Consider the following 113,534-nt stretch of genomic DNA (forward strand, 5'->3'; position numbering starts at 1 on the left):
AGATGTAATGGGGCATACACCTTCCAAAAAGATCAACTTTTTTCTCTTCAGTCAACAGTATTCTCCCAAAAGTCTTGGGCATCACCAAGATGTTTTCTAGCCAAACTGAGACGAGCCTTTTGTTCTTATTGCTCAGCAGTGGTTTTTCATCTTGGAACTCTGCCATGCAGGATATTTTTTGCCCAGCCTCTTTCTTATGGTGGAGTCATGAACACTGACCTTAACTGAGGCAAGTGAGGCCTGCAGTTCTTTTGATGTTGTGGGGTCTTTTGTGACCCCTTAGCTAAGTTGTCGCTGAGCTCTTGGCCACTCCTGGGAAGGTCCACCATTGTTCCATGTTTACCCCATGTGTGGTTAATGGCTCTCACTGTGGTTCGCTGGGGTCCCAAAGCTTTAGAAATGGCTTTATAACCTTTTCCAGACCAATGCATCTCAATTACTTTGTTACTCATTTGTTCAAGAATTTCTTGGGATTGCGGCATGATGTCTACTTCACTTTGTAAGGCAGGTCCTGTGTAAGTGATTTCTTAATTGAGAACAGGTGTGGCAGTAATCAGGCCTGGGTATGGCTCAGCTTACCAAAGATGTGATAAACCACAGTTTGTTTTTAAAGAGACGGGGCAATCCCTTTTTACACAGGGCCCTGTAGGTTTGGATTTCTTTTCCCCGTAATAATAAAGACCTTCATTTAAAAACTGCATTTTTTAGGCATATTTGTTCTTTTCGTCTAATATTTAAATTTGTTCAGTAATCTGAAACATTTATTCCCTGTAATTAGAGGTGGATACTATTTACCCTTTAAACTAGGCCCAAGAGAGATACGTATGCTGGTATGGGATCAAATGTCAAATTTTTATTAGAACAGTTACAGTCACCATTACATTTTTACATGCAAAATTCTATGCTGAATAATAGAGAAATCTCACTACATACAGATGTAAACAATCACCACTAGAAGGAGCTCACTACATACAGATTTATACAGCCACCACTGGGGGGGAGCGCACTACATACAGATTTATACAGCCACCACTAGGGGGAGCTCACTACATACAGATTTATACAGCCACCACTAGTGGGGAGCTCACTACATACAGATTTATACAGTCACCACCACGAGGAGCTCACTACATACAGATTTATACAGTCACCACTAGGAGGAGCTCACTACATACAGATTTATACAGCCACCACTAGGAGGAGCTCACTACATACAGATTTATACAGTCACCACTAGGAGGAGCTCACTACATACAGATTTATACAGTCACCACTAGGAGGAGCTCACTACATAGATTTATACAGTCACCACTAGAGGGAGTTCACTACATACAGATTTATACAACCACCACTAAATGGAGCGCACTACATACAGATTTATACAACCACCACTAGGGGGCGCTCACTACATACAGATTTATACAGCCACCACTAGATGGAGCTCACTACATATAGATTTATACAGCCACCACTAGAAGGAGCTCACTACATACAGATTTATACAGCCACCACTAGATGGAGCTCACTACATACAGATTTATACAGCCACCAGTAGAGGGAGTTCACTACAAACAGATTTATACATCTACCACTAGGAAGCGCTCACTACATACAGGTTTATACAACCATCACTAGGGGGAGATCACTACATAGGGATTTACACAGCCACCACTAGGGGGAGATCATTACATCCAGATTTATACAGCCACCACTAGGGGGAGCTCACTACATACAGATTTATACAGCCACCACTAGATGGAGTGCACTACATACAATTTTATACAACCACCACTAGGGGGAGCTCACTACATACAGATTTATACAGCCACCACTAGGAGGAGCTCACTACATACAGATTTATACAGTCACCACTAGGGGGAGCTTACTACATACAAATTTATACAGTCACCACTAGGGGGAGCTCACTGCATACAGATTTATACAGCCACCACTAGATGGAGCTCATTACATACAGATTTATACAGGCACCACAAGAGGGAGTTCACTACATACAGATTTATACAGTCACCAGCAGGGGGAAGTCACTATATACAGATTTATACAGTCACCACTAAATGGAGCTGCTTATAGACAGATTTATACAGCCACCACTAGGAGGAGCTCACTAAAAAATTGATTTATACAGATTCCACTTGGCGGAGCACACTTCATACAGTTTTATACAGCCACCAATAGGTGATGTTCACTACATACAGATCTAAACAGAGACCACTAGGGGGAGCTCATTACATACAGAAATATACAGCCATCACTAAAGGGAGCTCGCTATATACATATTTATACAGCCACCACTAGAGGGGAGCTCACTACATACAGATTTACACAGCCACCACTAGGGGGAGCTCACTACATACAGATTTATACAGTCACCTCTAGGGGGAGCTCACTACAAACAGATATATACAGCCACCACTAGAGGGAGCTCACTACATACAGATTTATACAGCCACCACTAGGAGGAGATCACTACAAACAGATATATACAGCCACCACTAGGGGGAGCTCACTACATACACAGTTATACAGCCATGTAGGACAAAAGGTGATCCAGGCTGACCCATTGTCCTATAATTTTCCAGGTCCCTGTAACCTTTGATGATGTGGCCGCTTATTTTTCTGAGGATGAATGGAAAGACCTGGAGGAATGTCAGAAGGAGCTATACAAGGACATGATGAAGGAGAATTATGAAGCTCTCATCTCCCTGGGTAATTTGACTGCTTACACCTGGAGATACAGTACATACAGCCTGCAGAGTATTACTCCGCTGACCCCTACAGAGATCTGCAGAGCGTTATGGTCTCCTCTACCTACTGACAGATATATAGTGATGTATTTTGCAGATTCCTATTATTATTATTATATTTATTTATATAGCACCATTAATTCCATGGTGCTGTACATGAGAAAGGGTTACATACAGTTATAGATATCGTTTACAGTAAACAAATTTACAATGACAGACTGGTACAGAGGGGCGAGGACCCTGTCCTTGCGGACTTACATTATATGGGATAGTGGGGAAGAGGCAGAAGGTAGGGGCGAGGCAGCGGCTCTGGCGATGGCGAGGCGGCGGCTCTGGCGATGGTGAGGCGGCAGAATGGTTATTGCAGGCTGTAGGCTTTCTTGAAGAGATGTGTTTTCAGGTTGCGTCTGAAGGAGCCGAGGGTGGTGGATAGTCGGACGTGTTGAGGCAAAGAATTCCAGAAGATGGGGGATATTCGGGAGAAGTCTTGGAGGCGGTTGTGTGAGGAACGAATAAGTGTGGAGGAGAGTAGGAGGTCTTGGGAGGACCGGAGATTACGTGAGGGAAGATATTGGGAGATTAGTTCAGAGATATATGGAGGAGACAGGTTGTGGATGACTTTGTAGATCAGTGTTAGTAGTTTGAACTGGATTCGTTGGGGAATTGGGAGCCAGTGGAGGGATTTGCAGAGGGGAGAAGCAGGGGAGTAGCGAGGAGAGAGGTGGATTAGCCGGGCAGCAGAGTTGAAGACAGACTGGAGTGGTGCAAGAGAGTTAGCGGGGAGGCCACAGAGGAGGGTGTTGCAGTAGTCAAGGCGGGAGATGATCAGGGCATGCACAAGAGTTTTAGTAGATTGTGGGCTGAGGAAGGAACGGATTCTGGCAATATTTTTGAGTTGGAGGCGACAGGAGGTGGCAAGAGTTTGGACGTGCGGTTTGAAGGACAGGGCAGAGTCGAGAGTTACCCCGAGGCAGCGGATTTCAGGTGCGGGAGAGAGCGTGATGCCGTTTACCATAATAGATAGGTCAGGTAGGGGGGATACGTGACATAGGGGAAAGATGATGAGTTTGGTTTTGTCTACATTGAGTTTTAGGAAGCGAGAGGTGAAGAAGGAGGATATGGCTGATAGACACTCCGGGATTCTGGACATAAAAGAGGCGACATCTGGGCCAGAGAGGTAGATCTGAGTGTCGTCCGCATACAGGTGGTGCTGGAAGCCGTGGGACTTTATGAGTTGTTCTAGGCCAAGAGTATAGATGGGAAAAAAGTAGGAGCCCTAGGACAGAGCCTTGAGGGACTCCAACAGAGAGAGGGTGGGATGGGGAGGTAGTGTGGGAGTGGGAAACGCTAAATGTGCGGTTGGACAGGTATGAGGCATCCAGGACAGGGCAAGTCTTTGATGCCAAGGGAAGAAAGAATCTGTAGCAGTAGGCAGTGATCAACTGTGTCGAAAGCAGAGGACAGGTCAAGAAGGAGGAGGATGGAGTACTGTCTGTTAGCTTTGGCTGTGAGTAAGGGTACCGTCACACTATACGATTTACCTACGATCACGACCAGCGATACGACCTGGCCGTGATCGTTGGTAAGTCGTAGTGTGGTCGCTGGAGAGCTGTCACACAGACAGCTCTCCAGCGACCAACGATGCCGAGGTCCCCGGGTAACCAGGGTAAACATCGGGTTACTAAGCGCAGGACCGCGCTTAGTAACCCGATGTTTACCCTGGTTACCAGCGTAAATGTAAAAAAACCAAACAGTACATACTTACATTCCGGTGTCCGTCAGGTCCCTTGCCGTCTGCTTCCCGCACTCACTGACTGCCGGCCGTAAAGTGAAAGCACAGCACAGCGGTGACGTCACCGCTGTGCTCTGCTTTCACTTTACGGCCGGCAGTCAGTGAGTGCGGGAAGCAGACGGCAAGGGACCTGACGGACACCGGAATGTAAGTATGTACTGTTTGTTTTTTTTTACATTTACGCTGGTAACCAGGGTAAACATCGGGTTACTAAGCGCGGTCCTGCGCTTAGTAACCCGATGTTTACCCTGGTTACAAGCGAACGCATCGCTAGATCGGTGTCAACACACCGATCTAGCGATGACAGCGGGAGATCCAGCGACGAAAGAAAGTTCCAAACGATCTGCTACGACGTACGATTCTCAGCAGGATCCCTGATCGCTGCTGCGTGTCAGACACAGCGATATCGTATGGATATCGCTGGAACGTCACGAATCGTACCGTCGTAGCAACAAAAGTGCCACTGTGTGACGGTACCCTAAGTCATTAGTAATTTTTGTCAGGGCAGTTTCAGTGGAATGGTGCGGGCAGAAGCCAGATTGGAGGTTGTCAAGGAGAAAGTTAGATGAGAGGTGGGAGGAAATTTGAGCATGGACATGCTGCTCAAGGAGTTTTGAAGCAAACGGGAGCAGTGATATGGGGCGGTAGCTGGGCATAGCAGTTGGGTCAAGGTTAGTTTTTTTGAGGATGGGTGTGATGGTGGCATGTTTGAGGGCCCAGGGGAAGGTACGAGAAGATAGCGATAGGTTGAAGAGATAGGTTAGGGCTGGAATGAGCATGTTAGTGAGGTTGGGGAGCAGGTGGGAGGGGATGGGGTCAAGTGCACAGGTGGTGAGGTGCGATTTGGAAAAGAGGCGAGTAAGCTCTCCTTCAGTGATGTTGGAGAGGGAGGTGTTGTGAATTCTGTGGTCAAGCTCCCTCCTGTGGTCATGAGTGGTACTTCGGCTGGTTCTGTCTATGAGCTTCCTCTGGTGGATGTGAGTGGGGCTGCGGCTTCTGAGTTTCCTTCCTCAGGTGACGAGGTTAAGTCGTTAGGTGCTGCTCTATTTAACTCCACCTAGTTCTTTGTTCCTGGCCTCCAGTCAATGTTCCAGTATTGGTCTTGCTTTCTCCTGGATCGTTCTTATGGCCTGTCTGCCCTGCATAAGCTAAGTTTGCTTGTGTTACTTTTGTTTGCTATATTTTCTGTCCAGCTTGCTATATTGGTTTTTCTTGCTTGCTGGAAGCTCTGAGACGCAGAGGGAGCACCTCCGTACCGTTAGTCGGTGCGGAGGGTCTTTTTGCCATTCTGCGTGGTTGTTTGTAGGTTTTTGTGTTGACCGCAAAGCTATCTTTCCTATCCTCGGTCTATTCAGTAAGTCTGGCCTCGCTTTGCTAAAGTCTATTTCATCTCTGTGTTTGTATTTTCATCTTAACTCACTGTCATTATATGTGGGGGGCTGCCTTTTCCTTTGGGGAATTTCTCTGAGGCAAGGTAGGCTTACTTTTCTTTTTTTTTTTTTTCCAAACTGTATTTATTAAACCTTTTCAATTAAACATTTTCAACATTAGCATATCAACATGCAAACATAGGTACACGGAATTACCTCTCCCTTTCCGGTAATACAGAAGCCCACTATTAAAGACGATAACTATTTTAGCGATCCAGTTTGCAAGTTAAAGGCAAAGTGCCTCTCAATCAAGGTAAACATAAGGCTAAAGACATAGAATTCAACATGGAAATACAGTACGAGTGGACTACCACTCTGTAACTAGATAACCCCGGCTTACTTTTCTATCTTCAGGGCTAGCTAGTTTCTCAGGCTGTGCCGAGTTGCATAGGGAGCGTTAGGCGCAATCCACGGCTACCTCTAGTGTGGTATGATAGGATTAGGGATTGCGGTCAGCAGAGTTCCCACGTCTCAGAGCTCGTCCTATGTTAGTAAATATCAGGTCACTTTGTGTGCTCTTAACCACTAGGTCCATTGTGGTTCTGAATCACCTGTTCATAACAGGGAGGTAATTAGGGAAGGGCAGAGGTCTGGTATATGGAGTGGTTGGGGTGATGGAACAGTAAAGGTTTGCCTTGTTTGGTCAATCTTGTTTTTGAAGTAAGTGGCAAAGTCCTCGGAGGAGATGAGGGGAGTTGGAGGTGGCAGTGGTGGGCGGAGGAGGGAGGTAAATGTGCTGAACAGTTGTTTTGGGTTGTAGGATAGTGAAGATACAAGGTTGGTGAAATAGGTTTGTTTAGCAGAGGTGAGGGCTAATTTGAAGTCAAATGTAGCTTGTTTGAAAGCAGTGAAGTCGTCTGGCAGGCGTGTTTTCTTCCAACGCCGCTCCGCGACTCTGCATTCTTGTCGAAGCTTTTTTGTGAGATTGTTATGCCAAGGTTGCCTATTGGTTCGTCGCACTGTGCCATGCATGAGAGGGGCGACTGAGTCTATGGCTGATTTGAGGGTGGAGTTATAGAAAGCGGTGGCACTGTCCATGTCGTGGAGTGAAGATATGGAGGACAGGGGTAGGAGAGCGTCTGAGAGTCTGTGAATGTCTAGATGTGCGAGGTTTCTGCGAGGATGTGGTAATGGCTGGACATGGGGGGCAGGTGAGGAGGTCAAGGATGGGAAGGTGAGTAGATGATGGTCAGATAGGGGGAAGGGAGAGTTTGTGAGATTAGAGAAGGAACAGAGGCGGGTGAAGATGAGGTCTAGTGTATGTCCGTCTGTGTGGGTGGCTGTGGAGGACCACTGAGTGAGTCCAAAGGATGAGGTAAGGGCCAGTAGCTTGGAGGCTGCTGGCTGGCTGGTGTCAGTAGGGATATTAAAGTCACCCATGATGATGGTTGGGATGTCAGCAGAGAGAATGTGAAGGAGCCAGGTGGAGAATTGGTCGATGAAGGCAGTGGCTGAGCCCGGTGGTCGGTATGACAGCCATTTGGAGATTGGAGGGAGAGTAGATACGGACAGAGTGAACCTCGAAAGAAGGGAGGATAAGGGAGGGTGGGGGTTGGATAGGGTTGGAGGAACAGTTTTTAGAAAGAAGGATACCCACTCCTCCATCATGTCTTTTGCCAGAGCGAGGAGTGTGGGTAAATTGGAGGCCACCGTAGCTCAGTGCTACAGGCGAGGCCATGTCAGGGGGTGTCAGCCAGGTCTCAGTGAGGGCCAGGTAGGAAAGGTTTCGGGAAGTAAAGAGATCGTGGATCACATGGAGCTTGTTGCATATAGAGCGGACATTCCAAAGTGCCCCAGAGAGAGGAAGCAGGGGGGTGGGGGTCAGTGGCCCAGATTTACAGACATCTCTAGAGATCTGCAAAACATTGCTCTGTCCTCTTTAGCTGGTGACATAGTGATTTATTCTGCAGATTATTACTTTACTATACGTCTCATCTTCTCTCTATACCGTATTTTCTGGCGTATAAGACGACTGGGCGTATAAGACGACCCCCAACTTTTCCATATAAAATATGGAATTTGGGATATGCCCGCCGTATAAGATGGGGGTCATCTTATACGCCCAGTCATCTTATACGGTGTGTGGTTCCCAGGGTCTGGAGGAGAGGAGACTCTCCTTCAGGCCCTGGGATCCATATTCATGTAAAAAATAAAGAATAAAAATAAAAAACATGGATATACTCACCCTTGGACGGGCCCTGGCTGTCACCGCTGCTAGCGTCTCCCTCCGTTCCTTAGAATGCGGTGAGTGAAGGACCTTCGATGACGTCGCAGTCACATGAGCGGTCATGTGACCGGTCACCTGACCGCTCATGTGACCACGACGTCATTGAAGGTCCTTCACTCACCGCATTCTAAGGAACGGAGGGAGACGCTAGCAGCGGTGACAGCCAGGGCCCGTCCAAGGGTGAGTATATCCATGTTTTTTATTTTTATTCTTTATTTTTTACATGAATATGGATCCCAGGGCCTGAAGGAGAGTCTCCTCTCCTCCAGACCCTGGGAACCACACGCCGAAATGCAGGATTGCTCCCTGCACACGCCGTACCCGGCGTATAAGACGACCCCCGACTTTTGGGACAATTTTTTTGGGTCAAAAAGTGAGTCTTATACGCCGGAAAATACGGTATATTGTCTTCTGTATAAAGAGATCTAACATTGAGTACATTTTTTCTCTGCAGAAGATACACAAGTCAACGAGAAAGACAAGACCAAGTACAATGACAAGCTGGAGAACGGTGACACGTCGTCTATTCCTATATTGGATCAAACATCATGTCCAGAAATTGAGAATGACCTCAGATGTCAACCAACTCCCAGCAGATCCCTGGAGAGTCAGGGCGTAAACCATGCGGAAAATGTCTCCCCTTATCCGGAAAGTTTTAGCCCTGGAACCACACAGCCAGACTGTATGAGAGATGAAGGGGAGAAGCTTTACCAGTGCATGGAGTGTGGCAAGAACTTCCGAAAGCGAGACAGTCTGAAGCGTCACCAGCAGACGCACACGGGAGAACGCCCCTATAACTGCATTGAATGTGGGAAAAGTTTCATCCAGAAGCAGCACCTGGTCACGCACCTGAGGACTCACACGGGAGAGAGGCCCTACAAATGTGAAGAGTGCGGGAAAAGCCTGAGCACCAATGAGCGCCTGAAGATCCACCAGAGGATTCACACAGGGGAGCGGCCATACAAGTGCGGGGACTGTGGGAAGAGCTTCAGAGCCCACCGGGTCCTTAAGGTACATCAACAAACGCACACCGGGGAGAGGATCCACAAGTGCGAGGACTGTGGCAAGAGATTTAGGCATAAGCAGACTCTTTTGGCTCATCAGAGGAGTCACACGGGTGAGACCTCGTATAGCTGCAATGAGTGTGGCGAGAGCTTCCGAACATTCAAGCACCTTAAGTTCCACCAAAAACAACATCGTGGTGAAAAACCACATGAGTGTGAGGACTGTGGGAAGGGCTTCCGGAAACGAGAACATCTCAGGCGCCATCAGCAGATCCATACTGGTGAACGTCCGTTCTCTTGTGAAGAATGTGGCAAGGGCTTTATACAAAAACATCACCTTATCAGACACCAGAGAACTCACACAGGCGAGAGACCGTTCACTGTGGTCATAGTGGAGGAATTCCCTTATAATAACTCCTCCACCGGCACGTGCCGAGGAAGTCCTCATATCTGCAGTGAATGCGGCAAGAGCTTCACCACGTATGAGCACCTGAAGAGGCACAACAGGATACACACCGGAGAGCGGCCCAACAAGTGCAATGACTGCGGCAGGACCTTTAAGTCTCAGAAACTCCTCAAGGCACATAAGAAAGCACAGGACGAGGAGACGGGGCTCTGCAGAGAAGAAGACAGCGAGAACAGCGAGAGCCAGAGGGCAGGACCCGGCGAAAAACCATTTGAATGTGGCGAATGCGGAAAAACTTTCCGTTTCCTGAAGCACTTGAAGTTCCACTTGCACACTCACACCGGAGAGAGACCCTTCAAGTGTGAGTCGTGCCAGAAGACGTTCCGTAAGCGCGACTGTCTGAAGAGACATCAGCAGATACACACGGGGGAGAGACCCTTCACCTGCACAGACTGCGGAAAGGGCTTTATCCAAAAGCAACATTTAGTGAGGCACCAGCGAACACACACCGGGGAACGTCCTTATATATGTAGTGAATGTGGGAAGACCTTCAGCACCTGTGAGCACCTTAAAATACACGGTCGGACCCACACGGGGGAAAAACCCTACAAGTGCAATGACTGTGGGCAAAGCTTCCGCAAGAGAGAATACCTCAAATGCCACCAGCAGACCCACACTGGAGAGAGACCCTTCACCTGCTCAGAGTGTGGGAAAAGTTTCATCCAGAAGCATCATCTCATTGCCCATCTACGTACCCACACCGGGGAACGACCGTACCAGTGCAACGACTGCGGCAAGACGTTTAGGCACAAGCAGAATCTCACCACACATCAAAAGACTCATGGGATTGGCCTGTAGGGGGGAGAACTCTCATCTAACTCCACTGTGGACCCGGAGATCTGCATCTCCTGCCCTTCTTGGTCTTAAATTGTCCAGTCCTTATAATCATGGCCATACTACATAGCGCTACTGAATAATAAGATAATGACCAGTCCCAGCACTATCAGTCACCTTCATGGTCTTTACATTTTTTGGTTTTGTTTTTGCCTTCTCTTTTCTGATACAATGGCGGCTGATAGAAAAAGAAGAGATTTGCCAAGTGTGACGTCGGAAGCAGATTCTTCCACCTGTATTATGAAGACTTTGCTTTTGTTACAATAATGTGCAGATCCCTACCCCTTCCCGATTCTCCGGACCCTAAGCCCGGGGCCATTTCCTTCAGTATAAATCAGTTTACTACATGGTGTATTGTGGTCATGATGGGAACGGCATGTGCCAACATACCCTAGATACGCACTTCAGGTTATTGCCCACATGGTATTATTATTATGCGGCATCAGAACGTAAGCACAGGCGCCATTGTTTGCCCCAAATTTCCCGATCGCAGGACGTCAGGACTGGCATAGTTTCTCCAAGATCCTCAGCCTTAGGGAGTAATGGCCGACCTTGTGCATTCTGCAATATCATATGTTACATTATCCACCGGGTATGTGGACTCTGCAGCCCCCAGACCGTTACCATTATTTTTATATTATAAAAGGCAGTATTTACTTTACGTCTCCTCGTTTATTTCTCTGCATGATTTCCAGAAATCCAAATGACATGTCTGTCGTGTCAAATCTTATCTTGGTAACACAAGTAAAGTATCAAAAATGTGTCCAGCACCAAACGTGTGTGAAGAGAGGGTGCCCTGATCCACTAGCCGAAACCGCATGGATCAGGGATCATCCCACCGAACGCCCACTCCCCTTTCACTATGGGCATAATGATACTCAGGCAAGATAGGGTGAGGGTAAAACAGTGTCGCAAAACTTTATTGAACAACAAAACAGGCAGATAACACAGAACAGTCCCAGCAAATTATGCAGCTGTTACTTCAGAGCTTCCAGGGCTGACTACCCCACCTGTGGCATGCACACAGAGGAGTTAACGACAAGCTTAGGAAGATGACAGTCCATTGAGATACAAGGCCAGTTGACCAGAAGGTCCCAACCTGGCTTCCGCTTACAAGGCCGACTACCACACCTGTGGCATGCACACAGAGAGGAGGTAACGACAAGCTTAGGAAGATGACAGTCCATTCAGGTACAAGGCTAGTTGACCGGAGGGTCGCAACCTGGCTTCTCCGAACAGCTCCATGGAGCCAAGCGACTGGTGGGTCCCAATCCTGTTTTTCACAAATGTATCCATGGTTCAGTGATGGTCAATGGAGCAGATCTGTATTCTTTCAGTCGGGACTGAGGTCCCCTAAACTGGCATCCTGTACAATGACAAATCTTTGTCCCTCGTGATGGAGCGATGATGTCTTGGCTGCTGTCCTGTAGAGAGTCTCTGGTTCTTTGGATCTCTTGGTTGTCTGGATGGCTCTCTCTTTATATGTGGAGGTATTTCTCCTTTTTATAGTTAATAAATGTCCTTCAAACCAACATTCTCAGGTAAAAGGGAAGAATGATGATTTATTTGCATAGTTTTTCCTCCTTTTGTTTTGCAATTCAACAAACTAGCTGGCCTGGACAATGTGTAATTAGCATATCAGAAAACATCATTGTACAATGACCTTCCATGAAAGAAGAGTCAACATTTCAGACTCTTGCCCAACTGAAGAAAAAAAATGAATACATTCAAAAGTCAACATATAGATAACAGTCTATTCTTCCTGGCTTACTGACAATAGACGTCTGGTTAATTGAGATAAAATGCTGTATCTCTACAGTGAGCAATCGAGATATTGGAAAATTATTTGGATAAGACTTGTTTCTCAAAAAAGGGCATGGATGGCTGAGTGCTAGATTATTATTATTATTATTATTATTTATTGTTATAGCGCCATTTGTTCCATGGCGCTTTACATGTGAGGAGGGGTATACATAATGAAAACAAGTACAATAATCTTAAACAATACAAGTCATAACTGGTACAGGAGGAATGAGGACCCTGCCCGCGAAGGCTCACAATCTACAAGATCACACGACGTCCCGCATCTATTGCATCCACTATAATGGTGCATGAGCCTTGTATGTCCAGTGAGGTAAGCTGGCAGACTTGTAGCGCTGTGCTCCTGGCACGGTTTATGTTCGGCTACGCTTTTGTTATGTGATTAGCATTTAGCATTTGCAGACTTGTAGCTAAATAATATTGGATGCCAGTAAGAGCCAACAAGCCCCCTTGCCATAGTTGGGCCATTTAGATGCCAGGCTAGGGAGGCTAACTGCATCAATGTCCCAATGAAGGAGGCCTCGCGACACCTTTGTCCATGTTTGGAGGCTCAGGCCGCAGATTTCCAGTGGAAAACTGACAATATAACACATGGATGAGCAGTTTACACCCCAGTGAGAGCTGCTGTTTTTTAACTTTTACAAAGGGGTATAAGCAGGGGACCCCCAAAATGCGAAAACACACAGTGTCCAAAAACTATCACGAATGGGTCCATTTCTAATTAATAGGAGCCATAAAATACATGTACAATATTTACTGGGCACCGGAGAATATTGTGTATTAATCACCAAAATGTTCTAGCCTGCCTATTTTTCAGGCAGTGGTTTTAGTTGCCCGGCTGCTAAATACTAAAATAATTATTTCTTCATCATCAGACCAAGTGCTTCAAATTATTTAAGATGTCTGGTTACTGAGAATGAAAAGATAGTCTTGTTACAATCCAGAAGCCGAGAATCAGTCCCAACATGTGCCAGCAGGAGCCAGGAGTGTTACACTGTAACATGACAACAGGATCGAGAGCAGACATGGTTCTCACTTTCTGCACGTAACCAGGAAAGTCTCCACTCACTGACAGCAAGCAGAGCTCTGGTATATGATGAGGGATGAAATGTCAGAAGGCTGCAGGCGCTGAATCACCAGCAGGTGATAGGTAATAACGAAACCTGCATTATACAATGAATTCCACTGATGAAACACTGGAAATCTCATCGATGATAATAAGTAGTGGAGGCGCAGGTAACACATCTCCAAAAACATAGGGAATTCATGGGGCCTCAGAGCAAAGCTTAAAGAGGGGCCCACACCGAGACCTCTGCCAAAAGGGCAACTATTCACCTCCCCCAAATCTTTATAAGGGATGGAGTTCAGCCATCTATAGTGGAATCTCTGTATACTGATGCATTAATATATCTCCACTGTACAGCATGCAACAGATTCTGTAATCAGGAACCATCCTGTTAACAAATCAGATGTATAAATCCAACTAATTACAGCCACCACTAGGGGGAGCTCACTACATGCAGATTTATACAGCCACCACTAGAGGGAGCTCACTACATACAGATTTATACAACCACCACTAGAGGGAGCTCACTACATACAGATATATACAGTCACCACTAGGGGGAGCTCACTACATACAGATTTATACAGCCACCACTAGGGGGAGCTCACTATATACAGATTTATACACTCACCACTAGGGGGAGCTCACTACATACAGATTTATACAGCCACCACTAGGGGGAGCTCACTACATACAGATTTATACAGCCACCACTAGAGGGAGCTCACAACGTACAGATTTATACAGCCACCACTAGGAGCTTGTAGTCTGTGGAGGAAGGTGGTGGTTTGTGTGCTCCAGGAGAGTCACCAGTTTTTCACCCAGGAATTCCCCCCCTCTCTGACCCAGGAAAGAGAGGGGTGTATTGGATGGACTGTGGGGCTGAGTCCCCATCTCCCATCCCTCGGTCTAAGCCGGCGAGGGGTGGGAGCTCATTGCTACCGGCAAAGAGGGTCACCAGATCCGGCAAGGCCCAGAACATGGTGGAGCCCAGGAAGACCCAGGAGGGCTGCAAAGCCCCTAAGGCTGAGGCGAGGGCCACTGCAGTGTCTCCTCCCGGAGGTGAGCGGAGTACTCGCAGAGGTACAGTGGCGGCGGTGCCGAAGGATTGGGGCACTAGGGCCGCACGGGAGCCGGTTGACAGCTATGGCTCCCGCGTCCATACGTACCTCAGCGAATATGAGGAGACTGGGAAGACCCTCAGGAGACTCCGGGAGGAGCTGAAGGAGGTGAGGCAAGCGGCAAGCAGAGCCTCCCGCACAGAGAAGTCTGCCCTAACAGCCATGATATCCAGCCTGGGGATCTGCATTGAGGGCATGGAAGCCTGGAGAGCGGCTATATTAAATAACAGCGGGCCCTTCCGGGAAAAGCTAGAAAATGAGGACCGATTCCACAACATGGCTGCTGCAAAGGAGCCAGAGGGGTCTCGGCCTCCGACCCAGGTGGAGGAGGTGGACCATGAGGAGATGGAGGAGGCACCGTACCCACCTGGGGGCTTGGTAAGTGATCTCCAGGCCACACACAGCGGGATAGATACAGTAGATCCAGATACTGTAGATCCAGTGCAGGTCCCACTCCCATCAGACCATAGTATTTCAGAGGATGATGGGGGTGATGCGGATGATAGCAGCAGCGATAACAGCAGCAGTGGGGCCGCTACCCACCCCGGCCCGGGACCTGCAGTGGGTCCGGTGCAAGGGAGCGGGGAGAGTACAAGTCGTATGGCGCAGGTCGCCGTCTCTGCTGGCGGTAGCAGAGGGGGCGAGAGTGGGCATGCGGCTGCAGAGCCGGACAGTGTGCATGGTCTGGAGAGTGGCCCTGTGGCGGGCAGTAATAAAACCTGTGGAGGTGTCCAGGCCCGATCCTCTGTGGAAACGGGGGACGGCCTGGTGCCTGCTGCACCCGCTGACGCTCGGGGGGTAGGGGCTGTGGGTACCTTGCCGGTGGTCACCGCTCCCCGCAGTGTTGGCGCTGCGCTGTCAGCCAGGGCCGCACCATCGGCGGCGTGTGCTGTGGTGTCGGGGTCCCCCACATGCAGATCCGATGCTGGGTCAAAATCCGGGACCCCGGCACCGGTTATCATCTCTGGTGCAGCTGTAATGGCTGCGGTAATGCCGGCCCGGATTGCATCCTCACCGGAGGGGGTCGCACCACTGGGGTCCTCTGCATGTGTGTCACCTGTATCTGTGGGGGACCCGGCGGTGAAGTGCACACAGGAGCGTGGAGATGGTCTGCAGGAGAGGCTGGAGCAACAGTCTGCAGCTGCCAGCACATGCTCTGCTGAGAAGCAGGGTGTGGTAATCAAACCCTGCAGTATCCCTCTTAAAGGGGCAGCTGCACTGCAAACAGCAACAACCCCAGCAGAAAGCAGAAAAAAAAATGCAAACAAAAATGTAAATAAGAATGGAAGTGGTGCAAGTGGTGTGAATAGTGTGTGTGATAATGGTGAAGGGTCAGGTGTTGGAAGGGCGGTTTCTGCTGGAGGTATGGTTGGTGTGAATGGTGCCAGCGTGGGGACTTCTAATGAAACTGGTGAGGCTGAGGTAAGTGAGGTGGAGATGGTTGACTGTGAGGTTGAGGGTTCAGGGAATATAGGGGCTGGTCCATCGTCCCCCTCACCTGCAGCCGCCATTAGTTATGCAGCTGCTGCCGCTGGGGTTCCACAGGGGTCTTCCTCATCTCCAGACCCAGGGAATGAAGCTTTTCGCCGCCGTTTCCTGGAGGCCCTCAAAAAAGGGGCGCAGACGATCAATGTAGAGGGAAGAGAGGTGGCGTTGTCCTTCTGGCTAGATAAGTTTGGTCTAGCTGCCTTCCAAGAGAAAAGGGGGGGGGAGACCGTGTGGTCCCTCCCGACAGCCGGGCAGGGGGTCTCCAGGAGAAATGTGGTTCGTCTTCGCTGGTGGGGCGATGAAGCGTGTCCATCCAGGACAAATGTGGTGAAGCTCCTCATGAAGATGGACTTCAGGGCTATTGACATCTTTTCTCTGATACATCCTTTTGGGACCTCCACCTTTGATATCAGCTTTGTTCGGCCGGAGGGCTTGGAGCTCTTTTGGTTGAATTATGAGCTGGTAAAAGAGAAGCCCGGCTGGCGAGGGTTCGCCGTGGAAGCAATTTCTCGCCAAAATGGGCCGAATAAAGTGACCGTTTTAACATGCAATGAGTCTCTTTCTGGCGTTGACATAATGACCTGGTTGAGCCGGTACGGCGAGGTTGTGGAGGTCCCTAAGAAGAACCGGGATGATTTTGGTATCTGGTCAGGAGACTGGACCTTCATGGTAAAGTTGAAGCGTTCAGGTGACACTGTCACCCACATCCCTTTCTCGGCTTTTCTGGGAAGGGATCGGATTCTGGTCTTCTACCAGGGGCAGCCGAAGGTCTGCCACAGGTGCGGTGATCCTGGTCACTTCAGCGTGGGCTGCAAGGTTCAGAAATGTGCCTTGTGTGGCGAGGTGGGTCACCTCGCCGCATCCTGTGGTGTTATACGATGTCACCTGTGTGGTGATCTATTGTTGAGGGAGGATCTAAATTGATCCTTCACGGTTGACTCAGTGATTTCAAAATTAATCTACAGGGTGTTGCCGGCAACTGAAAATGACCAGACGGAGACTCGTGCCTCTGTGTGGGGGATCGAGCAGATCTCTGGGCCCCCATTTATTGTGTTGCAGTTTTATCATATTAGCAAATTCTACTTCAACCAATCAGCATAAGAACACGCTCACAGTTCTTAACCTATAAGAATACAGGAAAAACTTAACCCATGAGGATACAGGAAAAATGGAAACTACAGATATGGTCGTGTCTTTTTGGCATAAAAAACATATTAACAGATGCCTCAGTCTTGTATAGCGATACACCCTTATCTCTTATCTGGCTCGGCTCGAGTTAGAACACTCAAGGTCTTTATACCAATTATGAACCATAGCCTAGTTGAATAACAAAATGTTATCTTCGTGAGAAACAGGACAGAGTTACTTCACGACAGCTGTAACCTTCTACCTAAGTAAATAACAGAATTTATCTTTAACCAACAACAAAATGGAGTCAAAGCACAAAATGGAGAATCTTTCATAATTTGTTCCTTCACACTATGTCACCCGTTCAGCCGCTGCCCTCTTTCCTTCTCTAATGCCATGGCCAGCTGGGCGGAGGGGAGCCGCGAGGAAGTTCCTGGTGGTGCAACTTCTGCAGAGGTTGGAGGTGGCAGTGAGGGAGGAGCTGAGGGGCTGATGAGGAATGGCAGGGCTAGGGGCCCCTCTTACCAGCGGAGGCAGGCAAGTCGTCAGGAGGGCATGGGGCAGGAGGAGCCTCGGGGAAATTGGGGTAATGGCTGCCCCCTCCTCCGAGGCGACGGCCCATGTCACTGAGGCCCCGGGGAGGAAGTGGTGAATGAGGAGATCAGACGGATGGAGAATGAGGAAGTGGCTGATCTCTCAGATGACTCTCAATATGAAAGTTTTGATGAGGATGGAGGGGAAAAGCCAAAAGAAATGGGTGACAAGGGTACCAAGAGTGCCAAAAGTAAAAAAAAAGAAGAAAAAAGGTGTAAAATCTTCTTCCCTGACCAAGGTGCCTAAGGAAGGTCCCACCGACTTCCCTCTGATCACCCTCTCCAACTGGTTCCAAGCCCTTGAGGACCCTGCTGCGACGGGAGTGGAGCGCCCCCAGACGCAGGGCCGCGGGGTACTCGATCCGGGGTTGTCACGGTGGCTAGACCTGGTCCGTGACCCTGCTAAGGGGCATCCATTGAAAGGTGATGGTGCGTGGTGCAAGGAATAACGAGGACGCAGGGTTGCAGTCTCTTTACCTTTTTACTGAAGGCTTCAGGGTCCGCAATCCAGAGCACTGCTAACAGGGCTGGCTGAGACCGGCCCATCCGAAGGCACATCCAGAGTTCCCTTTGCAGGTGGGAATCAGTGTCTACCTTCTAGTGCCTGTGTGTTGTAGTCCTTCCCTGCTGAGCACCACGGGATAGTCCTCACAACGGTCGTATCTGTTCTTTCTCTCTCCGTCCCCCAGATAATATGGCTAGGACGCACCCGTATGACAGGTAGGCCTGGAGTTACTCTGGGACCCTAGAGACGCCCTCTCCCACTATTGCCTCCTATGTCCGTTTAGGTGATTTAAGTCAGACAGCCAACCTGTAATTAACTGTCCTGCCGCTGTTTGAAGTAATGCGTGGAGTCTGTTACTTCCTCCGTGCTCCGGCCACCGGCTACGCGCCTCAGAAGGATGTTGCCACAGTCTTAGGGACACGACTCCTTCTGGTTCTATCTCCTTCGTACTATGATCCCGCTTCTCACTTCTCCACAATATACTTCGCTTCGTGTCCTTCCGTGAGATGCCGCCGCAAGGTAGTGCAGGCGTGGCTCCGTAATAATCTGTCCTTTCTGCTAGGTACCTGCCAGGTTCCCACTTCTGACAGGTCAGCTCCAGTACTCTCCCGTGCTGCTTTCTGTCTAACTTCCTGTCCAACCCCCAGATTACCAGAGTGTGAGGAGTGGCCTAATACATAGAGCCTTTTGCTGCCCCTGGTGGCCGGAGTGTGAAGTGTAATGTGTGACTGTGATACCTGGTCAGGTGAACTCCTTTAGTGCAATCAGACATAACATCACTCCCCTTAGTGGCAGAGCGACATTACTGCAACGACCAGGACTCTGGGGCACTGCAGGAGTTGGGGGTGAGGTTCCGGAGGTAACATCGGGAGGGCCTTTGGGAGGCGGGGGAGTCCCTTCTCCAGGGGGTGTGTCTTCCTCGGGAGGTGGGGATGACCCTGGGTCCGGAGATGAGAAAGAGGTGGGAGGGATGGATACCTCTGTCTCTCTGAAAAGAAGAGGGGGGGCTTCATCGTCCGGAGATGAGCGGGCTAGGAAAATGGGTGGGGGAAAGAAAAAGGCCATCTAACTCGATCACTCATGATGGCGGCACCCACCCTGTTGACTCTAGCGACCATTAATGTCGCTAGTATAAAGTCTGATGCGGCTAGATTTGCGGCCTTTGATTTTCTCACTCTATTTGAAATTTTGTTTTTGCAGGAGACCAGGCTTACGGATATGGGGGCCATATGCAAGGCGGAGAGCGAGTGGAGGTGCGGGTCTTCGTACTGGTCTCTTGCGGCTGAGCCGTGTAGCGGGGTGGCAGTCCTTTTTAAGACTGCATCGGTTGAGTGCCAGAGAGTTATCAAGGTAGAAATGGGGAGGTGCCTGGTCTTAGACGTCTTCATGAGGGGACAGGAGCTTCAGCTCATTAACATCTATGGTCCGCAGTCAAAGTGGGACCGTAAATGTCTCTTCCTGAAGATTAAGCCCTATCTTTTTACGAGTCGGCAGGTGATCTTTGGAGGTGACTTTAACACTGGCTTCGTGATAGGGAAGGCTCCATTGACCGGCTGGCTTATGATAGTAATACTCTTAATAGCATAGCTAGTGACGCTGGCGTGGTGGATGTCCACATCCGGCACACCCCAGGTCACTGTGGTTTCACCTTTCATAGAGGTAATTGTAGGTCTAGAATAGACAGGTTTTTTTTTAAAGGAGGAAGCCATCTCTTCAGCAGTGTCCGTTGTTGAGGTGGAGTTCTCCGATCACTGTCTGATTTCTTTTTCTCTGAATGTTTCAGAAACCCCTCGGATGGGAAGGGGACTATGGAAGCTGAATTCGTCCCTCTTGGAAGAAGCAGAGATAAGACAATCCTTTGAGGACTTTCTTCAGAGCCAGGTACCGCTTTTGGATCTCTGTAGCGATAAGTTAGAGTGGTGGGAGATGTTCAAGAATCGGGTTGCGAGTTTCTTCCGCCAGCTCTCGAGCCTCAGGAGCCTGAGCAGGTACCGCCTGTGTCAGGAACTGAGGAGGAAACTCGAACATCTCGTCTCGGCTGGAGGTGACCGTGAGGAGATCTCCATAGTGAAGTCTTTACTCAAGATGTGTCAGTACGATAGGCACACATCTTTGATTTTTGAGAGGGATTTCGGGAGGTACTGCTCGCCTGACTCCTACAGAAACTGTAAGATGTCAGTGAGTTGTAAGGTGGTGACAGGTTTGGTCGACGATACGGGTTCCCTGAACAGATCCAAATCAGGGATCCTGGAGGTGATCAGACCTTTCTATTCACACCTCTTGGGGAAGAGGGATCTGGATCGGAACGTGGTGTCGGCTTTCCTGGCCGAGGCCATCCCTGAGCCAGAGGATGAACCCTCGCTTCACGTTTTGACAGAACCAATCAGGAAAGAGGAAGTGCGACTGGCCATTGATGGGCTCCGACCTAAGAAATCGCCAGGTCCGGATGGCTTAACATCCGAGTTTTACAAGACCTTTAGGGACTCCTTGGTCCCTCTCTGGACTGATGTGTTTAGTGTCTCTCCTCGGGCGCTCTTTCCCGGTCAATGAGGCAGTCGGCCCTGATTATCTTGTCAAAGGGTAAGGACTCGTCCCGTATTGAGAATTGGCGTCCCATAGCGCTTCTCAATACGGACCGGAAGGTTCTGGCAAAGGTGCTGTTCAAACGGCTGGTGAAGTTTGCACCCCGGCTCCTTTCGGGGGCCCAGCACTACTCTGTTCCAGGCTGCAGTACGTTTAGTGCTGTGCTCGGTGTCCGAGAGGCAGTGGAGCAGGGCAGGGCAGGTCACTGGAAGGGGTACATGCTGTCTTTAGACCAGGCAAAGGCTTTTGATCGGGTTAACCATGATTAACTCTGGTCCGTCCTTCTGAGGTACGGTCTGCCTGGGGGGTTTGCAAATTGGCTAAAGATCTTGTACGCGGGGCAGAGACTTTCCCGGTCGTGAATGGTTGGTCTGGCCGCCCTTTTGAGGTTGGGTCTGGGGTCCGCCAGGGCTGTCCATTGAGCCCGCTGTTATACGTGTTCGCGATAGATCCCTTTTTAAGGAGGATTGAGCGTGGGCCGTTGGCGGGAGTCAGGATGGACCAGGTGTCCCCGGAAGCCACTCTGAGGGTGGTAGCGTATGCCGATGATGTCTCCCTTTTCGTGTCCTCGGGTGAGGAGGCGGAGTGGGTCATGTCTGAGGTTGATCGCTACTCGGAGGCTTCTGGGTCCAGAATTAATCAGGAAAAGTGTGCGAGTCTCTGGCTGGGAGGGGGAGACCCAACCTCTGGTCAGAGAGGGCTCCTCTGTTGGTATTCTCCTGCAGGGGATGGCTTCGGCCCTTCTTCCAGGAATGGGAGACAGGAGGGCAAGTGAAGGACCTGCGCACACCGCATGGGCATCTCCCGGCAAATTCCTTGACAGGAGGGTCCTGTTGACCCATTTCCAGAAGCCTCTGGTGCTCAAAGATTGCCCAAGTCGGGATCTGGAGGGTGGGCTGAGGTTATTGAATTCTACATGGGTCCCCTTGAAGTTTTGGGACTTGGCTTGGCGCTTGGTTTGGTAGTAGCTTGTTTTATAGTTGTATTTGCTGTGAAAATAAATAAATCAATAAAAAAAAAAAAAAGAAAGAAAAAAATAAAATAAAGTAAATAAATTTTTTTTGTGACTTAGATAGACGTGCTTAAGCCAGGTGGCTATAATGTTTCTTTTTGGGCGATGGACCAGAGTTTTCTTTGTCAGGTTTGGTATGAAGTGTGTATGTGCGCGTGTATTAATAAAATGTTTCTTCTCTCCTTGGGTGATGTAACCTGGGGAGGAGGAGATCTGGAGGAATCAGAAAGTGAAACGACGAGAAAAAGGACAGAAAACAGCATAAGAAAGAAAGATGGAGGAAGCTTCTCTGAGAAAGAAGAAGGCAGTTTGTTTTCTTTTGCGGGGTTGCTTTGACTGGGGGCAGTTATGCTGGACTCGGACTTTGCTTTGGACTGGGGGGGTAATGTTGGACTCTGACAGTTGCTTTTGCTGGGGTTTTGATTTTTTGCTATTTATTGATTGTAAGTTTTGTATTTTTATAATAAAAGAGCTCACTACATACAGATATATACACTCACCACTAGAGGGAGCTCATTACATACATATTTATACACTCACCACTAGAGGGAGCTCACTACATACAGATATATACACTCACCATTAGGGGGAGCTCACTACATATAGATTGTAGCACCCGCATCTCTGCCTGCAGTCCCTCTCTCCCTTGGGAGACATCACGTACTCACCGCTAAGGCTTCCGTCCTGCTCCTTCCAGGTCTGCTGCCCAGGGTGCGTGCACTCCTAGCGGGTCTCCAGGCACACTTCCTCTTTCTTAAAGGGGCCACACGCGTTCCTCTAGATTGTCCCCAGCCAATAGCTGGAGGTCTCTTACTATTTAAAGCGCCACCTCCAACATGGAGGTGCCTGTGCAATTTTGTGAGTTTGTTCCTAACATGCTTGCTAGTTCTCAGGTCCCAGTACTGGTATCCTAGCCAGCTGCACCCGCCAGTGCCCATCTCTCCGTCAGACTGTCCTGTCTGCACCTGCGGTTCCTGTCATCTTCTCTGCCTGCCTGCATCTGTTGGACATTCCCCCGGGCCATCCCAGCTATCCGTTCCTAGGGGTCAGTTGCCATCTACCGAAGGTCAGTCCGGGAGTAGCACCTGGATCACCTCCCTTGTCTTTCCACAGACCTCGGTGTTGTTAGTTGCTGCATGTCCGTGGTCAGATTTGGTGAGGCTCCTCGTCACGCCCCTCCATGCCTTCCTTGGGCTTTGGCACAGTGGTTCCACCACACCCAGCCCGTTACATAGCTTTATACATCCACCACTAGAGGGAGCTCATTATATACAGGCTTATGCAGCCGCCACTTGCTGTATAAATCTGTATGCGATGATCTCCCCCTAGTGGTGGCTTCAATAAAAAAAAAGGCCTTCAGAAAAAAGTACAAGCCGTCCAGTGATGGGCCTTCACCTTCCACAGGTCCTATGTTTGTTACCAAACAATCAGTATTCAAGCAGATAATCCCTCCGAGGATAACTACCCGACATTCCAACCGTCAAACTGCAGCAAAGGATACAGAATATGTCCCAGAATAGAGGATGTTATGCAAGACAGAAATCCCAAAGCATTTTTCCCGGTTTAAAGCAAGTTTATTATTGCAATTATTTTGCTCCGTTATCTTTAGTTTATTTATTTCCTCTTTTTTCCTTCCAATTTTTAAAGAACTTCAGTCCGGCACTTTTTGGCCTGTGAAGGAAATGAAGAGTTTAAAAATCTTGCAGAAAAAAATGAAATATTAATTAATCTAAAACAAATGTTAACAGTTTTAAATGTGGGGAGGATTGGGGACACCTCAGTGCCAAGCGGCAGCTGCAAAAGGAAACCGTAGCTATGATAGGGAACATGTGTGAGCATTAATGAAGAATGCATTTGCATCGGATGTGATTTGCACAGAGGTTATTTTATTTTTTGTTTCAGGAAATGCTCCTTTTTTAAGGGGATTTTTTGGAGGAATTTTTAAATCTCCTAAAGCAGTTTTGAAAAGTTTTTATTTTTTTATTTGAAGCAATTTTTTTGTGTTTTTTTTTTTTTTTTTTGCCGACTTCTGATTGGACAGTGGCTAGTTTGGAACGTATTCCATCAGGAGACATTAACTTTTTTCCCCCTCCCAACAGGCATTTATCAAGAGCTGAAAAGAATGAAAATTACTCGAAAGACTGAACGTATGCGCAACAAAGTGGTGTTACAATAGGAATGAAAAGTAAGAGTGTGTCAAGCGTTTTTTGAGTACCGTATATGCTCGAGTATAAGCCGAGATTTTCAGCCCATTTTTTGGAGCTGAAAGTCCCCCTCTCGGCTTATACTCGAGTCATACCCAGGGGTCGGCAGCGGAGGGGGAGCGGGGGCTGTCTAATTATACTCACCTGCTCCCGGCGCGGACCCTGCAGGTCCCTGCTTCCCCGGCGCTGCAGCTTCTTCCTGTACTGAGCGATCACATGGTACCGCTCATTACAGTAATGAATATGCAGCTCCACCTCCCATAGGGGTGGAGCCGCATATTCATTACTGTAATGAGTGGGACCTCCAGAGGGCGCGGTGACGTGGTTAGTGCTCGCCCTCTGCCTGAACGTCCGTGCAGAAGACCCTGAAGACGGAGCGGCGCCGGAACGAAGTCAGGTGAATATTGAAAGTGCCGGGGGCCTGAGCGATGGAGAGGTGAGTATGTGATATTTTTTTTATCGCAGAAACAGCAAATGGGGCAAGTGTCTGTATGGAGCATTTTATGGGGCCATAACGTTTGTGGAGTATTATATGGGGCAAATATCTTTATGGAGCATCTTATGGGGCCATTATTAACCTTTATGCAGGATTATATGGGGCATATTTTAATATGGAGCATCTTATGGGGCCATCATAAACTGTATGGAGCATTATATGGGGCTCCTGATTCAATATGGATATTCAAAAACACTTAACGTACTGATGTCTCAATTAATTTTACTTTTAGTGGTATCTATTTTTACTTTTGACATTTACCGGTAGCTGCTGCATTTCCACCCTAGGCTTATACTCGAGTCATTAAGTTTTCCCAGTTTTTTTGTAGCAAAATTAGGGGGGTCGGCTTATACTCGAGTATATACATAATTGTTTACAGCCGACCTGCTCCAAAGGACTCCTAAAAAAATAAAAGTCTGTGTGCAAATTGCCTAAGGGTACCGTCACACAGTGGCATTTTGATCGCTACGACGGCACGATCCGTGACGTTCCAGCGATCTCGCTGTGTCTGACACGTTCCTGCGATCAGGGACCCCGCTGAGAATCGTACGTCGTAGCAGATCATTTGAAACTTTCTTTCGTCATCTAGTGTCCCGCTGTGGCGGCATGATCGCATGGTGTAACAAAGGTGTGCACGATATTGTATACGATGTGCGCATAGTAACCAACGGCTTCTACATCGCACATACGTCATGAAATTATCGCTCCAGCGTCGTACATTGCAAAGTGTGACAGCAGTCTACGACGCTGGAGCGATATTGTTACGATGCTGGAGCGTCACGGATCGTGCCGTCGTAGCGATCAAAATGTCACTGTGTGACGGTACCCTTAGAGTTGGGTAAATGCAATATAAACCTTAATTAATATTGATGATCGAGCGTGCTGTGATAATGTGCTATCTGAGCACGCTCGGGTGTTATCCGAGTATCTTAGCGTGCTCGAATAATATGTTCCAGTCCCTGCGGCTGCACCGCATGTGAGGACTGCCTAACAGGCAATGCATTGCATTTATTAGCAGTTGTCTAAGAGCCGCAGGGACTGGAACATACTATTGGAGCACGCTGACGATACTCGGATAACACCCTAGTGTGCCTAGGTAGCACCTTACCGGAGCCCGTTCACTCATCACTATTACTTACGCCTCAGCAGTTGCCCATTGTTGTGGATTCACATGGCCGAGAGATAATAACAGACAATTAACATTTACCGTCACTAATCATTTTGTTTTCTAACTTTCCCAATTACACATAATTGCACCTCCAGGATCTCGTCTCCATTTTCTACTGTACGTGGATGCGATTCTGCTGGAACCTGCTCGGCCGCTTTGTGGTGGGGTCTTTTGAACTTTCTTTACCCGAGGCGATGAGATTTTACCCCCCCCAGTTGCCCAGACCTGTGCCTGCTATAGATAACCCGGGCCTCGCGCCAACACGGCCAAGGTCACAGGCTCAGGCTGAGGTTTGTGAACAGGATGATTAACTCACGGTTATTCTACAAGATCTACAAGTATTTGTCCCTCTTTGATCCCGTTTGCTACGTCCCATCCCTTACCGTAGATACATGACATTACAGAACACAGACCTGTCTCCGCCATGCACAATGCAGACCTATTATAACCGAAATGAAGAAGGCAGCGCACGTTCCTCTTACAGCCAGGCGGTGCACAAGATGTGGTCCTTTCTCTTCCTCATCATGGGAATGTTGTGTGGAGTCTAAAAACACACCATAAGGTAAACTGAGTATTGTAGTACACAAGAGATGTCATAGGTATCCAGTCTTGAGGAGAGGTACAAGTACAGGGGTTGTCAGGTCTTCGGCTACAAGTCTGCAGTCACTGTATGTGACTGCAGACTTGTGAATCCTCATATCGCTCGCATTGCGCACTGTCCACTGTCAGGACTACAAGTTTGTGATTTGCATACATGCGGTCACATGTCGACTAGACGTGCAACCTTGCTCAATGCAAGGGTATTAAGTGAGGCCGAACAAGTCTAGTTGGAATGTGGCTGGGAGTGTGCAAGCCGCGCCCAGAGATTCACATCTGCAGTTACAGAGTGACTGTAGACTTGTTGCATAAGGCCGGACAACCTCTAAGGCTACGTTCACATTAGCGTCGCGTCGCCGTTGCGTCGGCGACGCAGCGGCGACGCACGGAAAAACGCGCGCAAACGCGCGCAAAAACGCGCGCGTTTTGCGACGCGTGCGTCGTTTTTGACGAAAATCGGACGCACAGAAAATGCTACATGTAGCGTTTTCTTGCGTCCGACGCTAGCGTCGGAAACGACGCACGTGGCGAAAAACGCCACCAAAACAACGCACGCGTCCCCTATGTTAAACATAGGGGCGCGTCGCCGCTGCGTCGCCGCTGCGTCGCCGACGCAACGGCGACGCGACGCTAATGTGAACGTAGCCTAAGGGCTTTTGTACAGAATAAGAAAATTAAAGGGCTTCTCCAGTTCTCTTGTGCAATCTCCCCAGAAGAGGCTCATACCACCCGCTGACTAGAAAGTGAGTCAGCAACATCATACTCTGCACCAGCTCAAGGCTTCTCCTAGGCTTAGCTAGAACAACGCACCTTCCCTGTGACTGTCCTCAAGACGCTCATATACAGTGCTGCACACATGCACTCACACACACCCACACACATACACGCATACACACATGAACTCACAACTGCATACACACATGCACACACACGGATACACACACACACACACGCATACACTCACACACGCATACACATACACTCACACGGATACACATACACACATACACTCACACACGCATACACACATGCACATACACTCACACACGAATACACACATACACTCACACACGCATACACTCACACACGGATACACACATACACTCACACACGCATACACACATACACTCACACACGAATACACACATACACTCACATACACATACACTCACACACGGATACACACATACACTCACACACGCATACACACATACACTCACACTTGCATACACACATGCACTCACACACCCATACACTCACACACGCATACACACATGCATACACACATGCACACACACATGCATTCACACACCCATACACACATGCACTCACTCGCATACACACATGCACTCATGTACACACACATACACACACCCATATACACATGCACTCACACTCGCCAACACATGCACTCACATACACACCCATACACATGTGCATACACACATACATACATACACACTCACACACACACATGCACTCACACCCATACACACATGCACTCACATACACACCCATACACATGTGCATACACACATACATACACCCATGCACTCACACTCGCATACACACACTCATGCACACACTCATGCACACACTGGAAGAACACTTCCCCTCTCTGCTGTCAAGGAATGGGAGTATTTTTGTACATCTTTGTCATCTTTCCTCCGTCTCTTCCATATTTTTCTATCACATCGCTGTTTTGTTGTGGGAACAGTTGCAGGTTTGAATGTCAACATTCTCTTTGTCATAAAATTAACTGAAAAATGAGGGGGAAAAAAAAAAAACAACAACAACAATCCAAGTAAGGTGAAGTGATAAAGGAAAACGAAATCCTGGCATTATTTTTTGTTTCACTGTCACGGCATTATATGATTGTGCAGGGCCGTACGATTCCGTGAATAAGAATCATCATTTTTTTCTTTTGCCATCGATGTACCTGTGTTGGTTTGTTTTTCGGGTGGCAAGTTGCCATATTGGTAACATTTTTTGTGAATATACAATGTTTTTTTTTTTTATTTTACTGCCTTTTTTGAGGAAGTGCATGGACCAAATAACAATGATTCCATTTCGACATTTTTTTTTCTTTATATCATTGACCTTATGGGTTAAATAAATGTATATTTTCATAGATCACACTTTTGCGTATGGGGCAATAGCAAATATGTTTCTATTTTAATTTCTTAATTTTCTGGGAAGGGAAAGCAGATGGAGGGGTTTTACATTTTTATGTCCATTTTTTGGTTTCCTTATATTTTTTAAATCTTTTTTTTTATTATTATTATTATTACTTTTGTGACTTCATTTTTCAGTCCTGATAGGGAACTTGAGCCTGCAATTGTCTTGAATACTTGCGATGTGGGCCACCGCCTTTTAAAGAGGACATGTTAGTGTGAAGGAACAAATTATGAAAGAATCTCCATTTTGTGCTAGATTCTCCATTTTGTGCTTTGACTCCATTTTCTTGTTGGTTAAAGATAAATTCTGTTATTTACTTAGGTAGAAGGTTACAGCTGCCGTGAAGTAACTCTGTCCTGTTTCTCACGAAGATAACATTTTGTTATTCAACTAGGCTATGGTTTATAATTGGTATAAAGACCTTGAGTGTTCTAACTCGAGCCAGGGAGGGGACTCGGGAGTGTATCGCTAGATAAGACTTTGAGGCACCTGTTAATACATTTTTTATGCCAAAAAGACACGACCATATATGTAGTTTCCGTTTTTTCCTGTATCTTTATGGGTTAAGTTTTTCCTGCATTCTTATAGGTTAAGAATTGTGAGCGCGTTCTTATGCTGATTGGTGGAAGTAGAATTTGCTAATATGATAAAACTGCAATACAATAAACGGGGGCCCAGAGATCTGCTCGATCCCCCATACAGAGACATGAGTCTCCGTCTGGTCATTTTCAGTTGCCGGCAACACCCTGTAGATTAATTTGGAAATCATTGAGTCAACCGTGAAGGATCACTTTAGATCCTCCCTCAACATTAGCAGGTCAAAAGTGGCCAATCTTTGCTTTTATCTTTTTCCTCTGAATATTATGGATCTTGTGGGTTGTTGTTTTTTTTCAGAAACCATAAGACGGTCCCAGATATGGGCCCTTTTATTTAGTAGTTTTTTATGGATTTTACCAAGGAGTTGTGGCTCAAAAGGTAATTAGGCGGAGCTGCCTAAAGACACGCCCCAGAGGATCATGAGAGCCACGCCCCCTTGGAAAAAGGACATAAAAATTAGAGCTAAATAAAAAGACTTATATCTCTGGAACCACTTGGTGGATTATAAGAAGACTTAAAAAAAAAATAGTTGGGAGCAGCATGAATAAATTAAGGGAAAAAAATTGGCCATTTTTGACCTGGAGCAGGTCTTCTTTAAATCCCTCTGGCAGAGATTGACAATAGCATCTAAATGGATAAACTGTATAGAACAGAGTTTGATCAGGTAGCTGCTAAGAGGCAGGTGCCGTCTGTATGACACAGCCTGCGCCTGCAGTATATGGAGCAGGCTCAGCTCTACTCACTAAGCAATAACAGTCTAATTGTAGCATAAAAGCACTGTGTGAGGAGGACTAGGAAAAGAAAAAGGAAAAAGCTGAGGAATGGAAACACTATAGAAGCCCGGCATGTAATACGGGTTCGGTTCCCGTCATCTCTGTATGTTATGTACCGTATACGGGGGCCCTGCATTCAGCACATACGAATCTTCAGAGCTTAATAGCAGGATGAAATGTAATTTTTCTAATCAAGCATCGATTGGTCTTTGTCTGGATGTGATCCCATGACTTCAGCCCCGGTTTCCTACCTGGGTCACGGCACACCAATTGAGGGCCATGTATGACCAGCATCATAGATCTGCTTTGGTTCAGCTCCTGAAAGGTCACCGTGTACAGTCCCGAGTCATTCAGCTGGATGTTCCTGAGCAGGAGGGAGGCATTTTCTGGGTAGAAGACCACCCTACGCTGAAACCTCCCCACCACAATATGATACTCATTCCTAATCGCGAGGGCCGGAGGCTCCCCAGAGCCAGACAGGGTCATCTCTGAAAACAGAACAATAGAATTTTCGTAGCTCCAAATGATCTGCAGCATGGCCGGAGGCTGAGGGACACTGTAGGTGACCGGCAGAAGAACAGAGTCACCGACTACCCCCTCTACAGGCTCCATGGGGACCGTGATATTTAGGGCTCTGGAGAGACCTGTAATAAAATAAACCATTAATAATTATTTTTAAAAAATCCTTTAAGGAGTCACTGGTTTAGGAAAACCCAATTTCAGATACATTAGTTAGAAATCCTAAGGGTAACCTAAGAGAGTATGGTACTCCATTAAGGGCTCTCATCTAGAGACTTTGGACGTCCTTCAAGAACATTCCCATAATTGTCATTGTGACAGCTGTAATATGTCACCTGTTCGAGTGAAAGTTAAACAGTGTCCTACAAGCTCAATGAACTGCCAGGGTCTTAAGGTACCTTCACACTGAACAACTTAACAACGATAACGATAGCGATCCGTGATGTTGCAGCGTCCTGGATAGCGATATCGTTGTGTTTGACACGCAGCAGCGATCAGGATCCTGCTGTGACATCGTTGGTCGGAGTTAGAAGTCCAGAACTTTATTTTGTCGCTGGATCTCCCGCTGACATCGCTGAATCGGCATGTGTGACGCCGATCCAGCGATGTCTTCACTGGTAACCAGGGTAAACATCGGGTTACTAAGTGCAGGACCGCGCTTAGTAACCCGATATTTACCCTGGTTACCATTGTAAATGTAAAAACAACCAAACACTACATACTTACATTCCGGTGTCTGTCACGTCCCTCGCCGTCAGCTTCCCGCACTGACTGTGAGTGCCGGCCGTAAAGCAGAGCGGTGACGTCACCGCTGTGCTCTGCTTTACGGCCGGCGCTGACAGTGCAGAGAAGCAGAACGCTGGGGGACGCGACAGACACCGGAATGTAAGTATGTAGTGTTTGTTTTTTTTACATTTACAATGGTAACCAGGGTAAATATCGGGTTACTAAGTGCGGCCCTGCGCTTAGTAACCCGATGTTTACCCTGGTTACCCGGGGACCTCAACATCGTTGGTTGCTGGAGAGCTGTCTGTGTGACAGCTCTCCAGCGACCACACAATGACTAAACAGCGACGCTGCAGCGATCGGCATCGTTGTCTATATCGCTGCAGCGTCGCTTAATGTGACGGTACATTTAGGTAAATTATTCCAGACCAGTTCACCTCCCTCAGCTGTTACTTTTCTATGGGTATTTTTTCATGCACATATGTCTTGTATCTGTGACCTGTGATTGTAATGGTTATTCCTATTCAGACCTTGGCTCACTTATGGACCCTCCTTCTGCATGACCTCCTAGATCTGAACCGGCTTCCTGACCAGTCCTGCTACCCAGCCCCACTGACAAGCAGCTACTCTGAAGACTCAACCTTGGGGCCCTGTGTAAGTCACATCCCTGTTATTAGGTAACGACCAGGGATCTTTGGGACCTGATAGTCAATGTAGTTCCACAAAGCCTGTCCGTAGAAGCCCTATCAAAAAACGGTCAGATGACCTCTGGCAGAGCCATGTTACAGTACTGAACATGTATAAAGTGCATTCAACCCCTTCATCACCCCAAACATGAATACACTGAATAAAGTAACCGACTACGTGATAGATCTCCTAGACTAGTAGATCCTAGACCAGATCTCGTTTGCATTGCAGAATAGACCACATTTATACAGACCCCAGACAATGCCCCTAACACAGACCTGTCCCCCATGTATACAGACTTCAGACCAACGATTAAAGGGATTATCCAGGATTAGAAAACATATAGCTGCTTTCTCCTAATGACAGCGCCATTGTGTGTGGCACGGGCAGCACGGTGGCGCAGTGGATAGCACAGCAGCCTTGCAGCGCTGGAGTCCTGGGTTCAAGCCCCACTAAGGACAACATCTGCAAAGAGTTTGTATGTTCTCTCCGTGTTTGCGTGGGTTTCCTCCGGGTACTCCGGTTTCCTCCCACATTCCAAAGACATACTGATAGGGAATTTAGATTGTGAGCCTCAACGGGGACAGCGATGATAATGTGTGCAAACTGTAAAGCGCTGCGGAATATGTTAGCGCTATATAAAAATAAAGATTATTATTATTATTATTATTATTGCACTCTTCTTCTCTCCCAAGCATAGTAGGACTTGGGGGTGAAGACGGGGCACTAGGGGCTGAGGAGTGCAGGAATGGGGAGCAGCATGTACAACTTTAAAAAAAGGCCACAGCTTTCTCGAGTTAATGTGATCTACAAAATCTAAAACATTTTTGGTAGAGTTAGCAATTATAGGAAGCTACAGGTAAAGATGCTACAGATAAGTGACAGCAAACTAATATGCACACACCTGTTGAGGGCATTTTTCGTCAGTATGTGGTTTCGGCTAAAGATAACTGAATACAAGCATATATCAGTGAGGGTAAGGTGGAGACATCTAGGATGACTATGTCTGTGTAGCCATCTGGGTATTAGCAAGCACTGGGCTTCCAGAACTGCAACCGTGTAACCAGCTGGACAAACCAAAGAGGACTGTATCTTTGTAACCGGCTGAGCAAACAGAAGAGTCTCGGGGCTTCCAGGACTGTATCTGTATCACCAGCTGAACAAACAGAAGAGTCACGGGCTTCCAGGACTATATCTGCATATCCATCATGACCATGAACAAAAGTTTGGCCACCCCTGGTCAACATGACTATTATTGTGAACATTTGAGCAAGTTGAAGATGAAATAATCTCTAAAAGGCCTAAAGTTACATATGACATGTCCTTTGTATTTTGGGCACATATATATGTATACTGTCATCTTTTATAGTATAAAAATTACAAAAAGGAAAATGGGCTGATGCAAAAGTTTGAGCACCTTGGAGATTCGTGTGCTCAGATACCTTTCATCAAGGTTTCAGACCTTAATTAACTTGTTAGGGTTATGGCTCATTCACTATCATCGTTAGGAAAGGCCAGGTGATGCAAATTTTCCAGCTTAATAAAGACCCAGCCTCCTCTAACCTTGTGCCAAAAAACAGCAGCCGTGGGATCTTCTAAACAGCTGCCAAGCACCCTAAAAATGAAAATGGTAGAGGCCACAAAGCAGGAGAAGGCTATAAAAAATAGCAAAGTGTTTTCAAGTTGCCCTTTCCTCAGTTTGAAATGTAATGAAGAAACAGTGGAGGTCAAGATAAGGTCTAGAAGACCAAGCAATATATCAGTGAGAGCTGCTCATAGGATTGCTAGAAAGGCAAATCAGATCCCCTGCTTGACTGGAAAAGAACTTTAAAAAGATTTAGCAGACTCTGGAGTTGTGGTACATTGTTCTACTGTTCAGAGACTCCTGCACAAATATGGTCTTTATGGAAGAGTCATCAGAAGAAAACCTCTCCTGCGTTCTCACCATAAAAATCAGTGTAAGTATGCAAAAGGACAGCTAAACAAGCCTGATGCATTTTGGAAACAAGTCCTGGGGATCGATGAGGTTAAAATAGAACTCTATGGCCACAATGATCAAAGGTATTTGTGGAGAAAAAAGGACGGAGAATTTCAGGAAAAGAATATCTTGCCAACCATTAAGCATGGGGGTGGCTCAATCATGCTTTGGGGTTGTGCTGCAGTCAGTGGCACGGTATCACGCTGTTCTGTCTGTATCTTGTTTTCAGCGTGACAATGCACATGTTTGCTTTAACCCTTTACTCTTTCCCCCCAAATTGAGCTGGGATACTGTTGGCTGTTACCTGGATGGAGCCTTCTCAGTTCCCTGCTCTGCTGCGCAGCCGTACATGGGTGGTTAGGTCTTTTCTATTGCTTGACCATCCGCATGTGCGGTTCCTGGTTGCCGCTGTGGAAGCTGTCCATGGGCTGTGAGGTCATTTGCAGCTCGCACATGACTTTCCACGTGTGTCAGTGCATGCAGTCATAGCCAGGTGCCCTGAGCCTCAGTTCCTGGACTGATTGTGCTATAATGGTTTCTGTTGGTGCTTAGGGCGTGCGCGGCCACACCTCCCCTGCTTTTATCAGGGTTAGTGTGTGTACTTGAAATGCTGTCCCCAGCCAATTGCTGAGAGGCAGCTCCTATATAACGTTCCCCTGCCCTATGGGCGGGGCCGGAGCTACTCACAAAGCTCCTGAACTTTGCTATGTGTGTTTGTGTTCCTGCACCTCTCCTATGTTTTTGGTTTCAAAGTTCTTGCCTTGATTCCTGTTTTGTCCTGTTCTGGCGCCTGTCCTAAAGGCGGTATATCCAGGCCAGAATCCTTGACCCTGTACCTGTCCTGTACCTGAACCTGTCTGAACTGTGTCTGCTTTGATTTGTGTTCCTGGAATCCCTCTGCATCTGGAGACTTACATCCAGTGACTTTGAGTCTCTTGTAACCGGTGTTTCTGCTGAGCATCTACTACTCTGTGCTCTGATACCATGCGGTGCTAGCTGCTGGCAGGTCCAGCAATCCTGTGGTTCTATGCCAATCCCGCTTGAGTTCCTTCCTAGGTCCGATGCCCGGAGCCTGATGACCACGGTCTGGAGCTTGGAGCCACATGACTGTGGTGGTGCCTGTAGGTCGTGTCGGATGTCCGGAACCGAACGACTCCTGTCTGATGTCTGTTGGTGACCCAGAGTCCAGATGTCCTGATGTCCTGTCTGTACCCTGATGTCCTGCCTGCGTCCTGATGACCTTGTGTACCCTGATGTCCCGATGACCTCATGTACCCTGATGTCCTGCCTGCATCCTGATGACCTTGTGTACCCTGATGTCCCGATGACCTCATGTACCCTGATGTCTTGATGTCCTCATGTGTCCTGATGTCCTGCCTGTGTCCTGATGTCCCTCCTATGTGTGCCTTGCTGATCCGTTGGTGCCTTGGGGTCCACAGGGTGGTACCCTTCTGGGAGGTGTGGAATCGGGAGCCTGGCATAGTCTTGTTTGGTTTATGTACTGTGTGACTTTACTTTAGTAAACTTTACTTTATACCTGAAGTTGTGCGGTGTAATCAAGTCCTACGTGTCTCTTTGTCCACATGCTCAGCTGCCACAGAACCCCGGTCTCTGCCCTCCCCTAGTTCGGGTAGGCCCGGATCCCCCTCTGTGATATAAAGGGTCCGTAATGCGTCCCCAGGGGGGCCTTGCGCCCCATGCCTTCTGAGTTCAGTCGGCTTGGGGGCGTCTATGGGCTGGGCCGCTTCAGCGGCTGCAGCTGATCATGACACACGGGGAACATTTCACGGGAAGAGGGAATAATGGATTCAATGAAATTTCAACAAAATCTTGATGCAAACATAACACATCTGTAAAACCTGAAGGTGAGAAGAGGATGGCTGCTACAAATGGATAATGACCCTCAACGTACGTCAAAATCTACAATAGACGACCTCAAAAGGAGCAAGTTGAAGGTTTTACAATGGCCCTCACAGTCCCTGGATCTGAACATCATTGAAAATCTGTGGCGAGACCTCAAAATAGCAGAGGATGCAAGACGGCCCAGGAATCTCACAGAACTGGAGGAATTCCCCACGTAAGAACAGATGAAAATCCCTCAAACAAGAATTGAAAGACTCTTGTCTGGCTACAAGAAGCGTTTACAAGATGCAATACTTTCAAAAGGGGTGTTACTAGGTACTAACCATGCAGGGTGCCCAAACTCTTGCATTTTCCTTTTTGTAAGTATTAAAACGTGGTTCACTGGTTAGCCCAAGGGTCCTGGGTTCAAATGCCACTGAGAATTACATCTGCCAGGAGTTTGTATGTTCCCCCCGTGTTTGCGTGGGTTTCCTCCGGGTTCTCCGGTTTCCTCCCACACTCCAAAGACATACTGATAGGGAATTTAGATTGTGAGCTCCAATGTGCACAGTGGCGATAATACCTGTAAAGCGCTGTGGAATTCATGGTGCTATGTAAGAAAAATATTAAGATTTGAGAGTCCTCAGTGGTTGATACCTTTTTATGGCGAACTGAAAAGATGGTGACAAATTGCAGCTTTCGATACTACGGTCTCTTCATCAGGCAGAGAATAATACCAAATCTGGAAAATCACATATTTATACACAGGAATAATGCCATAGATAACACAAGTGACGGGAACTTCAACTTACTTAACCGTTCTCAGTAACAGTAATTTTGACCAGGGGTGCCCAAACTTTTACATGCCACTGTATAAGGACCATCGACAAACTCTATAGGTTAGAGAAGCATTGACCATCTTCATAGTGAATCAATAAACGATGTCACTCTTATAAAACATGTCCCATTACAGTGCAACAAGAGGAGGCATCTGGAAGGGAGCACACACTTTTGCACAGAGCTTTATTTTCTTCCAGCCAGGCACTGTATATACCTACACACTGGAATCATTCCCTTAGATCAGGGGTCCCCAACTCCAGGTAATAATTGCATCACCTGTGCAATGCAAAGGAAATCCTGAAAACATGACCTGTTGGTGGGCCTTGAGGACTGGAGTTGGGGACCCCTGCCTTAGATCTCTGGGTTTGGGTCGTTGTGTGGCTTTGTACAGGTCACTTACCGATCAGCAGCACATGGGCGCAGAGGCGTATAGGCGACGGTATCGGAGCGGGCTTCATCTCTGAGGCTGTCTGTCTGCAGCGGACAGGATGAATGGCAGGAAATGAACTGCTCAAGTATATATATACTTACACTTACTGCAGACTTTATGTAGGTAGGCGAGCAGAGATGCAGAGTAAATCTTGGTGGGGGCATCCCAGTACCCTGTGCTGCCAAAATGACTCAAGATGGATTGTAGACTATCTCATACCTTTCTGGCAAACATTAATTGATTATTTTTTTTGCGCTTATTCACCCCCCCAAAAAAAATGCTGAAAATTTTGGGGAAAAAAAGATTAGCAAGTTTTCAAAAAGTTACATTTTCTGCTATTGATATGCCACACGGTGTTGTTCCCTTTCAACTGTTTTTCTTTTTCTTTTTAGCTGCACTGCTCAGGTCTTTGTTGATCAGCTGCAGCGGGCGAGGGCATGTAGATGGTACTGCAGCCAATCACTTCGGCGGCTCAGGCGGTGACCGCAGAGACAGAGCGCGGGACTCAGGATTTTATTTTACACGTCATTAAGTCTACGGACTACAAATAGTTGAAAGAGGACGACCACTGTAAAAAATATCCTGCCTTATTTATGTGGACATTATATATAGTGTATATATGATACGTTACACTTTATTGATCCCGGGGGAAATTACGGTATTACAGCAGCAATACAAACAGCAGTACATAAAATATTAGGACACAAATCTTGCACAGGTATACCAACATTACATAACAAATAAATGTGTGTGGTTCGGGTGTATAAGTCGCTGTTAATTGACCTTCTCCGTATGACACCTCCAATGGAGTTTACTTCCAGGGTGAACCCCCAAATATTTGTAGCTCTCCACAACCTCAACCTCCTGGCCAGCATAGTGACCGGTAAGTAATCCTCCTTTTTCCTTCCATAACTCACCACCATCTCCTTGGTTTTCTTTACATTTAGTTCTAGACAGTCCGGCACCGATCCACAAAGTCAGAAAGCAGCGCTCTATATTCCTGAAGTTGGGTTCACTTCATCCAAGGGGTTAAATGTTGACTATAACTTACAGATATGCGCTTGTTGAAGCTCTGAGATATTGGATGTGGCTCGTGTTCTATATAGGATTGATATAACAATTTTGTTTTATATTTTTTTCTGGTAATTTGTATTTTTTTGTTGGCTGTAGGTTTTAAACATATGGACGACCAAGAGACAAGGGGACTTTGTGTCCTGAATTATATCTGGAATGACCTGGCCCCCCTGCCCCTGCTCCCTGCCCCCTGCCTATGCAGCATCAATCGTAAAAATATGTCATGTTAAACATAATTAAAAAATAACAAAAAACCTGCTATACTCACCCTCCGCCGCCTTTCCCGCTCCTCGCCACGCTCCCGGTATCGCTCCATTGCAAGCGGCAGCTTCCGCTCCCAGGGCTGGTGTGCGACAAGGACCTGCCGTGACGTCACGGTCATGTGACCGCGACGTCATCACAGGTCCTGCTCACACCAGCCCTGGGACCGGAAGCTGCCGCTTGCAATGGAGCGGTCCCGGGAGCGTGGCGAGGAGCGGGAAAGGCGGTGGAGGGTGAGTATAGCAGGACTTCAACGGGCCTTCGGAATGTGAGTATATGTTTTTGTTTTTTTTTAAGTCTCTATACTACGTGGCTCTGTGCTGGGCAATATACTACGTGGCTCTGTGCTGGGCAATATACTACGTGACTGGGCAATATACTATGTGGCTGGACAATATACTCCGTCGCTGTGCAATATATTACGAGGCTGGGCAATATACTACGTGACTGGGCAATATACTACGTGGCTGGGCAATATACTACGTGGCTGGGCAATATACTACGTGACTGGGCAATATGCTACGTGGCTGGGCAATATACTATGTGACTGGGCAATATACTACGTAGCTGGGCAATATACTACGTGACTGGGCAATATACTACGTGGCTGGGCAATATGCTACGTGGCTGGGCAATATACTATGTGACTGGGCAATATACTACGTGGCTGGGCAATATACTACGTGACTGGGCAATATACTACGTGGCTGGGCAATATACTACGTGGCTGGGCAATATACTACGTGACTGGGCAATATACTACGTGGCTGGGCAATATACTATGTGACTGGGCAATATACTCCGTCGCTGTGCAATATACTACGTGACTGGGCAATATACTACGTGGCTGGGCAATATACTACGTGGCTGGGCAATCTACTACGTGACTGGGCAATCTACTACGTGACTGGGCAATATACTACGTGACTGGGCAATATACTACGTGACTGGGCAATATACTATGTGACTGGACAATATACTACGTGGATGGGCAATATACTACGTGGCTGGGCAATATACTACGTGGCTGGGCAATATACTACGTAGCTGGGCAATATACTATGTGGCTGGGCAATATAATACGTGGCTGGGTAATATACTACGTGGCTGGGCAATATACTACGTGGCTGGACAATATACTACGTGGCTGGGCAATATACTCTGTCGCTGTGTAATATACTATGTGGCTGGGCAATATACTACGTGGGCTGTGCAATATACTACGTGGCTGGGCAATATACTACGTGGACATGCATATTTTAGAATACCCGATGCGTTAGAATCGGGCCACCATCTAGTAGTAGTTATAATCTTGTACATAGGAGCAGTATTATAGTAGTTATATTCTTGCACATAGGGGCAGTATTATATTAGTTATATTCTTGTACATAGGGGCAGTATTATAGTAGTTATATTCTTGTACATAGGGGCAGTATTATAGTAGTCATATTCTTGTACATAGGGGCAGTATTATAGTAGTTATATTCTTGTACATGGGGCAGTATTATAGTAGTCATATTCTTGTACATAGGGGCAGTATTATAGTAATTATATTCTTGTATATAGGAGCAGTATTATAGTAGTTATATTCTTGTACAGTCATGGCCAAAAGTATTGACACCCCTGCAATTCTACATAGTAACATAGTTAGTAAGGCCGAAAAAAGACATTTGTCCATCCAGTTCAGCCTATATTCCATCATAATAAATACCCAGATCTACGTCCTTCTACAGAACCTAATAATTGTATGATACAATATTGTTCTGCTCCAGGAAGACATCCAGGCCTCTCTTGAACCCCTCGACTGAGTTCGCCATCACCACCTCCTCAGGCAAGCAATTCCAGATTCTCACTGCCCTAACAGTAAAGAATCCTCTTCTATGTTGGTGGAAAAACCTTCTCTCCTCCAGACGCAAAGAATGCCCCCAAGCAAAGAATGCCCCCCCAAAGAATGCCCCTATTCTGTCAGATAATACTCATTTTCTTCCTGAAAATGATTGCAAACACAAATTATTTTATATTATTATCTTCATTTAATTTGTCTTAACTGAAAAAACACAAAAAGAATTGTCGTAAAGCCAAATTGGATATAATTTCACACCAAACACTGTTCGAAAAATCCTGTGATGCTTCTGTAATTAGTGTAATTAACAGCACCTGTAACTTCCCTGTGGCACCTAACAGGTGTTGGCAATAACTAAATCACACTTGCAGCCAGGTGACATGGATTAAAGTTGACTCAACCTCTGTCCTGTGTCCTTGTGTGAACCACATTGAGCATGGAGAAAAGAAAGAAGACCAAAGAACTGTCTGAGGACTTGAGAAACCAAATTGTGAGGAAGCATGAGCAATCTCAAGGCTACAAGTCCATCTCCAGAGACCTGAATGTTCCTGTGTCTACCGTGCGCAGTGTCATCAAGAAGTGTAAAGCCCATGGCACTGTGGTAACCTCCCTAGATGTGGACAGAAAAGAAAAATTGACAAGAGATTTCAACGCAAGATTGTGCGGATGTTGGATAAACAACCCCGACTAACATCCAAACAAGTTCAAGCTGCCCTGCAGTCCGAGGGTTCAACAGTGTCAACCCGTACTATCCGTCGGCATCTGAATGAAAAGAGACTGTATGGTAGGAGACCCAGGAAGACCCCACTTCTTACCCCGAGACATAAAAAGGCCAGGCTGGAGTTTGCCAAAACTTGCGTGAAAAAGCCTAAAACATTTTGGAAGAATGTTCTCTGGTCAGAAGAGACAAAAGTAGAGCTTTTTGGGCAAAGGCATCAACATAGAGTTTACAGGAGAAAAAAAAGAGGCATTCAAAGAAAAGAACACGGTCCCTACAGTCAAACATGGCGGAGGTTCACTGATGTTTTGGGGTCGCTTTGCTGCCTCTGGCACGGGACTGCTTGACCGTGTGCATGGCATTATGAATTCTGAAGGCTACCAACAAATTTTGCAACATGATGTAGGGCCCAGTGTGAGAAAGCTGGGTCTCCCTCAGAGGTCATGGGTCTTCCAGCAGGACAATGACCCAAGACACACTTCAAAAAGCACTAGAAAATGGTTTGAGAGAAAGCACTGGAGACTTCTAAGGTGGCAGCAATGAGTCCAGACCTGAATCCCATAGACACCTGTGGAGAGATCTAAAAATGGCAGTTTGGAGAAGGCGCCTTCAAATATCAGGGACCTGGAGCAGTTTACCAAAGAAGAATGGTCTAAAATTCCAGCAGAGCATTGTAAGAAACTCATTGATGGTTACCGGAAGCGGTTGGTCGCAGTTATTTTGGCTAAAGGTTGTGCAACCAAGTATTAGGCTGAGGGTGCCAATACTTTTGTCTGGCCCATTTCTGGAGTTTTGTGTGAAATGATCAATGTTTTGCTTGTTGCTTCATTCTCTTTTGTGTTTTTTTCATTTAAGACAAATTAAATGAAGATAATAATACCAAAGAATTTGTGTTTGCAATCATTTTCAGGAAGAAACTGAGTATTATCTGACAGAATTGCAGGGGTGTCAATACTTTTGGCCATGACTGTACATAGGGGCAGTATTATAGTAGTTATATTCTTGTACATAGGAGCAGTATTATAGTAGTTATATTCTTGTAAATAGGGGCAGTATTATAGTAGTTATATTCTTGTACATAGGAGCAGTATTATAGTAGTTATATTCTTGTACATAGGGGCAGTATTATAGTAGTTATATTCTTGTACATAGGGGCAGTATTATAGTAGTTATATTCTTGTACATAGGACCAGTATTATAGTAATATTCTTGTACATAGGAGCAGTATTATAGTAGTTATATTCTTGTACATAGGGACAGTATTATAGTAGTTATATTCTTGTACATAGGGGCAGTATTATAGTAGTTATATTCTTGTACATAGGGGCAGTATTATAGTAGTTATATTCTTGTACATAGGGGCAGTATTATAGTAGTTATATTCTTGTACATAGGAGCAGTATTATAGTAGTTATATTCTTGTACATAGGGGGCAGTATTATAGTAGTTATATTCTTGTACATAGGAGCAGTATTATAGTAGTTATATTCTTGTACATAGGGGCAGTATTATAGTAGTTATATTCTTGTACATAGGGGCAGTATTATAGTAGTTATATTCTTGTACATAGGACCAGTATTATAGTAATATTCTTGTACATAGGAGCAGTATTATAGTAGTTATATTCTTGTACATAGGGGCAGTATTATAGTAGTTATATTCTTGTACATAGGACCAGTATTATAGTAATATTCTTGTACATAGGAGCAGTATTATAGTAGTTATATTCTTGTACATAGGGGCAGTATTATAGTAGTTATATTCTTTACATAGGAGCAGTATTATAGTAGTTATATTCTTGTACATAGGGGCAGTATTATAGTAGTTATTATCTTGTACATATGAGCAGTATTATAGTAGTTATATTCTTGTACATAGGAGCAGTATTATAGTAGTTATATTCTTGTACATAGGAGCAGTATTATAGTAGTTATATTCTTGTACATAGGAGCAGTATTATAGTAGTTATATTCTTGTACATAGGGGCAGTATTATAGTAGTTATATTCTTGTACATAGGGGCAGTATTATAGTAGTTATATTCTTGTACATAGGACCAGTATTATAGTAATATTCTTGTACATAGGAGCAGTATTATAGTAGTTATATTCTTGTACATAGGGACAGTATTATAGTAGTTATATTCTTGTACATAGGGGCAGTATTATAGTAGTTATATTCTTGTACATAGGAGCAGTATTATAGTAGTTATATTCTTGTACATAGGAGCAGTATTATAGTAGTTATATTCTTGTGCATAGGGGCAGTATTATAGTAGTTATATTCTTGTGCATAGGGGCAGTATTATAGTAGTTATATTCTTGTGCATAGGAGCAGTATTATAGTAGTTATATTCTTGTACATAGGGGCAGTATTATAGTAGTTATATTCTTGTACATAGGGGCAGTATTATAGTAGTTATATTCTTGTGCATAGGGGCAGTATTATAGTAGTTATATTCTTGTACATAGGAGCAGTATTATAGTAGTTATATTCTTGTACATAGGGGGCAGTATTATAGTAGTTATATTCTTGTACATAGGGGCAGTATTATAGTAGTTATATTCTTGTACATAGGAGCAGTATTATAGTAGTTATATTCTTGTACATAGGGGCAGTATTATAGTAGTTATATTCTTGTACATAGGGGGCAGTGTTATGGCTGGCAATCAGGCAACACAGCGTGCAGTAATCAGCGCACATACAGAGATCTGGCAATAACCCAAAACAATAGGACGAGCTCTGAGACGTGGAATCTCTGTAGACTGCAGTACCTGATCTATCCTAACACAACTGGAAGCAGCAGTGGATTGCGCCTATCAACTACCTATGCAACTCGGCACTGCCTGAGGAGCTGACTAGCCTGAAGATAGAAATACAAGCCTGACTTACCTCAGAGAAATACCCCAAAGGAATAGGCAGCCCCCACATATAATGACTGTTAGCAAGATGAAAAGACAAACGTAGGAATGAAATAGATTCAGCAAAGTGAGGCCCGATATTCTAGACAGAGCGAGGATAGCAAAGAGAACTATGCAGTCTACAAAAAACCCTAAAACGAAAACCACACAAAGGGGCAAAAAGACCCACCGTGCCGAACTAACAGCACGGCGGTGCACCCCTTTGCTTCTCAGAGCTTCCAGCAAAAGATAATAACAAGCTGGACAGAAAAAAACAGAAAACAAACTAGAAGCACTTATCTAGCAGAGCAGCAGGCCCAAGGAAAGATGCAGTAGCTCAGATCCAACACTGGAACATTGACAAGGAGCAAGGAAGACAGACTCAGGTGGAGCTAAATAGCAAGGCAGCCAACGAGCTCACCAAAACACCTGAGGGAGGAAGCCCAGAGACTGCAATACCACTTGTGACCACAGAAGTGAACTCAGCCACAGAATTCACAACAGTACCCCCCCCTTGAGGAGGGGTCACCGAACCCTCACCAGAACCCCCAGGCCGACCAGGATGAGCCACATGAAAGGCACGAACAAGATCTGGGGCATGGACATCAGAGGCAAAAACCCAGGAATTATCTTCCTGAGCATAACCCTTCCATTTGACCAGATACTGGAGTTTCCGTCTAGAGACACGAGAATCCAAAATCTTCTCCACAATATACTCCAATTCCCCCTCCACCAAAACAGGGGCAGGAGGCTCCACAGATGGAACCATAGGTGCCACGTATCTCCTCAACAACGACCTATGGAATACATTATGTATGGAAAAGGAGTCTGGGAGGGTCAGACGAAAAGACACCGGATTGAGAATCTCAGAAATCCTATACGGACCAATAAAACGAGGTTTAAATTTAGGAGAGGAAACCTTCATAGGTATATGACGAGAAGATAACCAAACCAGATCCCCAACACGAAGTCGGGGTCCCACACGGCGTCTGCGATTAGCGAAAAGCTGAGCCTTCTCCTGGGACAAGGTCAAATTGTCCACTACCTGAGTCCAGATCTGCTGCAACCTGTCCACCACATAATCCACACCAGGACAGTCCGAAGACTCAACCTGTCCTGAAGAGAAACGAGGATGGAACCCAGAATTGCAGAAAAATGGAGAGACCAAGGTAGCCGAGCTGGCCCGATTATTAAGGGCGAACTCAGCCAACGGCAGAAATGACACCCAATCATCCTGGTCAGCGGAAACAAAACATCTCAGATATGTTTCCAAGGTCTGATTGGTTCGTTCGGTCTGGCCATTAGTCTGAGGATGGAAGGCCGAGGAAAAAGATAGGTCAATGCCCATCCTACCACAAAAGGCTCGCCAGAACCTCGAGACAAACTGGGAACCTCTGTCAGAAACAATATTCTCAGGAATGCCATGTAAACGAACCACATGCTGGAAGAACAAAGGCACCAAATCAGAGGAGGAAGGCAATTTAACCAAGGGCACCAGATGGACCATTTTAGAAAAGCGATCACAGACCACCCAAATGACAGACATCTTTTGAGAAACGGGAAGGTCAGAAATGAAATCCATCGAAATATGTGTCCAAGGCCTCTTCGGGACCGGCAAGGGCAAAAGCAACCCACTGGCACGTGAACAGCAGGGCTTAGCCCTAGCACAAATTCCACAGGACTGCACAAAAGCACGCACATCCCGTGACAGAGATGGCCACCAGAAGGATCTAGCAACCAACTCCCTGGTACCAAAGATTCCTGGATGACCGGCCAGCACCGAACAATGAAGTTCAGAGATAACTTTACTAGTCCACCTATCAGGGACGAACAGTTTCTCGGCCGGACAACGATCAGGTTTATTAGCCTGAAATTTCTGCAACACTCTCCGCAAATCAGGGGAGATGGCAGACACAATGACTCCTTCCTTGAGGATACTCGCCGGCTCAGATAACCCCGGAGAGTCGGGCACAAAACTCCTAGACAGAGCATCCGCCTTCACATTTTTAGAGCCCGGAAGGTATGAAATCACAAAATCAAAACGAGCAAAAAATAACGACCAACGGGCCTGTCTAGGATTCAAGCGCTTGGCAGACTCAAGATAAGTAAGGTTCTTATGATCAGTCAAAACCACCACGCGATGCTTAGCACCCTCAAGCCAATGACGCCACTCCTCGAATGCCCACTTCATGGCCAGCAACTCTCGGTTGCCCACATCATAATTACGCTCAGCAGCAGAAAATTTCCTGGAAAAGAAAGCACATGGTTTGAACACTGAGCAACCAGAACCTCTCTGTGACAAAACCGCCCCTGCACCAATCTCAGAAGCATCAACCTCGACCTGGAACGGAAGAGAAACATCAGGTTGACACAACACAGGGGCACAGCAAAAACGACGCTTCAACTCCTGAAAAGCTTCCACGGCAGCAGAAGACCAATTAACCAAATCAGCACCCTTCTTGGTCAAATCGGTCAATGGTCTGGCAATGCTAGAAAAATTACAGATGAAGCGACGATAAAAATTAGCAAAGCCCAGGAATTTCTGCAAACTTTTTAGAGATGTCGGCTGAGTCCAATCCTGGATGGCCTGAACCTTAACCGGATCCATCTCGATAGTAGAAGGGGAAAAGATGAACCCCAAAAATGAAACTTTCTGCACACCGAAGAGACACTTTGATCCCTTCACGAACAAGGAATTAGCACGCAGTACCTGGAAAACCATTCTGACTTGCTTCACATGAGACTCCCAATCATCTGAGAAGATCAAAATGTCATCCAAGTAAACAATCAAGAATTTATCCAGATACTCACGGAAAATGTCATGCATAAAAGACTGAAAAACAGATGGAGCATTGGCAAGTCCGAACGGCATCACCAGATACTCAAAATGACCCTCGGGCGTATTAAATGCCGTTTTCCATTCATCTCCCTGCCTGATTCTCACCAGATTATACGCACCACGAAGATCAATCTTAGTAAACCAACTAGCCCCCTTAATCCGAGCAAACAAGTCAGAAATCAATGGCAAGGGATACTGAAACTTAACAGTGATCTTATTAAGAAGGCGGTAATCAATACACGGTCTTAGCGAACCATCCTTCTTGGCTACAAAAAAGAACCCTGCTCCCAATGGTGACGACGATGGGCGAATATGTCCCTTCTCCAGGGACTCCTTCACATAACTGCGCATAGCGGTGTGTTCAGGTACGGACAAATTAAATAAACGACCCTTAGGGAATTTACTACCAGGAATCAAATCGATAGCACAATCACAATTCCTATGCGGAGGAAGGGCATCAGACTTGGACTCTTCAAATACATCCTGAAAGTCCGACAAGAACTCTGGGATGTCAGAAGGAATGGATGACGAAATAGACAAAAATGGAACATCACCATGTACTCCCTGACAACCCCAGCTGGTTACCGACATAGAGTTCCAATCCAATACTGGATTATGGGTTTGTAGCCATGGCAACCCCAACACGACCACATCATGCAAATTATGCAGTACCAAAAAGCGAATAACTTCCTGATGTGCAGGAGCCATGCACATGGTCAGCTGGGCCCAGTACTGAGGCTTATTCTTGGCCAGAGGTGTAGCATCAATTCCTCTCAACGGAATAGGACACCGCAAAGGCTCCAAGAAAAATCCACAACGTTTAGCATAATCCAAATCCATCAGATTCAGGGCAGCGCCTGAATCCACAAACGCCATGACAGAATATGATGACAAAGAGCACATTAAGGTAATGGACAAAAGGAATTTGGACTGTACAGTACCAATAACGGCAGAGCTATCGAACCGCCTAGTGCGTTTAGGACAATTAGAAATAGCATGAGTAGAATCACCACAATAGAAACACAGTCTGTTCAGACGTCTGTGTTCGTGCCGTTCTACTTTAGTCATAGTCCTGTCGCACTGCATAGGCTCAGGCTTACTCTCAGACAATACCGCCAGATGGTGCACAGATTTACGCTCGCGCAAGCGACGACCGATCTGAATGGCCAAGGACATAGACTCATTCAAACCAGCAGGCATAGGAAATCCCACCATTACATCCTTAAGAGCTTCAGAGAGACCCTTTCTGAACAAAGCCGCTAGTGCAGATTCATTCCACAGAGTGAGTACTGACCATTTTCTAAATTTCTGACAATATACTTCTACATCATCCTGACCCTGGCATAAAGCCAGCAGATTTTTCTCAGCTTGATCCACTGAATTAGGCTCATCGTAAAGCAATCCCAGCGCCTGGAAAAATGCATCAACATTACTCAATGCAGAATCTCCTGGTGCAAGAGAAAACGCCCAGTCCTGTGGGTCGCCGCGCAAAAAAGAAATAATAATCAAAACCTGTTGAATAGGATTACCAGAAGAATGAGGTTTCAAGGCCAAAAATAGCTTACAATTATTTCTGAAGCTCAGGAACTTAGTTCTGTCACCAAAAAACAAATCAGGAATCGGAATTCTTGGTTCTAGCATCGATTTCTGATCAATAGTATCTTGAATCTTTTGTACATTTACAACGAGATTATCCATTGAGGAGCACAGAGCCTGAATATCCATGTCCACAGCTGTGTCCTGAAGCACTCTAATGTCTAGGGGAAAAAAAAGACTGAAGACAGAGCTAAGAAAAAAAAATGATGTCAGGATTTCTTTTTTCCCTCTATTGGGAATCATTGGTGTGGCTCCTTGTACTGTTATGGCTGGCAATCAGGCAACACAGCGTGCAGTAATCAGCGCACATACAGAGATCTGGCAATAACCAAAAACAATAGGACGAGCTCTGAGACGTGGAATCTCTGTAGACTGCAGTACCTGATCTATCCTAACACAACTGGAAGCAGCAGTGGATTGCGCCTATCAACTACCTATGCAACTCGGCACTGCCTGAGGAGCTGACTAGCCTGAAGATAGAAATACAAGCCTGACTTACCTCAGAGAAATACCCCAAAGGAATAGGCAGCCCCCACATATAATGACTGTTAGCAAGATGAAAAGACAAACGTAGGAATGAAATAGATTCAGCAAAGTGAGGCCCGATATTCTAGACAGAGCGAGGATAGCAAAGAGAACTATGCAGTCTACAAAAAACCCTAAAACGAAAACCACACAAAGGGGCAAAAAGACCCACCGTGCCGAACTAACAGCACGGCGGTGCACCCCTTTGCTTCTCAGAGCTTCCAGCAAAAGATAATAACAAGCTGGACAGAAAAAACAGAAAACAAACTAGAAGCACTTATCTAGCAGAGCAGCAGGCCCAAGGAAAGAAGCAGTAGCTCAGATCCAACACTGGAACATTGACAAGGAGCAAGGAAGACAGACTCAGGTGGAGCTAAATAGCAAGGCAGCCAACGAGCTCACCAAAACACCTGAGGGAGGAAGCCCAGAGACTGCAATACCACTTGTGACCACAGAAGTGAACTCAGCCACAGAATTCACAACAGGGCAGTATTATAGTAGTTATATTATTGTACATAGGGGCAGTATTATAGTAGTTATATTCTTGTACATAGAGGCAGTATTATAGTAGTTATATTCTTGTATATAGGGGCAGTATTATAGTAGTTATATTCTTGTATATAGGGGCAGTATTATAGTAGTTATATTCTTGTATATAGGGGCAGTATTATAGTAGTTATATTCTTGTACATAGGGGGCAGTATTATAGTAGTTATATTCTTGTACATAGGAGCAGTATTATAGTAGTTATATTCTTGTACATAGGAGCAGTATTATAGTAGTTATATTCTTGTATATAGGGGCAGTATTATAGTAGTTATATTCTTGTATATAGGGGCAGTATTATAGTAGTTATATTCTTGTACATAGGGGCAGTATTATAGTAGTTATATTCTTGTACATAGGGGCAGTATTATAGTAGTTATATTCTTGTGCATAGGAGCAGTATTATAGTAGTTATATTCTTGTACATAGGGGCAGTATTATAGTAGTTATATTCTTGTACATAGGGGCAGTATTATAGTAGTTATATTCTTGTACATAGGGGGCAGTATTATAGTAGTTATATTCTTGTACATAGGGGGCAGTATTATAGTAGTTACATTCTTGTACATAGGAGCAGTATTATAGTAGTTATATTCTTGTACATAGGAGCAGTATTATAGTAGTTATATTCTTGTACATAGGGGCAGTATTATAGTAGTTATATTCTTGTATATAGGGGCAGTATTATAGTAGTTATATTCTTGTACATAGGGGCAGTATTATAGTAGTTATATTCTTGTACATAGGAGCAGTATTATAGTAGTTATATTCTTGTACATAGGGGCAGTATTATAGTAGTTATATTCTTGTACATAGGAGCAGTATTATAGTAGTTATATTCTTGTACATAGGAGCAGTATTATAGTAGTTATATTCTTGTACATAGGAGCAGTATTATAGTAGTTATATTCTTGTACATAGGGGCAGTATTATAGTAGTTATATTCTTGTACATAGGAGCAGTATTATAGTAGTTATATTCTTGTACATAGGAGCAGTATTATAGTAGTTATATTCTTGTATATAGGGGCAGTATTATAGTGTTATATTCTTGTACATAGGAGCAGTATTATAGTAGTTATATTCTTGTACATAGGAGCAGTATTATAGTAGTTATATTCTTGTACATAGGGGCAGTATTATAGTAGTTATATTCTTGTACATAGGAGCAGTATTATAGTAGTTATATTCTTATACATAGGGGCAGTATTATAGTAGTTATATTCTTGTACATAGGAGCAGTATTATAGTAGTTATATTCTTGTACATAGGAGCAGTATTATAGTAGTTATATTCTTGTACATAGGAGCAGTATTATAGTAGTTATATTCTTGTACATAAGGGCAGTATTATAGTAGTTATATTCTTGTACATAGGAGCAGTATTATAGTAGTTATATTCTTGTACATAGGGAGCAGTATTATAGTAGTTATATTCTTGTATATAGGGGCAGTATTATAGTAGTTATATTCTTGTATATAGGGGCAGTATTATAGTAGTTATATTCTTGTACGTAGGGGCAGTATTATAGTAGTTATATTCTTGTACATAGGGGCAGTATTATAGTAGTTATATTCTTGTACATAAGGGCAGTATTATAGTAGTTATATTCTTGTACATAGGAGCAGTATTATAGTAGTTATATTCTTGTACATAGGGGCAGTATTATAGTAGTTATATTGTACATAGGAGCAGTATTATAGTAGTTATATTCTTGTATATAGGAGCAGTATTATAGTAGTTATATTCTTGTACATAAGGGCAGTATTATAGTAGTTATATTCTTGTACATAGGAGCAGTATTATAGTAGTTATATTCTTGTACATAGGAGCAGTATTATAGTAGTTATATTGTACATAGGGGCAGTATTATAGTAGTTATATTCTTGTACATAGGGGGCAGTATTATAGTAGTTATATTCTTGTACATAGGAGCAGTATTATAGTAGTTATATTCTTGTACATAGGGGGCAGTATTATAGTAGTTATATTCTTGTACATAGGGGCAGTATTATAGTAGTTATATTCTTGTATATAGGGGCAGTATTATAGTAGTTATATTCTTGTACATAGGGGCAGTATTATAGTAGTTATATTCTTGTATATAGGGGCAGTATTATAGTAGTTATAGTCTTGTACATAGGGGCAGTATTATAGTAGTTATATTGTACATAGGAGCAGTATTATAGTAGTTATATTGTACATAGGGGCAGTATTACATGAGCATATTATTTATTTAGTACTATGTATGTATACTGTATGTCTCACGTGATCTCAGTTTGGTCCCAGCATGCAGGGGTTAACAGCACTATACATTATACTTCCCTTTACCGCTCAGAGATAAATCACGTGACTGGAGTCAGGTTTCCAGAGTGACTAATCTCATCCGGGGATTTTGTTTCCTTCTCTCCGCCCTCTGTTTATTGTTCTCCGAGTCTCCGCCTCTGATTTTATCCAATCGAGACCGTGCTGCCCTTCCCCCACAATGTAACACTACCCGCCTTTTCCTGTGGAAACAATGTGACTCCGCCTTTTAGCATCCACCAATCGCTTGAGACTTCACGCGCTTCAGATTAGTCGACTCATCCTGGCTCCGCCTTTCGCCTTCGTCCAATCCCCTATCACTTTCTGTTCTCCCGCCTCATTTTAATCCCGCCTTTCTCATTGCGCCAATCGCCTGTCGCTGGCTGTCTCCGCCCCGCTCTTGTTCCCACCTCCCCCTTTAGCGGCTCCTCCTCCGCCTCTGATCGCTCCTCCCTTCGGTTCTCGCCCATTATTCGGGCTGTAGTCGGTGACCGGGGACGGCGGAACATGGAGCGCCCGTTGGTTTCGGAGAGTCTGGCGCAGGTAGGACCGGGCGCGGCGTCCTGGTGTGGGCGGAGCGGCGCAGCTTTGTTCCGTGCGGCGTTATCTATAGGAACCGCCATAGACGCGGAGCGGAGGGGTTTATCTTGTGTGGGGGGAGCAGCTGTTCCCGGAGCGTCCTGCAGGGGGCACTAGCGTGAGCGCTCCCTATACAATCTATGGGGCCCTGATCTACATAGAAATGGATGAGCCCGTGTGGGTCCAGAACTGCCCGGCAGCCATACCATAGAGTGTATAGGGGCGTCCTGTATACATGGCTGGAGCTGCACAGAACCCCCATATACAGAACTGCCCGGCAGCCGTACCATAGAGTCTATAGGGGCGTCCTGTATACATGGCTGGAGCTGTACAGAACCCCCATATACAGAACTGCCCAGCAGCCGTACCATAGAGTCTATAGGGGCGTCCTGTATACATGGCTGGTGCTGCACAGAACCCCATATACAGAACTGCCCAGCAGCCGTACCATAGAGTGTATAGGGGCGTCCTGTATACATGGCTGGTGCTGCACAGAACCCCATATACAGAACTGCCCGGCAGCCGTACCATAGAGTCTATAGGGGCGTCCTGTATACATGGCTGGTGCTGCACAGAACCCCATATACAGAACTGCCCGGCAGCCGTACCATAGAGTGTATAGGGGCGTCCTGTATACATGGCTGGAGCTGTACAGAACCCCCATATACAGAACTGCCCAGCAGCCGTACCATAGAGTCTATAGGGGCGTCCTATATACATGGCTGGAGCTGCACAGAACCCCCATATACAGAACTGCCCGGCAGCCGTACCATAGAGTCTATAGGGGCGTCCTGTATACATGGCTGGAGCTGTACAGAACCCCCATATACAGAACTGCCCAGCAGCCGTACCATAGAGTCTATAGGGGCGTCCTATATACATGGCTGGAGCTGTACAGAACCCCCATATACAGAACTGCCCAGCAGCCGTACCATAGAGTGTATAGGGGCGTCCTGTATACATGGCTGGTGCTGCACAGAACCCCCATATACAGAACTGCCCAGCAGCCGTACCATAGAGTGTATAGGGGCGTCCTGTATACATGGCTGGTGCTGCACAGAACCCCCATATACAGAACTGCCCGGCAGCCATACCATAGAGTGTATAGGGGCGTCCTGTATACATGGCTGGTGCTGCACAGAACCCCATATACAGAACTGCCCGGCAGCCGTACCATAGAGTCTATAGGGGCGTCCTGTATACATGGCTGGAGCTGTACAGAACCCCCATATACAGAACTGCCCGGCAGCCGTACCATAGAGTGTATAGGGGCGTCCTGTATACATGGCTGGTGCTGCACAGAACCCCCCCCATATACAGAACTGCCCGGCAGCTGTACCATAGAGTGTATAGGGGCGTCCTGTATACATGGCTGGTGCTGCACAGAACCCCCATATACAGAACTGCCCGGCAGCCATACCATAGAGTGTATAGGGGCGTCCTGTATACATGGCTGGTGCTGCACAGAACCCCCCCCATATACAGAACTGCCCGGCAGCTGTACCATAGAGTGTATAGGGGCGTCCTGAATACATGGCTGGAGCTGTACAGAACCCCCATATACAGAACTGCCCGGCAGCCGTACCATAGAGTGTATAGGGGCGTCCTGTATACATGGCTGGTGCTGCACAGAACCCCCATATACAGAACTGCCCGGCAGCCGTACCATAGAGTCTATAGGGGCGTCCTGTATACATGGCTGGTGCTGCACAGAACCCCCCCATATACAGAACTGCCCGGCAGCCGTACCATAGAGTGTATAGGGGCGTCCTGTATACATGGCTGGTGCTGCACAGAACCCCCATATACAGAACTGCCCGGCAGCCGTACCATAGAGTCTATAGGGACGTCCTGTATACATGGCTGGAGCTGCACAGAACCCCCATATACAGAACTGCCCAGCAGACGTACCATAGAGTCTATAGGGACGTCCTGTATACATGGCTGGAGCTGTACAGAACCCCCATATACAGAACTGCCCGGCAGCCGTACCATAGAGTGTATAGGGGCGTCCTGTATACATGGCTGGAGCTGCACAGAACCCCCCCCCCATATACAGAACTGCCCGGCAGCCGTACCATAGAGTGTATAGGGGCGTCCTGAATACATGGCTGGAGCTGCACAGAACCCCCATATACAGAACTGCCCGGCAGCCGTACCATAGAGTCTATAGGGACGTCCTGTATACATGGCTGGAGCTGTACAGAACCCCCATATACAGAACTGCCCAGCAGCCATACCATAGAGTGTATAGGGGCGTCCTGTATACATGGCTGGAGCTGCACAGAACCCCCATATACAGAACTGCCCGGCAGCCGTACCATAGAGTCTATAGGGGCGTCCTGTATACATGGCTGGAGCTGCACAGAACCCCCCCCATATACAGAACTGCCCGGCAGCCGTACCATAGAGTGTATAGGGGCGTCCTGTATACATGGCTGGTGCTGCACAGAACCCCATATACAGAACTGCCCGGCAGCCATACCATAGAGTCTATAGGGGCGTCCTGTATACATGGCTGGTGCTGCACAGAACCCCCCCATATACAGAACTGCCCAGCAGCCATACCATAGAGTCTATAGGGGCGTCCTGTATACATGGCTGGTGCTGCACAGAACCCCCCCATATACAGAACTGCCCAGCAGCCATACCATAGAGTCTATAGGGGCGTCCTGTATACATGGCTGGTGCTGCACAGAACCCCATATACAGAACTGCCCAGCAGCCGTACCATAGAGTCTATAGGGGCGTCCTGTATACATGGCTGGAGCTGCACAGAACCCCCCCATATACAGAACTGCCCAGCAGCCATACCATAGAGTGTATAGGGGCGTCCTGTATACATGGCTGGTGCTGCACAGAACCCCCATATACAGAACTGCCCGGCAGCCGTACCATAGAGTCTATAGGGGCGTCCTGTATACATGGCTGGTGCTGCACAGAACCCCCCCATATACAGAACTGCCCAGCAGCCATACCATAGAGTGTATAGGGGCGTCCTGTATACATGGCTGGTGCTGCACAGAACCCCATATACAGAACTGCCCGGCAGCCATACCATAGAGTCTATAGGGGCGTCCTATATACATGGCTGGTTCTGCACAGAACCCCCCCCCCCATGTACAGAACTGCCCAGCAGCCGTACCATAGAGTGTATAGGGGCGTCCTGTATACATAATAATAATAATCTTTATTTTTATATAGCGCTAACATATTCCGCAGCGCTTTACAGGTTGCACACATTATCATTGCTGTCCCCGATGGGGCTCACAATCTAGAATCCCTATCAGTATGTCTTTGGAATGTGGGAGGAAACCGGAGAACCCGGAGGAAACCCACGCAAACACGGGGAGAACATACAAACTCTTTGCAGATGTTGTCCTGGATGGGATTAGAACCCAGGACTCCAGCGCTGCAAGGCTGCTGTGCTAACCACTGCGCCACCGTGCTTCCCCATGGCTGGTGCTGCACAGAACCCCCCCCATATACAGAACTGCCCAGCAGCCGTACCATAGAGTGTATAGGGGCATCCTGTGTACATGGCTGGTGCTGCACAGAACCCCCCATATTGCATAAAAGAAAGCTCGCTCTTTTTGTCTTTCTCTGTATTTGTGACTTTTTGCAAAATCCTTCAAAATGTGACATTTGTCTACAGCTGCACAGAAATAAAATAAAAAAAATCTAATATATAATTGCCTAGAATACTACTTCCTGCAATTTGTGCCAACTTCCGTGGCTTTGTCCGGAGCTAATGTCCGGAGCTAATGTCCGGAGCTAATGTCCGGAGCTAATGTCCGGAGCTAATGTCCGGAGCTAATGTCCGGAGCTAATGTCCGGAGCTAATGTGCGGAGCTAATGTGCGGAGCTAATGTGCGGAGCTAATGTCCGGAGCTAATGTCCGGAGCTAATGTCCGGAGCTAATGTCCGGAGCTAATGTCCGGAGCTAATGTCCGGAGATAAGTGACGTCAACAGTGTCCAGTGTCTGATTGGTTGCCGCCTGCTGCGAGCGACCAATCAGAAACGTGCCGTACTGTGACACACTCCGCCCACCATTTTGGTGTGATTTTTGAATTTTTACCTCACAGCAAGTTTCTACTGCGTGGAGGCGGCCCAGTGACGTTGCTCTTCAAGCTCCTGCCGAATTTCGTCAAAAAAATGATAATACCATTTACCAAAACTATATATATTTAGTTGTGAAGTGGTTCAGTGACATTTTCACACCAATTTTGAACTTTTGTTTGGTGTTTTCTCCATATACTGCCTATTATTTTTGTTCTTTCTTACTATTATTTATTAATTGTATTATTCTTACATTTGAATAAATAAAGTATATATGGATTCTAGACTCCCGATTCTTTAGAATCGGGCTGCCATCTAGTATATATATAAAGAAATAACATAAAACTCCACCAAATACCTTAATGCAGACTGGGACTGATTGGCCCAAAAATGCCACCAATAGCAAAGTCATGATTCTGCAAACATCTGGAGAAGTAAAGGACTCAACGAAAAGGCTGAAAAGAGAAGGAAAACGTATAAAGTAGCGCAAAATAAATAACAAATAAGGCGCAAACGATAACGCGGAACAAATGACTCCAGAGAAACGGCAGCGATGGATCAGCACCTGTGCCCGGGGCCCGACGTGTCGCCTCCTGTGCCCGGGGCCCGACGTGTCGCCTCCTGTGCCCGGGGCCCGACGTGTCGCCTCCTGTGCCCGGGGCCCGACGTGTCGCCTCCTGTGCCCGGGGCCCGACGTGTCGCCTCCTGTGCCCGGGGCCCGACGTGTCGCCTCCTGTGCCCGGGGCCCGACGTGTCGCCTCCTGTGCCCGGGGCCCGACGTGTCGCCTCCTGTGCCCGGGGCCCGACGTGTCGCCTCCTGTGCCCGGGGCCCGACGTGTCGCCTCCTGTGCCCGGGGCCCGACGTGTCGCCTCCTGTGCCCGGGGCCCGACGTGTCGCCTCCTGTGCCCGGGGCCCGACGTGTCGCCTCCTGTGCCCGGGGCCCGACGTGTCGCCTCCTGTGCCCGGGGCCCGACGTGTCGCCTCCTCTGCCCGGGGCCCGACGTGTCGCCTCCTCTGCCCGGGGCCCGACGTGTCGCCTCCTCTGCCCGGGGCCCGACGTGTCGCCTCCTCTGCCCGGGGCCCGACGTGTCGCCTCCTGTGCCCGGGGCCCGACGTGTCGCCTCCTGTGCCCGGGGCCCGACGTGTCGCCTCCTCTGCCCAGGGCGCCGTGATGTCCGGGCCCCAGTGCCAGAATTCCCGTCCTGTCACCACTCAGACACTTTGGACTGATAATGAACATTCTTTATAGTTGGATCATCTTTGTTAGGCTATGTGCACACGTTCAGGAATTCTTGCAGAAATTTCCTGAGCAAAACTGGACATTTTCTGCAAGAAATCCGCATGCGTTTTTTTACCGTGTTTTTGGTGCGGTTTTTTTTTTTTTTTTTTTTTGCTGATTTTTCCGGAGGTTCCCAATGCAATAATATAATGGGAAATCCACAAAAAAAATCCGCAAAATTAATGAACATGCTGCGTTTTTTTACCGCGATGTTTTTTTTTTTTCGCGGAAAAAAAAACGCATCATGTGCACAAAAATTGCGGAATGCTATCTAAATGATGAGATGCGTAATGTATGCATTTTTTTCACGTTTTTATAGCAAAAAACGCAAAAAATGCCTTACATTTACTGTATAGTTTGCTGACATTGTGAATGTCACCTGTTATTAGAGAGTCCACAACTTGTGATACAGTCATGGCCAAAAGTATTGACACCCCTGCAATTCTGTTAATTCTGTTTTTTCATTTAAGACAAATTAAATGAAGATGATAGTAACAAATAATTTGTGTTTGCAATAATTTTCAGGAAGAAACTGAGTATTATCTGACAGAATTGCAGGGGTGTCAGTAGTTTTGGCCATGACTGTATATAGGAATCCTTTTCTTCAGTGAAGCTCCTCCTTCTTGTCTATATCCTTAGATTGCGGATTGAGCGTCTGTCCTCACTAATATTTTCAGCTGTCCAAGTTCTGACTCTCTGGTTGCTGTCGTCAGTACAATATCATCAATCTATAAACCCCCAAATAACTGCAGTGTAAAGCATGGAGGAGCAGCAGCAGTCAGAGCCTTTGCTAAAGCCGGAGGTAGATTTTCAGCCATGCTGTGTCCCACTGGAACAGAGCTGCAGGGTGAAGGATGGAATAAGCACTGCATGACCAGAGGCCGGTGATGGAGTCTGCTCTCTTCAGCCTGAAGGTTTCCAGATTGCCAAGAAAAATGATGAAAATAAATTTCTTCAATTTTTATTATAATATTCGCCATATCAGCAAAAATCACTGAACTTCCCCTTCCTATTATTATTTTTGCTTTTATAGAGGTCTGATCTCTATTTTTCCAGCACAAACCTCCAAACCCACCCACATTTAGTTGCAAACTTTTGACTTCCTGCAGCCACCACTAGGGGGAGCTCACCTTATACTGTTATTATGGAGTACCGTAATTACCAGTATATAGCCATTGTGCAGGGCGCTCCCCCTAGTGGTGGCTGTGGGAACGTATAATATTTATCAAGGATTTGTCTGTGCAGTAGATTTGGAGCTTCTGGAAAAAAAAGAAGCTAAAAATAACATGAGGTTTTGATGCTGTGAGGTGGAACAGACATTTGACATCACCCCTGAGATGTAACCGCACGACCAAAGACTGAATGACGGATCCTTTACCACCCCGAAACTTGCATCAGCCCAAGTGTCAACACCTCTTAAAGGGACTCTGTCACCTGAATTTGGAGGGAACAATCTTCAGCCATAGGGGCGGGGTTTTCGGGTGTTTGATTCACCCTTTCCTTACCCGCAGGCTGCAATCTTGTCTTGCGCAGGCGTGTACTATGGAGGACAGAGAATGAACTTCAATTCAATATTGCAGCCAACATGCAGCCGGCGGGTAAGGAAAGGGTGAATCAAACACCCGAAAACCCCGCCCCTATGGCTGAAGATTGTTCCCTCCAAATTCAGGTGACAGTGTCCCTTTAAACCATTGCAGATCGACTTCTTGTTTTGTGGAATGAGCACTAAATCTGTTCTGTCTGTGTAAGTCTATGTTCACACATTGCGATTTTGCTGCATTTCTTTTCTGCAGGCAAAACCTCTCTTGGCAGTAAAGAAACTGCTGACAAATAGTAGGTTTTGCTTTTTTTTTTTTGTCTCATGTGCATGCTCATAAAGTTTAGCTACGCCCCCCTTAAATAAAAAGGGGGGCGTAGCTAGCTGAAGAGCCCGGCGTTGCCTGGGCATAGTAAATATCTGTGTGTTAATGTTATCATAGTCCTAGCAAGAACACAGGCTATAAGTCACTTCAAAAACTCAAAATAAATCACATATTCTATCGTGTAATACCACAACAGAAACCGAAGTGAAATGAAAGGGGATGATATTTTTTAAAAAAGTAGTAATTTTATTGAAACACAATTTAAACAGTAATATAAAACATTAGACATGGGGAGAAAACGCAAAGGGAAGGAGGGGGTTTAAACCACCAGACTAGAGAGAACGAGACTGCACTGACCCAAAGAGGACTAGACAAATGTTTAGATCACTAACAATACTATAGGATGGTAATAAAGTATGAAAATTAGAGCAAACTAGATGACCTCATGCAAAGTTATCTGGATGTAGTACAAGGTGCGACCCCCTAAGGCATAGAAATATCCTATAAATGGATAGAAATAACCAGGCACCAGGTAACAGGTAAGTATCAATCTATCCCAAATACAAGGCAAGAAAGGACCTGCTAATGTAAAGGCGAATACTACCTTAATAGGGTGCAACAATGAAAACCTGCCAAAATAGGGTAAAGTAGCCAGGGAGTACATTACCTGTAATTAAATGCGAAGGTATCTAGTGCAGGAGGGAAAGTGCAGCCGCGGTTCCCATGCGCCCGACAAGCGCTGTTTCGCCGTAGCTTCTTCAATAGGGGCGAGGACACGGAGGTGCTGGTAAAACAGACCGTGTGGTCAAGTCAATAGTAGAAGAAAAAATAATTCAATCCAGGAAAACACAGCTGGACGCGGGATGCGCCGCTGACCCCCGGACACAGGACAGAGCAGGACAGCTCCACATGCTGCGGCCCACCCTAAGCAGGATCCCTCTATTTATGCCACAGGAGCATTCACTGGACCCATTATAAGGACTTCTTTATACGCTGCGGCTCACCCTAAACAGGACCCCTCTACCTACACCACAGGAGCAATTATTGGACCCACTATAAGGTTATGCCTTAAAAGGACCATTGTCTTGCCTTCTATCACTGCCACTCCTATGTCTGTGTATCAAAAGAGTTAAGCAACCCCATGAATAAGACCCGGGAGGGTCAAAACGTCGGGTTTCTATCTACGAATTATCACAGTGGCAATTGTTGACTTGTTTTCTTGAATAAATCTGGCATATACCTTTTTGCATCATACCAGTTTCGAGTGTGCGGTATTTTTTCTTCTGCTCTCGGGGTCCAGACGTGTGGCTGTAGCTGCGACGGGGCAGATGCCAATCCCGGACATACACACATTCAGCTTTATATATTAGATTACACACTATATAATTGTCTAAGGGTCACTTCCGTCTGTCTGTCACTGACATCCATTGGTCGCGGCCTCTGTCTTTCATGGAAATCCAAGTCGCTGATTGGTCGTGGCTGTTTTGCCGCGACCAATCAGCGACAGGCACAGTCCGGAAGAAAATGGCCGCTCCTTCCTCCCCGCAGTCAGTGCCCAGCGCCCGCATATTCCCCTCTGGTCAGCGCTCACAGTGTTAATGGCAGCGTTGACCGCCGTGTAACACACTCGGTTAATGCTGCTATTAACCCTGTGAGACCAACTTCTTAGTATTCATGCTGCCTATGCCGCATCAATAGTAAAAAGATCTAATGTTAAAAATAATTAAAAAAAAAATAAAAAATCATTATATACTCACCGTCCGTCGACCCCCTCGGATCCACAACAGGCCTTTCCCGCTCGCGATGCTCCGGTAACGGGTCCATGCTGCGATCTCGCGAGACCGCAGTGCACTCTTGGGACCGGAGCGCGCGAGGACCATCGGTAACCGGCCGCTTCGATTGGGAGGCTCCGGAAGGTGAGTATATAACTATTTTTTTATTTTAATTCTTTTTTTAAGAGGGATATGGTGCATACTACGTGGCTGGGCAATATACTACGTGGCTGGGCAGTATACTACGTGGTCACACAGGGTTAATAGCAGTGTTAATGGAGTGCGTTACACCGCTGTAACGGGGTCTACCGTGCTGGAGTACCTCTTTCAGTACCACCCAGTGTTTCCGGAGGTCCGCTCTGCTTTGGCTGGAGTCTGAATGAAGGACGCTGGCTGGAATTCCTTGGGTACATGGGCGCATATAAAAGATCACTGCTTCTCCACGTATTTCCAGTCTGACAACACTTTACTCACAGGACACAGAATATATCACACAGATACAGAGGGCAGGCCAATAGAAAAGCGGCAGGCCAGACATACATTACAATAGCCGCAGGTGGCCGGAGCCTGCCGATATTTACTGTGGGAATTACAAAGGTGGGGGGCGGACAAAAGGGGAATATCGTGTCCCCTCTGCCCAGGGGCGCAGCCTGTGGGCTGATGTATTAGGGACACGCATCTCACATGGAACCTATTATACATACATATAACTGCACAACATATTCTGGGTGCTGAGTGGTTCCGTAACACTTAACAACCGCGGTCCATTAGCGCTGCCATTAACCCTGTGTGAGCACTGACTGGAGGGGAGTATGGAGCGGGCACTGACTGGGGAAGAAGGAGCGGCCATGTTCTGCCGGACTGCGCCCGTCGCTGATTGGTCGTGGGCGTTTTGCAACGACAAATCAGTGACTTGGATTCCATGACAGACAGAGGCCGCGACCAATGAATATCCGTGACAGACAGACGGAAGTGACCCTTAGACAATAATATAGTAGATGAACTCGTAATCACCTGGAGAACCATAATGACAGCTCAGTTTTAGCATTTAGTGAACCCAGCAACAAAAAAAAACCCAAACTGTGGGATTGCACTTTTTTTTTTGCAATTTCATCGCACTTGGAATTTTTTTCCGTTTCCGGTACACAATATGGTAAAACCAATGGTGTCTTTCAAAAATACAACTTGTCCCGCAAAAAAATAAGCCCTCACATGGCCACATTGACTGAAAAATCAAAAAAGTTATGGCTCTGGGAAGAAGAGGAGCGAAAATACCTCTGGTCAATGAAGGGGTTAAAATTTGGATATTAAAAAAAACTGCAGCAAAAAATGCAATATATGAACATAGCCTAATCCTACTTACGAGAGGGCTTTTTTTTTTTAATTGTATGATACAAAATTATCGATGTGCAGTTACACTGCACAATTGTCGTTCCTGAGAGCACTGATGTCCCGATAATCGTGCAGTGTAAATGGGCTGCTCCAACCGGCCGACTCGCAAGTAAAACTCTCATTCGTTGGGTCAAATCTTTTCTTTGGTTGAACAAAACCTCATTCTGTGTAACCAGTATAGCCTGAAATTGTTCTCTCCAGCACATCATCCTGTGTAACCAGTATAGCCTGAAATTGTTCTCGGCAGCACATCGTCCTGCGTAACCAGTATAGCCTGAAATTGTTCTCGGCAGCACATCGTCCTGCGTAACCAGTATAGCCAGAAATTGTTCTCGGCAGCACATCGTCCTGCGTAACCAGTATAGCCAGAAATTGTTCTCGGCAGCACATCGTGCTGCGTAACCAGTATAGCCAGAAATTGTTCTCGGCAGCACATCGTCCTGCGTAACCAGTATAGCCAGAAATTATTCTCGGCAGCACATGTGCACAGAACCATCTATCACTGATTGTTTTGTGCGTGTATTATGTGGCCTGTTTGTCTTAAGCTAGTAAACAACCGCTAATTGCTAAATTTGTGTCGAGTGGCAGTTGTTAAACCCATAATGTGATCCTCCCTGTTTTACTGAGCAAGGAACTTCTTCTCTAGTCCCGGTCGGAGCTGTATTCGCAATTCTCCTGCTTTCCGCCCGGGTCTCTGCCATCCTTCCCTGGCTGCAGCCCTTGCTGACTCCTCCTCTGCTGGTGCACCTTATTGCCTTATGTTTGGCTTCCTTGTTCAGGTGCCCGGTTATATGCACTAATAAAGTTGAGTCCATGCAAAAAAAAAAAAAAAAGGAGCGACTAATAAGTTTCCCCAACAACCTTGGATTATCGTTACACCGCAACAGAAGAACGCTTTTACATTTTTAATTTTTTTTTTAATTGAGGCACATGTGGCTGAACTCGTATTAGGCATCATGACGGCTTTCTTAAGGAAATGGCGCTGCCTCTGTCCACAGGCCGCCTGCAGTATTGCACCTCCGTGCCGTCCACTTCAGTGTACCCGAGCCGCACTATCGGACACAATCTGTCCTCGGATCTGGTACCTCCCGAGGCTCGGATGTAGCAGGGATGGACGTGTTTGACATCGGTGGTGTAGAGGTGTGGCGCATGATTTCGATGCAGGGCGGTGCCTTGTACAAGGGTGGAGACGGGCGATACAGTGTAAACATTAATTTATCATCTCCGCACCGAGGTTCTGCCAAAATTCACATCCGGAGTATAGAGCGATTCGCTTGTTGGCTTGTGAACCACAATTGTCGCTCATTGATGTTACCTTGTGGGGCCGGAGATCGCACGGCAGGCGCTGACGTTACACCTTTACACGCTTCTGGGCTTCCATGAATGAATGAGGTTTTTCATTAGTCTTTTTTGGGAACTGTTGAACCTGGAAGGAACTTTGCAACTTGGGAGAAAATGCACCAAATGCAGCAAATATTTAAGGCACTATTATCCAATGAGAAAAAGGAGTATGGCATGGAGCCACGAAAATATAGATTTATTGGCGTTTTCAGCGAGTGGCATTATATTTATTATGCTCTGTGCCATTTAGATGCACTTTTTTTTTTTTCACCATGTTTGCCAACACACAAAATAATTTATTTTCTGACTCGACTGGAAATTCTGCCCAGAGCTGTGATCACTTTATTTTGTCAGTAATTGCCACTAGTTTAGGACCTAGATCTTTAGCAGACTCCACTTAGAAGGATTCAGTTATCTTCGTTACTTTTTTCCCAGTTGAGATTAATGTAAAATCTTCAAACAGGATGTCCTTGATGATTCTGGAAGGATACGGCCGTGTGTATTTCCTCTGCAGCGGCTGGGATGAAAACGCGGAATATGTGGGAGGGGATATGCATATCGGCACGTCTTATTAAAGAAGTGCTCCCGTCAGTTTGTTTTTTTTTTCTTAATATCTTGCAATCATCATATTATATGGCACTGTGTACTTGCAATTGCTCATTTTGCCTTTCTACCTAGATAATTATTTTCTTCGCTTTTTGTAGAAACATGAAGTCTCTTGTCCCTGCGTATATCATTACCCTTTTCAGTTCCTGACCCAGCTGCTCCCTCTCTCCTGCTGGGGACTTTTTCAGTGACTCTTGTAGGATGAGTGAACCCAAACTGTAACGTTCAAGGTGCGTACCGGACACCGAACCCGGACTTCATACTGTATGTGTGTGTTACCGTTTGGGTTTGGCAGCCTAAGGCCATGTTTACACAGTGCGTTTTTTACCGCGGAAACGCAGCGGTTTTGCCGCTGCGGTTCCGCGGCTGTTTTCCATGCAGAGTACAGTACACTGTACCCTATGGAAAACAGGACCCACTGTGCACATGGTCCTGAATTGAAAAAAAAAAAAACCGCACTGATTAGCTGCGGTAAAAAAGAAGTACCATGTCACTTCTTTTTGTAAAACAGCAGCGGTTCTGCACCCATAGACCTCCATTGTGAGGTGAAAGCCGCAGTAAAACCCGCAGATGAAAAAAATATCTGCGGGTTTTACTGCGGTTTGTGGTGCAGAACCGCTGCAGTGTGGCTGCCCCCCCGTGCCCCAATCCCACCCCCCCATGCTCCGATGCCACCACCCCCGTTCTCCGACGCCCCCCCCCCCCCGTGCCCCCATCTCCCCCCCTTATACTTACCCGGTCCCGTTGTCCGTCCGGCCGTCTTCTCCCTGGGCACCGCCATCTTGCAAAATGGCGGGCGCATGCGCAGTGCGCCCGCCGAATCGGCCGGCAGATTCGTTACAAAGTGCATTTTGATCACTGAGAGAGGTTATATCTCAGTGATCAAAATAAAAAAAATAGTAAATGACCCCCCCCTTTGTCACCCCCATAGGTAGGGACAATAAAAAAATAAAGAATTTTTTTTTTTTTTTTCCACTAAGGTTAGAATAGGGTTAGGGGTAGGGTTAGGGGTAGGGTTAGGGTATTTTCAGCCATTTCAACCCTAAAAAAATTCCTAGAAAACACACAGACTCTGGCTAGAAAACTGCATCAAAAAACGCATCAAAAAAGGACCAAAAAAAGGACCTGCGTTTTCTGCCAAGAGCTGCAGTTTTTTAAAAAACAGTCCCGAAAAAAAAGGATGGAAATCGGGAACGTGTGAACATACCCTAATAAAGCTTTTTCGAAAGGCTGCAACACAGCCAATCCACAAGCTTTTAAGGTTGTGGGCACTTCCTGGCCCCATCACAGCCATGCCAAGTAATGGCATGGCTGTAATTGGCCGGCGCACCAGGTGCCCCTGCCTGATAGTGTAAAATAAGTAATTTAAAATGCAACGTGTGCTCCCCCCTCTATTTTCATAACCAGCCAAGTGAAAGCAGACAGCTGTGAGCTGGTCTAATTATGCTGGGAAGGAGCCAATATCCGTGGATCTTCCCAGCCTATTAATATCTCCCAGCTGTCTGCTTTGCCTTTGCTGGTTATTAAATATGGGGAGACCCTTTTTCTTTAAATTCTATATTTTAATTCTATCCACATTTGGTTGCAGGGCATTTGTCCTGCTTTTACCCCAATGTTGCTTCCTTTTGCAGCCCCCTACCACTTACTATGACCATTTTACAGCACTAAAGTTCGGGTCCCCATTGACTTGTATGGGCTTCGGATCCTGGGTCAAGTTCAGGTACCTAAACTGAACTATTCGGAATCAAGTTTTGCCGAACCCAAACTTCTATGGGTCCACTCATCCCTAATCTTGAGTCATAGAGGGATAATGGACCTCCTGTTTCTACATAGCGCTTAGAACGATTCCACTCGTCCGCTTTTAATCATGTGATGTCCTATTCCTAATTGAAAATAGAAGAATTAGCTGGGAAGAAAGGCAAAATGAGTAATAGTTAAGTACATGATGCTATATAATGTGATTGCACTATACTAAGAGGAGGAGCGCTTCTGTAATACTGGAGAAGACCCTAAGGAATCGCTGAGATGACAAGAAAAATATTTAGATTTGAGAGTCCTCGGTGGTTGATACCATCTTTTCACATCTTTTCAATTCGCCATTAAAAGGTAACAAATTGAAGATTTCGAGACCACTCCGGCCTCCATCAGGCAGAGAATTATACACAATCTGAGATGGCGAGAAAAATTCCCAAGGAGATCGTTGTCCACATCAGCCGGAGCTTTACCCTGACTGGCCCTGTGTATTGCAGCAGTGATCCTCATAAATCGAAGTAGTTGACAATGATGTGTTCTTTGACTCCAAAAAGGCAACAAGGAACCAAAGTTGATGGTTTGGGGCTTTTTGTAGACGCTGATACCTTAGATTATAGAGACAGTAGTCGTGGCTGGAGAGCGCAAAATGCACATTTGGATGATTTGACCGAACATCTGCAAAGAAATGTTACCAATCTACCAAATGTTACCAATGTTACCAAATGTTACCAATCTAATCAGTTTTTATGAAGAGGTAAGCTATAGACTGGACCACGGTGAGTCATTGGACGTGGTATATCTCGATTTTTCCAAAGCGTTTGATACCGTGCCGCACAAGAGGTTGGTACACAAAATGAGAATGCTTGGTCTGGGGGAAAATGTGTGTAAATGGGTTAGTAACTGGCTTAGTGATAGAAAGCAGAGGGTGGTTATAAATGGTATAGTCTCTAACTGGGTCGCTGTGACCAGTGGGGTACCGCAGGGGTCAGTATTGGGACCTGTTCTCTTCAACATATTCATTAATGATCTGGTAGAAGGTTTACACAGTAAAATATCGATATTTGCAGATGATACAAAACTATGTAAAGCAGTTAATACAAGAGAAGATAGTATTCTGCTACAGATGGATCTGGATAAGTTAGAAACTTGGGCTGAAAGGTGGCAGATGAGGTTTAACAATGATAAATGTAAGGTTATACACATGGGAAGAAGGAATCAATGTCACCATTACACACTGAACGGGAAACCACTGGGTAAATCTGACAGGGAGAAGGACTTGGGGATCCTAGTTAATGATAAACTTACCTGGAGCAGCCAGTGCCAGGCAGCAGCTGCCAAGGCAAACAGGATCATGGGGTGCATTAAAAGAGGTCTGGATACACATGATGAGAGCATTATACTGCCTCTGTACAAATCCCTAGTTAGACCGCACATGGAGTACTGTGTCCAGTTTTGGGCACCGGTGCTCAGGAAGGATATAATGGAACTAGAGAGAGTACAAAGGAGGGCAACAAAATTAATAAAGGGGATGGGAGAACTACAATACCCAGATAGATTAGCGAAATTAGGATTATTTAGTCTAGAAAAAAGACGACTGAGGGGCGATCTAATAACCATGTATAAGTATATAAGGGGACAATACAAATATCTCGCTGAGGATCTGTTTATACCAAGGAAGGTGACGGGCACAAGGGGGCATTCTTTGCGTCTGGAGGAGAGAAGGTTTTTCCACCAACATAGAAGAGGATTCTTTACTGTTAGGGCAGTGAGAATCTGGAATTGCTTGCCTGAGGAGGTGGTGATGGCGAACTCAGTCGAGGGGTTCAAGAGAGGCCTGGATGTCTTCCTGGAGCAGAACAATATTGTATCATACAATTATTAGGTTCTGTAGAAGGACGTAGATCTGGGGATTTATTATGATGGAATATAGGCTGAACTGGATGGACAAATGTCTTTTTTCGGCCTTACTAACTATGTTACTATGTTACTATGTTACCGTGCAGAGTCCACCCCAAGACATGGGAGAAGACCACCCCTCCTCTGTGAACAACATTCTTCAAGGCCACCCTTTAAAATATATTTTTTATTTTTGTGCCATCATATATATATTTTTGTATTCATATAGCCATATGAGATTTTTGGTGTTTTTTTTTTTATTTGGGGGGGAGGAGGGGTGGTGGCTTAACTAGTCTTTAAATTTATTATTATTATTATTATTGTTCCATTTATTCCATGGCGCTTTACATGTGAAAAGGGGTATACATAATTAAAAAGTACAATAACTTTGAACAAAATGAGTCAGACTGGTGGAGGAGCGAGGACCCTGCCCGCGAGGGCTCTGTGTCCAAGAATATTATGTAATGTGCCTCCTTAAGGCATTGCTATTTTTATTATGCAGAAAAGTAAAGTAATTGCATGTGAAGAGCAGCCACATTCTGGGCTTAAAAATGTTTCCAAGACCGTGCTGAAGCCTCAGATGCCATGGTAGCTCAACACCTCACAATAGTATTGGGGGAGGATGACCGGATGCTCTTCTGCTTTAAACCACTTAAAGGGAACCGGTTGCGTCATTTCAAGCGTCTAAACCGTCTCCAGTGCGTTGTTAGTGAAGCAATCTGCATCACACGTCTTTTTCATTAAACACGGCGCAGTAATGATGTCCAAAAAGCAGTTTATATAGTTACTAGATGGTGGCCCGATTCTAACGCATTGGGTATTCTAGAATATGTATGTCCACGTAGTATATTGCCCAGTCACGTAGTATATTGCCCAGCGACGTATGTCACAGATTAAAAAATAAACATTTACTCGACTTCCGAGGGCCACTTGTAGTTCTGTCACATGACCGTGACGTCATGGCAGGTCCTTCTCGCGCAGGATCTGTGACGACGTAGCAGTCACATGACCGTGACGTCATGGCAGGTCCTTCTCCCATACCATCCTTGGCACCGGAACCTGCCGCCTGCATGGAGCGGTCACCGGAGCGTCGCGAAAGGTGAGTATATAATTTTTTTTAAATTATTTTTTTAACATTAGATGTTTTTACTATTGACGCTGCATAGGCAGCATCAATAGTAAAAACTTGGTCACACAGGGTTAAAAGCGGCGGTAACGGAGTGAGTTACCCGCGGCATAACACGGTCCGTTACCGCTGGCATTAACCCTGTGTGAGCGGTGACTGCGGGGAGTATGGAGCGGGCGTCGGGCGCTGACTGCAGGGGAGGGACTAATCGGACTGTGGCCGTCGCTGATTGGTCGCGGCAGCCATGACAGGCAGCTGACGAGACTAATCAGCGACTTGGATTCCATGACAGACAGAGGCCGCGACCAATGAATATGCGTGACAGACAGAAAGACGGAAGTGACCCTTAGACAATTATATAGTAGATATGGTCCCTGCTCGTTAGTCATAGGGGTGTGATTCATTTTCTGTTCAGTCCCGGGTGTCATCACCTACTCAGTTTGATTTCCCTGCTTGCGGCGTCATCAATGGAATACAGCGCTTGCACAGTTTCAAGCAGGCAGCCGCGCTTACGTAGTGTGGAGCTGTCCACACTTGTGTAGTGCTAGTGCTTCACTCTCGACACTGCGCAACGGCGGCCGGCTCCACTCTCGACACTGCGCAACGGCGGCCGGCTCCACTCTCGACACTGCGCAACGGCGGCCGGCTCCACTCTCGACACTGCGCAACGGCGGCCGGCTCCACTCTCGACACTGCGCAACGGCGGCTCCAAGCTCCACACTGCGCAAGTGCAGGATTGCAGTGAAGTCGGCGCAGCCAGGGAAATCAAATTGAGTGCATGGCAACGCCCGTGGCTGAGCAGAAAATGGAGCACACCCCTATGACTCAATGAGCAAATACAATAGAAGTATATAAAGTGCTTTATATACGCCACAGGTCATTAAGTGTCATTTCGAGATAGACTGTCTTGGCGTCAGGGTGTGACTGAGAATATGGTGATGTCATCTCAATAATAGCATTGGTAATTAAAGGTTTCCTAAATTGCCCGACCCTGTGGGAGGTGCTCAGCCTTTCCCATGTACTAAAACTAGTTTCCCAAATTAAAAGTGCTGGACTAATTGAGGATTTTTTCGTTTTATGTAATTGGCTTAATTACTGTATAATGAAAAGTTTTACAACTTTCATCTTCTTCTGCAAAGTGTTTGTATGTTCCCCCCGTGTTTGCGTGGGTTTCCTCCAGGTACTCCGGTTTCCTCCCACATTCCAAAGACATACTGATAGGGAATCTAGATTGTGAGCCCCATCGGGGACAGTGATGATAATGTGTGCAAACTGTAAAGCGCTGCGGAATATGTTAGCGCTATATAAAAATAAAGATTATTATTATTCTTTCTACCTGCCGGACTTTGATTCATTTCTTCATCTGTCTACTAACTGGACAACTTCTTAGCTGCCTCTTCCAGAGATCAGACATGAAAAACCGTTCAACGAGGGTCTAATGCAATGTACACCAAGCTATTGTAATACTACTACTCCTACCATGCTCTGAGAGCCGCAGGCTGCACGAAAAAATGTCAAAACTAACCGCTTCCACCAATTGGGAAGCCTTCATGAGTGCGGCATTGAGACTGGTCTTCTGAATGATGGCTGCATTACCGGATAATAGACCCAACCCTGTGTGCTGCGCCTGTGCTGGCTCATCTAATAGACCCAACCCTGTGTGCTGCGCCTGTGCTGGCTCATCTAATAGACCCAACCCTGTGTGCTGCGCCTGTGCTGGCTCATCTAATAGATCCAACCCTGTGTGCTGCGCCTGTGCTGGCTCATCTAATAGACCCAACCCTCTGTGCTGCGCCTGTGCTGGCTCATCTAATAGACCCAACCCTGTGTGCTGCGCCTGTGCTGGCTCATCTAATAGATCCAACCCTGTGTGCTGCGCCTGTGCTGGCTCATCTAATAGACCCAACCCTCTGTGCTGCGCCTGTGCTGGCTCATCTAATAGACCCAACCCTGTGTGCTGCGCCTGTGCTGGCTCATCTAATAGACCCAACCCTGTGTGCTGCGCCTGTGCTGGCTCATCTAATAGACCCAACCCTGTGTGCTGCGCCTGTGCTGGCTCATCTAATAGACCCAACCCTGTGTGCTGCGCCTGTGCTGGCTCATCTAATAGACCCAACCCTGTGTGCTGCGCCTGTGCTGGCTCATCTAATAGACCCATCCCTGTGTGCTGCGCCTGTGCTGGCTCATCTAATAGACCCAACCCTCTGTGCTGCGCCTGTGCTGGCTCATCTAATAGACCCAACCCTGTGTGCTGCGCCTGTGCTGGCTCATCTAATAGACCCATCCCTGTGTGCTGCGCCTGTGCTGGCTCATCTAATAGACCCAACCCTGTGTGCTGCGCCTGTGCTGGCTCATCTAATAGACCCAACCCTCTGTGCTGCGCCTGTGCTGGCTCATCTAATAGACCCAACCCTGTGTGCTGCGCCTGTGCTGGCTCATCTAATAGATCCAACCCTGTGTGCTGCGCCTGTGCTGGCTCATCTAATAGACCCAACCCTCTGTGCTGCGCCTGTGCTGGCTCATCTAATAGACCCAACCCTGTGTGCTGCGCCTGTGCTGGCTCATCTAATAGACCCAACCCTGTGTGCTGCGCCTGTGCTGGCTCATCTAATAGACCCAACCCTGTGTGCTGCGCCTGTGCTGGCTCATCTAATAGACCCAACCCTGTGTGCTGCGCCTGTGCTGGCTCATCTAATAGACCCAACCCTGTGTGCTGCGCCTGTGCTGGCTCATCTAATAGACCCATCCCTGTGTGCTGCGCCTGTGCTGGCTCATCTAATAGACCCAACCCTCTGTGCTGCGCCTGTGCTGGCTCATCTAATAGACCCAACCCTGTGTGCTGCGCCTGTGCTGGCTCATCTGCTCGCTCTTCGGGTTTAGCCATCTTAGCCCAAGATGATAAAGCTTGTCTTGTATTATTGAACTTCTGGAACGTGCTACCTTGACTATTAAGTGTTAAAACAATACATATATATATAATTTTAATGCTAAACTCATTCTTCCTGTTCTGTGACTTTTCAGTAGTCTCATTACCCTCACAGACAGGGATACAATGAATCCTAACACCTCTATCTATTGTCGATAGCACAGTACAGTAGTGTTACCAGTCATTGAACTCCTGCCTCTGCTGAAAACGCTTCCTGAAAGGACAGGAAGTGCGAACCTAAAGTGGCCCTAGTAGTCTTTGTGACAATTACAATATTAGGTAGTTTTTGTTTTGTTTTTGTTTTTTTTGTTTTTATAAATGGTAATCTGAAAAAGAAAACCATATTTTTCTATGTAATCCAAACCCCTGATTTAAGCACAATTTCGCCTTCTGTATACACAAAACACTTCTCAGAGGTTGTTCCCTGATTTTCCTTTTATTTAAATCAAGATTCTATTTTTTTTTCTTTCTTTTTTGTGCTGACTTTTTTTTTTTAATTATTTTTGGTTACTATCCACATCTTCAAAAATAATATCCCGAACCAATACACTATAGAATAAAGCATAATAACCCTGGACGCCCTCCGCGGAGCCCTGACCCTGCTGCCAATCGACTCTGTCCGTGACTGTATCCTCCGTATAAATGATAGAACATGTTTTCACTATGTGCACCCCTGCTCACATGTAAAGCGCCATGGAATAAATGGCGCTATAATAATAGAACGTGTACAAAAAATGTGTTGTTGGTGCAAATTAATAGAACATTTCAGTAAAACTTATATTTTCTCACTTTGTCACAAAATAGAAAGTGGTAATTATAATTGGTAAAATGCGCCAGGACGGTAAACGATCCCTTCTGAGTTTGTTCAGTCCTTGCGCCAATGTTAGGGCGCTCTTAAAATCTGAGAATATTCCTACAAGGTGATGGTAGTATTTGTGATAAAAGTTGCATATTTTTGGGGTCTGACTCATCGCTCTATATATTGTTTAGGGGGCTGTGGGCCGTTCCCCAGTCCCACTCTGTAGGGGGGCGGTAGGTCATTGTAGCAGGATAAGAGGGTCTCACAATATCTCAGTCACTGCGGTATCGTGCGCAGTGTTCCCTGGGATCGTCTGCGGGTTTCTCGCTCTCTGGCGGTGCGGATGTTGGGAGTCGCAGTGATGATACCGCTGTCAGGTGGTGTTGGCGCTCGTTACCTGGAGGGTCCCCGCACGGCGTATTAGACCTCGTGGTGCGAATCATTTACACTCCGCACATTAAATATTTCTCTTTTATTTGCTAATTATTTTCCACTAATTGCTTCTTTGAGAGCTTAATTGCCGTGCGTGTGAAGATTCCTAATTGCCGTGTAATTATTCACTGTGAGCGCCGTGTATGAGAGCGAAAAAAATAAAATCAGTCTCCGGACTGAAGCTCCGCACCTTCAGCGCTGCCTGGAGGAGATGTTGGGAACTACAAGTCTCAGCACTTCACGCTAGTTCTTAGAGAGGTTATTTGAGTCATTTTGTGCAGGTGTCTATCCACATGGTCCATGATACTTGTAATGAGCCCACAAACATTATCTCCCTCTCAGGTGACCTTCGATGATGCCACAGTTTACTTCTCGGAGGAGCAATGGCAGAACCTGGAGGAGTTTCAGAAGAAAATCTACAAGGATCTCATGAAGGAAATCTATGAAACGATGCTGGCGCTGGGTATGTCATGTCACACTTTGCATTAATTTCTGAAAAGCACCTGAAGGGTTAATAAGCTACCTAAAAACAATTATTAATACGTTGTGGGGCGCTGTTTTTAAAACGGTATCACTTTTGGGATATATATATCTCCCCCAAAGTAATTTAAAAACTGAATCTGTCCCTTAACAAAAAAAAAAAAAAAAAAGTTTTGTAATTTTCTCCTTGAAAAATTACTGCTACATATTTTTAAACCTTTTTAAAATGTTAACCAAATAAACATTTTACAAATGTCTGCATGAGGCAAGTGTTACTAAATATTTTTGTGTGTTTTTACATTGGATGAAAGGGATAATCGTTCAACGATTGAGAGTGGCTAATTTTTTGAAATTTTATTTGTTTTGTTAAATTTCTGATATTTTTTTTTTTATAAATAAACACAAAACATATCCACATAAGTTTACCATTATCATAAAGTATAATGTGTCACGAAAAAAAACCCAATATCCAAATCTATTGGATATGTTGAAGGGTTACAAAGCTATCGCTACATAATGTGACACTGGGCAGATTTCAAAAAAAAATGTTGGCCTTGTCGCTAAGGGATTAAATCAAATTGCTGATATTGTTGTCCAATGTAGTTTTCTTATTTAGTCCATTGTTTTACAGGATATCGCATCCCAAAACCAGACATTGTGTCCCGTATCGAGCGGGGAGAAGAACCGTGCGTGGATGTCAGCAAGAAGTCAAAACGGCAAGAACCACAGCCAGTGGGCACCCCGGATGGGAGCAAAGGTGCCGCAGTGACTTTATTATATTTCCTAATATTTAATAAGCAAATGAAACTGGAATCAATTCTAAGGTATTAAAATGTCAGGGTAGAAACAAGGGCTGTATCGGCGCCTAATTGCACCCTATGTACAAGAATATAACTACTATAATAATGCCCCTATGTACAAGAATATAACTACTATAATACTGCTCCTATGTAGAAGAATATAACTACTATAATACTGCTCCTATGTAGAAGAATATAACTACTATAATACTGCCCCTATGTACAAGAATATAACTACTATAATACTGCTCCTATGTACAAGAATATAACTACTATAATACTGCTATGTACAAGAATATAACTACTATAATACTGCTCCTATGTACAAGAATATAACTACTATAATACTGCTCCTATGTACAAGAATATAACTACTATAATACTGCCCCTATGTACAAGAATACAACTACTATAATACTGCCCCTATGTACAAGAATACAACTACTATAATACTGCTCCTATGTACAAGAATATAACTACTATAATACTGCCCCTATGTACAAGAATATAACTACTATAATACTGCTCCTATGTACAAGAATATAACTACTATAATACTGCTCCATGTACAAGAATATAACTGCTATAATAATGCCCCTATATACAAGAATATAACTACTATAATACTGCCCCTATGTACAAGAATATAACTACTATAATACTGCTCCCTATGTACAAGAATGTAACTACTATAATACTGCTCCTATGTACAAGAATATAACTACTATAATACTGCTCCTATGTACAAGAATATAACTACTATAATACTGCCCCTATGTACAAGAATATAACTACTATAATACTGCTCCTATGTACAAGAATATAACTACTATAATACTGCTCCTATGTACAAGAATATAACTACTATAATACTGCTCCTATGTACAAGAATATAACTACTATAATACTGCTCCTATGTACAAGAATATAACTACTATAATACTGCTCCTATGTACAAGAATATAACTACTATAATACTGCCCCTATGTACAAGAATATAACTACTATAATACTGCCCCTATGTACAAGAATATAACTACTATAATACTGCTCCTATGTACAAGAATATAACTACTATAATAGTGCCCCTATGTACAAGAATATAACTACTATAATACTGCTCCTATGTACAAGAATATAACTACTATAATACTGCTCCTATGTACAAGAATATAACTACTATAATACTGCTCCTATGTACAAGAATATAACTACTATAATACTGCTCCTATGTACAAGAATATAACTACTATAATACTGCTCCTATGTACAAGAATATAACTACTATAATACTGCCTTCCCAAAACCCTGTCTGATGACAAATGCACACTTAGCAGGGTGCAGCAGGCCTCCACTGATAAAGGCTAGGGGCGGCACAGGTGAAAACCACTTGATAAAAACAGCCACCCCCACACTAGCCAGACATTGCAGGGGTTGGCTGCCTAGTAGAAAAAATGCACATTGATATAACTCACATAGGACGCCAGTCACACTGATAGGTGCGGTGCGCAGTGTCTGGCATGCAGCCTATTAATAACGCCCCTCGTATTAACAGGCGGGCTGCCCAGCACTATAATATGCAGCACACAGTGACAGACGCCCCAAAAAAACCTAACCAACAAAAAGAGGCCTGGCCACATCCTGCAAAAAAGGATATGATATAGTGCAAAAAATGTATGCATATGATAAACACATACACTATATGAGGTATTGGTTTAATATTTTGGCCAAAATCAAGTAAGCCCGCAACCCAACGTCAAGGGTCCTCATAATATTGCGAGTCCTACCACTAATATCAAAAAACAGCTCACATAGAAAAAACTCAGAAAAAATACATACCGTGATATGCGGCCTTCCGAAAACCCTGTCTGATGACAAATGCACACTAAGCAGGATGCAGCAGGCCTCCACTGATAAAGGCTAGGGGCTATACCTCGTATAGTGTATGTGTTTATCATATGCATACATTTTTTGCACTATATCATATCCTTTTTTGCAGGATGTGGCCAGGCCTCTTTTTGTTGGTTACGGTTTTTTGGGGGGGCGTCTGTCACTGTGTGCTGCATATTATAGTGCTGGGTAGCCCGCCTGTTAATACGAGGGGCGTCATTAATAGGTTGCATACCAGACACTGTGCACCGCACTTATCAGTGTGACTGGCGTCCTATGCGAGTTATATCAATGTGCATTTTTTCTACTATGCAGCCAACCCCTGCAATGTTTGGTTGGTGTGTGGGGGTGGCTGTTTTTATCAAGTAGTTTGCACCTGTGCCGCCCCTGGCCTTTATCAGTGGAGGCCTGCTGCACCCTGCTAAGTGTGCATTTGTCATCAGACAGGGTTTTCGGAAGGCCGTATCTCATGGTATGTATTTTTTCTGAGTTTCTTTCTATGTGAGCTGTTTTTTACTATAATACTGCCCCTATGTACAAGAATATAACTACTATAATACTGCTCCTATGTACAAGAATATAACTACTATATTACTGCTCCTATGTACAAGAATATAACTGCTATAATACTGCCCCTATGTACAAGAATATAACTACTATAATACTGCCCCTATGTACAAGAATATAACTGCTATAATACTGCTCCTTTGTACAAGAACATAGCTACTATAATACTGCCCCTATGTACAAGAATATAACTACTATAATACTGCCCCTATGTAAACGAATATAACTACTATAATACTGCCCCTATGTACAAGAACATAACTGCTATAATACTGCTCCTTTGTACAAGAACATAGCTACTATAATACTTCCCCTATGTACAGAAGAATGTAACTTTATTCGCTATCCTATAGATGGGAAATAACTTGCTAATTGTTGAGGGTTCCAGCAGTCACACCCCCAACGATCCTGTGAGTGGGGGGGTATTGGAGTCTCAAGAACTGTTTTTTTTTTTTTGTTTTGTTTTGTTTTTTATCCCTGTTCTGAACAGCGTTGAGGTACACTTGAGTACCTTTGCTGTATTCCTTTATCTAGGAGACTGAGAAACATAGCGGAACGCAGTCACATAGACCAAAGGTCCCCAACTCCAGTCCTCAAGGCCCACCAACAGGTCATGTTTTCAGGATTTCCTTAGTCTTGCCCAGGTAATAATTGCATCACCTGAGCAATGCAAAGGAAATCCTGAAAACATGACCTGTTGGTGGGCCTTGAGGACTGGAGTTGGGGACCTCTGACATAGACAATGAGTGAAGGCTGTGCTGAGCCCCAATCTCGGGGGCCCTAATGTTTGGCACTCAGGAAGGTGAGGGTCCCAGTACTTCTGAAACGGATGGTGCTCGTATCGTACCAGACCAATATTTTCCAGCAGAGGTTCCCAAAACAGCAAAGAAAGGAAGATCACAAAAAAGGTGCAGAGTATGCTCCAAGAGGGGAATCTGAAAAGACACAATATATCATTGTGAAACCTGCCCAGAGAAACCTGGCCTTTGCACTAAGGATTGCTTTAAAGCGTACAACATATCCACAAATTAATAAACTTTGTTATTACCCCCTTGACACAACACTTCTGATGCACTCTGCACAACTTAGATATAACGCCACATTATAAATTCAATTAGTCTAGTTTCCAAAATAGGGTCACATGTGGGGGGTTCAGTTATTAGGCCATCAGGGGTTCTCCAAATGCAACCTGGAGCGATCAGACCATTCCAGTCTGCACTCCAGTCACTCCTTCCCTTCCGAGCATTGCCGTGCGTTCAAAGAGTAGTTTTCCACCACGTATGGGGTATTGGAGCACTCAGGGTAAATTGCACAATTTTCTGGGTCCATTTTCTCTTGTTACCCTTGTGAAAAAAAAAAAAAATGGGGCTACAAAAAGTTTTTGTGGAAAAAAATGTGCTGTTTTTGCCTTTTATGTTCACGGCTCAACATTCTAAATTTCTTTGAAGCATTTGGGGGTTTTAGGTGCTCACCACACATCTAGCTAAATTCCTTGAAGGGGGGAGTCTAGTTTCCAAAATGGTGTCACTTGTGGGGGGTTTCTACCAATTAGGGACATCAGGGGGTCTCCTAACGTGGCATGGCGACCACTCTCGATTACAGCCAATTTTGTGTTCAAAAAGTCAATTGGCGCTCCTTCCCCTCGGAGCCCGACTGTGCCAACACATGGCTAAAGGAGTACTCGGGAGAAATTGCACAACACATGTTGGGGTCCATTTTCTCCTGTTTAACCTTGTGAAAATAAAAACAAACAATTGTGTCTAAAGTAAAAATTTGTCTGAAAAGAGTTAGGCTGTGTTCACACGTTGCGTTTTTTTCGTGGTTTTTCCCGATAAAAACGCTATAAAACCGCAAAAAAAACCGCATACAATAAGCATCCCATCATTTAGAATGAATTCCGCATGTTCTGTGCACATGGTGCGTTTTTTTCCGCAAAAAAAACGCATACCGCACAAAATCCGGACATGCTCTATCTTTTTGCGTTTTTTTTGCGGATTTCCCACTCCAAAATGCAGTGGGAAGTGTCCGGAAAAAAACGCGGCAAAACCGCGGCAAAAACGCATGCGGTTTTCTTGCGGATTTCATGCAGAAAATGTCCGGAATTCTCAGGAATTTTCTGCATGAATTCCTGAACGTGTGCACATAGCCTTAAATGTTCATTATTTCCTTCCACATTGCTTCAGTTCCTGTGAAACACCTGAAGGGTTAATAAACTTCTTGAATGTGGTTTTGAGCACCTTGACGGGTGCAGTTTTTAGAATGGTGTCACTTTTGGGGATTTTCTGTCTTTATAGACCCCTCAAAGTCACCTCGGATGTGATGTCCTTTAACCCCTTTACCCCCAAGGGTGGTTTGCACGTTAATGACCTGGCCAATTTTTACATTTCTGACCACTGTCCCTTTATGAGGTTATAACTCTGGAACGCTTCAATGGATCCTGGTGATTCTGACATTGTTTTCTCGTGACATATTGTACTACCTATGGGGGTGATAAAGGGTGACGCCTGCAGACCATTCCATCTAAGTCTGCATTCCAAATGATGCTCCTTCCCTTCCGTGCTCTGCCATGCGCTCAAACAGTGGTTTTCCCCCCACATATCAGGTATCAGCGTACTCAGGACAAATTGAACAACAACTTTTGGGGTCCAATTTCTTCTGTTACCCTCGGGAAAATACAAAACTGGGGGCTAAAAAATAATTTTTGTGGGAAAAAATTTGTTTTTATTTTTACGGCTCTGCATTATAAACTTCTGTGGAGGCCTTGCTGGGTCAAAGTGCTCACCACACCTCTAGATGAGTTCCTTAGGGGGTCTACTTTCCAAAATGGTGTCACTTGTGGGTGGTTTCAATGTTTAGGCACATCAGTGGCTCTCCAAATGCAACATGGCGTCCCATCTCAATTTCTGTCAATTTTGCATTGAAAAGTCAAACAGCGCTCCTTCCCTTCCGAGCTCTCCCATGCGCCCAAACAGTGGTTTACCCCCACATATGGGGTATCAGCGTGCAAAGGAAAAAATGGAAAAACTTTTGGGGTCCAATGTCTTCTCTTACCCTTGGGAAAATAAAAAATTTAAGCTGAAGTAAATTTTTTGTGAAAAAAAGTTAAATGTTCATTTTTATTTAAACATTCCAAAAATTCCTGTGAAACACCTGAAGGGTTAATAAACTTCTTGAATGTGGTTTTGAGCACCTTGAGGGGTGCAGTTTTTAGAATGGTGTTACTTTTGGGTATTTTCAGCCATACAGACCCCTCAAAATAACTTCAAATGTAAGGTGGTCCCTAAAAAAAATGGTTTTGTAAATTTTGTTGTAAAAATGAGAAATCGCTGGTCAAACTTTAACCCTTATAACTTCCTAGCAAAAACAAATGTTTCCAAAATTGTGCTGATGTAAAGTAGACATGTGGGAAATGTTATTTATTAACTATTTTGTGTCACATAACTCTCTGGTTTAACAGAATAAAAATTCAAAATTTGAAAATTACGAAATTTGTCAAAATTTTAGCCAAATTTTTTTTCACAAATAAACGCAAAAATTATTGACCTAAATTTACCACTAACATGAAGCCCAAGATGTCACAAAAAACAGTCTCAGAACCGTTAGGATCCGTTGAAGTGTTCCCGAGTTATTACCTCATAAAGGGACACTGGTCAGAATTGCAAAAAACGGCCAGGTCATTAAGGTCAAAATAGGCTGGGTCATGAAGGGGTTAATGACTGCGTCTGTGACCATCTTACAGCACCTCTCTGGGGGTTATCTATTATTATTTTACCCCTGGAGCGGTGTCACTAATCTAAATCCTCTGCCCCCAATATTATACTCGCCAGCCCCGTCTTCATCGGTGCCGCTCTGGTTTCTCCAGTTTACCTGCCGGATCTTTGCTGGGCCAGCGGGAAGTCATTACTTACTGTAAGTCTAGGAGAGACACATCGAGGCCAGAGCGAGGATCTCACAGGTTGCGGAGCGGACTGGGGCGGAGCGGCGTCGGCTGGTAAATATAATACTAGCGGCAGGGAACTTATGTTAGTTACACCACTCCAGCACTGCAATAGAAAACCCGTTGAGTGTTTCTTTAAGATGGTAGTCCTGTCTTAGATTGTTGAGGGAGGATCTAAATTGATCCTTCACGGTTGACTCAGTGATTTCCAAATTAATCTACAGGGCGTTGCCGGCAACTGAAAATGACCAGACGGAGACTCGTGCCTCTGTATGGGGGATCGAGCAGATCTCTGGCCCCCGTTTATTGTGTATGAGTTTTCATAGTCATAGAAATTATATTTCAGCCAATCAGCATAAGAATACGCTCACAGTTCTTAACCTATAAGAATACAGGAAAAACTTAACCCATGAGGATACAGGAAAAATGGAAACTACAGATATGGTTGTGTCTTTTTGGCATAAAAAACATATTAACAGATGCCTCAGTCTTGTATAGCGATACCCCCACGAGTCTCTTATCTGGCTCACTCGAGTTAGAACACTCAAGGTCTTTATACCAATTATGAACCATAGACTAGCTGAATAACAAAATGTTATCTTCGTGAGAAACAGGACAGAGTTATTTCATAGCAGCTCTAACCTTCTACCTAAGTAAATAACAGAATTTATCTTTAACCAACAACAAAATGGAGTCAAAGCACAAAATGGAGAATCTTTCATAATTTGTTCCTTCACAAGATCACTGCAATCTATCTGATCCATCCTGTATCTCCTTCTTTCCAGATTCTAAGCCGGTGATTAAGGTGGAGCGGGAGTCTCCGGAAGCCTCCATTCCTATGGCTCCTAGTGAGATTTCCTCATCGCAGGAGCGCGGCGGAGCTCAGTGCACACGTTGCGGGATGTTCTGCAATAACCAGTGCAGAATGGGATTTCAGTGGAATTCAACTGGGATGTATCCTGCATCTCCTATGGACGGAAATCACGTGAAGCCATATATGACGCCTCCTCCTGTTTACTTCAATGGGAGCCCAGTATCACCTGGATATGCCAGTAGGGGTGAAGGAATGTCTCATCCCACCTCTCCGATGGCTGCTTATGGAAATGCAGGAATGGTTCCGTTGTCTCCACACTACCCTGGTCCCAGCTACAGAAATGCCACCGACCCCAGTCCCCCATATCCAGTGCCAGAGCGGCATGGAAATCCAGTCTTTGCTTATGAGCAAATGCCCATGGGGCCACCCAGTAGTCATGTCGGTAAGTGTCCAGTTAGAAGGAAAGCTTGAACCTGTGTCGTTTTGTTGCAGGAATATTAGTTGTCGACTAACATTTCTACTGTCCTGAAAAATTGGTCGGAACAAGGCACAAGATTGGTGGTAAATCGGTCTTGTATGTGTATGAACGCTCCACGTAGGGCCAAAAACAAGATCTCTCTGCTGGGCGGCAGCACAGACGCGGTTTATTCTCGGTCACCTTTGCCTTGATTGTTCGTTCCTCTACACAATTTTTTAGATGTTGGCACAAAATTCTGTGCGGATTCATTTCTTAAAGGGGCTGTTGACATAATTTTTTGTTTTGTTTTTTTTCAACAAGGCTCAGCACCTTTCAAAAAATAATTTTAAAAAAGTTACTCATTCACCATGGTGCTGCCGGAGTTCCGCGCTGTACATCCTGTTCTGCTTGTTCAGACATGTGACCACTTCAGCCAATCACTGGCTGTGATTTTTCATATTCCTGTCTCTTCTGGAAGAGGAATCCTGGACACTGGCATTGAACACGGCATCTCTACAGAGGAATCTCAGGGGCTCGCTAAGATACTATACAATTCTACTTTTATATCCTGATGTTATCGTGTTAAAAAATGGCTCGGCCGGCTTGGGTAGTGGTACTTTAGTGGTGCGCTGACCACATCTTCATGGCTTGATGCAGCTGGATTGGAATTTAGGCTCTTCCGGTAATTTATAACTTCTGGCGGATGACACCGGTGCGAGGTACACTGGCCTCAGCGGGGTGTGTGCAATGCTTCGAAGGTCTGATGCTGCTGTAGTATCAGAAATCTGGTCATTTTATTACCATATATACTAGAGTATAAGCTGACATGAATATAAGCCGAGATGCCTAATTTTACCACAAAAAGATCGGAAAACTTATTGACTCGAGTATAAGCCTGATGTGCATGGCCCCCTCATCCCCCATCCTGGTGTGCATGGCCCCCTCAGCCCCCGTCCTGGTGTGCATGGCCCCCTCCATCCCCCATCCTGGTGTGCATGGCCCCCTCCATCCCCCATCCTGGTGTGCATGGCCCCCTCCATCCCCCATCCTGGTGTGCATGGCCCGCTCCATCCCCCATCCTGGTGTGCATGGCCCGCTCCATCCCCCATCCTGGTGTGCATGGCCCGCTCCATCCCCCATCCTGGTGTGCATGGCCCGCTCCATCCCCCATCCTGGTGTGCATGGCCCGCTCCATCCCCCATCCTGGTGTGCATGGCCCGCTCCATCCCCCATCCTGGTGTGCATGGCCCGCTCCATCCCCCATCCTGGTGTGCATGGCCCGCTCCATCCCCCATCCTGGTGTGCATGGCCCGCTCCATCCCCCATCCTGGTGTGCATGGCCCCCTCCATCCCCCATCCTGGTGAGCATGGCACCCTCCATCCCCCATCCTGGTGCGCATGGCACCCTCCATCCCCCATCCTGGTGCGCATGGCATCCCCCATCCTGGTGCGCATGGCCCCCTCATCCCCCATCCTGGTGCGCATGGCCCCCTCATCCCCCATCCTGGTGCGCATGGCCCCCTCATCCCCCATCCTTGTGCGCATGGCCCCCATCATTAATAAAAACAGATAAACCATTCTACTTACCTTCCCGGTACTCTCTCGCAGTGTTCTGTTCTGATGCCAGTAGCTGATTTTATGCTTGTAGGCAGCTCATGGCAGTGACATCTGCTTACAAGCAGAGGACAGCTGCTGGAATACTCACTGCTCTCCACGCCGGGACTATGGGCATGTGGAGCAGTGAATATTCATTGCTTGCTGCAGCAGCCAGACGATTGTGTGCCCGCTACTAAAGGGAATGATTATTCACTGCTCTCCACACCCATATACTTATTTTACTACAGTTTTGGCATAAGCATATTTGGAAAGCTGAACTCCAGCTATATATCGAAATGCTGGTTTACTGCACCCAAACCAAATGACGAGTATTTCAGCTTTTCCATCTACAGAAATATGATCCAACTTTTTTTTTTTCCATTCTCAACTTTTGTGTGAAAAAAACACTTGAAGCCTCTCCGTGCAGAGGTCAGTTACGCAGTGAGAGTGGTGGCCATTTCTGTACACAGAACCTCTTGGAATGAGTGCAGACAGGACTCTGCTACACATGTATATAGAGCAGCCCCTGAATAGTATGTACACGAAGTAAAGCAAAACCTAATTGGCACAATTTATTTTGTCATTTCAGATCTTGAGAACCGAAATCGGAATCATCTGACTCATATGCGCGATGCAATGTTTCATGATCGGAGGAATCCTTTGTCCCCGTGTCCTGGCTGCGGAGCTTTTTGCAATAATCAGTGTGGAATAAACATTCACTGGGAACAAAGAAGGTTGCACCATCCTATGCCGGGGCCAACTGACGGAGCCCAGGGGCATCGATACACTTCTCCTCCCAACCCATACTTTAGTGGTGGAGTAAATCCTCCTCCTTACTCAAATATCCGCCCTCCGGTCAGGCACGGTGCCCCACCAATAAATGTTCAGGGGAATCCTGGGATGATGCCGGTATCCTCACCATATGCAGGATATCGAGGGCCTGGAGATTCAAAGTCTCCAAACTATTTTCCCAATAAGCCAGAGCTCCCTGTGGGCAATGGCATACATGGAAACAACACGGCAGTCTCGTCGCCTCATGGAGCTAACCAAGGTGTGAAGTACGGAATGGTGCCTGCAAACAGCAGCAGCAGTCATAAGAGGTCACAATCTATGTCTCCCTTGGCAGCCCTTGAAACCATGCCGGTGTTTGCAGCCATTAATAGTCCTGGTGCTGTTGGTGACCAGAGGAATAGACATTTACCCCAAACGGTGACCAGTAGTGATAACGGCAGAGACCGAAACCTGATTCCTCCTTATAATAACAGTCAACAACCACAACTACATTTTTCTATCCATGGTTCCAAAATTACCAAATTACATCAAGTGACTTCAGCGACTGGGCAGCTGAAAACCGGGGAAACGGCTGTAAATAAGACTTCCTTTCCATTAGATGGAGGGGACAAAGCTTTCAAACAAGCTCTTCCCTCATCCTCCACTTTTCATGCTCAAGATATGAAGCAGGTCATAGTAAATGAAAGTCATGCCACTAAAAGGCCTGCTTCCCAAACTGCTTCAGAAAGTGGGCTTCCTATAAAAAGAGCCAGTCCACCAGTGATCATAGTCGACTGCGACGAACAAAAACGCACTCCGGTGGCAAGATCCGCTGGGAATAACCAAGGTTCCGCTTGCGTTATGCCTCCTACCAGTAAACCGGGTCCTCCTGTGGTGATTGTTGGAATCCAGGTCCCTAAGAAAACCCTGACACCTGAAATTAGAGAAAATAGGAGCCAAACACCACCTATTACCATCAGTAATGTTCGGAGTACAAGCAAACCGGAAAAAAGGTGCCAGACGCCACCAATCACCATCAGTAACATTCGCGGTGCCGGAACTCCAGAAATTAAACAAATGAGGCCCCCAACTCCACCAATTACCATCAGCAACGTTCGGAGTACCAGCACTCCTGAAGTGAAAGATAATAAGCGCCAGACACCACCAATTACCATCACTAATATCCGAAGCTCTGGAATTTTTTTCCCTCCGTCTCCCAGAGGGCCAATAGAAGCAAAGAAGGACTCCAATACGATCATAATAATTGATGACAAGGATGGGGAAGGAATGGCGGAACCGCCACGCACTTCTCCTGCCATCAGCTCAAATATTGAGCTTAAAACTTCTGCACCTGTGACCCCTCAAGCAACCAACCCCATAAGTAACCGGGAAACTCCTCCTGCTGCTCTTCCTTCCTCAACCAATAAAACGATCCAAACTCAAGGTGCTCAACAGGGTGGTGCAGTTTTGGTCAACAAAGTTCAGGTGCCACAGCCCTCTCCGATTATTGTCACTGGAGGTACAAATCTTGGCAACCAGCAATTGTCTGTCCCTGTGAACGGCAACCAAAGTATCATGCTGACTTTCCCTGTCTCGGTCGGTAGTTCAGGAATCGTGCTTGCAACACCTCTGAATATTGCAGAAAACCAGATCTCTGGCATAAAACAGAACAACAGAGTGACCTTTAATAAGAACACAAGACTCGTGCAAGCAAATGCCATTAACGCTCCCAGAACTGTCAATCCTAAATTTAGCTCTGTGGCTGTCACAAATACACTTTCTGTACCTCCTGGGCAAACAAAACCTGTGGCCATCAATGTTAACCAAACGGGCACCATCAACAGTGCCCTCGGTGTAAAAAACTCTAACCTCCCAAAGGTTGGTGGTGCAGCCCTCAAGGCCGTTCCGGTGTCTGCTGCCGGAAATCCGCCGGTGGGGCAAACTATTCCATTCTTTGTAGATGCTAATTCTGGGTTAATTTTAACTGGATCTGCTGTTCCTTCAAAGGATAATGTCTCGTCCGGCATTGGCAATGCAACTGTCGTCACCGTAAATGGGAATGTCGTTGGTGGAAAACTGGCATTTAGCAACCTTTCCCCTGTAAATGGACTTTACATAGGCAATAATTCCCCTGTTGCTCTGACAGGCAATGCCAATAACTTTAATGGTAAAGGAACATTGAACATCAACAATCCCACCATCCTCACCCTGAATGGCAATTTAGGCATTGGTAATTCGGGATCAGTTGCAGCACCAATCGCGAACATTGCTTCTGTTGGTGCAAATAGGACTTTGCAGGTGGCTGCCCAGACTTCGGCTCCTACTGTTTTAGGTAACGCCAGTCAGCAGAATACAGTGTTTATAAGAAAAATTGGCGAGCAGAGTGGGGTATCCACCCAGCCCCACAGTGAGCAGCATCCAACCGTTGTATTGGAAAGACTGTTTAAATGCAGCAAATGTGATCAGAAGTTTAATTCCCTCGAGAACTTGACTTCCCATCAAGCTGCTCACAAGCTCACGGGGGTCCCAGCAGGCGGCCATGCTAGCGAATCCGCCTCCAAAAACTCTAATCCAGGAACGAGAGAGGATGATGCTCCGACCATATTGTACACTACACAGGGAGACGATGGCAGCACGGTCTACGTTGTTACAGTATAGAGCAGCCTAAAGATGTTAAACGTTGTCCTTTTTAATTTTTTGGTAGTTACAAGACTTATTTTTTTTGTTGTTGTGGGTTTGGGGGGGTTCTATATGTGTAAATGACATGATAGAAAATTAGATTTTCAATGTGTTGTCTCAGATTTCAAGATTCCCCGACCTTCGTCTGGAACTTGTGTAGAACATCGGCATGTTCGTTGTAGGATACCTGCCTTTTTACCACTGGCTGTTTAACCAGAAAGGGAAAAGTTAGTTTAGAAATGTAAAATTGTAAATAGTGCACTGTACCGAAAGCAAATCGCGTCACCTGTCCCCACTCCAGCTTCCCAAACTTCCACACATCAAGAGGCGCTCGAGTTCCTGCTGAGCTGGTCATGGACCGAGCCGGGTTACGACAAAGTGCAGACGCCATGTACGCCATTAATAACCAGGTGAAGGTAGCGTAAAGCTGTATTTACACCATGCAGCCGTCCTGCAAAAGTTCTTCTGTTGAGCAATTTCATGTAGTTATCGCGTGACCACAGCTTTAAAGACGTACAAAACGTGTCGTATGGTCGTCTGCCCACGTCTACCGTCAGTATCCGTAGCAACCCTGTGGTTGTCTCTGCGGTTGTTGATGCTGTAAATGCAAGTCCGCCCACGACCTGATGGTAGAGGGGAAAAAAAAAAGTCGGATTCAAGGTGCTATGAAGGACAAACAGATTCCCCGTTAACTTCACACTGGTGGGTGAAGTCATTTTTTTTTGTTTTTGTTTTTTTGCCATAAAGCTACACTTTAGCACCAAGTACACTGAAGCACCTTGCCCTGTACATACAACTGCAGCAAATATTCATCCTGCCCTTAAAGGGGTTATCTGGTTTTCCTCCGTGCTGCAGTTTGTGAAAAAAATAAATAAAATAATTGTACTTTAGTCGGCCTTTCCAGGTCCAGCGTTGAGGCTTCTGGTGTGTTTTAACAGACAGTGGGAGACTCTGCACCCGACCTGGGGAACGTGAAAACGGCAATTTTATTTTGTGGACAGGGTTTTTTTTTTTTTTTCAGAACTAGAAAAATATTGGCCATATTTACTGTATCACTAGTCAAGAGTGTAGAACGACCCATGTTTAGAGTGGGAACGCGTCCATAGTGGTTGCAGCCAAGATTTATCTAGAGAAGTTTATATGTTTAAATTGCTAATTGCAGTTTTTCAAAAATGTGATGTGGGCTAACGAGTATTTACTGGGATTATTAAAAAGTTTTTTGTGAAATTTTCCCTACAAGTTTTTTGCATTGGATCTGTTGAGAGCCAAATTCTACCTAGGACCAGCTAGGGATTAAGTACATAAAGCAGTTTACTGTAATACTGTGGAAAATGCTTTTGTGAGCAAACAAGACATTCCAACGAAGCCAAACGTGGGCAAGAAACCAAAGCGGGGGGATGCCAGGGGCCAGTGACTGTGCAGGCCATCAATAAGCCACAAATGTGGATCACGGTCTGCTGGGACTACTCTGGTGGCTCGATGGGCAGAGGACCGAGCGCTCGCCTTACTCCTGACCTTCCTGCTGGAAACAAGACAATTCAAGCACAAAGTATATTCAGGATCCTAATATTTAAATAAGTATTTCTGAGATTGAGATTTACTATCTCATGTGGTGTTATACATTTTCTTCACTGGAGAAAACCCCTAAAATCTACCTGCTCCTTCGTGCACCCACCCATTGTAATAAAGTCTTATTACTGCAGATGGGGGACTCCTGGGATTATGAGCTACTGAATGAGATGCGACAAATTGCTTTGTTTGGATGTAGCTTTTTTGTTTGTTTGTTCAAATTGGAAAAAGGCTCATTCCGCTGGCATATCTATTCATTTTTAGGCTATGTGCACACGATGCGGTTTTAGTGCGGATCCGCAGTGGATTTTTCTGCGCAGAAACGCTGCAGATCCGCACTGAGATTTACAGTACAATGTAAATCAATGGGATAAAAAAAAAAAAAGCTGTGCGGAAAAATCTGCGGATTTAAAAGGGCATGTCAGTTCTTTTGTGCGAATATGCAGCGTTTCTGTACCCCTCCATTATAGAGATCCGCAGTGGTAAAAAAACGCAGAAAATCCGCATAAAAACCGCACAAAATCCACGGCAAATTTGCACCTGTGGTTTTTGCCAGGAGATGCGGATTTTGTGCAGAAAGTTCTGCACTCCATTCTACAATGTGTGCACATTGCCTTAGTTTTGTAATCCCTTTTTATGTTTCGGAAATGGCATAAAAATTTATGTAAGGCAATGAGCAGGTAGCATCCACTTCTATGGGGATTATATGTTATTTTGCAGTGTGAGGGGTATTGGGCGCTGCCATTTTTCCATTATATTTACTTCCTCAACAAGACTTTCACTGCCAGGAGTCTGAGGCAGTATCCTGCATGGTGCACACTGGACTTGCGTGTGCCCGCAGCCCAATCGTGATATTGGGCAACCCTGAGAGATTCTGAATTCATTGCACTTATGCCTATACAGTAATTGGTTTTCCTGACCCCAGTCTATATAAGAGCTATTGGTTTCTTGGACCAAAGCTTACAGGCTTCCCAATAAGGTCACCACACATGGCGCCGTGCCGCCCTCATCACCGCACACAGTGACGTCACGTTCTGGTTGCTGCCAACAGTTGGACTTGTAAATATTTTGTATCAGTGTTTTGTTAACCAATTTAGTGTTACGTACCTGACCTGTCACTTCTACCTCAACATGCGGTCCCGGGGTACACAGCCTTCTGTTTCCGATTTTTCACATAACTTTGTACTCAATAAATATTTTAAAGTCCGACCTTGACTCCAGAGCATTCTGTTTTTTTTGTTTTTTTTTATTACAAGAAATCTACAATGGATTTTGCTGTTTAATGCTTGCAAAAAGCAGAAAATAATTACATTATCCCATACTGGGGTAGATTTGATGGTCAAACGGCCTATAACAGTAATCCAGTTCTTTAAAGTTTATCTGTAACTTCTAGTATCTAGTTTGACGCTTCTCCCCTACTGTCGTACAGACCAGTTACATAGTGCACAGCGCTATGGCAGCTTTCCTTCTGGACGACCTGATGATTTTAAAGAAGATCCTCAATGTATTGATCAGTGATCAAATTAATTCTTGCAAACCAAAGTCCCAGTAAGGACCTGCTATAACTTTCTACTGGTTACTGGGGAGATGGAGCTGATCACGTGGTCGCTGCAGACCCCACATCCTGTTTAATACAATTTTATGGGGTCGTTCTATGTACGTGACAGACTATCATGACTGCAAATGTTTTAATAAAGAAGTTTATTGTTTACCCCACAATTACTAAACCTGTGAGTCCTTTTCCATTTCAACTCCTTACATTCCTATTTGTCTGTCACATAGCCACATGGTTGTGAGATGATTTCTAAATAGGTATGTAATAACCCCTTAGTGACAGCCAGCATGCAAGTCCTGCATCCCACCATTATCACTACATGAGGCGGGCTCCGCAGCTGAGCCCGCTCCATACAGCGCATCAGTTTAACCTTATAAATGGAGGCCATCAATTCTGACCGCTATCGGAACATAACACAATCACGGGGATGATCGGTTGTGATAGCAGCCACCGGCCGACTCAATACACTCCTGTCTGCCATGTTTAAAGCCCACTATGAAGCTCCTATTTGCCAAATGCTTCAGAGACCATCATTTTCACAATAAAATAATTTAAAATACTGCCCTCCTTTTTCCCAAATGAAAATGGTGAAATATAAAGATTAGTATATTTTGTATTGCCGTAAGAGCAATTACCAGGAGTAAAAAATGAAAAATATTTAGACGCTGAAGGCCAAAATAGAAAAAAAAAAGAATCAAGATGCCAATCGAATTAGCATTTTTTAGTCACAGTTTCCCCCCAAAAAAATTGAATAAAAATGCCGTACCTCACAATGATGTGAATAAAAACATCCAGTTGATATGGAAACCTATATGGAAAGTTTTAGGAGAATTGCAAAAGGTTTCACACGTTTGCCAGTTTTGATCAAATGAGAGAGTCGATCGATCGCAGACAAGGGCACACGACCAGTGTCTGTTAGTGTACGGGCTTTTCCGAGTTTCAGACGCCCGGTCATAAGTTTTTATTACAACCACAAAGAAAAGGAGAATTAGGAATGGCTCTTAAATATCTTTTGTCTTAGGTAATGAAATGTAAGTTTGGAATAACAAAATAATAAATTATAGATTCTGTCAAATTCCTTTCAAACCAGCTCTGTCCATCTTACTATACTTATAGAAACAAAGGAATGTTTAACACAAAGACACCTCTATATAAGATACAACGCCCTGGGATATTGCTTTTATGAATAACAATTATAAAGCTATTACTAAAATATAAAATTATCAGCAACTATATAGGTAATTTGTCTAAACAATAAAGCAAAGCATAAATATTTCCCATAACAATTCCTCCCTTTTTATTATTTAGAGGCCATGTATCCATCAGCTACTTCCCCATGCTATGACAACCTGGAGAGGACGAATCCCGTTCACCGACAGACTTCTTGTTTGTAAATCTTGTCATATACCGGTGCTTCTCACAAAATTAGAATATCATCAAACTGAATTTATTTCAGTTCTTCAGTACAAAAAGTGAATCTCCTATATTATATAGTCATTACAGACAGTGTGATCTATTTCACGTGTTTATTTCTGTTAATGTTGATGATTATGGCTTACAGCCAATGAAAACCCAAAAGTCATTATCTCAGTGAATTAGAATACTTTATACCACCAGCTGGAAAAATGATTGTAAAATCTGAAATGTTCCCTACTGAAATGTATGGTCAGTAAAGGAGGGGAGAATACAAATATCTCTCCGATGATCTGTTTATACCAAGGAAGGTGACTGTCACAATGGGGCATTCTCTGTGTCTGGAGGAGAGGATTCTTTACTGTTAGGGCAGTGAGAATCTGGAATTATTTGCCTGAGGAGGTGGTGATGGCGAACTCAGTTGGGTTCAAGAGAGGCCTGGATGTCTTCCTGGAGCGTAACAATATTATATCTTACAGTTATTAGGTTCTTTAGAAGGACGTAGATCTGGGGATTTATTCTGACGGAATATAGGCTGAACTGGATGGACAAATGGATTGTTTTGGTCTTTCCAACTATTACTATAAATGCACTCAATACTTGGTCGGGCTCCTTTTGCATCAATTACTGCATCAATGCGGTGTGGCATGGAGGCGATTAGCCTGTGGCACTGCTGAGGGGTTATGGAAGCCCAGGTTGCTTTGATCGCAGCCTTCAGCTCGTCTGCATTGTTGGGTCTGGTGTCTCATCTTCCTCTTGACAATACTCCATAGATTCTCTATGGGGTTAAGGTCAGGCGAGTTTGCTGCCAATCGAGCCCAGTGATACTGTTGTTTTACACCAGGTATTGGTACTTTTGGCCGTGTGGACAGGGGCCAAGTCCTGCTGGAGAATGACATTTCCATCTCCATAAAGCTTGTGGCCAGAGGGAAGCATGAAGTGCTCTAAAATGTCCTGGTAGACGGCTGCGCTGACTTTGGTCTTGATAGAACACAGTGGACCTACACCAGCAGATGACATGGCTCCCCAAACCATCACTGATGGTGGAGACTTCACACTAGACCTCCAGCAGCTTGGATTGTGGCCTCTCCACTCTTCCTCCAGACTCTGGAACCTGGATTTACAAATGAAATGCAAAATTTACTTTCATCTGAACACAACACCTTGGACCACTGACGACAGTCCAGTTCTTTGTCTCCTTGGCCCAGGTAAGACGCTTCTGGCGTTGTCTATTGGTTATGAGTGGCCGGACACAAGGAATGTGACACTTGTAGCCCATGTCCTGGACACGTCTGTGTGTGGTGGAGCAATGACTCCAGCAGCAGTCCGCTCCTTGTGAATCTCCCCCACATTACTGAATGGCCTTTTCTTAATCCTTTCCAGGCTGCGGTTATCCCGGTTGCTTGTGCACCTTTCTCTACCACACTTTCTCCTTCCACTCCACTTTCTATTAATATTCTTGGATACAGCACTCTGTGAACAGCCGGCTTCTTTAGCAATGACCTTTTGTGGCTTCCCCTCATTGTGGAGTGTGTTAATGACGCCTTCTGGACACCTGTCAAGTCAGCAGTGTTCTCCATGATTGTGGAGCTACTGAAACTGACCTTTTTAAACCATTAGGAAGCCTTTGCAGGTGTTTTTTTTTATTATTCTAATTTACTGAGATAATGACTTTTGGATTTTCATAGGCTGTAAGCCATAATCATCAACTTTAACAGAAATAAACACGTGAAATAGATCACTGTGTGTAATGACTCTATAGAATATATGTGCTTCACTTTTTGTATTGAGGAACTGAAATAAATTCACTTTTTGATGATATTCTAAATTTGTGAGAAGCGCCTGTACATGAATGTTTTTACCTTTTCCCAGATTGCATGCTTCAGCTCTGGCGCAGAGCAGCTGGAGGAGAGTGGCTCTTACCATTGTCCATACCTGGTGATGAATCGTCTCTGACCATTGATCCAAGCTCTGGAACCTTATACAAAATACCTAGCAGAGGGGTTAGTGAGGGGGACGTCACTGATATCTAACAAGCCCTATGTTTCCGCCTCCATCAATTACTGACGGTCATGTTCATGTGTCAGTCAGACTGAGGTTCCTCTGCTAGTTTACAGGGGCAGGCTTTGGTGCTCTGTTGCTTTGGTGCTCTGTTGCTTTGGTGCTCTGTTCCTCCTTCTTCCCCACGCTGATATTCTCCCTTTTCTAAATCCACTGATAGTCGTGTCTCTGGATTTAGAACATTACAGCGTTTGATAGTTATATGGGTGAATATTAAACAGGGAGGTTATAAAGAACAATAGTTAGGCTATGTGCACACGTTGCGGATTCTGTGCGGATCCGCAGCGTTTTTTTTGCGGTGCAGAAACGCTGCAGATCCGCAATTGATTTACAGTACAATGTAAATCAATGAGAAAAAAAAGAAGCTGTGCACACTTTGCAAAAAATCTGCTGCGGTTTAAAAGAAGTAGCATGTCACTTCTTTTTTGCGAATCTGCAGCGTTTTTGTACCCATTATAGAAATCCGCAGGTGTAAAAAATGCAGCAAATCCGAAAAAAAATACCACACAAAAAAACGCTGCGGAACTGCACAAAATCCGCAGCTGTGTTTTCTGCCAGGAGAGGCAGAATCCGCACCAGAAATTCCTAAGGCTAATCCGCAACGTGTGCACATAGCCTCAGACCTGTCTGGAAGTCGTGGACGTTATGATTGATCACCGCATTCTGGGCAGCACCTATAGGGTACTACTTTACACAGAGCGTTGTAGACCTGGTTTAAGTTTTACTGTCACCGGGGGAATGGGTAGTTTTCCCAAATTAAGGTTTGTGACGTGCCCACAGCTGGCTGGGTATGATCTCGAGCCAAGTAGGTAGGGAATGGGGATTGGAGAGAGTACTGTCCAGGGCTGTAGGAAGTGTCCGGGACAGGACACTACCCAGAGGGCCTTCATCTTTGGGGGTAGTCATCTTCATCTTGGGGTCATTTGGAGTAAATTTTATGCAGGCTCCAAATTTCTGCAACACATCTGTCCCTGAAGAATTAAAATACATCAGAGTGACTAAAACCTGGGTCACAACTGAAATTGAATCAAGCTAGTGGGTCGTCCCTTTACCCCTTCACAAGTTACATTTTCAGGTGAGTATACAATCTGAGATGTGTTCCTGAATTATTATTGTACAAGCTTCTATCATGGATGAAACTGTTTGTCTCTCCCCAGGAAAATGGGGACAGTGAGTGTGGGTCCCTGGTTGGTGACAATGGGGCACAGGGAGGCATCTGGGTTGCCAGTTCCTATGGGGGGATTCATGATAGTAGCTATTGATTTTGTAGGACATTTGGCCAAATAATTTCCTTTTTGCCCACAAGACCAACATTTCTATTTCTTAGTTGATGGTTACTTCCCTCTTCCCGTTCTGGTTGCATGGGTCCTAATTAACTTTTTCTTTGACATGCTTTCTAGATCAGCACCCTGGGCTATTTCCTTCAGTTCAACCCATTGGATATTTCGTCACTTCGTGCGACTAGTAAGTACTGCTGTCTGGACTATAGGTCCAAGGCCATTCCTGAAACACTGCAGCAATTGTAAGGGGTCACAGTAATATGACTGAGACTAGATCCCCCCTGTGGCTGATATGTCTCCTCAACATCCTGAAGACGCATTCTGTTAGAGGTCCGGGAGATGAATAACGAGAGCAATGAGCTCACTGGGGGGCCAGGGCCAATGTGTTGTTATTGGCTGTAACTGGTGGATCATGTGGCACCCCTAGAGGTATTTGCCACAAATATAGTTACTGACACTGAATACAAATACTAAAATAGCAAGACTGCACTACCACCTCCGGCCAGAAGGGGGAGCTCCAGAGACTCCCCTTGATCCATTCTGGTCTGAGAGAAGAACTGGCAGTTGGGCTAAGGAGCTGAAAGTGAGAGGTCATACAGCTGAATTTCTAACAGTCCTGTGACTGTTTCCAGGCCTAAATCACCGGCCTGAGGAGAAGAGGGACAGAGAAAAAGGACATTGTGAGAACCGGGTAGCATTAATCACTACCCAGAACAGGCGCAAAGACGGATACCGGATCCGTGGCTGTATTCATTATATATAATACAGCAACCGGAAAAACGTGAGGTGATATCAGCTTCACTAGGGCCGGACGCAGCAACAGACACAGAGTTCAGCGGTACTCCCAGAGGGGGTAAGCTGATAAAAGGACTCGGGTTGCCCGTCGAACCAGGACCCGTAGGGGACAGATTGGGCCGGCAGCCAGTTCACGTTCACATACAGCAGCAGGGCCACACAGAAATTGCGTACAATAAAAGGCGAAGACCCCGGCAGGGTCAAAGTAACTCAGAGTTCCCATACAGACTCCGGTGACAGGACTGGTTGTAAATCCCTTTATGTTAAAGTAAACTGGTTAAACGTTTCAGTGCCTCAGACTTTCATTTGGACAATAGCTATCTATCCAGGATCGGGATCATCGCCGCTGGGAGAACCTGCTGCTGATCAAGTAAGTGCCTGTCCCCTCACGATACCCCTTACACTGTGCATTGCCTGAGGCCACAGCACCGGGTCAAGCTACCCGTGACATCCCCCTCAAGAGACAGACCCCATTGGTCCGGTGCTGGGTATCCCGGTCTCCTGGGCGTTACAATTGGCGTCACGAACAGGATCTAGCCAGCCCGTATACCGGGTATTGTGTGCCGTGATTGGAGCCCAAAACTGTGAAAATTTGGATGAAAAATCTTGAAAATTGACTTTATTAAAGAAAAATCCATTCCCCATTGAAAACTATTGAAAGTGACTTTTCCCCATTGGTTATAATGGAGTAAAGATGGCCGCCATCCCCTGAGGTAATCACCTCATAACCGTTAGGCACGAGACTGTTAATTGAGCTACGCCATTACCTGAGCCCCAGTCTAACTGAAAAACTTCAGAATCCGCCATTACAGAGCGCGGTGGGTGGGAGCAGCAGGGGGCGTGTCATTGTGGGCGGCACCAAGCTGAGCGCTCTGACGTCAGAGCAAGGGGAAAACCAATCCTGCTGCACAGCAGAACGAATCTACACTATCCCGACGGAAGCGGAGGACCGGAAGGGTCCGGATTAACTAAGGGGGCACAGTATGTCGCAGCACGGAGACGCCGCAGCACCCGGCGGCGCTAATGCAGCTGAAAGACAGAGTGTCGATAGAGCGTCTGGTAGCGCAGCGGTGCAAGGAGTGGCGCCCATCATGCCGGTGCTGATGCCATATACCCCAGGTGGCCTGTGGCTTCCAATGTATGAAGGTGAGCCTAATACCCTTGACGATTTCAGAGAAAAGATGCTGGCCCATTTTGACATGTTCCCCGTGGGTGAAGTTCAGCGTGTTAGTCTCCTGATGATACAGTTAAGTGGCCATGCTAAGCGAGAAGTCACAGCATGGGCAGCTGATCTAAAAGGCACTGTTGAACGCATATTTGCTGGATTAAAAGCTACATTTGAAACCACTGCCAGCAGCAAAGCTAAAGTACGATTCTTTAATTGCAAACAAAAAGTTAATGAGGGCGTGAGAGACTTTGCCTTAAACCTGCAGGAAGCCCTTAAATCACTTACACTGGCTGAACCCATTTTTAACACCGGAGCGGATAAACTGCTAAGAGATCAATTTATGGAGGGACTCTACACCCCTTCTCACCGGGGGCATGTGAGCATGCTCAATTAAAGGAGAGCGCTATACGTCTCCAGCTGGCAGAGGCACCTCGGGATCAGGAGCCTGCGCAACTCATGGCAGAGGCTCCTCAACAACATGGAGTACCAGTGACATCAGCTATGTCCGGGGCCATTGCTAAGCCCCTGGGGCCCAGTACTAATGAGGCTCTTCAACAAAAGCTTGACTCTTTAACTGATGTTGTTGCTTCAATGGCTAAAACCATGCAGGAGATGAGAGGACACAAGATGGAGTTCGCAAACCGTAGAGAGGATGTTCCATGGATGAGACCCCGGAGATACCCGACATGGAGAGGACGACCCCGCGACCGCTACCAACCGGATGGACAGCCCATTTGCCGCCGTTGCCAGCAGCCAGGCCACTTTGCACGAGATTGTGATTTAAACGGGAATCCCCTGGGAATGCGGGCCGCTTCGCAGGAATGAACTTTCAAGGCCCAACACCCTGGCACGACAGGTACATCGGAGGACGACCCATTATCCCTATCGTGCTGGACGGAATGCCCCTCAACGCTTTGCTGGACACAGGTTCCCAGATTTCATCTATACCGTATATCCTCTATAAGAGGTACTGGGCTGATGCAGATATTGATAAAGGGCCCTCTGATGTTGAACTAGATATATGGGCCAGTAATGGTAAGTTGGTACCGAAACTAGGATTCAGGGAGATGACCATAAAGATTGGTAAAGCAGAATTGAAGAAACAGGGTATAATTGTTGTTGATGTTGACCGGCGGAACTGTGAACCGACTGTATTGATAGGAATGAATGTGTTAGAGAACTGCTTTTCCGAAGTTATTTCTGTCTTACAGCAAATTGCTGAAACTGCCCAATCCTGCCGGCAGAGAGTTCTCCGGAGGGAAATAAAAGTATTGATGTTAAGGCAACAGGTAGAAGTTGCAGGTGGAGAAATCGGCAGTGTGAGGGTAAGTGATCCAACATCTATTGTAATCCCACCAAAAACAGAAATGCTGGTATGGTGTAGAGCAGCCATTGGTACTAAGGGACGAGATTATCAAGCCTTAATAGAACCAGTGTACACCGACAGCAGGCCCACTATACTCACAGCACGAGGGGTAGTCGAGGTACAGCGGGGACGAGTGCCGGTACGACTTTTGAACTGTGGAGAGGAAGAGGTCACTTTGCCAAGGTATGCTACAGTGGCAAAGCTATATACTGTTGACAATGCCATCACAACCATTGAGCCCTTAGAACCAACCTGTCAGGTGGAAGGCAACGGCTCAGACGGAGAATTGGAGGATTGTTGTCAACAGCTACACGTGGGCATAAATTCAACACCTACCCATCAAAAACAAGGGGTGTATAGGCTAGTGACGGAATATGAACAAGTCTTCAGTAAACACCCATTGGACTTCGGACGGATAGAAGGGGTAGAACACACAATCCCCACCAGTGACCATCCCCCAATAAAAGAAAGATATAGACCCATACCGCCCGCTCACTATCAATGTGCAAAAGATATGCTGAGGGAGATGAAACAGGCCGGGGTAATAAGAGACAGCTGTAGCCCCTGGGCGGCCCCTCTAGTGCTTGTCAAAAAAAAGGACGGAACCATGAGAATGTGCGTAGACTACCGGCGGATTAATAACATCACCCATTAAGACGCCTACCCCTTGCCTAGGATAGAAGAGTCCTTGACTGCTTTGAAATCTGCTAATTATTTTTCCACCTTAGACTTAACAAGCGGGTATTGGCAAGTCCCTGTGGCTGAGAGAGATAAGGAAAAGACGGCATTCACCACACCAATGGGTCTATGTGAATTTAATCGCATGCCATTCGGACTCTGCAACGCATCCGGTACCTTCCAGCGGCTGATGGAATGCTGCCTCGGACACAAGAACTTCGAGACCGTCCTCCTGTACCTAGATGATGTGATCGTCTACTCAAAGACTTACGAACAACACTTAATAGACCTGGCAGAAGTGTTCGAAGCCTTATCCAGGTATGGCATGAAAATCAAGCCATCCAAATGTCACCTTCTCAAGCCAAAGGTTCAGTACCTGGGACACATCGTGAGTTCGGAGGGAGTAGCATCGGATCCCGAGAAAATAAGCGCCATAAGGGATTGGCCAAGACCTACCAACGCAAAAGAAGTGAGGCAATTCCTGGGATTGGTGGGTTACTATCGCAGATTTATAAAAGGATTTACCAAATTGGCAGCACCCTTGCAAGACGCCTTGGTAGGGCAGACAAAGAAACCTTCAAACCGAAACCCTCCTTTTCAGTGGAACGATGAAAGGGAAGACTCCTTTGAACAACTAAAGAAGGCACTAACCGGAGAAGAGGTTCTGGCATACCCAGATTACCATCAACCTTTCATCCTCTACACCGATGCCAGTAATGTGGGACTAGGAGCGGTGCTGTCACAAAAGCAAGAAGGTCGGGAGAAAGTCATCGCCTTTGCAAGTAGAAAGCTCCGGCCTACTGAAAGAAATCCAGAAAATTATAGCTCCTTCAAATTGGAACTACTGGCAGTAGTTTGGGCTGTGACTGAACGTTTCAAACACTATCTGGCTGCTGCAGAATTTATTGTCTATACTGACAACAATCCGTTGACCCACCTGGACACAGCCAAATTAGGTGCGTTAGAACAGCGATGGATAGCCCGGTTATCTAATTACAACTTCAAGATCAAGTATCGAGCAGGTCGCAAGAATGGAAATGCCGATGCCCTATCCCGGATGCCACACTTGAGAGATGTAGAAGAAGAAACGGGGGAGCTTGAAGAAATTGAACTACCAGCCTTCCATCATCCCAAGGCGAAACATCATCAGTCAAGTACCTATCAGAAACAACAAGAGGTGAATTTTAATCCGTTAGCACACCATAGATGGGCTGACACCCAAGACATCAATCCGGCTGTGAAGTTGGTGAAGGAACTGTTAACTGAGCAAAGTGCATATCCCGATGAGGATGCCCCAGAAGAGACGCATCAACTCTGGAAAGAGAGAGGCAAAATGTTCCTGTATCAAGGGAAGCTCTGTAGAAGGTACACCAATCCGAAAACACATGAATTGGTTTGGCAGATTATCGTGCCTAAACAAGATGTGAAGATGGTCCTCGAAGCTTACCATAATGGTGCTGGTCACTTCGGTTGGAAAAAGTTAGAAGTACTTCTAAGAGAAAGATTTTATTGGGTCGGGATGAGAAAATCAATCGAACAGTGGTGCAGAAATTGTGGCCCGTGCAACCTCAGAAGAAACGATCAAAAGAACACCACTGCAGCCCATAATCACCAAACAACCACTTGAACTTGTAGCCATGGACCACGTGAAGTTGACACCAAGCCGGTCCGGCTATGTCTATGCCTTGACCATCGTGGACCATTATTCACGCTTCTTGGTAGTAGTACCCGTAAAAGATCTGACAGCAAAAACAGCAGCCAAAGCGTTCCAAACGTACTTTTGTAGACCCCATAGATATCCGGAACAGGTTCTCACCGACCAAGGTACAGCCTTTGAATCAGAGATCTTCAGAGAATTCTGTAATATGTATGGTTGCAAAAAGATCCGGACGGCGGCCTATCATCCACAAACAAACGGCTTATGCGAGAAGATGAACCATATTGTAATAGAACTACTAAAGACTTTACCTGAGGCAGAAAGGAATCAATGGCCAGAGAAATTGCCTGACTTGGTGGTTCTGTATAATCATGTCCCGGTGAGTTCCACCAATTGCACCCCAGCTTACCTTATGCGTGCAAGACCCGGCCAATTACCAATCGATCTAGAAATGGGAATTCTGAAACCAGACGCAGAAGTCCAAGACTCCAATTGGGATATCATACGGCAAAAGCAGTATCGCCAAGTGCAAGAGAGTGTGGAAAGAAGCCTTCAGCAAACTAGAGAAAGACAAGAGCGAACTTTCAACCAGAATGCTCTAGCGACCCCATTAAGATCGGGTGACCAAGTGCTCAAGAGAAATCGTCGAACCAATAAACTAGACAATCAGTGGGAAGCCGTACCCTACACAGTTTTACCAACAAGAATGGATAATCCTAAAATGTGTCTCATTAGCAAAAATGGGGGCTTATCATCTGTACTAGTGTCAAGAGACAATCTTAAATTATGTCCGGAAGCATTGAAAGAGACAGAAGTTGTCCAGCCAGAACCAGAAGTTATTCAACCCATGCAGGTCCAACCAGTAAAGGAAAAAGAAGAGGAAATGTATCACACCTGTATAGGAGACTTTCCCAAAACCCTACTAACATACCATGGTGCAGTAGTGGTTCCCATGGTGGCCTTTTACCCAACACCGAACCCAATACCAGAAGTCCCAAGACAGGAAGAGGCTGACCCCGTACTACAGGAGATTCCAGGCCAGGAAGAACAGATTCCTGATCAGAGTGATCCCATTCACGGTGGACTTGCCAACTCCATAGTCGTGGAATTATCTTTAGCAGAGCGGGCAGATACTACATCCGCAGTAGACAGTAGTACACCAAATGGAGAGATACCGCTGTTACGTAGATCACAGCGTAGTACCCAGGGTCAATTACCGGCCAGGTATGCAGATTACCAACTATAAAACTATAGTCATTGTTATCATTCTGCAATGTTTAAGCCCAGTACCTACGGAGACTTGTCTGTATGAACTTCTTGCATATTCTTGAACTTTTTATCAGCCCGGAGGCACTAAATCAAAGCTTCGGAAAGACTGCTTTTTGAACTTTGCTTTTTGCTCTTTTTGAACTTTCTTTAGACGTTATATTGATAACTCCGTTGGAAAAATGGAACTAAATTCTTGGACACAAAGTGCAGTGCCTTTCCTAGTACCTTCAAGGATAGAACTGAATTAATGGACGCTATTTGAAGTGACTTTTTACAGAACTCTATTTTTGTTTCCTTGAGTGGTTTTTGTAACTTTTCATTTTTAAGACTCTGTACATATTAATTGTTATTTCAAAATGTTATCGTCCCACAGTCCCGGAGTACTGTTCTTAACTAAGGGGGAATGTGGCACCCCTAGAGGTATTTGCCACAAATATAGTTACTGACACTGAATACAAATACTAAAATAGCAAGACTGCACTACCTCCTCCGGCCAGAAGGGGGAGCTCCAGAGACTCCCCTTGATCCATTCTGGTCTGAGAGAAGAACTGGCAGTTGGGCAGTTGGGCTAAGGAGCTGAAAGTGAGAGGTCATACAGCTGAATTTCTAACAGTCCTGTGACTGTTTCCAGGCCTAAATCACCGGCCTGAGGAGAAGAGGTACAGAGAAAAAGGACATTGTGAGAACCGGGTAGCATTAATCACTACCCAGAACAGGCGCAAAGACGGATACCGGATCCGTGGCTGTATTCATTATATATAATACAGCAACCGGAAAAACGTGAGGTGATATCAGCTTCACTAGGGCCGGACGCAGCAACAGACACAGAGTTCAGTGGTACTCCCGGAGGGGGTAAGCTGATAAAAGGACTCGGGTTGCCCGTCGAACCAGGACCCGGAGGGGACAGATTGGGCCGGCAGCCAGTTCACATACAGCAGCAGGGCCACACAGAAATTGCGTACAATAAAAGGCGAAGACCCCGGCAGGGTCAAAGTAACTCAGAGTTCCTATACAGACTCCGGTGACAGGACTGGTTGTAAATCCCTTTATGTTAAAGTAAACTGGTTAAACGTTTCAGTGCCTCAGACTTTCATTTGGACAATAGCCATCTATCCAGGATCGGGATCATCGCCGCTGGGAGAACCTGCTGCTGATCAAGTAAGTGCCTGTCCCCTCACGATACCCCTTACACTGTGCATTGCCTGAGGCCACAGCACCGGGTCAAGCCACCCGTGACATTCCGCTTAAGAGACAGACCCCATTGGTCCGGTGCTGGGTATCCCGGTCTCCTGGGCGTCACAATCATATACCAGAAGGCTATTTTCTATCCTAGGAGGTAGAACGTGTACATGACTTGTGGTCCTCATGGGGAGCAGAGACATAACTCCAGTGGATTCTGTTGGCCACAATATCTGCAGTCCCACCCTATTGTTCCTGCATAAGGCAGGGGTGTAAAAAATGATGCAAGTTTTACATCAAGTACAGAGACTACAGGGCTCTCTGCATTTTCATACTATCATAATTACATACAGGGCCAGACTGGTCATCGGGCAGTTCTGGCAAATGCCAGAAGGGCCGGTGCCAGTAGAGGGCCGCTGCACACTGTGCCGTTGTCAGCGGAGCCAGCGCCAACTCGCTCCCCCACCAGCGCCGCCGCATTCAACTATACTGGGGGCCGACTCGCCCCCCCGCCAGCGCCGCTGCATTCAACTATACTGGCGTCTGACGCCGGTACAGTTCAATGCAATGATGGAGGAGAGCGAGTCTGACGACGCTTCCTCTCCCATCATTCCCCACTCTGCCTCTGACACTGCGGGTGCGCGATGACATCTTTCACTCACTGTGTGCCAGGCAGTGCAGCGGCAGCCGCCGAGACTGGAGCAGGGAGCAGCGCGGGCACGAGGAGAGGTGAAGAGTGTGTTATTTTTTTTTAACGACTGTGCAGCTATTCTCGGGTGGGGGGCTGTGCAGTATAATACTACGTGGGCTGTGTGTGCTGTATACTGCTGTGTGGTCTGTGTGTGCTGTATACTACTCTGCGCTGTGCTGTATACTACTACTCTGGGCTGTGCTGTATACTACTACGTGGGCTGTGCTATATACTACGTGGGCTGTGTTATCTACTACGTGAGCTGTGCTGTATACTACTGTGTGGGCTGTATACTGCTGTGTGGTCTGTGTGTGCTGTATACTACTCTGTGGGCTGTGATGTATTCTACTACGTGGGCTGTGCTGTATACTACTATGTGTGCTGTGTTATCTACTACTTGGGCTGTGCTATATTAAGCAGGCTGTGCTATATACTATGCGGGTTGTGCTATATACTATGCGGGCTTTGCTATATACTATGGGGTATATTATATTCTATGGGGGAGGCCGTGTTATATACTATGTGGCTGTGCTATATACTATGGGGGGTATATTATATTCTATGGGGTTAGGCTGTGTTAAATACTATGGGGGGCTGCATTATATATTATGGGGAGGTGGGCTGTATTATATTCTATGGGGGGCTGTATTAGATGTTATGAGGCATGATTGCATCATACTCTTTGATGGGGCTGCATTATATTCTATGGGGAGGTGGGCTGTATTCTATTCTATTCGGGGCTACATTATATTATATGGGAGGCTGTATTATATTTATATTCTATGAGGGGTGATTGCATCATACTCTATGAGGGGGGCTGCCTTAAACTATGAGGGGGGCTGCATTATATTCTGGTGGGTGGTTGCATTATACTCTGTAGGTTGGTGGCTGCATTATACTGTATCGAGGACTATGGGGAATACGTTATACTATATGAAGAACTATGGGGTGCATTATACTATGGGAAGTGAATTGTACTACATGGATGACTATGGCAGTGCATTATACTACATGGAGCACTATGAGGAGTGTATTATGCTATATGGAGGACTATGAGGAGTGTATTATACTATGTGGAGGACTGAGCAGTGTATTTTAATATATGGAGGACTATAGGGAGTGTATTATACTATATGGAGGACTGTGGTGCACATTATAATATATGGAGGACTATGGGGTGTATTTTACTAAACAAGTAAAATGCTGCATATTCAGATTGTTTTTGCCGGAACAAAAATCATTGTTCTCAGCAGCACATCGCCGGTGTAAACTGTAGATGTGCTGCTGATAACATAATACTGTATGGTGATCTGTTAGTGATCGTTCTGTCCCATCACTAATCCTCAGCTGGTGGAAAGAGACCGGGAAACAAGCGTTGAACAACTTCAATATTGTCGATCAAACTCATTTAGCGGCCTGAACTCAGCGCACGTAAATACAACCAAAATGCTGTTGTGTGATGTGCAATATGTTAGCATTTGGGGCCCCAGTATAAACTTTGCCTACGGCCCCACTTTGCCTAAAACCGGCCCTGCCTACAAGTGTACAAAGATATTATACTGTCACCATGTGACAAGTGGGCCTGTGTAACTTCAAATGCCAGGGCTGAATTTTAGTCCCAGTCCGGCCCTGATTACATACACAGTTCTATGTCTATTTCCTCTGATTTACTTTCACTAATTGACTCCTTCTAACCAGATCATAGCCAGCTCAAGTCTGCTCTAATGTTTCTTCCAATAATCCTTCCCAGTTGCAAATAAACTTGATTCCTTCCTAGTCGTTTCACTATATCATATACAGGGGCGAGGGTGGTACCTCTGAGGTTGCTTACTTCCCTTCAGTTGCCAGCCGTTGACTGTAACTTTAATGCTCCCAGTTATCCAAACAACTGAATGGGCTCATAGAGTCTTAACCGCAGAACACTTCTCTTCTCTCAGCACAAATTTGCACCCAAGAGAAGGATTCCAGAACCAGTGTTCTCGCAAGAGAAGAATTTTCAGGAAATATTAACATCATGTAACCAGCCCTTTGTACCTGTGCAACTTTGAGACACAACCAAATAACAATCCAAAAGCTATACTACCAATAGTTATAGTGCTTTGGAACAAAGCACTGTATTGTTATTCCACCGTAGTCAACTTCTTCTTCTTCTTCTTCTTATTATTATTATTCAGTCCGCAATTAATGCGGCCCAAACCGCTGCACTCACAAACTCCAGTGAGGTGTCATTTCGAAGCCAGCGCTCCTGGGAGGTGTGCTAAGTATTTTTCGTGTCGATCGGATTTGTAGTTTTGGCGCAATTTGCGTTAGAAAAGTTGGTCTCAATGCATTTCAATAGGGAAATCTTGCCATAAGCTTATAATGGCAGTTATTTTGAAATTGCCTCAGAAATCAGCCCAACTGCCACCTGGCTGATTAACTCATTGATATACGAAGTCAGACCCAGTTACTACGCCAACGCCTACGAACTCTACATGACCCCACTAGGACACAGGTTTGCCAGATAATATCAGCTCTTAAAGTGACCCGCCCACCAAATCGGACCCCGAGGGGCCCCGCTTACCAAATCCGCACCTGAAGGGCACCCAAGTGTGAAAGTCTTGCAGGGGCAGCACAGGCACCATTCCAAAGCACTATCTGTAGTTCCTTCAGGAAATACCCATCTAGTTATTATTGCAGTTACTTCCACAAGTCAAAATAACATGTTATGGGAGAATAAGTTCTTTTTTTACAAAACCTTTATCCACTTCCTCTGATTCAAACAGATTACATCTAGCAAAAAAAGAGGAGGATTACCTAGATCAGAGCATAATGGCAGATTTAAACTACTTAATCAAGAAGTTCCCTGGAGTTGGCACAGCTTGACAATTAAATCTGTGTTATGTCTCCCCTCTCTGCCTATTGTTTCTCAGTCTGGATATACTGGCTGGATGGACTACTACTCCTATCATGATATTTCCTCTCTTGAGTTCACAGAGAACAGGCACTGAGGAGGACAGCTATTCTGATTCATCAACACAATTATACAAAACATCAGTCACTCAATCCACACTCCAAAATCGCTGGTACAAAATCATGGAGTATGGAGGTGTTCGATCCCTATTGTCAGGGCCTTCCTCTCCCCTTTACCATCCCGTTGTGTGTGTTGTGCCGTCCGCTGGACCGACCCCTGTTGGGTCGTGACAGTGGAACTGCGGAGGTGCCTGACCAGAATCGTTTGGCAAGGTTGGCTACTTGTCATTTCATTCAATGTTCACTCAATCACCAGTTATACATCTAAACACACATTGAAACATGTAACAGACTACAATTGATATATGTAAAAATTCAAATACTGGCAAATGTTCAACAGAGTTTCTCTTGTTCAGACCACCGATTACGCGTCCCAGAGCCCACTAGGTAACTCGGAATTTTTAGTAACAATGGATTACTCACCGCAACTCATTCAGTGGTTCCAAGGGAGATCTTTGCAGTCGGGTCCAAAGGAGTTCCAGTTCTGACAATCCCGCGTTTCAGCACCATGTAATGTTGTAAAAACCTATATAGAAAGTTTTAGGAGAAACTCCAAAAGTTTCACGTTTGCCAGTTTTGATCAAATCAGAGAGTTGATCGATTGGAGACAAGGGCACACAACCAGTTTCTGTTCGCGTACTGGCTTTTCTGATTCTGAGATGCCCAGTCACAAGTTTTTATTTCAATGATAAAGATAAGAAGAAGTGGGAATGGCTCTTACATTACAATACCTGAGACAGAAGATATTTAAGTTGGGAATAACAAAATCTTAAATAATGGTTTCTGTCAAATTCATTTCAAACTAGCTCTGTCCAGCTTACTATACTTTCAGAAACAAAGGAATGTTTAACAGAAAGACATGTCTATATAAGATACAACGCCCTGTGCTGTTGCTTTTATGAATAACACTTATAATGCTAATACTAAAATACAAAATTATCAGAGATATATAAGTAGATTTAATTGTCTAAATAATAATCAAAGCAAAGTATAAATATTTACCATAACACAGCCACTTAAAAAAAAAAACGAAATCACAAAAACTAAAAAGTTGGTATTGCTGTACTGGCACTGACCTGGAAAATAATTTTGCACATGGAGCATCATAAAAATGAAACCCCCAAATGATGAGGGTTCACCAGAGTTCAATCCTAAGCCCCCTAATATTTTCTCGATATACCATATATACCAGCGATTCTCTGTTTGCTGTCTCTGTTATATGTTCCCTGCATTTGAAGCTTTCCAAAATTGAACTCCCTGTTTTCTCCCTCTACTAACCTACCTAAACCTGATATTTGCATCTCTGTGTGCTTGTACCATAACTGAATAAATATTAGAACATCACCCAGTAATTGACACTCGTGCCACTTACACCTAAAGAACATCTCTAGAATCTGACCTTTTCTCACCAGGGAAACAACAAAAACCCTCACTGTCGCCCTGATCCACTCCCACCTGGACTACTGCAATGCTCTAATAATTGGCCTCCCCCTTACGCAACCTTCCTCTCTCCAGTCCATCTTTAATGCAGCAGCCAGGGTTGTCCATCTGGCTAATCGTTACTCGAACGCATCCGCTCTTCGCCAGTCATTACACTGGCTGCCCATTCATTACAGGATACAATTCAAAGTACTTGTTCTCACCCACAAAGCTCTCCACAGTGCGGCCCCCCATACATCTCCTCCCTCATTTCTGTCTATCGGCCTAACCGACCGCTACGCTCTGCAAATGACTTTCGATTAACCTCTGCACTAATCCGTACCTCCCACTCCCGACTCCAAGACTTCTCCCGTGCTGCACCATTCCTTAATTAATCATATTGCTAATTGACGTAGTCCATCATTAATGGCAGCTCACAATGTTTTTCCTCAGATGTCCTATGAATAAGGGTGTTCTTCATACACCAGAAACGCGTCGGGTTTTATTTTACTGTTTTTCTACTTTCCAATAAAGAAGTATTTTCTATATATCCTGGATGGATTCACCGATGAACTTCCCTTTTTCCTTATCATCATACCAGGGCTGTGGGGACATCATACTATATGGGAAACTGTGGGAGATCTTATGTTAAGGGCTGTGGGGACATCATACTATATGGGAAACTGTGGGAGATCTTATGTTAAGGGCTGTGGGGACATCATACTGTATATTGGGGGCTGTGGTGGATGTCACACTGTGTAGGGTGCTGTGGAGGACATTATACTGTATAGAAGGGGCTGTGGGTCCATTATATTGAATTAGTAGATTGTGAGCCCTCGCGGGCAGGGTCCTCTCTCCTCCTGTACCAGTTGTGACTTGTATTGTTCAAGATTATTGTACCTGTTTTTATTATGTATACCCCTCCCCACATGTAAAGCGCCATGGAATAAATGGCGCTATAATAAATAATAATAATAATAATTAGGAACTAGGTGGGCTATAATGCTGTATGGGGTGCTGTGGGGGCCATCATACTGTATATTGGGGGCTGTAATGGGTATCATACTGTGTAGGGTGCTGTGGGGGACATTATACTGCATATAAGGGGCTATGGGGCCATTATACTGAATCAGTGACTGGGTGGGCTATGCCTTATGGGGTGCTGTGGGGGCCATCATACTATACAATGAGGGGCTGTGATGGATATCATACTGTGTAGGGTGCTGTGGGGGGTTGTTATACTGCATATAAGGGGCTGTGGGGCCATTATACTGAATCAGTGGTGGGCTATAATGCTGTATGGCGTGCTGTGGGGGCCATCATACTATATAATGAGGGGCTGTGATGGGTATACTGTGTAGGGTGCTGTGGGGGTTGTTATACTGCATATAAGGGGCTGTGGGGCCATTATACTGAATCAGTGACTGGGTGGGCTATAATGCTGTATTCGGTGCTGTGGGAGCCATCATGCTATATGTGGGGCTGTGGTGGATATAGTGTATATTGGGCAGCTGTGGTGACCATCATACTGTGTAGGGGACAGTGTGAGGAGGGCGTACAGTTTGGAGAGGACAACTTTGCGAGCAGTCTGAGGATGGGACACAGAATCGATATGGAGAGGGGATAGTGTGAAATGGGGGCACAGTATCGATAGGGGCAGCACGGTGGGGAGACAGTGTGGAGATCTAGACAGTGAGTGTAAGGGAAAACAGTGGAGAGGGGACAGCCATGTTTTAAGATGTGGTTCATAATGGCGGACGGTGTGGCAGCTATAGCTGATAATGTCAGTGCGGTGGTTATAGCTCATTAAGGCAGACTGAGGCTATATACCATATGAGGCTTATTTAGGGCACAGTGTGGACAGATATTTTTAAGAGCACTATATGGGGATAAGCTGCAGAAAGCATAGTGAAGGGAAGCCTGCAGAGAAGAGCTTTAGATGCAAAAAGTCATCATGGCATCTAGGCAAGATGGAGGCGAAAACAAAGTGAATGACTTTAATCAGAGAAGATATCACCTATAAGGTACGTGGATGTAAATGTGTGATCCCGACTACATCTCATCAGTGCCCAGAGATCGGTGGCTGTAAGCACATCCCTGGCACTGACCGACAGCTGGCCCTAATGTTACCAATACTGTAGGAGAAAATAAAGTGCAAATAGCGTCTTATCTGAGGGAGATATCAAGACACACGATCAGTTTGCACTTACCTGATATATCTAGTCAAAAAGCATGTAGGTCGACAGTTGCCGCAGATCCACGGGTCAGACTAGTGACCTATCACGTATAAACTGGGGAAAATTTTGTGGATATCCTCCGCGCTACTGTGCAATTAAACATCCAGGCAGGTAGAAAATAAAACTTGATGATTTATTCAGATTCTCAACGCGTTTCAAAGTCCAAAGACTTCTTCCTCAGGAGATGACACAGAGATAAGTTCTTCAGGGACACCAATTCAGGGCGGATGAGGTTTCTTTTTCCGCCCCGGGTCCTTGAACCTGACAATGAAGGTGTCCCTAAAGTATCAGGCTACAAGCTGTCACAGGCCCTCCCAACCACAAAATGAACAGCTGCATTAGGCCCCTGGGCCTCGGACGTGGGATTCCTCTTCTGCCTCTCTGGGCAGGCGGTACTGTGTCCAGTCCTTTTGCAGGTAAAGCACCTGCAGGAATCAGGGACAGGCTTCTTGAAGTAGACCCCACAGCTGAGCCTTTGACAGGGGTAGTAGAATTAGTGGTTGGCCTTTGACCACTGCCACTCTATGGCCACGGCTCTAGATTGGCCACATAGGAGTTTGCTAAGCTCGTGGCTTGAGCTGTCTGGTGAGCAGACGTTCAGGATCTGCTCCCTCAGGAACAAGTTTTTTATGGCTTCTACAGTGGTGGCAGACATGCCACTGATCCATTGCTCCATGGGAACCCTCTGGTATTCAGAGAGGGCAGTGTAGGTCTCCTGAGGGCCATGCTGGATTTTGCAGAACTTCTGTACATACATCTCAGGAGTAAGGTTAAATTCCTTCATCAAGGACTTTTTGATGGCCTCAGTCTCCTCCCTGCTCTCTAGGCAGAGCTGCAAACACCTTCGGGGCTGCATCTCGGTCTTGGAATTAAGTACCTGGCCCATTGTGCAGACGGGATCTGGCACTGTCTGTAGAGCAGGGGTGTCAAACTGCATTCCTGGAGGGCTGCAAACAGGTCATGTTTTCAGGATTTCCTTGTACTGCACAGGTGATAATTTAATCACCTACACAAATAATGAGTTGGTGATTAAATTATCACCTGTGCAGTACAAGGAAATCCTGAAAACATGACCTGTTTGCAGCCCTCGAGGAATGCAGTTTGACACCCCTACTGTAGAGCATTTCAAAGGCTTGGAGGAAGGTGTCAAGGTCAACATCGTTCCTCAACAGAGGGAAGTCCTCTACAAGGGGCTTGGTTCTAGCAGGCTGTGACTCCTCATGCTTGAGGTACCAGGTGGGAGATACAGTCATGGCTGAAAGTGTTGACATCCTCGAAATTGTTCCAGAAAATGAAGTATTTTTCCCAGAAAATTATTAAATGACACGTTTTGTTACACATTACGAATGGATTATAAAGACTGATTGGATGCCTGTTAAAGTTACCGTAGGGATTCACGAGGCTTCAGGGATGCCTTTTCTAGAGGAACAAAGCTATTACATTTTATACAGTATATTTACTAAAAATTAGGCAGTGTTTACAAATATATACACAAAATATTACACAGGGAACAAGACAATACAGCATTCAGTGGCATGTAAACATTTGGCCACCCCTGGTCAAAATTCCTGGTCAAAATAATCTCTAAAAGGCCTGAAGTTACAGGTGAAACATTTCCATTTGAATTTTAGGCTGTATATATATATATATATATATATATATATATATATATATAGTTAGTAATTTTTTACATTATAAAAATGGAAAATGGGGTGATGCTTAAGTTTGGGCACCTTTGCAGATTGGTGTGCTCCGATAACTTTAACCGAGGTTTCAGGCCTTAAGTTACCTTTATATATTACCAAGGGGATTACACAGGATCATAGTCCAGATATCATTTGGATCTGGTTTCTTATAAAATAGCTCACAACATTGATTATCTATTCGGTGGAGGTGTATGTGAATTATTAATGGATCATTGGCAGATGATGACATTTGTGTGCACCTTTCACGATTATTTTCGCTTTACTTCATGGGCTACTAATTGGAATATGAGCAGTCACATATATTTTTTTATATGGTCCCTTTGTAGGGTTGGGTCTTTCAGGATCCCTGACTGTGAGCAGACATAGGGGTGCCAACCTCCACGGCAAGGCAGGGATACTACTAGGCCAAAAATAGGGTCAGTATCCCATAGTCCATAGCTGTGACCTTTGTATTTGACATACTAGACAATATTTCTGTTTGTCTCTACTAAACAATGTCCGTTATGTTCACTATTTTGGTGATGAGCTATACGAGTCCTGGTCCTTATTAAGTAACTTGTCAGACAGGGTTGACCTCTAAAAGTGTCTTCTGACACAAATAATCTCTTTGTATTTACACGATTAGTTTTATAAGATCACATACACTTGTCTTTTTAAGAGGTACTTTCTTTTGTGCACCTGTCTACACGGCCAAAAGTACCAATACCTGGTGTAAAAACAACAGTATCACTGGGCTTGATTGGCAGCAAACTCTCCTGACCTTAACCCCATAGAGAATCTATGGAGTATTGTCAAGAGGAAGATGAGACACCAGACCCAACAATGCAGACGAGCTGAAGGCTGCTATCAAAGCAACCTGGGCTTCCATAACCCCTCAGCAGTGCCACAGGCTGATCGCCTCCATGCCACGCCGCATTGATGCAAAAAGAGCCCAGACCAAGTATTGAGTGCATTTATTGAGCATACATTTCAGTAGGCCAACATTTTGTATTTTAAAATCATTTTTCGAGATGGTGTTATAAAGTATTTTAATTTACTGAGATAATGACTTTTGGGTTTTCATTGGCTGTAAGCCATAATCATCAACATTAAGAGAAATAAACACGTGAAATAGATCACTCTGTAATGACTCTATAGAATATAGGAGATTCACTTTTTGTATCGAAGAACTGAAATAAATTAACCTTTTGA

General features: G+C 45.6%; 3 protein-coding genes across 3 annotated transcripts in view; 2 read left to right on the top strand and 1 right to left on the bottom strand.

Annotated features, from left to right (window-relative positions):
* The window catches only part of LOC138641651 (zinc finger protein 665-like), a 13,689-nt gene extending 2,514 nt beyond the window's left edge, over positions 1-11,175 (top strand). Inside the window, exons 2-3 of the mRNA XM_069729212.1 lie at positions 2,601-2,727; positions 8,669-11,175. Of these exons, the coding sequence (XP_069585313.1) occupies positions 2,601-2,727; positions 8,669-10,482 (1,941 nt within the window). The 3' untranslated portion in view covers positions 10,483-11,175. The remainder of the gene's footprint in view (positions 1-2,600; positions 2,728-8,668) is intronic.
* A 12,215-nt stretch (positions 11,176-23,390) lies between these two features.
* LOC138641654 (HEPACAM family member 2-like) lies at positions 23,391-36,932 on the bottom strand. The gene is made up of 4 exons (XM_069729215.1): positions 36,841-36,932; positions 30,100-30,492; positions 26,117-26,247; positions 23,391-23,506 (listed from the first exon to the last, which is right to left on the bottom strand). Exons 1-4 carry the CDS (start codon positions 36,896-36,898, stop codon positions 23,477-23,479), a joined length of 612 nt encoding a protein of 203 aa, XP_069585316.1. The 5' UTR covers positions 36,899-36,932; the 3' UTR covers positions 23,391-23,476.
* Positions 36,933-51,932: 15,000 nt separating this feature from the next.
* On the top strand, positions 51,933-90,066 carry LOC138641650 (uncharacterized). The gene is made up of 5 exons (XM_069729211.1): positions 51,933-52,017; positions 73,640-73,760; positions 74,409-74,534; positions 81,757-82,227; positions 84,428-90,066. Exons 1-5 carry the CDS (start codon positions 51,982-51,984, stop codon positions 87,265-87,267), a joined length of 3,594 nt encoding a protein of 1,197 aa, XP_069585312.1. The 5' UTR covers positions 51,933-51,981; the 3' UTR covers positions 87,268-90,066.
* The last annotated feature ends 23,468 nt before the right edge of the window (positions 90,067-113,534 follow it).

Source organism: Ranitomeya imitator, chromosome 6 (genome assembly GCF_032444005.1).
Source record: "Ranitomeya imitator isolate aRanImi1 chromosome 6, aRanImi1.pri, whole genome shotgun sequence".
In the NCBI taxonomy this organism is placed as follows: domain Eukaryota; kingdom Metazoa; phylum Chordata; class Amphibia; order Anura; family Dendrobatidae; genus Ranitomeya; species Ranitomeya imitator.

Excerpts from the sequence above, each read along its gene's own strand:
- LOC138641654 (XM_069729215.1), bottom strand. The coding sequence starts at position 36,898 with ATGAAGCCCGCTCCGATACCGTCGCCTATACGCCTCTGCGCCCATGTG. Across the intron at positions 30,493-36,840 it reads CGCCCATGTGCTGCTGATCG|GTCTCTCCAGAGCCCTAAAT; the intron begins GTAAGTGACCTG and ends ATTTTATTACAG. Across the intron at positions 23,507-26,116 it reads ATTGTGCATGGCGGAGACAG|GCCAAAAAGTGCCGGACTGA; the intron begins GTCTGTGTTCTG and ends TTTCCTTCACAG.
- LOC138641650 (XM_069729211.1), top strand. The coding sequence starts at position 51,982 with ATGGAGCGCCCGTTGGTTTCGGAGAGTCTGGCGCAG. Across the intron at positions 52,018-73,639 it reads TTTCGGAGAGTCTGGCGCAG|GTGACCTTCGATGATGCCAC; the intron begins GTAGGACCGGGC and ends TCTCCCTCTCAG. Across the intron at positions 82,228-84,427 it reads GCCACCCAGTAGTCATGTCG|ATCTTGAGAACCGAAATCGG; the intron begins GTAAGTGTCCAG and ends TTGTCATTTCAG.